General features: G+C 42.1%; 1 protein-coding gene across 7 annotated transcripts; it reads right to left on the bottom strand.

Annotated features, from left to right (window-relative positions):
• Window positions 1–33,122: 33,122 nt before the first annotated feature.
• LOC110494606 (neural cell adhesion molecule L1-like protein) lies at window positions 33,123–127,440 on the bottom strand. 7 transcript variants are annotated; one of them, XM_021569822.2, is made up of 27 exons: window positions 127,121–127,440; window positions 63,190–63,404; window positions 60,822–60,839; window positions 60,202–60,310; window positions 59,727–59,917; window positions 59,057–59,179; window positions 58,730–58,900; window positions 58,381–58,419; window positions 56,731–56,842; window positions 56,418–56,599; window positions 55,965–56,096; window positions 55,738–55,878; window positions 54,685–54,796; window positions 54,144–54,310; window positions 53,793–53,958; window positions 53,558–53,682; window positions 52,255–52,356; window positions 51,730–51,927; window positions 51,457–51,527; window positions 50,187–50,409; window positions 49,395–49,510; window positions 48,934–49,138; window positions 48,662–48,784; window positions 46,673–46,852; window positions 36,462–36,593; window positions 35,614–35,686; window positions 33,123–34,355 (listed from the first exon to the last, which is right to left on the bottom strand). In XM_021569822.2, exons 2-27 carry the CDS (start codon window positions 63,296–63,298, stop codon window positions 34,148–34,150), a joined length of 3,528 nt encoding a protein of 1,175 aa, XP_021425497.2. In that variant the 5' UTR covers window positions 63,299–63,404; window positions 127,121–127,440; the 3' UTR covers window positions 33,123–34,147. The 7 variants fall into 7 exon arrangements, with proteins under 7 accessions (XP_021425497.2, XP_021425500.2, XP_021425498.2 ...); XM_021569825.2 differs by lacking the exon at window positions 127,121–127,440 and adding an exon at window positions 78,873–79,060; XM_021569823.2 differs by lacking the exon at window positions 127,121–127,440 and adding an exon at window positions 76,286–76,451.
• Window positions 127,441–144,179: the final 16,739 nt, after the last annotated feature.

Below are 144,179 nucleotides of genomic sequence, written 5' to 3'. Positions count from 1 at the left end.
TTGAAGGTCTGAAGAAAAGACTGAAGAAGGATGTGACGTTGTACAGTAGATACAATGAAGTAGTAGAGGACTACTTACAACAAGATATGGCAGAGGACGTGCCCAAGGACAACGCATCAAGTGCAGACAACGTAAAATACTACTTATCTCACCATGCAGTACTCCGAGAAGATAAGGTGACAACAAAACTGAGAGTGGTGTTTGATGCCTCGTCCCATGAAGATGGCTGTCCATCCCTCAATGACTGTCTAATCACAGGACCGAACCTGAATCTGGATCTGCTCAGCGTTCTGATAAATTTCAGACTACATGAGATCGCATTCATGGCAGACATCAAGAAAGCTTTCCTGCAGATATCCCTAGCAGAGAGAGACAGAGACGCCGTGAGATTTCTATGGCTCACAGGCCCACCAAGGGGAGAAAATGAAGAAGAGCTGCGTGTGCTGAGGATGAAAAGAGTGGTATTTGGAGCTTCCCCAAGTCCATTTTTTGCTGGCAGCTACAATCAGGAAGCACCTGAAACAATATGAAACAGAACAACCAGAAGTTGTAGAGATACTGAGAGAGTCACTCTACGTAGATGACTTCATTGCAAGTTGAAGAGGCTTACCTTGTGACAACAACTGCAAAGCGAATGCTGTCGATTGCAGGCATGGACCTCTGCAAGTGGATGACCAATTCTCCTGAATTGAAAAGAAAATGGGAGGAGAGTACGACAACTGACCACCCGTTGACGTTAGAAACACAAGGATTAGTGCTGAAGGTTTTAGGTTTAGTATGGAGACTGGAAACAGATGACTTTGTGTTTGAACTCAGGCCGCTACTGAGCATTCTAAAGCAAAAAAAACACAAAGAGAAGTGTTCTGCAGTCGTCTGCACGTATCTTCGACCCTCTTGGTTTCTTAACTCCCTTCACCATCAGGATCAAGTGCATGTTCCAGGAAATGTGGGAGAGGGGACTCAGCTGGGACAAAGAATTACCACCTGATCTGACACTAGAATGGCAACAGTGGTGTTCAGAACTACCCCAGTTACACCAGCTCACCATACCAAGGTGGTACAGAACAGACATGCGGCCACAGAATAACCACACCCTGAAACTACATGTGTTCTGTGATGCAAGTGAAAGGGCTTACAGTGCAGCAGCTTACTTGCAAGGTGAGTCACAAGACAGGGAAACAACAAGTCTAGTCGCATCCAAGTCCAGGGTAGCCCCACTTAAGAAAATGACGCTGCCACGCCTGGAGCTCATGGGAGCTGTGATTGGAGCGAGACTAGCAAACAACTTGATGACCACACTGAAAATGGAAGAAAAACAGATCAAAATGTGGACAGACTCGATGATCGTGCTGCATTGGATTTGCAGCTCAGCTCAGAAATGGAAACAGTTTGTTGCGAACAGAGTGACGGAGATCCAGTCCTTGACCAATCCAGAGTCATGGTCACATATTGAAGGGAAAACTAATCCAGCTGACCTCCCTACCAGAGGACAAACTGTTCGAAACTTGACACAGAGCGAGCTATGGTGGAATGGACCCAGAATTCTGACATCACCCAATCAGTCCGAAGAGACTGATGATAACAAGGTTCCGGAAGAGGTGAATATAGACCTCAAGTCCAGTTGCCAGGTTACTGTACAACTCTCAGCAAACAGCATAGACAGCACTGAACCTGTGTTGGAGCTTGAAAGGAACAGCAAACTAAAAATAATGTTGGTAGTCACCGCCTGGATAAAGAGATTCATAGCCAATGCTCGTACAACCATAAAGATGCAAGGTGAACTGACTGCTGACGAACTGTTGCAGAAAAGTACTGGATTAAGGTAACACAACAACAGAGTTTTGGAAAGGAGATCAAACTACTGAAGGCAGGAAAAAGCCTAAACAATGACTGTAAAATCAGAGAACTGAAACCTTTCCCGGACAAACACGAACTACTCAGTGTAGGAGGAAGACTGCAACAGTCCAACTTCACATTCAGAGAGCAGCACCCATGGGTTCTGCCCAATAAGTACAGATACTCAGAAATGCTGATACAGTACCACCATGAGAAGGTGAGGCATTCTGGAGCAAGTGACACTCAGCACCCAACGCTAAACAAGGAGGAATTGACACGCAGATGGAAGTACAGGCAGAGACTTGTGAGCAGTTTCTGGAACAGTTGGCGAAGAGACTACTTGCTGGATCTAAAGTCAGCACACCGCTGTGACACACCACAGCCCACCCCACTGAAAGCGGGTGATGTTGTACTCATTGGAGAAGATAACATACCCAGACAAACCTGGAAACTAGGAAAGATTGAGGAACTGTTTCCAGGGCGAGATGGCTTAGTTAGATCATGTTCAGTTCGTACTGCTTCAGGGACTTTGTTGAGGAGACCTATTCAGTTGATATACTGCCTAGAGATCTAGATGAACAGTTGTTCATCGGGGGTTGGAGGATGTTGTAACTTTAATGTGTTAGAGTTAATGTTTAAGTTAATTCATGGAGCTGTATCTAAAGATATGTCTTTACAGTTATTTACATATGTAATTGTATTGGTTTGTATTGAATTACGCTTTTTGACTGCAAGTTCCAGAATGCCTTGTGACAGGAATGAGAGAGATAACGCGGCAATTATGTGCAGGTGCAAGTTGATTAAGCTGACTTTCCGATAGCATCTTACCTGCATTGCTCTGTAGTATCTAAAGTTGTTAAATGTAACGTGAACAAGTATTATTACTAAAAGAAGCTTTCATATCAAACCCGACGTCCCGAGTCATTACTTTGAAGTTAGTTAATCTAAAACTGTCAGAGCGATGCGTGATGAAACCAGGTGGCTGTACCGACTGATAACGTGATCCAGAGCATCTCAAACATGCTCAATGGGGAACATTTCTGGTGAGTATGCAGGCCATGGAAGAAGTTGGACATTTTTAGCTTTAGGAATTTGTACCATCCCTTGTGACATGGGGTTGTGCATTATTATGCTGAAACATTAGGTGATGGAGGTGGATGAATGGCATATCAATGGGTCTCAGGATCTCATTACGGTATCTGTGCATTCAAATTGCCATTGATAAAATGCAATTGTGGTCGTTGTCTGTAGCTTATGCCTGCCCCTACCATAAACCCACCAATACCATGGGGCACTCTGTTCACAACGTCGACATCAGCAAACTGCTCGCCCCCACATGACGCCATACTCATGGTCTGCGGTTGTGAGGCCGGTTGGAAGTACTGCCAAATTCTCTAAAAATCACGTTGGAGGTGGCTTATGGTAGAGAAATTGACATTAAATGATCTGGCAACAGCTCTAGTGGATGTTCTGCAGTCAGCATGCCAATTGCATGCTCCCTCAAAACTTGAGACATCTGTGGCATTGTGTTGTCTGACCAAACTGCACATTTTAGATTGGCCTTTTATTGTCCCCAATTGTCATGCTGTTTAATCAGCTTCTTGATATGCCACACCTGTCAGGTGGTTGGATTATCATAGCAAATGAGAAATGTCTACTAACAGGGATGTAAACGAATTTGTGCTCAGAATTTGAGAGAAATAAGCTTTTTGTGCGTATGGAAACTTTCCAGAATCTTTTATTTCAGCTCATGAAACATAGGACCAACACTTTACATGTTGCATTTATGTTTTTGTTCAGTGAAACTAATGTAATTCCTTACACCTGTAACTATCTTACAGAAAGGAAGAAGGCAGGAAACACCTGGAATGTACCCACTGGGCACACACTGGTTGAATCAATGTTGCTTCCACGTGGATTAGACTATGAATCGAAGTCTGTGCCCAGTGGATTGTCCAGAAAATCGCCCATAACAGAGTTAGCTGGAGTTGCACTGTTGAGTCCATTTCCTCCACTAGGAGCTGAAAGGAATACGTCAAGGCATTCAAGTAGGCCTAAATGTAGAACATAATTATTGTCTTAATAGCATTGAGCTTTATTAATTGAAGAGCTGTTTTTAGGATGCCAAAAAGACTCAATGCCAAATGGCTTTTTAATGTTTTGCGTTCATTGCCAGGATAGTGACCTGTCACTTCTGTTTAAACTTCACACTAATCACAGATTCAGGAAGTGAAACACAGCACTGATCCAGTGTTAATCAATCAATCAATCACTTAACTTGACAACCCCTCAAAATATAACCAAGCAAGCTGTCTTACATGAATCATTATCCACCATAAGTGACTGCAACAAATTCTATAATATAATGAGATTAGATAATCTCATCATAGGCATCCACAGACATGGAGGCCCTTAGTTCATAAGTAGTTGCTGTTTGTGCATTGACTCTATACTGAACAAAACTATAAACGCAACATTTAAAATGTTTCATGAGCTGATATAAAATGTTCCATCCTCACAAAAAGCTTATTTCTCTCAAATTTTGTGCCCAAATTTGTTTACATCCATGTTTATGAGCATTTCTCCTTTGCCATGATAATCAGGTGTGGCATATCAAGAAGCTGATTAGCAGCATGATCATTACACAGGTGCAAATTGTGCTGCGGACGATAAAAGGCCAATCTAAAATGTGCAGTTTGGTCACACAACATAATACCAGAGATGTCTCAAGTGTCAAGAGCATGCAATTGGCATGCTGACTTCAGGAATGTCCAAGAGCTGTTGCCAGATAATTGAATGTTCATTTCTCTACCACAAGCTGACCCAAACGTCGTTTTAGAGAATTTGGCCTCACAACCGCAGACCATATGTAACCACGCCAGCGCAAATCAAATCAAATCTTATTTGTCACATGTGCCAAATACAACAAGTGTAGACCTTACCATGAAATGCTTACTTACAAGCCCTTAACCAACAATGCTGTTCAAGATTTATTTACTAAATAAACAAAATAGTTTTTTTTTTATAAAATAAAACATTTCAAAAAGCAACACGACAATTACAGAACAATAACGATGTACTGGTACCTAGTCAATGTGCAGGGGGTAGAGGTTAGTCGAGGTAATTTGTAAAGTAACTATGCATAGATAATAAACAGTGAGAAGCAGCAGTGCAAAAACAAAGGGGGGGGGGGGGGTGAATGTAAATAGACTGGGTGGCCATTTGATTAATAGTTCAGCATGTTTATGGCTTGGGGGTAGAAGCTGTTAAGGAACCATTTGGTCCTAGACTGAAGTACTGCTTGACATGCGGTAGTAGAGAGAACAGTCTATGACTTGGGTGACTTGGACCTGCCTCTGACACCGCCTAGTATGAGGTTCTGGATATCAGGAAGCTTGTCCCCAGTGATATATTGGGCCATACGCACTACCCTCTGTAGCTCCTTACGGTCAGATGCAGAGCAGTTGCCATAACAGGCTGTGATGCAACTGGTCAGGATGCTCTCGATGGTGCAGCTGTAGAACATTTTGAGAATCTAGGGACCCATGCCAAATCTTTTCAGTCTCCTGAGGGGGAAAAGGTGTTGTCGTGCCCTCTTCACAACTGTCTTGGTGTGTTTGGACCATGATAGTTTGTTGGTGATGTGGAACTTGAAACTCTGGACCCGCTCCACTTCAGCCACGTCAATGTTAATGGGGGCCTGTTTGGTCCTCCTTTTCCTATTGTCCATGATCATCACCTTTGTCTTGCTCGCATTGAGGGAGAGGTTGTTGTCCTGGCACCACACTGCCAGGTCTCTGATCTCCTCCCTATAGGCTGTCTCATCTTTGTCGGTGATCAGTCCTACCACTGTTGTGTTTTCAGAAACTTAATGATGGTGTTGGAGTTGTGCTTGGCCACGCTGTCGTGGGTGAATGGGGAGTACAGGAGGGGACTAAGCACACACCCTATGAGGAGCCCCAGTGTTGAGGATGAGCGTAGCAGATGTGTTGTTGCCTACTCTTACCACCTGGGGGCGGCCAGTCAGGAAGTCCAGGAGCCAGTTGCAGAGAGAGCAGTTTGCTGATGTCAACGTTGTAAACAGAGTGCCCCATGGTAACGGTGGCATTATGCTATGGGCAGGCATAAGCTAAGGACAACGAACACAATTGCATTTTATCGATGGCAATTTTAATGCACAGAAATACCCGGACGAGATCCTGAGGCCCATTTTTTTAAGGTACCTGTGACCAACAGATGCATATCTGTATTCCCAGTCATGGAAATCCATTTATCCATGAATCCAAGTTATTTCATTTGACTGATTTCCTCATATGAACGGTAACTCAGTAAAATCTTAGAAATTGTTGCATGTTGCATTTATATTTTTGTTCATTATAATTTTGCATAGTGGTCCTTTACATAAATCAGTTATCACTGTGGCCCTTGCTCAATGGTTGGGTCAGGAAGGTAAATATTGTGTCAGAGACGGTATCATATTGAGCTGGTTACTGTCAGTCACTGGAGGGTTATTGAATGATTTATTTTTCTTAGGGTATTGGATAATGCAGTGAAAACTGTAGGAAAACATATTTTAAACAAAGTTAATTCATGTTCTGTGTGCACGTTTCCCAGAATGACCTGTTCAGAGGTTGCCTATAAATAATGAAATATGACTTTAATTTTGCATTTTTTCTTGAATGTATGCGCTCACTAAATATCATGTTGTGGTCTATTCCAAATTGTCTGAAGCCACTAAATGAAGTTGTAGGTAGTGCAAAGTGTTGTTTTAACTAATAGCCAACAAGCCTCAAAGTTATTAAAGTATGAACAACAAATATAATTAAATCAGGGACTGAGGTAAAGCAGTGAGATGCAATACTCCACCTCTGGGGTATAATAACATTCACAGCAGGATCCAAGTCAATTATATATAAAAAAATGATAATCCGGTCTGAGATCAGATAAGCATCAGCAGCCAGCTAGTTTCATCTCCTCTCATGAAGAGAAGATCAATGTCAATGAGGGGGTGATTGTGGTAAACAACTTTCTCACATGTCGGTGTATTCCAGTCTGGTTCTGCTTGTAGTTGAATGTACAGATACAGTGCCTTGCGAAAGTATTCGGCCCCTTTGAACTTTGCGACCTTTTGCAACATTTCAGGCTTCATTCATAAAGATATAAAACTCATGAAGTGGAACGACATTTATTGGATATTTCCAACTTTTTTAACAAATCAAAAACTGAAAAATTGGGCGTGTAAAATTATTCAGCCCCCTTAAGTTAATACTTTGTAGCGCCACCTTTTGCTGTGATTACAGCTGTAAGTCGCTTGGGGTATGTCTCTATCAGTTTTGCACATCGAGAGACTGAAATTTTTTCCCATTCCTCCTTGCAAAACAGCTCGAGCTCAGTGAGGTTGGATGGAGAGCATTTGTGAACAGCAGTTTTCAGTTCTTTCCACAGATTCTCGATTGGATTCAGGTCTGGACTTTGACTTGGCCATTCTAACACCTGGATATGTTTATTTTTGAACCATTCCATTGTAGATTTTGCTTTATGTTTTGGATCATTGTCTTGTTGGAAGACAAATCTCCGTCCCAGTCTCAGGTCTTTTGCAGACTACATCAGGTTTTCTTCCAGAATGGTCCTGTATTTGGCTCCATCCATCTTCCCATCAATTTTAACCATCTTCCCTGTCCCTGCTGAAGAAAAGCAGGCCCAAACCATGATGCTGCCACCACCATGTTTGACAGTGGGGATGGTGTGTTCAGCTGTGTTGCTTTTACGCCAAACATAACGTTTTGCATTGTTGCCAAAAAGTTCAATTTTGGTTCTGACCAGAGCACCTTCTTCCACATGTTTGGTGTGTCTCCCAGGTGGCTTGTGGCAAACTTTAAACAACACTTTTTATGGATATCTTTAAGAAATGGCTTTCTTCTTGCCACTCTTCCATAAAGGCCATATTTGTGCAATATACGACTGATTGTTGTCCTATGGACAGAGTCTCCCACCTCAGCTGTAGATCTCTGCAGTTCATCCAGAGTGATCATGGGCCTCTTGGCTGCATCTCTGATCAGTCTTCTCCTTGTATGAGCTGAAAGTTTAGAGGGACGGCCAGGTCTTGGTAGATTTGCAGTGGTCTGATACTCCTTCCATTTCAATATTATCGCTTGCACAGTGCTCCTTGGGATGTTTAAAGCTTGGGAAATATTTTTGTATCCAAATCCAGCTTTAAACTTCTTCACAACAGTATCTCGGACCTGCCTGGTGTGTTCCTTGTTCTTCATGATGCTCTCTGCGCTTTTAACGGACCTCTGAGACTATCACAGTGCAGGTGCATTTATACGGAGACTTGATTACACACAGGTGGATTGTATTTATCATCATTAGTCATTTAGGTCAACATTGGATCATTCAGAGATCCCCACTGAACTTCTGGAGCGAGTTTGCTGCACTGAAAGTAAAGGGGCTGAATAATTTTGCACGCCCAATTTTTCAGTTTTTGATTTGTTAAAAAAGTTTGAAATATCCAATAAATGTCGTTCCACTTCATGATTGTGTCCCACTTGTTGTTGATTCTTCACAAAAAAATACAGTTTTATATCTTTATGTTTGAAGCCTGAAATGTGGCAAAAGGTCGCAAAGTTCAAGGGGGCTGAATACTTTCGCAAGGCACTGTAACTGCCAAAATAAAGGAAACATTTGAGTATGTACTGTTCTGACATTTTCCTGGCATGGTTTAGGACCACTCAACACCTTAGAAGGCAAGGTAAACACCAACAAATACACAGCCATTCTGAGTGAACACCTTCAACTTGGGGTGAATAATTTCTGTCCTGATGGGAGTGGTCACTTACAGAATGACAATGCCACCATCCACAGTGGTCCGAGAATCGTTGGATGAGCATGAAAACAATGTAAACCATATGCCATGGCTGTCTCAGTCACCAGATCTCAACCCAATTGAACACTTTTGGGAGATTCTGGAGCAGCGCCTGAGACAGCGTTTTCCACCACAATCAACAAAACAACATGGATGAATGAGGTCACATCACTCCAATAGAGTTACAGACACTTGTAGAATGTATGCCAAGGCGCATTGAAGCTGTTCTGGCAACTCGTGGTGGCCCTATTATTAAGACACTTTATGTTTGTGTTTCCATTATTTTGGCAGTTACCTGTACCTTGCCAGGGCAGAGCTGATCTCTGCATAATGCTACAGTTTAACTTACAGTTATGAATATAACTACTGTTCCCTGAAAGAGGGAACGAGGTATAACATATTATGGGGGAGTCAACGAACAATCCTATTCACCTGAAGCAACCTGAAATCACACCCAACTGGATGCTGAACCGACCTGGTGAAGACCCGCCTTCCTGGATATAATACTGGGGCTCGCATCCATTTACTCAAATCAGTACCCCTCTTCAGTGAGCCCAAGGCCCCAGATGGCATGGGGCCAAATATGTTGTACCTTGTTCCCTCCTTCAGGGAACAGTAGTTATAGTTATATTCCCTTTCAGTTGGTCACTCGGTATAACATGCTATGGAGACATACAATCACACCCCAAACCGGCTCAGATGGTACCAAACTAGGAGGCCCACCGCAGCCCAAGCACACACAGCTTCCACCGGCTCCAAAAGGGGTTACAGAAGCCACCCTTTCTCCTAATACTTACACTAGAAGCCTGAACTGTCAGAGCCCCATATGGGGAACCAGAACTTGATGCAACTTGACTATATGCACTGACCCCACGGTTCCAATAACAATACTTACCTTGCGAGCATGAAATATCAGAACTCATACAAGGAACCGCAAGTCCAAAACAACAGAACACCCGTCGTGACTTTGTAAAGCGCCCACGTGCGCTGCATGGTATTGAGCAGTCAAACTCACAGGAAACCTGCAATAATCTGGAAACAGAATAATAGAGTGCTGCCATGGCAGACCAAGGTTTAAACCCACAGGGAACTGTGGTAGCCCTGATAAGTATGGCTTTCACTTCAGTAGTGATACATTCTTGAACTTCTTTGATGAAAAGATCATGATCATTAGAAAGCAAATTACGGACTCCTCTTTAAATCTGCGTATTTCTCCAAAGCACAGTTGTCCTGAGTCTGCACAACACTGCCAGGACATAGGTTCAAGGGAGACACTCAAGTTTTTTAATACTATATCTCTTGACACATTGATGAATATAATCAAGGCCTCTAAACCTTCAAGCTGCATACTGGACCCTATTCCAACAAAACTACTGAAAGAGCTACTTCCTGTGCTTGGCCCTCCTATGTTGAACATAATAAACGGCTCTCAATCCAACGACTGTGAACCAAACTCACTAAAAGTTGCAGCCTCTCTTGACAAAGTCAAACCTTGACTCAGAAAATATAAAAAACGATTGGCCTATATCAAAATTATCATTCCTCTCAAATTTTTTGGAAAAAGCACAGCAACTTACTGCCTTCCTGAAGACAAACAATGTATACAAATCGCTACAGTCTGGCTTTATACCCTATCATAGCACTGAGACTGCACTTGTGAAGGTGATAAATTACAGTTTAATGGGGTCAGATCGAGGCTCTGCATCTGTCCTCATGCTCCTAGACCTTAGTGCTGCTTTTGAAACCATCGATCACCGCATTCTTTTGGAGAGATTGGAAACCCAAATTGGTCAACACGGACAAGATCTGGCCTGATTTAGATATTATATGTTGGAAAGATATCAGTCCGTCTCTGTAGATGGTCAACTACAAATCAAATGGAAATGTTGGTGTTCCTCAAAGCTCCGTTTTAGGACCACTATTGTTTTCACTATATTTTTTACCTCTTGGTGATGTCATTCGGAAACATAATGTTAACTTTCACTTCTTCCCAGGCTACACACAGCTGTACTTTTTGTATTTTGATGAAACATGGTGACGCCCCAAAATTTCCCTCCCTGGAAGCCTGTATTTCAGACATAAGGAAGTGGATGATGTCAAATGTTCAAATTTTAAACTTGAACAAAACAGACACTAGTTCTAGGTCCCAAGAAACAAAAGAGATCTTCTGTTGAATCTGACAATTAACCAAATAAAACTGTGAATGACCTCGGCGTCACTCTGGACCCTGATCTCTCTTTTGACGAACATATCAAGACTGTTTCATCTAGGTTAGACTACTGCAGTGCTCGACGGCGGAAGTCGACAGTACCCCCCCTTGACGCGCGGCTCCACAACCCGGAGGATGAGGCGCAGGGCGATCCGGCCGGCGATGGTGAAACTCCCGCAGCGTTCAGGAACCACAACATCTGCAACCGGAACCCCTCACCTCCCCTCCGGTTTGTACACCTCCCACTCCACGAGATACTGAAGGCTCCCCACCCGATGCCTCGAATCCAGAAAGGAACGAATGATATGTACACCCCCTCAATGTCCACCTCAGATTCCTGGAGCGGACCAGCCACCACGCTAATAAGATAATCAGAGAGAAACTGAAATCTATAACATACCTCGTTCACCCTCCTCAGGACTTAAAATGGCCCCACAAACCGCGGACCCAGCGTCCGGGAGGGCAGGCAGACGGGCAGGTTACGGGTCGAGAGCCAACCCAGGTCCCCCGGTGAGAACACCGGGGTCTCACTGCGGTGATGGTCTCACTGCAGTGATGGTGTCCTGATAGTGGGAAGAGCTGTCAATCTCTACATGACTAACCGAGATGGCTTCAATGTAAACCTTCGATGTGGAAAAAGAAAGGCCCTGCTCAAAAAGGTCTTGCATGAACTTCAAAATGTCCACTAAAAGGCCCTGAAAAAGGAGACAGTCCTTTAACCCTCAAACGCACGGCACTTATATGTATGCAACCCTCCCGTAAAGGGTGCACAAGCTGACTGTACAATCGTAATCACGTTCGAGGTTAAACCCCTAGCCTTCAAATTCAACCTTTCAGGGGGCAAACCCACAGATCTGCAGTCGTTGGTGCCAAATTCTCCTGTGAGCCTGGGACAATAGATCACAATGACACGAAACGCCCCACGGGTCCAGACCCGTGATCTATGGGAACCACCAAAATCAACAACAGACCCTCCTGGTGGACCCTCTCTACGGTGGCCTGAATCAGGTCCACCGGTGGAATGCATAGAGCAGGGTTCGAGGCCAATGATACGCCAAAGCAACCAATCCCAATTGAGCGCCCAGATTCCTTATTGAGAAGAACAGAAGACAATGCAAGTTTTCTCGCAATGCTTAAGATCTATGAAGGCCTTTTCGAACCGGTCCTATATCTGGGCCAACCCAGAGGGATGCAGTCTCCATTCTGTAGGGATAGGACTCCCCCTGGAAAGTATATTGGCTCCCACGTTAAGAGATCCAGGAACATACGTTGCCCTGAGCGACACTGCTCCATACGAGCAAATCACATGCCAGGTTTAGGAGAGAGAGACGGCTATCGCCCAACGCTGAAACAGACGCATCAACAGAAGTACTAGAGGCACCACAGCTATCATAGAGGCCATCAGACTGCAAGAACAAGCAATAAGTGCCCCATCTGAAACTGTACTAGACAGAGCAGGAATGCGACACTCCTCTGTTCGGACAAAAACGCATGATTCAGAACCGAGTCCAAAACGAGACCCAGAAACTGAATGCGCTGAGCCAAACAACATGTCTGGGGATTCACTATGAACCCCAAAGACTGAATATGGGAAACCAGCATCGCAGAGTGGAGCTCCACCTGTGCTCTCGACTCCGCTACGAACAGCCAATCGGAGCACACTGCTAGTTTCCCAAACATTGTCTCCTAAAGGGGCCGAACACCAACCTGAGGACTGGAATAAATATTTTTTAATTATTTTTTAATAAGTATTTTTTTTGGCTTCCGTCTGGCCACTCTATCATAAAGACCTGATTGGCGGAGTGCGGCAGAGATGGTTGTCTTGTCTATCCCATCTCCACAGAGGAACTCTAGAGTTCTGTCAGAGTGACCATCAGGTTCTTGGTCACCTCCCTGACCAAGGTCCTTCTCCCCTGATCGCTCAGTTTGGCCGGGCAGCCAGCTCTAGGAAGAGTCTTCGTGGTTCCAAACTTCTTCCTTTTTAGAATGATGGACGCCACAGTGTTCTTGGGGACCTTCAACACTGCAGACATTTTTTGGTACCCTTCCCCAGATCTGTGCCTCGACCCAATCCTGTCTCGGAGCTCTACGGACAAAACTTTCCACCTCATGGCTTGGTTTTTGCTCTGACAAGCACTGTCAGCTGTGGGACCTTATGTGGACAGGTGTGTGTCTTTCCAAATTATGTCCAATCAATTGAATTCATCACAGGTGGACTCCAATCAAGTTGTAGAAACATCTCAAGGATGATCAATGGAAACAGGATGCACCTGAGCTCAATTCCGAGTATCATAGCAAAGTGTCTGAATATTTTTCTAAATAAGGTATTATCTGCTTTTATTTTTAACACATTTGCTAAAATTTCTAAAATCCTGTTTTTGATGATTCATTATGGGGTATTGTGTGTAGATTGCTGAGGATTTAAAAAAATAAATTTTAGAAAAAGGCTGTAATGTAACAAAATGTGGAAAAGTCAGTGTGTCTGAATACTTTCTGAAGTACTCTATGCGCTCAGCACTCTCCTACCTGTATCTGGGCAGAGGAGGAGGCAATGAATACAACAAGTCTCCTCTCTAACCCAGTTTGCTATAATATATTTTCCCTCAAGACAGCTCTGCAAGTGTTATAATGTCAAAACAGTTTGTTACTCACTAAATCGAGAGCTTGGGATGGTGAGGTTAAATCTCCAAAAATATGATTCTTATATAATTGGCTTTAAAGTTCCAAACCATCATTGATTTGAATGATGTCGGCACCTCCAATGAAAATCACTCATTACTGCCATGTACAGTATCCCGTACAGTATCCCAAAAGATCATTGATTTCATCACATACATCATATACACCTATCAACCTATTGTTTCACACGCACTACACGGAATGCAATAATATTTCATGTAAAAGGTGGATTTGGCGCATGCGCACTTGGTCAAAAACAGTACATAGATTATTTCCAGACAATCTTTTGGGGTTGCTTGTAAATTTATTTTATACCTTTTTTGAAATGTATACTGGGCATGACAGCAGTACATGACTATAGTTTCTCAGTGAAGCTACATATTTTGTGAGTAACAAACGCATTTTGATAATCTCTCTTTTTTTTTGTGTGAATTTTTGTGTGTGAATTTTACCCCTTTTTCTCCCCAATTTCGTTATTTAATTATTTAATGATGCATTGTACTAGATACAGTACATACAACTAATACAACTTGAAACTTGATTATTACATTATCTATTAATTGGCATGTACATGACGTCACGACTTCCGCCGAAGTTGGTCCGAAGTTGGTCCCTCTCCTTGTTCTGGCTGCGGTTGACTTCACTGATCTTCTAGCCATCACTGATCCATTTTTCATTTTCCATTGGTTTTGTCTTGTCTTCCTTCACACCTGGTTCCAATCCCATCAATTACATGTTGTGTTTTTAACCCTCTGTTTCCCATCATGTTCTGGTCGGAGATTGTTTGTTTGTATGTTCGTGTATATGTATTGGTGCGCGACAGGTTCTTGTACCCACTTTTATTTATGTGTTATTTTGGTTTTGGAGTTTTTGTTAAGTGTACTAAACAACTCCATTTATACCAAGTTTGATTCTCCTGAGCCTGAATTCCCTGCCACCTACACACACGTTGTTACACATGACCACAGTTACTGTCATAATTATCATTGTTGCAGTGAACCTGCAATGTATTTTAATCTTTAAAAATGAGCTATGAAATACTGTATTAATGAATGCAACACAGCTTTGGAGACATCCCCATCTAAAAAACAAATGGTTATGACCACTTAGAACTTTAGGAAATGAAGCTTCTCCTCTCAACTGTGCCGCACAGCTTGCAAAATGATTGCTGTCCTTAATGAGAAATTACCAACTTTACCCTCTTTATGTAAAAAATAAAAACTGTCATTATTATTCAAAGACAGACAACCTAGCTCAGAAGGTTACATAGTTATACAATTATCTCAAAAGGCTTCTCACTCACACTTGATTCAGGAGAGGATTGATTTTCTCTGCTTTAACCAAGAAGTTTGATATTGCAAGCCAGCCACTTATAGCCAGAAAGTTAGCAAACCAAATGCATAGCTGGAGCCCTGAGCTGGAGAAAATGTATTTGGCACATTTTAGATAGAATAGTTATCTTATATTTAGCCGGCAAAACTTTTGTAGTGAATTTCAAGTGTAACTTGATCACCTCTCTTGTGCTGCTCAACAGTGATCATCACATCACAAAACTTCTGTTTGCCCCATGTGCTCTTTGTTAACAAACACACCATGTGACTGCCTCATGATTAAAAAAATCTGGGGGAGGGGGGACGGTATTGAAAATCATAACATTGAAAATATATACTGCCAATGCCTATTGTCCATAATTGTTGATTACACGATAATACAATTATTGTGCCAGGCATTTTTTTCCCACAGTTTACTCACCTTCTTTTACCCCTGAAGGTCAAAGCAATTGAGCGCAGAATTGCCTTGATTGTAGTGCTCTGAAGCTGATCCTCTTAAGTGTGAGGGCTTTTGAAATTGGTATGGTAGGACTTTGGCTTACAGCTTATCCTGGAGTAACTGGTGTGAAAAATGTGTTCAGAATGTGTGAGAGCCTCTGCTCCTCCGGCGTTGTCTACAGCCCCTGGTGGGGAGCCCTGTGCAGGTGGCTGGCTAAACAGCCCAGCACACAGCAGATAACGGCCTCCTCACCTGATTGGATGACAGAGAACCACTCCTCTTGCGGTCTCCTCGCCAGCTGTGAGCAAGAAGGTAAAAGCCAGAAGCCAGGGTGAGGTGGAGGCTCTGTCCACTCAAGTCATTAAGTCATTATATAGGTCTTCTGAAAAGCCAAGGGCAGAGCTACGTCTCCTCACACAAGATATAGCAGTAAACATCTTAGTATAGGCTCCTTGCAAATAAAATTCTTCTGAACTGTGTAATACAATTGAGACATACTGTACATGACGTGTTGGTAAAAGTGAAAGTCTCATTCAATCGATGAGTTTAGTTTTTTTTCAGAAATGTAAAATGTGTTTGTTTCTCTATATACACTGCTCAAAAAAATAAAGGGAACACTTAAACAACACAATGTAACTCCAAGTCAGTCACACTTCTGTGAAATCAAACTGTCCACTTAGGAAGCAACACTGATTGATAATAAATGTCACATGCTGTTGTGCAAATGGAATAGACAACAGGTGGAAATTATAGGCAATTAGCAAGACACCCCCAATAAAGAAGTGCTTCAGCAGGTGGTGACCACAGCCCACTTCTCAGTTCCTATGCTTCCTGGCTGATGTTACGGTCACTTTTGAATGCTGGCGGTGCTTTCACTCTAGTGGTAGCATGAGACGGAGTCTACAACACAGGTAGTGCAGCTCATCCAGGATGGTACATCAATGCGAGCTGTGGCAAGAAGGTTTGCTGTGTCTGTCAGCGTAGTGTCCAGAGCATGGAGGCGCTACCAGGAGACAGGCCAGTACATCAGGAGATGTAGAGGAGGCCGTAGGAGGTCAACAACCCAGCAGCAGGACCGTTACCTCTGCCTTTGTACAAGGAGGAGCAGGAGGAGCACTGCCAGAGCCTTGCAAAATGACCTCCAGCAGGCCACAAATGTGCATGTGTCTGCTCAAACGGTCAGAAACAGACTCCATGAGGGTGGTATGAGGGCCCGACGTCCACAGGTGGGGGTTGTGCTTACAGACCAACACCATGCAGGACGTTTGGCATTCACCAGAGAACACCAAGATTGGCAAATTCGCCACTGGCGTCCTGTGCTCTTCACAGATGAAAGCAGGTTCACACTGAGCGTGTGACAGACGTGACAGAGTCTGGAGACGCCGTGGAGAACGTTCTGCTGCCTGCAACATCCTCCAGCATGACCGGTTTGGCGGTGGGTCAGTCATGGTGTGGGGTGGCATTTCTTTGGGGGGCCGCACAGCCATGTGCTTGCCAGAGGTAGCCTGACTGCCATTAGGTACCGATATGAGATCCTCAGACCCCTTGTGAGACCATATGCTGGTGCGATTGGCCCTGGGTTCCTCCTAATGCAAGACAATGCTAGACCTCATGTGGCTGGAGTGTGTCAGCAGTTCCTGCAAGAGGAAGGCATTGATGCTATTGACTGGCCTGCCCGTTCCCCAGACCTTAATCCAATTGAGCACATCTGGGACATCATGTCTCGCTCCATCCACCAACGCCACGTTGCACCACAGACTGTCCAGGAGTTGGCGGATGATTTAGTCCAGGTCTGGGAGGAGATCCCTCAGGAGACCATCCGCCACCTCATCAGGAGCATGCCCAGGCGTTGTAGGGAGGTCATACAGGCAGGTGGAGGCCACACACACTACTGAGCCCCATTTTGACTTGTTTTAAGGACATTACATCAAAGTTGGATCAGCCTCTAGTGTGGTTTTCCACTTTAATTTTGAGTGTGACTCCAAATCCTGACCTCCATGGGTTGATAAATTTGATTTCCATTGATCATTTTTGTGTGATTTTGTTGTCAGCACATTCAACTATGTAAAGAAAAAAGTATTTAATAAGAATATTTCATTCATTCAGATCTAGGATGTGTTATTATAGTGTTCCCTTTATTTTTTTGAGCAGTGTATTATATTGACATTTGTCAACAGCATCATACTTGGAAGCAATTGTAAGACCAGTCAATGCTTTTCAACATTTAGAATATTTGATCAACATCCCTAAAATCTTGAAAAAAATAGCACTTGGTCCTCTGAGAGCAGACACAATAGATTTTTTTGTTCATTAAACCAGGGACCATTTTTGCTCAATTAGCTATTTTATCTCAATAATAGTATTTCAACTTTACTTGGCCAGCTCCCTTTGTTGTATCTTGAAGTTGTAATACATGTTTCATTGAAGCTTGACTTCTCATTCCATTTCTGTTGTAAATCAAAAAGAATCAATCAAAATCCTGGACAGGTGAAATATTAGGCCTTATATTATAACCAATGTAATTAAATATTTTGGAGTCATGGTTGGTAACACATTTGTCACACACATTCATTGGTGTTGCATTACACTGTGCAGTTGAAATGTTGTGGCAATATTCAGCACAAAAAACACAAACATTGTATTTGCTCATAAAGTCAGGCGGACATGGTGTAGTTTTTTACTTGAATGTCGAGAATATTTCTGCATTTAAAAACCAGTGGGAATTTCCCCATCTGTAAGGCACTCTGGCACAAGTAATAATCCTATTCCTAAAGACCCAGGGCAAGGATTTACAGAGCACCATTAGGGCAATAACGAGAAGCTGTTTAATGCCCTCATCAGCATATCAATAAATAATACAGTAGCACCATAAATTTCATTTCTTTGATTCCATTTATGTTCATGTACAGTAGTATCTGTCATTTGTATTCCTGATTGGGTGTGAATTTTTGACCTTTGTAAATCAGTAATTCTTCCAGGTGATATTCTCCATAAGCCTTTCATAGCGACAGAAAGGCATGAGTTGTAAATGGGTTTGGAATTTATTTTCCCCATTGCATTGTGTATTAATAACAAAGAGAGTAAAATATGCAAATCCACATCGAAGCACGCATCCAGTTGCACATTTGTGGTAAGAGGAGGTCTGTGTAGAATGGTAATATTTCTGTTTATTTATTTCACATGTTTCATAAAACCCATGGATTATACAAGCTAAGGCAACCTGCCCTCTAGTAGAGAAGGCCATACTGTAGCACTGCCTAGAGGGCAGACACTGTGTTGCCCATGAGACCACACGCACAAACACAAGCACACACACACACACTGACAGACAGACAGAAACTGAGGCACGTACAGTAGAGGATATGTGGAGACTTGGAACCGAGAAGAACAGAGAATCCGGGTCGAACATTGAGTCGCCCCAGTCTGAACTGCAGAAACCTCTGTTACAGTGCTCTGACCTGACAGTGTTGGGCCGTTTCCAGAGCAGGCCCAGAGCCATCTCAGATGTGTCATATACCCCCATCTGTCTGCCCCCCAGGGGGACCTGCTTACCTTTGCCCTGCCATGTGTTCCTCCATAGCCTAAATTCCCAAGTCCGTGCTACCAGAGTCACAGTACAGCATCTGTCTGTGCCAGATACGTCAGTCTGGGGTTGGCCTTTTCACGCCTTCTCCGGAAATACTGGGAAGATGTCCTAGTCCTAGCACTTAAAGCTTTGAGGAAAATACTCTTGACATTACAACTTCAAATAACTGTTTCACTGAAAAAGCCACTAGTTCTACAACAGTTTGGATTGCTCCAGGGGTGGACTGTGATCAGAAATCGGCCCTGGCATTTCTAACACACCGGACCATTTAATTCCTTGAGGCCCCCACACCAGACAATTGTTTTACTTGACCCCTCCACACTGGCCCATTTTGTTTCCTTGAAACCCCCAGTATTAGACAGATAATTATAATTTTGCACAAAACCCCATGATAGACAGGCCCACTGTGGTTAAAATGGACCAGCCCATCTGGTATTTGCCTGAAATGCCAGATGGCCAATCCGCCCCTGAATTTCACACCATCAAGAGCCAGAACCAGACATGTGAGATGTCTCTGTAATCATCATTAACCTCAGCATCACTGCATCACAAATGCTTCTGCAAAGTCTGTCAGTAAGAGTACACGCATCTGGTCTGTAGATAATTGGTCAGAAATGCAGATACCTCAAATCAAATCAAATTGTATTTGTCAAATGCGCTGAATACAACAAGTGTAGACATAAAATTGAATAATTACTTACAAGCACTTAACCAACAATGCAGTTCAAGAAATAGAGAAAATCTAATATTTACTCGTCTTCCAAGATGGCGTAGCAGTCAGACGTCTTTGTCCTGTCGTGTCCCTTGTATATATCCTTTTACGTCTTTTTCTTCGCATATTTTAAAAAAATATTTAAATTAAATAAACCTCAAATTCTAAATACTCTCCTGTATCATGCCTCACCCAATGTGGCGTGGATCTGTTTTTTTCTAAAGTAATTCTATTTACTTCGGATCTGGAATCGCTCAACTGAAGCTAGCCAGCTAACTACTGTCATGACTGTCCTGATCAGGTCAGGTTACAGGAGACCACAACCCTACAGATTATCTCTCAACCCCAAAAGAGTAGGAGAGATCTAGGGGTCTGAAGATGTGGGGGTTTTATGACCCCTCACACCCCTAGTAAATCTTAGGCCACAGACAAATTCCTTTTGTCCTGTTACTATGGAGAACCAGCCTCAGAACATTAAACATGAAATAAAGGGACTTTGGAACAATGTTTACCATCAGCCACAATGGTGGTCATGACGATAGATGGAATATGAAAATGTATGTCATTTTTGTTTTGTTATTAAAGGTTAATAGATGACGTTATTACGAAAACATTGTAACATTGTAACGTTTACCTAGTATATGTTTATACATTGTACGTTGTATGGAAAATGTCAAAATCAAAGAGAATGTTTTGGTAAAGATGAAATGTGAAGTTAGTTGTCTAAAATGGGATTTGAGTAAATTCTAGACCTTGCCTCCTCTCTGCGCACCGAACCCGTTAGCGGGATTACATTCGACAACATTCAATGATCGCTACATAAATAGTCATATTAAACATTCATGAAAATACAAGTGTCTCACATGGTTCGAAAGCATAGAATCTTGCTAATCCAACTGCGTTGTCAAATTTAAAAAAGGAACTGTGAAAGAATACGATGCGATCATCTGAGGGCCCCATAAAAAAAAAACTACTTCAACCAGAACAGGTGTAACAAAATCACAAATTGCAATAAAATAAATTGTTTACCTTTGACGATCTTCCTGTTTGAAATCCCAATGCTCATTGTTACACAATGAATGGTCTTTTGTTTGATAAAATCTATTTTTATAGCCTAACACAAAACATTTTGTGAACCGCTTGTGTCGTGATTTCCGTCTCATTCAATTTTCGATGACACATTCGATGTAAATACACACACTAAACGTGACTTTCAGTCATGTTTGATTTCATTGCAATCAACTGGTTTGTTTGTAACACAACCAAACTTGACGGGTCATTTCGCGGGACGTATTGACTGAAAGAAACCGATTTGAAGACCACATGTAATGACATCATTGTGCACCAATGATATGACCGCTGTTTCGTTGATTGACTGTATTTTAACCCAATGACCACTGATCGTCTTGAAACCTAGCTGGGTAGATAGCCAATGAGCTGAGGTAAACGGCAATATGTAATGTTTATGTGTTGGAAGACCAACCCATGTAGTAAACTCCTGCGTAAATACAGTCATTCGCCATTGAAGATTCATACTGGAAGGAGCCAAGCTTGTTACGCACAGCACTATTTCGGTGACGCGCATCTTCAGCTGTTTATATATCGAACATCATGGCGAATAAGTCAGGGAAATCTATATCTAAGACTAGATATACGAATGTAGACACAATTATAGAGGAAATTCGATCGTGACCGTGACAGTGAAACAGATCATCTTTTGGAAGACGATTCAGTTAGCGACCATAGCTAACTCCAAAATGGAAGCATATTTTTTGAACGGAGAGGACATTGTTTTGGACTGGTAAGTTCTTCTCATGCTAATGCCGTTGTTTGAAATTAATAATATCAAATATTATTTGTGATTTTTTAAAAACATTTTATTTGCAATATATAAAAATGTAATGAAATGTGTTGGTTCTGCGTTGTGGGTGGTGGTATCTGTGTATGTATGTGAATGACCCATAGCCTGTTTGTGTGTGTATATATATATATATATATAAAAAAATGGAATGGAGTAGAATGTAACAGCAAACCCACACATCGCAACACAGCGACCATGCTTCCTCCAATCAGTCTACATATTATGGATTAGAGGGAGTATGGTCGAGATGCATGTGTCCCCGGCGCAGGACAGACGGGAGACTCTGGCGGCTCAGGACAGACGGGAGACTCTGGCGGCTCAGGACAGGCAGCGCTGGACAGGCGGGAGCACCTGTAGGGATGAGACGGAGAGACAGCCTGGTGCTGGGGGCTGCCACCGGAGGGCTGGTGCGTGGAGGTGGCACCGGATAGACCGGACCATGAAGGCGCACTGGAGAGCTTGAGCACTTTACCTGGTTGAATGCTCCCCGTAGCCAGGCCAGTGCGGCGAGGGGGAATAGCCTGCACTGGGCTGTGCTGGTGAACCGGGGACACCATGCGTAAGGCTGGTGCCATGTATGCCGATCCGAGGAGACGCACTGGAGACCAGATGCGTAGAGCCGGCTTCATGGCACCTGGCTCGATGCCCACTCTAGGGACACAGTGCGCTCCACCGCATAACACGGTGCCTGCCCGGTTCCTCTCTCCAGTATGCACAGGAAGTTGGCGCAGGTTTCCTACCTGGCTTCGCCACACTCACTGTGTGCCACCCCCAAGACATTTTTGGGGCTGCCTCTCGGGCTTCCAGACCCGCTGCCGTGCTGCCTCCTCATACCGGCGCCTCTCTGCTTTCGCTGCCTCCAGCTTTGCTTTGGGGCGGCGATATTCCCCTGGCTGTATCCAGGGTCCTTCGCCGTCCAGAATCTCCTCCCAAGTGCATGAGTCCTGCGTTCTTTGCCGCTGCTGCTGCTGGCCGTTACCACGCTGCTTGGTCCATTGTTGGTGTGTTATTCTGTCACCATCGTCGTATTGAGGAGACCAAAGCGCAGCGTGATGTGAATACATATTTTTTATGAAAGACGAAAAACACGAAGTACACTAACCAAACAAACAAAATAACAAGATGAACGTGACCGCTATCAAAACTGAGTGCTAACATGCAACATCACATAGACACGAACCACAATACAAAACAGGCTACCTAAATATGGTTCCCAATCAGAGACAACGACAAACACTTGCCACTGATTGAGAACCATATCAGGCCAAAACACATAGAAACAGACTAACTAGACATGCAACATAGAATGCCCACTCATATCACACCCTGACCAAACAAAACATAGAAACAAACAACGCAAATAATGGTCAGAGTGTGACAGCTATATTGTAATTACTTCGCCACCATGGCCTATTTATTGCCTTAACTCCCTTATCTTACCTCATTTGCACTCACTGTATATAGACTTTTTTGTTTTCTTATGTTCTACTGTATTATTGATTGTATGTTTTGTTTATTCCATGTGTAACTCTGTGTTGTTGCATGTGTCAAATTGCTATGCTTTATCTTGGCCAGGTCACAGTTGCAACTTGTTCTGAACTAGCCTACCTGGTTAAATAAAGGTGAAATAAAACATAAAATAAATAAATTAAAGAATACTAAATAAACTAAAGTAAAAAAAATCTAATCAATGAAAAAGTAACACAAGAAATGTACATAACAATGACGAGGCTATATACAGGGGGTACCAGTACCGAGTCAATGTGCGGGGGTACAGGTTAGTTGAGGTAATTTGTAAAGTGACTATGCATAGATAATAAACAGTGAGTAGCAGCAGTGTCAGGTCTCTGACCTCTTCCCCATAGGCCATCTCATCGTTGTCAGTGATCAGGCCACCACTGTTGTGTCATCGGCAAACTTAATGATGGTGTTAGAGTCGTGTACAGGAGGGAACTAAACATGCACCCCCGTGGGGCCCCTGTTTTGAGGATCAGTGTGGTGGATGTGTTGTTACCTACCCTTACCACCTGGGGGCGGCCCATCAGGAAGTCCAGGATCCAATTGCAGAGGGAGGTGTTAAGTCCCAGGGTGATGAGCTTTGAGGGCACTGTTGAATGCTGAACTGTAGTCAATGAATAGCATTCTTACATAGGTGTTCCTTTGTCCAAATCAAAAGAAATACAATTTTATTGGTCACATACACATGGTTAGCAGATGTTAGTGCGAGTGTAGCGAAGTGCTTGTGCTTCTATTTCCGACCATGCAGTAATATCTAACAAGTAATCTAACAATTTCACAACAACTACCTTTTACACACAAGTGCAAAGGAATGAATAAGAATATGTACATATATAGATATATGGATGAGCAATGGTCGAACGGCATAGGCAAGATGCAGTAGATGGTATAGAGTACAGTATATACATATGAGATGAGTAATGTAGGGTATGGTGGGAATAGGCAATGTGGAATAGGCAGTCCAGATGGGAATAGGCAGTGTGGAGTACAATAGATATTGCATCATCTGTGGATCTGTTGGGATGGTATTCAAATTGGAGTGTGTCTAAGGTTCCTGGGATAATGGTGTTGATGTGAGCCATGACCAGCCTTTCAAAGCACTTTATGGCTACAGCCATGAGTGCTATGGGTCGGAGGTCATTTAGGCAGGTTACCTTAGTGTTTTTGGGCACAGGGACTATGGGGGTCTGCTTGAAACATGTTGGTATCATGCATGCTTCAAAGCGAGCATAAAAGGCATTTAGCTCATCTGGTAGGATCGTGTCACTGGGCAGCTCGCGCTGGGTTTCCCTTTGTAGTCCATAATAGTTTTCAAGCCCTTCTAACTCTGACGAGCGTCAGAGCCGGTGTAGTAGGATTCAATATTAGTCCTGTATTGACGCTTTGCCTGTTTGAGGGTTTGTCTCTGGGCATAGCAGGATTTCTTATGAGTGTCCAGATTAGTGTCCCACTCCTTGGAAGTGGCAGCTCTAGCCTTTAGCTCGGTGTGCCTGTAATCCATGGCTTCTTGTTTGGAAATGTATGTACTGTCACTGTGGGGATGACGTCGTCGATGCACTTATTGATGAAGCCAGTGACTGAGGTGGTATAATCCTTAATGCCATTGGATGAATCCTCTGGAACAAATTCCAGTCTGTACTAGCAAAACAGTCCTGTACCATAGCATCCGCGTCATCTGACCACTTCCGTATTCATCGAGCCACTGGTACTTCCTGCTTTAGTTTTTGCTTGTAAGCAGGAATCAGGAGGATATAATTATGATCAGATTTGACAAATGGAGGGCGAGGGAGAACTTTGTATGCGTCTCTGTGTGTGGAGGGTTGCACATATGACATGCTGGTAAAAATTAGGTAAAACGGATTTAAGTTTGCCTGCATTAAAGTCCCCAGCCACTGGGAGCGCCGCTTCTGGATGAGCATTTTCTTGTTTGCTGATGGCCTTATACAGCTTGTTGAGTGCCATCTTAGTGCCAGCATTGGTTTATGGTGGTAAATAGATGGCTACGAATAATATAGATGTGAACTCTTTTGGTAGATAGTGTGGGATACAGCTTATCATGAGGTTCTCTACCTCAAGCGAGCAATACCTCGAGACTTCTTTAATATTAGACATTGCACCAGCAGTTATAGACAAATAGATAGACACAAACACACGCCCCTCGTCTTACCAGACGTAGCTGTTGTGTCCTGCTGAAACATGGAGAAGCCAGCCAGCTTGATGTTATCTTTGTCATCATTCAGCCATGACTCTGTGAAACATAAGATATTCCAGTTTTGATGACCCGTTTGTAGGATAGTCTTAATCGTAGATCGTCCAGTTTATTTTCCAATGATTGCACATTGGCCAATAATACCTAGGGTAGTGGTGGTTTCACTCACAAACAAATTCTAACAAGGCACCCAGACCTCCACCCCTCTATTTCCGTCTTTTCTTCACGCGGGGGATTTGACGGGGATTTGGGCCTGGTCTCCGGGAAGCAGTATATCCTTCACGTCACTCATTAGAGAAAAAATCTTTGTCCAGTTTGAGGTGAGAAAACGCTGTTCTGATGTCCAGAGCTCTTTTCGGTCACAAGAGAAGATAGCAGCTCAACGTTATGTACAAAATGTGTCAAAAAAAGCACAGTTGGTTAGGAGCCCGTAAAACGGCAGCCAACCACTCCGGCGCCATTATAAAACAACTTGATCCTCAATGACCTGAGTAATTACATATATAGTTTCTGTTTCTTCTCATAACAAAGAAACAGTGCTTATAGAAAGTACATACACCCTTGAATGTTAACATTTTGATGCATTGCAAAGTGGGATTAAAAAATATGTACAGTTGAAGTCGGAAGTTTACATACACTTAGGTTGGAGTCATTAAAACTCGTTTTTCAACCACTCCACAAATTTCTTGTTAAAACTACTTATGGCTGGGGGCAGTATTGAGTAGCTTGGATGAATAAGGTGCCCAGAGGTGCCCATAGAAAACTGCCTGCTCCTCAGTCCCAGTTGGTAATATATGCATATTACTAGTATATTTGGATAGAAAACACTCTGAAGTTTCTAAAACTGTTTGAATTATGTCTGTGAGTATAACAGAACTCATATGGCAGGCAAAAACCTGAGAAAAAATCCAACAGGAAGTGGGGAATATGAGGTTGGTCGATTTTCAACTCAGCCCCTATTGAAGATACAGTGGGATATTGGTCATGTTGCACTACATAAGGATTCCACTAGATGTCAACCGTCTTTAGAAACTTGTTTGAGGCTTCTACTGTGATGGGGGGCTGAATGAGAGGGGAATGAGTAAGAGGTCTGCCAGCAGCCACGAGCTGGTCACGCGCATTCACATGAGAGGTAGCTCCCGCTCCATTGCTTTTCTGAAGACAAAGGAATTCTCCGGATGGAATATTATTGAAGATTTATGTTAAAAACATCATAAAGATTGATTCCATACATCGTTTGACATGTTTCTACGGACTGTAACTAGTGAACACACTTCGTGAGTTTTGATTTGTTTACCAAATGCGCTAACAAAAGTAGCTATTTGGACATAAATTATGGACATTATCGAACAAATCAAAACATTTATTGTGGAACTGAGATTCTGATGAAGATCATCGAAGGTATGTGAATATTAATAATGTTATTTCTGACATCTGTTGACTGTACAATATGGCGGATATCTTTTTGGCTTGTTGGGTCTCTGAGCGCCATACTCAGATTATGGCATGGTTTGCTTTTTCCGTAAAGCTTTTTTGAAATATGACAGAGCAGTTGCATTAAGGAGAAGTTTATCTATATTTCCATGTATAACACTTGTATTTTCATCAACATTTATAATGAGTATTTCTGTAAATTGATATGGCTCTCTACTGAACATAACGCACCAATGTAAACTGGTGGGAAGGTGAACGGAAAGGCTCTGGAGCAACGAACCGCCCTTGCTGTCTTTGATCTTTGTGGGCTATACTCAGCCTTGTCTCAGGATGGTAAGTTGGTGGTTGAAGATATCCCTCTAGTGGTGTGGGGGCTGTGCTTTGGAAAAGTGGGTGGGGTTATATCCTTCCTGTTTGGCCCTGTCCTGGGGTGTCCTCAGATGGGGCCACAGTGTCTCCTGACCCCTCCTGTCTCAGCTTCCAGTATTTATGCTGCAGTAGTTTATGTGTCGGGGGGCTAGGGTCAGTTTGTTATATCTGGAGTACTTCTCCTGTCCTATTCGGTGACCTGTGTGAATTTAAGTGTGCTCTCTCTAATTCTCTCTTTCTCTCTTTCTTTCTCTCTCTCGGAGGACCTGAGCCCTAGGACCATGCCTAAGGACTACCTGACATGATGACTCCTTGCTGTCCCCAGTCCACCTGGCCGTGCTGCTGCTCCAGTTTCAACTGTTCTGCCTTATTATTATTGGACCATGCTGGTCATTTATGAACATTTGAACATCTTGGCCATGTTCTGTTATAATCTCCACCCGGCACAGCCAGAAGAGGACTGGCCACCCCACATAGCCTGGTTCCTCTCTAGGTTTCTTCCTAGGTTTTGGCCTTTCTAGGGAGTTTTTCCCAGCCACCGTGCTTCTACACCTGCATTGCTTGCTGTTTGGGGTTTTAGGCTGGGTTTCTGTACAGCACTTTGAGATATCAGCTGATGTACGAAGGGCTATATAAAATAAATTTGATTTGATTTTGATTTGGTCCCTGCTCATCTGCGTGAACGTGCCTTAGGCATGCTGCAAGGAGGCATGAGGACTGCAGATATGGCCAGTGCAAAAAATTGCAATGTCAGTACTGTGAGACGCCTAAGATGTCGCTACAGGGAGACATGACGGACAGCTGATCTTCTTCGCAGTGGCAGACCACATGTAACAACAGGATTGGTACATCTGAAGATCACACCTGCGGGACAGGTACAGGATGGCAACAACAACTGCCCGAGTTACACCAGGAACGCACATTCCCTCCATCAGTGCTCAGACTGTCCGTGATAGGCTGAGAGAGGCTGGAATGAGGGCTTGTAGGCCTGTTGTAAAAAAGGTCCTCACCAGACATCACCAGCAACAACGTCGCCTAAGGGCACGAACCCACCGCCGCTCGACCAGACTGTACTGGCAAAAAGTGCTCTTCACTGACAAGTCACAGTTTTGTTTCAACAGGGGTGATGGTCGGAGGAATGAGCGTTACACCAAGGCCTGTAGTCTGGAGCGGGATCGATTTGGAGGTGGAGGGTCCGTCATGGTCTGGGGCGGTGTGTCACAACATCATCGGACTGAGCTTGTTGTCATTGCAGGCAATCTCAATGCTGTGCATTACAGGGAAGACATCACCCTCCCTCATGTGGTACCCTTCCTGCAGTCTCATCCTAACATGACCCTCCAGCATGACAATGCCACCAGCCATACTGCTCGTTCTGTGCGTGATTTCCTGCAAGACAGGAATGTCAGTGTTCTGCCATGGCCAGCAAAGAGCCCGGATCTCAATCCCTTTGAGCACGTCTGGGAACTGTTAGATCGGAGGGTGAGGGATAGGGCAATTCCCCACAGAAATGTCCGAGAACTTGCAGGTGCCTTGGTGGAAGAGTGGGGTAACATCTCACAGCAAGAACTGGCAAATCTGGTGCAGTCCATGAGGAGGAGGTGCACTTTAGTACTTAATGCAGCTGGTGGCCACACCAGATACTGACTGTTACTTTTGATTTTGACCCCCCTTTGTTTAGGGACACATTTTTCAATTTCTGTTAGTCACATGTCTGTGAAACGTATTCAGTTTATGTCTCAGTTGTTGAATCTTGTTAAGTTCATACAAATATTTACACATGTTAATTTTGCTGAAAATAAACACAGTTGACAGTGAGAGGAAGTTTTTTGTTGAGTTTATATATATATATATATATAATAAAGTATGTTTGCAAATACATGGCAAGACTTCAATATTGCAATCTAGTCATGATCCGCAACACCTTGACCTTTGAAAAGAAAAATGGCCAAATATTGCACAATACAGGTGTGCAAAGTTCTTTATGAGGCTTACCCAAGACGACTGCTGTAATCACTGCCAATGGTGGTGGGGCGGGATTTTGATTAGATTGTTGACAAAAAAATAATTTAAATTAAATCAGTGGCAGGGTAGCCTAGTGGTTAGAGCGTTGGGCTAGTAACCGAAAGGTTGAAAGTTTAAATCCCCGAGCTGACAAGGTACAAATCTGTCGTTCCGCCCCTGAACAAGGCAGTTAACCCACTGTTCCTAGGCCGTCATTGAAAATAAGAATTTGTTCTTAACTGACTTGCCTAGTTAAACAAAGGTAAAATAAAAAATATATTTTAATCCCACTTTGTAACACAATAAAATGTGAAGAAATCCAAGGGGGTGTCAACTTTCTATAGACACTGTAAATCCAGCCATAGGTCAAAAAGGTTGATTTATGATATTGCAGTACATACTGTAAGTGTGATGACAGTATGCAGTATATCAGGAGTAGTAGTATGTCCATACATTTTCATAATGGCGAGAAACAAACCCACACCCCTGACATTGCAAGCAACGTTCTTCACCAACTAAGCCACTTAGGGTCATAATCATATATTTCTACATATCATTCAGAAGAGCAGAGTAACAGAAGACCAGGCCAAATGAATTTTAGATCGACTGGGGCAAGCTCTAACCGCCTACTGTTCATAATGTGTTTCCTGAAATGTCCAGCAGTGCCTGCAGCAGGATTTATGCAAAAAAAAATAGGCCAGGGAATAAAAGTTTTGCTCTATATTTTTTGTTGTTGTTGCTGCTCACAGGGAAAATGTTGTTGATGAATGAAGGAGTCATACAAAGTGAGTTGCTAACAGCTCCATGAGACCTGGGGACCAATTCCTTTGCAGCATGAGTGCGATATGTAGAGATCATTCCCTTAGATGCCCCAGCTGCATCAGAGCTTTGAGTGAGTCACAGGCCTGCCTAGGCATTACCATTTTTGGTAATGAATCACCTCTTTAGAGCTCACAGCACTTGTAATGCAGGATTTCCTTACTTTATATGAATATGGGCTGTAACTAACTCTTGCTAAGACAAAGTGAGAGAGTGGTCATTTTACTTGCAGAAAATACTGAAATGATAGGCTGCATCACATCTGGCCGTGATTGGGAGTCCCATAGGGCAGCGCACAATTGGCCCAGCGCCATCCTGGTTTGGCCAGGGTGGGCCGTCATTGTTAATAAGAATTTGTTCTTAACTGACTTGCCTAGTTAAATAAAGGTTAAATTAAAATTCAAAAAAAATTATATACAGTATAGGTACTCACTTTGGAAATCAACCTGTTAGGCACATATTATGTTTCTGTCTTCAATTCTAACAACACATTACATTTAAGTAAATGGAAATAATGAAGCAACAAAATATGTGTAATTTCATTTAACAATGACTTTCAGTCCTTTCAAGTCCCAAAGACAATTTAAACCATGACCGTGCAAAATGGATGAAAAAGTTTACTCCTTCCCTGGCAGACATTGATAGTTTCTACTGTTTCCAAATTGTTCCAATGTGCTTGAAGAGATATAATGAAACTGAAACAAAGCATAAAAAGTTACATCATGTTCTCAATTATTTCCACAAATTGGCCTCATAATGACAATACCAGTATATCAGCAAAAACATTAGTCAGTTCCAACATTAAGGATTTAACGTGCTCTCCGAAGAGGTGATAATCACATCTATAGTACAGTTCCTCTGGAGGCTGCAACCTGAATATCTGAAACAACTTAGAACTGGTGACACAGGAAAGGATTTATATTGTGGGAGAGACCATTTTTCCTCTCTACTTAATCCAGCCATTTGTTCCTGTGCTGGGCCTTCTAGGCAAATGTTGACATTGACCCGCGTTTTATTTATTACTTTCCTGGTGAATTAGATGAAACGATGTGGGAGGGCTTTGTTAGAAAATGCTCTCTGGGGCTGTTAAAGGTCCAGCTTGTGCTCCGAGTCATTGACCTCTCCTCTCCTGCATTCATTCCTCAGTAGCTTCAGCAATACTAGCACAGGGGCTCAGTCCTATTCCTGACAGTCAATTACATTTCACTAGAGGTAAGGGAGCACAATGGAGTGGGTTATTCACAGCCCAAAACGTGCTGTTTCATCAACATTTGCCTGCTGAGTCCTAAAGAACACACGTGGTCATTCACACAGGAGGGAATGTGACTTGTAAAGCTCAGTCAAACAGAAACAGGCCAGTTCATTATGACCTGAGTAACTAGGGCCCTCTCTCTGCTATCTGCTTATCTCATGTGATTATAGCCTTGTTCCTTTATCCACTGGCTTAGACCACCCCTTTGATTTCCCATGTTTATCTCCTGAGGCACAAGTTGTTTTAAAAAACCTGTTAAAACCTTTTTGGGATAGGGGGCAGCATTTTCACTTTTGGATGAATAGCGTGCCCAGAGTGAACTGCCTCTTACTCTGTCCCAGATGCAATTTATGCATATCATTATGAGTATTGGATAGAAAACACTCTGAAGTTTCTAAAACTGTTTGAATGATGTCTGTGAGTATAACAGAACTCATATGGCAGGCAAAAACCTGAGAAAAAATCCAACCATGAAGTGGGACATCTGAGGTTTGTAATTTTTCAAAGCTTGGCCTACCGAATACACATTGAGATATGGATGAGGTTGCACTTCCTAGATGGCTTCCACTAGATGTCAACAGTATTTTGAAACTTGAATGAGGATTCTACTTTAAAGGAGGGGCTCATGAGACCTCTTTGAGTCAGTGGTCTGGCAGAGAGCCTTGGTCTCATGACGCGCGCTCCTGACAGAGTTACCTCGCGTTCCAGTGCATTTTCTGAAGACAAGGGAATTCTCCGGTTGGAACATTATTCATGTTTTATGTTAGAAACATCCTAACGATTGATTCCATACATCTTTTGACATGTTTCTAAAGGACTGTAACGGAACTTTTCGAGTTTTTGTCTGGATGAAGTGCCTGCGCCTCATGAAGATGGATAACTGGGCTGAACACGCTAACAACAAGTGGCTATTTGGACATAAATTATGTATCTTTATGGAACAAATCAGTCCTTAATTGTCGAACTGGGATTCCTGGGAGTGTCTTCTGATGAAGATCAAAAGTAAGTGAATATTTATGGTGTTGTTTCTAACTTTGTTGATTGCAAAATGGCAGATATTCCTCTGACTGTTTTGGGCTCTGAGCGCCGTTCTCAGATTATGCTTTTTCCGTAAAGTTTTTTTTAAATTTGACACAGCGGTCGCATTAATTAAGGAGAAGTCTATCTTTAATTCTGTGAATAACACTAGCATATTTTATCAATGTTTATTATGAGTATTTCTGCAAAATATTGGACTTGTTAATGTGTGAAAGTTACATATTTTTTTTAAATAATTTGAATTTCGCGCGCCTTTTCAGCGGAATGTTGTCGAAAGGTTAACAACCTTGGAGACAGAACTTAAAGTGACACCTTTTCAGATACAACCCCCCCCCCCCCCCCCCCCACCCACCATTCTACAGTTATTAGACAGCTAGATGCTTTTATTGTTATGGGCAGCCCTCCCAACCCTCTGTTAGCCCCCTAAGGCCGATGTCCACGCCCGCGCGGAAATGTAATTAGCATAATACACAATTCTGTCAGATTAAGCTAGAGATATCATTTTTTTTACATTGGATGTTTCTCAATTCACCGCACCCACCTATGTTGCCTTTTGCTCTATGACCTCCACAAGTGTCAGGAGACTCGTCTGGCGACACTGGAGCCGATCTACCAATTTTAGTCTGTAGCATCTGAACTGTTTCGATGGGCTAATAGCAGTAACACCAAAACTCTTTTTTCATTTTTTATATATATTTTTGATACTTCAAGAGGTCTTAAAATTCTAAATCAAATAGCTAAATGATCCTTGGTATGACCTTCCATATAGCTTAGTATGTGGTTCACGACTTGAACTAGCTAGCTAAGGAGTGGATTTACTAATTTCACAATATGGCGTGTTGTAATGACATTCAAAAACTTTCTGCAGAAGCAGAGTTCATTACAAACCCCAAAACACAATGTATATTTATGTTGAATTATTCTTTCTGTATGCAGTTTAAAGATGGACAGTCAGTCTATAGCCAATGGTAATGAAAAGTTAAACAATTTAATAACATCAAAACATCCACAAACATTCTTTAACATACAATAGCTATATTTTATGTATTTGTACAAAGATGCAATCGAAGGCGATCATCATGGTAACGTTTAGGTTGACTTTCAAACAGGTTTACTATGATTACTTTTTTGGAGTTGAATGGCATTGTCTACAATGACATGCAAGTTGTAATGAGCAAGGCTGTTCTAAGAACATGGGAACAACATGAATGCTTTAATTGGTATTTTGATGAGCTAGAATAGATCAAGTGGCAACTCGGTTGATAATTGTCTGCATGTTAGCTGGCACATAAAACCACTGAATCATAACCTCACTGTGGAAACAGCAGAAGTACTTTCCTGTTATCAACTGAGAGTTCTCAGAGCCCTTGCCTTAGATCTTTTGGCATTTCATGTGATATAACTGAGGCATCTGTTTTGTATTGTTATTTTTTTCATATATAAAACCAGGAAATAAGTTGATGAACAGCTTTTGTACACATATTAAAATCATATTTAATGAATGCATTTCAAATATAAAATGCCAATATTTGCTTCAACTGAAACAGGCTGACATCATCTGCTCACATACACATGTAGTTTGCTAAATGATGACTGGGCATGAGATCTGGTAGTATAAGACAAGGATCAATGTGGACTGGAGATTTCTTTTTCTTCCTTTTTACATTTGAATTGATGTCAAACAGTTGGTGCATTTGACAAAAAAATGCAAAAAGCCTCAAAGGTTTTCACTGATTTGCAGTAATATAAAACACTCCCACATACAATAATATATACATTTGGAAATTATGCATTCTGTTACAGCTTGATAAAACAAACAGCTTTATAAAATGAAGATGGCAGTGCAGCTGACAATGACACATTACATTTGACATTGGATTGTGATTGGTACAGATTATGTAATCGACTTACTTTATGTCCCCTCCCCTCCACCAGTCTAATGAAAGTATTGTCCTAAGGATGGATGATGGACCGTTTTCCTTGCTCTCACGCTGTGCTCTGATTCGTGGTTCCTTTGACTTCCATGGATACCTTCTTTTCTTTGCGACCTGCGTACTCGCCGATGAAGGAGCCATCTTCGTTGAACTGGATGTCCTCATCCCCATAGTCCACCAGGCTGTCCCCACTGTCCTCTGCTTTGATCTGTCCGCTCAGAGAGTGCTGGCTGCCCTTCAGTGGCTTCTCATCATTGTCACTGTGTCACAACATGACGGCACAAAGACAGGGGATTTCAAAACCACCTAATTTCACTCATGGCTTAACTCTATGGGCTTTATTGGTAAGGACAGGGACACAGGCAGGTTTGAACCCAAAGAGCTTAAATGAAGAGCTTCGGTGATTGGCAGCAATGTTTACGGATGAAAAATGATCAGATATGTGCACTAGTAAAGGGCACTCCTGTCAAGTGTACTTAAACCCTACATGTACAGTATATCAATGTATGTGACAATGAATGGGATAATTAAAAGAAGATGGGGTATTGATTTGGTTGTCAGGCTGATGCAGATGTCGACCGTGCACATGCTGCAGTCACAAGGTGCATTTTAACCCTGTCTGTATGGGGAGAGATGCTCAGGCTGTAGTTTTCATTGAATTATTCAACACGAGAGTGATCACATAAAGGGTTCATTGTATAGACTAATGGTTTGGATTGGCATCATGCTGCTCCTACATGGGAAATGATGGTGAAGTCAGGTGCTTCAGGGATCTGAGCATTTTTTGATTTTGGAGTAAAAATACAATAAATGTGCTTTCCTGTGGTTTGACATTGGGGGCCATATATAGGGACCAGACGCAACATTCTACTTCACAACTTTACTGTGACCACATGATGAAGATGTCTAGGCTACTTCTGATTCATAACTTCCAGTTAGGTTCTGAGTGTGAGACTACTGATTGAAGTGAAGTGTGGGTCTCTGAGTTGCACTCTGTGAGTGTGATCTGAATCGGACCAGTGAAAGATTAATGAATTGAGCACAGATTTTACTGCCCCGGAGATGAGCTGCATTCAATTACACAGATTGGTTTTAGCCTCCTGCTGGGTTGTGTTGTGGCCAGGCAGCCTTCCTTCATTGAGCTCCATTCAGAAACAAATAGTAACATCTGAACAATGAGGCTGTTACTGCTAATGACCTGAGCTCTACCAGGACACATCTACCTAATAACAATGCACAATATAGGGTGATACCACATCAACATCACTGATGTGTAAACAACAACGGGAGTATTTGTTGCTGTTTACCACATGTTTAGAGTACATGTTACTCAGCCCATCACATGTCTTGAACAGGGATGTCTGTGAAGGTCTGTGTTAAGCTCATGCATGTAGGGTTTTCTTTTTAAATCAGGAGAAATGCAGAGATAGAATTATACAATGTGATAATTCAAAACAAAGTTAATATATGAGCTGATTTCTGAATTAGTGATACAATGGTGGTTGGTGGTATGATTACCTGTATTCACAGAAGGTGTCATCATGGATACCCTGGGACTCTAGGTCTGGATGAAGATCCTCTTTCTCCTTTACTGGTCGGAGAGAAAGATCAATGTTTAGGGTACCTTGAGTACAGTACAACATTCAATAAACAACTTTATACCATGTTAAAGACAAAGTAATGTTCTGCTAAAACACCTTACAAGTTCTCACACATTCCTGAGTACAACATACTCAGTGCTTGATGTCAGCAACATTTACAATATGAGTAACAACTGAATCCTAATTTCAAAAGGGAAAGCTAACTATCAGTGAAAGTGCAGGAGGTAGTGTTTAATGAATGCATCACAGAACAAAGCCCTGGGATTTAGACTGTCTTTCTGATATGATAGGCGATTAGCTGAGCTGAACCTGGCGCTCAATAAGTGAATAAAGATGAAAGGTACTGTAAATGACCCCCTATCCCCCACAGACAGGACTGGCATTAAGATCCCCACCGCTGGCATGTGACCATAACATTTACATATCTTCTGTGTATTCTGTGCATTCTATGTTTTGTTATTCAAATGCTGCATATTTCAAATATGCTGTATTTATTTAAATGTTATAAATATAAATGCATATGCTCCAATTAATTTAAGTTCTCATTATACTGTAAATATCAGCATTGAAATGTTGAACAGTGGTGTGATGTATATTTCTACTACTAATAATGTATCAGCTTAAATATGTCTATAATGGTGTCCAGAGTGATCATTTCTCTTTGGTAATAAAGACTCTAAATGGAAATATAATTATGCCTAGTGCAGTGATTTGTTAGCATTCATAAGGTGCAATGTGTGTGCGTGTGTGTGTTTGAGTACCTACCGGAATATTTCCCTCCTTTATTTCTGTTGACAAAGCAGGCGATTAACACCATGAGTGTGAGGAGAGCCGCGACACACATCAGTCCGATGAACCAGCCCTGGGTAGAGATTCCTCCATGGATGCTTGCCAGACCTGAGGAGAGAAGAAGAAACAACAACACTTTGACTTTGACTCTGCCTTTCATGAGGACACTTGATTGAATGTTTACATCGACAAAGTCTATTGGATGCAGAGGCAGCAGGTGATGTTGAAATGGAAGTGTACCAGTATTAATATTAAACAGCTAATCCCCTTGTCTAATTAATCAACTGAGGAGGTTGTTCAAATGGAATTCCTTTCACCAAGTCACAAAAAATATATCAAAAATCCTATTGACACAGAGAACCATGCATGATACCTTGAGACATGTTCAAGGACATTGGTGCACCGGCATACTTAATACAACTTCAATTGGTTATGGTGATTATGTGTGTAGGGATTTGACTGGGGGGTGGGAGAGCTTTTTCTTCTTTTCCAATAGCATCCCTGCTCACTTTAGCCCTGGTCCTGATTACATATTCAAAAATACTAGTATTATCAACCCAGTTGTTAGTCATAAGGTGCACAGTGTACACAGTCCCAAGCTCCAGCCCCTCAATCACGTGGAAAGTGTTAGAGGAGTTAACTGCCTCAGAGATATTCTAGTTACCTTTACCTAGGTGCACAATCAGGGAGGGTTAGTACTCATGGGAAGGGTTAAAGGGTTATCTACAGAGCGTTCGATGAAATAACTAAATAATAAATAATAATGTTTGCAAAGTTGTCACGAACTGAGGAACTAATATTCAACAGGGCTGTGATTGACAGACAGATGAAGGAGGAAGAGGGGATACATGGCAGAACAGGGTTAGTAAAGGATTAAGGACAGTACACACAAAAAACATGGATCTAAAGCTGGCCAGGGACTTGTTGATGAAGTCAATCCATTTGCTTATGCACATACAGTGCAGTATATATAGTCTAACATATGTGTCTCATGTTTAATACTACTGGAGGATATAGAATGAAGGCTTATCAATAACTGGCACATTTCCTGAATCACTTGAAATGAAATTGACAAAGGAAAAGGAAAGCCAAGGAAAGCCAGCAAAGCTGAAGAGAGTATGTGTCCATTGAAACATGCAGACTAAATGAACAATCCAAAACCCTGCTTATTGACCTTGCGTGTTCATTTTCTTAATACAACTGATTGCTATCGCTTTCAAATCACATAGATTGTGCTTCTCTCTACAACAGTATACATTTCGACGGAAATGTTGAATATCAGGGGTGAGCAGAAGTCCCTGTGCCTCACTGCAGCTTAACTCATGTACACAGCGATGCTGCATACATTAGACAATAACAGACTAATAAAGTCTCTGAAGAATGACACTCCAGGAAATCAAAGAACCACTGCAGCTGGAGGGAGGGTGAGAATAATGCACCACTTCAAATTGCAAGTTTGAAAAGAAAGGTTGCACAGCTTTGGTACGACAGGTCAACGGCAAACAATCCCCTTCATCTCCCTCAGGCAAACATGCAAATCTTCGACTGTGTCTCCTGCTCAGGTGTTTGCTCAGGTGATAATTCAGAACACAAGGACACCTGTGTCTGGGCTGCCCATCCCTGTGAGCACAAACGACACACCATGGGTAAAGCTGGTGTATGACTGTAACTATGGTAATTCCCATCATTTGCTTAGTATGATTATTCTAAGTGACAAAAAATATCCCAGGCTTTGGCGTGTCTGTCATTGCACTGCTCTGCCTGGTATTAAAGGCTGCAGAAAGCATCTGTTGCCACAGCAGGGAGCGCAGCCCTGGCCCTGCCACAACGCCTGCAAAATGGCTCTTCAAAGTCAGGGAGATCTTTTAAAGCTGAGCCCAGTACACTTAAATATTCTGATCTACAGCTATCAACAGTTTCCACTTATCCACTTATCTCAGTTTCCCCTAAATATCACCCTCTCTGTAAGAGCTCACACCTCCTGCTCCTCCTCCTCACTCGGCCTGACTAGGCCTACATTTACTCCAGCTCAAATATTGCTACTGTATGGACATTTGCTTGTCCAACAGCACTATTGTTGTTTCCTCAGTTGAAGGTTAAATGAAGGTGGCAGGTGATGGTTTGGTCAATATCTTGCTGTGTAAAGGAGGACTTTGGCCCAACAAATCAATTAGACATATGACAAATACACAGCAAGATATTGACCAAGCCATCACCAGACATTTCCATTTAACCTTTTTTAAACTACACTCACACCTTCAGGTATGGAATAGATTATTTATTTAACTAGGCAAATCAGTTAAGAATAAATTCTTATTTACAATGACTGTTCCTAAACAGTGGGTTAACTGCCTGGTTCAGGGGCAGAACAACAGATTTCTACCTTGTCAGCTCAGGGATTCAATCTAGCAACCTTTCGGTTACTGGCCCAACGCTCTAACCACTAGGCTACCTGCCGCCCCTTAAAAAACAGGACTGTCTCTTAATGAGTTTGTTGAGGTGTTTGCGGGACTTTAACTCAACATCAATTCTTAAGCTAGTTTTTATTGATTGAAGTTAAGCTCAAAATAGAGAAGAGTATTTTTATCATATGGTATCACTAGAGTTTAGTGTTTTCACTACAGGTGACTGGTGGCACCTTAATTGGGGAGGACAGGCTCATAGTAATGGTAGGTACGGAATGATTGAACGGTATCAAACACATCAAAGACATGGTTTCCATGTGCTTGATGCCATTCCATTCTCATTTATTATGAGCCTTCATCCCCTCACCAGCCTCCTGTGGTTTTCACCTATGGCTATCATTGCCATATTGAACACAATTGGTTGTATGAATACCTATGTTGGAACGGGTGAACTTGGCCATATGGGAGACTGTAGTGCTTGGACATGAGGGGGAGGCAGACTGGCCTGAAAAGGAAGACATCTGAAGATTATTGTCTATTTTTTGAGTCAGGGAGCGGGAGCTACAGTCTACTGACTAATAAAACTTTTAGTACGCTACAACTACAGGTATAGTGGACTGATATGAATTTTTAGTCTACAGATATGTCTCATATAACAACTAGTCTGGGTGGTTACTACTACAGAGCAAATTAAATCAAATCAAGCTTTATTTATACCACACATTTCAGACAAGGAATGCAATGCAATGTGTTTCACAGGAAAAAACGAATACAAAACAATAAAAACAAGGCTGAAATATTTACTACACAACAAACAAAAGAATGAAAAAACTGAATGACTAAAAAGCACTCTAAGGAAAAAAAAAAAACGTATGTGCTTTAAGATCTCCTTTAAAAATGTCCACAGTTTCGGCCCACCTCAGGTTCTCTGGCAGGCTATTCCAGAGGCCGGGGGCATAATAACTAAAGGTATCCTCTCCATGCATCTTGGTCCTAGTCTTTGGGAAAGTTAAACGGCCAGTGCCAGAGGACCTGAGAGACCTACTGGGTACATAACTTAAAAGCATGTCTGACTTTTAATTGGGGTGCGCAATCGTGGCTTGAGCAATGAATACCATCAAACAACAAGCAAATAAGGTCTAATGTGTGGTTAGAGGTGATCATTGGTAATGATTTATACTACAGGAAGGGACTTTTCCTCTGATGAAACAAAGACGGCATCATTTGAACTTTTATTGACACTACAATATACAGCATATGCACGTCTGATAGCCTTCCTGTATGCTGTACCTAAAGCTTAATTTGATCCCTCTGTTTGTAATACGTGTGACATTGAGCCTAATGTTGTTGGAACAAAAGTCAATATTAATTTACAGATTCACTAATGAGACTGGATTCATATGAATTTATAAACGGGATCCTCATTACCATTGTTACTGCAGAGAAACCCACAAACTTTGTCTGAAAACAGCGGAGTCTGTATTGGTCTACTAATGAACGGAGGCATCAGAGTGCTCAGCGCTGATGGCAAGGGCACGCAACAGAGAAGGGCAATTATTCACAGATGAGGGGAGTATCTGCATCATCTTAGTTCCTTATTGGTGTGAAATATTATGTGTCTTAATGGTTGCTGACATCAGACTTGTTTTCTAAATGCCTGCTTGACCTAGTCAACCATGCAGGCAACTGGGCCAGGAGCTGCGTCTCCAAGATTCACCTCCCACCTGTATTTCAGCCCTTTATCCATATTCATGCACTCACAACTAGTTTATGTTAAAGAAACCGCATACAGTATAGCTTATAGAAATCATACTAACAGATATCAGAAGAATAGTCTTTGTCAGAAATGGAATGTGAGAGCTACAGTAGTACTCAAGTATCCACCAAGGATTTGATACCAATAATTGATGGATGACTCATGCAGAAATAAATCAATGTAGTTATTTTGCAGAGAATATACCTGTAGGGATGATTTCCATCAGTGTTAGACTACAGAAGTTGCTTTGTGCTGCACATAAACAGAAATCTACATACTGACAGTGGATACCACTGTGGAAACTGGTGAGGAGATGGAAAATAAGAAAGGAAAGCATTACCAAGCAGATACATGTATGGAAAGTGGTTTTAGCTTCCACACCACACAGTGAACGTATCATCAAGAAGATGGATACCCACCTGACGGGCACACATTATTATCAATTGCATAAGTTAAAAGCCTTACGTACTTCAGCATGGCACAGCAAGAACATGTGCTGACACCAACTGCAATATAAGCATGAAAAAGATGCAAAATGTTTCCCTACATAAATGTGATGGGAGATCCAATCATGTATATTAAGTAGATTACAACTCAGGGCCATCTCCGTCTTTCCTGAGTTTACAGGGTATATATTCAAAACAATACTACATTAGTCACTTTACCCCTATCTATACTATCTATACTGTATGTACAGAATGTATTCACAGCCCTTGACATTTTCCACATTTTGTTGTGTTACATCCCGAATTTAAAATGCATAAAAAATAAAAAAATAAATGTATTACTGGCCTATACACAATACCCCATAACGTAAAAGTGGAAATAGTTTTTCTAAATGTTTTAAATTCATAAAACATGAAAAGCTGAAATGTCTTGAGTAAATAAGTATTCAAGAACCCCTCTATTATGCAAGCCTAAATAAAAAATGTGCTTAACAAGTCAAATAATAAGTAGCATGCTTTAAAAAAGCAGACATTGAATATCCCTTTGAGCATGGTGAAGATATTCATTACAATTTAGATGGTTTATCAATACACCCAGTCACTACAAAGATACAGACGTCCTTCCTAACTTAGTAGCTGGAGAGGAAGGAAACCGCTCAGGGATTTCACTATGAGGCCACTCGTAACTTTGGAGCAGTTACAGAGTTTACTGTCTGTCATAGGAGAAAACTGAGGATGGATCAAAGACATTGTAGTTACTCCACAATAATAACCGAATTGACAGAGTGAAAAGAAGGACGCCTGAATACAAAGTGTTAATTTTGGGGCAAATACAATACATTACTGAGTACTAGGGTTGAATGGCGGGAACGGCGGGAACCCGGGTATCTAGATTTACCAGGATTTTCCCTCCCAAAACCACTATCTTTTCCCGGGATAACAGAGGAACCGGTAAAATATTATAAATTATTTTTATGAACAGCATGGCTTGAAATGGAACTATTAAATTATGTGCAATGTCTAAATCTGGCTTCTCTGCAGACTCTGCATGATGAATCAACGCTCAGGTTGGTGACAGACAGCCCATCTCAGTATGGAGTGCAATTCACAATGCATGTAGACCTGTTATCTCATCATGGTAACTTTTTTTCTTGTGACAGGTAGGCCTACATTTGTTCCAGCATTGCCTATACTACAGTAATATAAAGACCGAATGCACTTACTGACCGAATGTAATTTACTGTACCCATAATCATCTGGCTTTCGGGGGTCACCTTGTTTTTTAATTGTTAATGTCACATCTGCTCCTGCCACACCCCCTAGTGGACATCCGGTGTCACCTTGACCTGCAGCCACTTCTCCAGTACACACTCTCTCTCTCTCTCTCTCTCCCTCCCTTTCTGTTTGTTTGTAATTGTGTGGTTGGAGACAGGTGTGCTGGAGCCAGAGCGGATCCTCACCAGCTGCAACCCCTTCCATAATCAAGATCTCTACAAATACTCAGTCCTGCATCTTCCACTCTGCCAGATCGTAATCTCTGCTCAGTCAGTTTATGATTCTAGCTATTTATGATTATTCAAGACCCTGTTACCCTGCTGTGTCTGTTTCCCTGCCTGACGCTGTTTATCCTCTCACTACAGTTTTGCCGTTCTGACTCTGGCTCCTGGCTCCTGTTCCACATCTCACCAACCTGCTACCCTGTTCTGCATTCACCACACCACCACTCCATTGGATTCTCTCCGGACCTGTTTACCCTGTTCCAACCCAGCTCACTCCAACCTCAGCCTCCACATTAGTTTCCTACTACTCATCTGAGCTTCCCCAGATCTGCACTCCATATCCCCCTGTGTTACAATAAATACCTTAGTTTATTCATCCCTGTTTCTTGGTCTGAGTCTGCTCTTGGGTTCCCCTGTGCTGCTCCGCCTAACAGTAAAGTTTTGCACTTTTTTAATTTGCAGCTGCAGAGTTTTATAATAGCCTATCACTTGAATATCATTGCTTTAAATCACTGCACATATGAGCACTCTCTCACAGTCTTCCTCTCTCTCCATTAACACCATTCAAATGGCATCCAAAATAGACAATCCTGTTCTAGATTTATATATAGATGTCCTAGCCTAACTCTTTCAGGTAATAAATTCAATGCAGTATTAGCCTTATATTTAGCTCATTTCTGATGGGTTATGCATTATAAGCTTCTAACGTATATCCTCTGTCTCTTGCACAATACCCAAGCACCTGTGCTCCGCTGGCCTCTCTCCTTAACAAACACTCCTTAGCTCTTGGAGTCCCATGCAGGAAAAGCTAGACTAGAATAGCCTGCTGGACTTTTAGTTATTTATTTTTGCATTTCTTATACCAATAGACTATTCGAAGAGGGACGCAAGCTCTTTTTGCTGAATGTTAAATACAGCAGCCAATAGAACTCACGGATAGTTTGAAAGAGTGAATACGCTTTGGCGGTAAGCTATAGCAATTATTTATTCAGACCCTAACCATTCAATCTTTGTGACGTGAAATTAAAGCCTTCTGCATCTAATTCTAGTTCTATATTACTCAAGGATTTCATTAGAATGATGAAGATAAGGACTACGAAACATATTTCTATTAACTGTTGAAAGTGAGAAAGGAACAAAGCAACAATAGAGAAAGAGGAGGAAAGCTAATAACATTAGGGGAAATATTATGAAAGGTATATATACTACTTATACAAATAGGCTCTATTATATTTCAACGATATAATCAAATTTGCTAGCCTATACTTGTAACTTTGTATACTGCATGTGCTGCACCAGAATCACATGTTCTCTTCTGCTTTATCATGGTTTGAAAGATGTGCGTAATTCCAGTCCATATAATACAATACAGTAAAAGTTCACACTCAAAAATATTAGCCTACTGGAGCTAGATTAATTTAAATCCAGACATATTTATATGCTTTATAACGCTTTTGAATGACACTTCCGTTTTGGCGGGTACATTTGTAAAATACCAGGAAAATATTCAACCCTACTGAGTACTACTCTCCATATTTTCAAGCATAGTGGTGGCTGCATCATGTTATGAGTATGCCTCTAATGGTTAAGGACTGGGGAATTTTTCATGATATAAAAAAAAAATAGAATAGAGCTAATCACATGCAAGATCCTAGAGGAAAACCTGGTTCAGTCTGCTTTTCAGCAGACACTGGGAGATGAATTCATCTTTCTGCAGGACATTAAACTAAAACACAAGGCCAAATCTACACTGGAGTTCCTCACCAAGCAGACAGTTAATGTTCCTGACTGGCCGAGTTACAGTTTTAACTTAAAACTTCTTGGATATAGGGGGCGCCCTTTTAATTTTTGGATAAAACAACGTTCCCATATTAAACAAGATATTTTGTCACGAAAAGATGCTCGACTATGCATATAATTGACAGCTTTGGAAAGAAAACACTCTGATGTTTCCAAAACTGCAAATATATTATCTGTGAGTGCCACAGAACTGATGCTACCGGCGAAACCAAGATGAAATTTCAAACAGGAAGTGCCCCAGATTTTGATGGCGCTGTGTTCCAATGTCTCCTTATATGGCTGTGAATGCGCCAGGAATGAGCTTACACTTTCTGTCGTTTCCCCAAGGTGTCTGCAGCATTGTGACGTATTTGTAGGCATATCATTGGAAGATTGACCATTTTACACTACATCTACCAGGTGCTCGCTTGGTGTCCTCTGTCGCAATTATTGCGTAATCTCCAGCTGCGTGTATTTTTCCATTTGCTTCAGAGGAGAAACCCAACTGCCACGAATGATTTATCATCGAATAGATATGTGAAAAACACCTTGAGGATTGATTCTAAACAACGTTTGCCATGTTTCTGTCGATATTATGGAGTTAATTTGGAAAAAAGTTTGGCGTTGTAATGACTGAATTTTCTGTTTTTTTTCTTAGCCAAACGTGATGAACAAAATGGAGTGATTTCTACTACACAAATAATATTTTTGGAAAAACTGAACATTTGCTATCTAACTGAGAGTCTCCTCATTGAAAACATCCGAAGTTCTTCAAAGGTAAATGATTTTATTTGAATGCTTTTCTTGTTTTTGTGAAAATGTTGCCTGCTGAATGCTAGGCTTAATGCTATGCTATCTATCAATACTCTTACACAAATGCTTGTGTAGCTATGATTGAAAAACATATTTTGAAAATCTGAGATGACAGTGTTGTTAACAAAAGGCTAAGCTTGTGAGTGAATATATTTCTTTCATTTAATTTGCGAACGTTGCGTTATGGCAATGAGCTTGAGGCTATGATTACGCTCCCGGATACGGGATTGCTCGACGCAAGAATTTAATCTACTAAAAATCTATGGCAAGACCTGAAAATTGTTGCCTAGCAATGATGTCTAGCAACAAAATGCTAGACATCTACCTCAATTACCTCGTACCCCTGAACATTGACTCAGTACTGGGACCCCGTGTATGTAGCCAAGTAATCGTTACTTCATTGTGTATTTACTCCTTGTGTTATTATTCTCTCTGCAATGTTGGGAAGGGCCCGTAAATTAACATTTCACTATTAGTCTGCTCCTATTATTTACAAAGCACGTGACAAAAAAAACATGATTTGATTTGACATTACTCCCACACACGGAGAAAGTATATTTATTTGGATTTCATACCATAATGGTGTTTTGTTTAGTAAATCAATCTAAACATGCATTCTTGCATTTAATTAATCCCAGAAGCCTGCTTACTGTGTTTGATTGAAAAGGATGCTATGTTTTGTTAACCATTTATATCAATTTACAAGCCCTTACTATTAGAGAGTACCCAAATCAATTATGACTATTGTTAGACAGAAGCTATGTGTGATGTGGCACCACAGTGCAGACCCTCCATTACACATTCAAGTGCACTTGCTTATTTTCATTAGATTCTAATCATCTTTGACTGGTGTCACCCCCTTATCTCCACTCCCAAAGACTCAGTTGAATTGAGCTTGGCCTGGTTCCGACAGAGTACATCTAACACTCCACTGAAGTAGAACTGACATAGAATTCATAAGATGAAAATGTTGTGTCATATGCATGAGCCAAACATTGCAATGGCAATCTACTTACTTTACCAATTCCTATATAATTATACAATACAGAAAATGTGCATTTTCCCTTGCTGAAGGCAATTCTCTTTTCCAGCCGTTTGTTTCATATCTCGCTTTCTCCTTCAAATCAATAAGCATTTGCTCTTTTATGACAATGATGAATGAAACCCCTTCTCACACCCTTATGATATTGTTTACCCACAAACATTACTTAGATGGAGATATGAAAAGCCTGGCAGTTGGAGCCAATATCACATTCCCTGAAATTCAATGAGCTAATACATTACTGAAATGGCTTGGTCATCTACAGTGTACAGGCTTGGTCATTTACGGTGTACAGGCTTGGTCATTTACAGAATACATCATCCCTCTAATACAAAGTCCTGCTACCACGTCTCGCTATTTCCCCCAACAATAAACCCATACCCCCCTTCCATTCTCAAAGGATTTCCTCCAGTATCCCCCTGCCACACCTCGGCCTGTGTGACTTACGTGCTTCAGGCGTGGTGGTGCTCTCCTTGCTGACCCGGGGCCCACAGCCCACCCTGGTGCAGGGGCGCAGGTAGAACTTGTATCTGCTGATAGCCTCCAGGTTCTGCAGGACCCACATGGTGGTGTCAGGGTTGCTGATATCCACAGTCTGCAGGACACCCACCTCCTCTGTGTCGTTGACTAAACACACACAGAGACTCGATTAAACGTGTCTTCATGTATTAATGGACACAAAGGATATCTCTGATACAGAAGGAAAAAATAAGCATTTGATTGATCATTTGAAAAGGACACTCATAATATGTTGTGGGTTTGGTAGATATAGGACCACATTGTGTGAGCATGTAATCATGGGTTGCATGTTTCGTCACAATGTTGTTTTGAATGTTTGTTTTGGACTGATGGCCAACTGAGCATTCTACTCAATGTATTGTCAATGAGCGCTGATAAAGATTGAATCAAAGGTGCATTAGAGTGGCTTAGAAATACAATACCATTCAAAAGGAGGCAAATAATTACAAGGAAAATCTTTTTAATCATTTTGATGTTGCCAGGTTGGCTTTAGATGCAGTATAACGTTAGCTAGTTAGCTAAGATTGAGGGGAGGACACCGGATTTTAGCGAGCTACTGTTAGCATTGCTAGCTATTCTTGACAAACTTTGCTAGCTAATGACAACATTTCCATCTGTCTAAAGTAAATTTGATGACATGATAATGCTGGCAAAGTTGTTTCCTACTGAACATTTGACTACTTTAGCAATGTCGTCGTATTTCCAGGCACTATAGTGTAATTTAGACTAAACAGTCGTTAGCCTCCATCCAGAATGACTGGGCTTATCACGACTTTAGGACACCACTATTCACAACAATGGCATGACACGACCGAGTGATGGAGGTGCAACCTGTGAACAACATCTGATTTGCATTGGTAGTTGGTTCTCCCTTCCCTAGAGATGGAACTGGCCATCAATCTAACAGTGTAGGTCCTGTGAAACCTGTGAAATATTAAGTTAGCAAATAACCTCTATGAAGCTGGGCTCAGCCCTGGAACAGCTTTGCAGCAGCTTTTCAATTCCTCTGCTGCTTCCTCTGGTGCATTATCTTTACCATTAACATCACTTCCTCCAAAACCACTCACTTCAAAAGAGTCCATCAGCTTTATCATGATTGCACAATGAAAACGTCCCTTCTTCTGAAATACAACATGACACTTTTGACCCTCTTGTGCAGCGGAAAAATCAAAAACCATTAGGGAGAGTTACTTTGCAAAGCTGTCTTTGAAATGTTTTAATCAGCCTCATCATCGTTATTGTTTCAGGCCAGGGAGGGACACACACATACACATTATTGTTGTCCTGTGACTGTTTAATCTGGGTCGTTGGTTGTGACGAAGTCCCCGGTGGACAGGATGGGGTCAGTAACCAAGACCATAAAAGGCCGTGACACGCTGGCCTTGGTCAGCGCTGCTGGTGCCGGATCACAACACATCACACAGGCCAGATACTGACCCCTCTCTCACCAAGGGGGTCATTCTACATTCATACTATCAATGAGTCACACTGGATATCCACTTCCATGCTTTCTGATGCCATCCAATAATGCCATCCAATAACAGACGTTTAACATTTAGCTGTATTCAACCCTCATTCTTTTCTCCTTGAGGGTATTTTTCATCTGAGTATTTGTTCTCCATTTGATCATATTCTCATGCAACAACTTGTGAGATTTAAACCTGTGGATCTTCAAAATCAAAGCTCTGCATGTATTTTCTCACATTTCTATATTAAGACAAATATTTCACACCAGCTGTAGGAGCTAAACTAGAGACTATCATTAACAAGCATTAAAAAATGCACTGTAGCACCACTCATAAGCACAGCAATATATCATAGTGGTAAGATCAAGGAGTTGCTAGACATATTGAATGAAGGGAGCCTGGTGCATGTCAGACTGCAGGTTAACAGGGAAGTGGAAAGATTTGTACATACTCAGCTGATACTCTAGCAGGTATCCTGTAAGGACTCCGTTGGCCTCCAGAGGAGGTGCCCAGGTGAGAGTGACGGTGTGCTTCTGAACATCTGTGACCCTGAAAACTGGGGTTTTCTCTGGAACTGGGAAACAAACAAATATACAAGTAGTAAAAAGTGTTAACACAATAGCACAATAAGCCAGATATGTCCAGATAGTTTATTTTCTTCTTCAGTTGCACAGTAGTGAATTAATATGTTCCATGGCACGCTCCTCTCCCCTCCTGTCTTACCTCCCTCTGGGGTTTTGAAGTTGACGGCGTGGCTACCTGGCCCATTGCCTCGCCTGTTGAAGGTCATGATGATGAGGCTGTACTCAGAGAAGGGCGTGAGCCCTGGTACCATGGCATGGTTCCGGTCCCCCGGGAATGTCAGAGTGTGTTTGTCCCCGTGAGTCTTCTTTGAGTCCAGCAGACTACGCAGCCGCCACCAGCTTATCTGACACCGCCATGACAGAAGGACACACAGTGTTATGAATCTAACAGATCGTATGTGAGAAAAGGACAATACATCCTGAATGGGGAAGGCTATAGTCTGGGTTATAGTATTTTGCGCTAGTGGCCTGTGTAAGGTAACAGTGCGCTGCCAGCGTTATGGAGACAAAGTGGAGTGAGAGGTCCAGGAGATCCAACGAGGTCAGAGTCTCTCCCTTTAAACTGTGTCTGAAAGTTTCAGGGCTGTTTTAAAGAATTACCCTGTAGCCTCCCAGATGTCCATGCAGCTTGTCCTTGTGAACACGCATCCAGCTGACCTTGACCAGCGAGTTGTTCATCACCTCCACCGCTACATCATCAGGAGCCGCAGAGGGGACTGCAGGGCCAAATACACTCACGTCACAGTCCATTCAGCCCGTACATGTGAAATATAAGCTCAGCTTTATGGTGAATGATCCACCAGATCATAATATATGTTTGGTATTGGCTGAGTTGAGTATTTAGATGCTTCAAATATATGCTTCTGTAAAATATGAATCTATAGATCAGTGACTGCATCTAAATAATGTGATGTACCACTTTCACAAGGTAGGAACTAGTGTGGGGCTCACTGCTATTACCTAAGCGATGATACCAGACAGTATGACAACAAAGTATTACGAAACCTCTAAAGGAAGACAAAACATTCTTAACAAGGTTGCTTTTTAAAAATCTATAACATTGTATTTGACCACCTGAGGTAACTTCCTGAGGGCAAGTCCAAAAGAAAGCTAAAGATGAAGATGGAAATATAAATAAATACAAACCAGCATGGAATGAAGTGGTTTATGACTTCTAAAAGAGAGTTTTAGCTCAATAAAGCTACTACATGCATATCACACATTTCATCAGCTACTGCAGCCTTTTCAGAGAAAATAGTCTATATTTTAAAGACTATAGCCTACCATACACACAGCTGAATGGTTCATACTGTACCGTATTATCCTTGTGCATTTCAATAGTATAATTATTTTCAAATACACATAGAAACTCTCTGTGTTTAAGTCACTCACAGTCTTCTCCAGAGTAGCCCGTCACCACTTTGGGTTCAGGTCCCCATCCGTGGTTGTTCCTTGCCTGGATCCTGATCTCATATGGCACAAACGTGGGAGTGTCCTTCACTACAAACGAGTGTCTCTTCACCACATGCTCCTGCCAGTCCTCCTCCACATGCTGTCTCTTATAACTCACCTTATATTCAAGGCCTGGCCCATTGTGTTCAATGGGGGACAATGGCTGCAAGAGTGGGGAAGGTAAGAATAACAGTAACACACAGATTATTACCATTATATAGGAACTTGAACAATTAAGCAAGGATTTCTTTATATGTCTTTCTTCATCTAGGCTATTGCAGGATTATAATGACAAGCCCATACACTTGGATCCTAATGAGGCTTTGATAATATAAAATCAGTAAAACAATTAGACATTTGACTGGGTGCTGGGCCCAGGCAGCTCTGAGCCACACCTCTGATATAAAGAGCAGGCTTCACAGATTGTAGAGAGATCTAGTGCTTTCATCACAATTGCCTGACCATGATGGGAAATAGAATAAGACACTATTATCCACAAAAGCAAATCATTAACAATGAGAGAGCTCATCAATTCAGGAGCTACATTACTCTGCAGGAGCAGGGAGATAATAAGTGGGGGTGAGATTAATGTTTTTACAATAAAGCTGAATTTATTACTGTACATGTAAGAAATCTTCTCTCCTCTCTTTTCACTTTCTAATAAAAGCACCACAATGAGCAGCTTTGATAGCAATCCAATTCACCATCAAAATAGCTCTTCTAAAGTTATAAATCAACAATATGAAATATCAACAGCATGGATATTTGATTCCTGAGGGATTCTTATTATAATTGCATGTACACTCTCAGAAAAAAGGGTTCCCAAAGGGTTCCAAAAGGGTTCTTCAGCTGTCCCTATAAGTATAGGAGAACCCTTTGTGGTTCTAGGTAGAACTCTTTTGGGTTCCATGTAGTGTGTCTAACATGGAACTCAAAAGAGTTCTACTTGGAACAAAAACAATTTTACTTGGAACCAAAAATGGTTCTTCAAAGGGTTCTTCTATGGGGACAGCTGAAGAACCCTTTTAGGTTCTAGATAGCACCTTTTTTTCTAAGAGTGTACACTGTTCTATCTTATTTTCTCTTTGAATGAAGAGAGTTTTTGATTTCCACAAAAATGTTACTCCTGTGAAATATTCAGTATTCAGAGAGGTGCATACGTATTCAGGGAAGGTACAGTATATTGAAGGAACCACATTCTGTTTCTTACCTCCCAGTTGATATCCATTTCATGTGGCAAATGACCTTCAATTTTGATATTTTCAGGGTTCTTGTCAGGGGCTGGTGAGAGAGAAGAAATATGGATTTTGGCAGAAATCTCCTGTGAAATGTGCACATAAGAGACCTTGGTATCAACAAGAGTGGAATCAATTATCTCAGATGATGAGTGTTTTAAAGTTCAACGAGCAGTGCAGGCAGCTCTGGTGGCCTGTACGGTGATATGAGGAGGAGGACAAGGCAACATGAGTGGAGGAATTCCTACCTGCGGGAGGGGTCTTGTATCTCTCTGTGGGCTCACTGGGGCGCCCTCTGCCCACTGTGTTGACTCCAGACACTCGGAAGCGATAGTTGACATGTCCGTAAAGTTTGAGGACTGCCGAGCCGTGATTTCCAGGAACTCTCTGAAGCTCTCTCCAGGTCCCTGGCTCCCACTGGCTCTCCTCATACTCAATAATGAACTCTGTTGACAGGGTGAGACACACAGACCAGTCCCCAATCTGCCCAAGCCCTTTGCCAAAGGGGCTGTTTACCTAACAGCCAGCAATGCAGCAAACTATTCAGACCCTGCACTGAGCAGGATACTTGCTCCAAAAGATTAAACTACTAATTTGTATTGGGATGTTGACATGAGACTAACACAATGATAAAGTACTAATTAAATTTTTCTTAGTAAATATGTGCCATGTTATTGTCAGTGTATACTGTATACTACAGGCCTGATGCTCCAACATGCATGCATATTGTGTTTGCTGTGTTTGAAGAGCCAGGTGGATGACCAGACTATTACCAGTGGTTGAGCTGTTGTGGTCCTCCCCAGGGATCCATTTGAGCTTCACACTTCTGCCCTTGTGTTCAGATAGCACCAAGTTCTCAGGTGCATGTGGGATGTCTGGAAAACACCACCACCACAACAACATTGCTTTGATAACACACAAAGACAGGGAATCCTCTGGAGTGGAAAAGGACTGAGGAAAAACATTTGAAGCAGAAACTGACCAATTGAGAAGAAAGAAAGTGAAAACTATGATGCAGTAACGTAGTCATAGACATCTAATGCCTGCGTTTCAAACTCATAAAAGACACACCCTCGTCCACTTATCCTCGCCTTATGCCCTTGGGGGAATCCCCCTCACCGTCCTGTACGTCAGTCCAAACGATTAGCCAAACAAGGGAAGTTTGCAACGTAAGCCCCTCAGCCCTCGTTTTTGATCGAGTTTGCAAGTGTACTATTATGTTCACTTCGAGGCCTGAAACACCCCATAATTCAATTCGCGATGATTGTACATCCACTAAGAAAAGTCAGCCGAAACTTAAAACCCCAACGTCAATATGGACAAGTTAACACACAAGTGTAAGTAAAGAGCAATGTAAAAAGGTTAGAAAGTGTGCTACTAATGCACATGACGACACAAACACGTCTCGTAAAAGTAATGATGTTTTTGTTTGGTTAACTTTTGGAAATTGTATAAATTTATTTTTATATATTAAGTTATAAGTTCCAGCTAGGCAGGCAAATGTTAGTTAGCTAATTATTTTGGTAGCTATAATACGGTAGATGTATATTAATAATGATATAGTTAATATAAGTAGACATGCAATCATAATTGACTGTAGCGCATACAGTATATAGCACCCACAAGCTACCGGTGGCTGAAAACACAAACATCGCGGGATGAACGAGTGACGAATTTCTGGACAAGGGCGGTCCATTATAAAAATCATTCCTTCCTCCCTCGCCCCTTGTCCTGCAAGTGTACAGTATACTCGTCAGACGTCATGATACGTCATCAGAAGTGTCTACTCAATTTGAGGGCTGAGGGGATAGAGTGTGTCTTTTAAGTGTTTGGAATGCAGCCATTGTTTTTTGAAAAGGAATCAAACAATGTAAATGCATTTTACTGTAAATGCAAAACCAAGGTCTGAATCTGAAGACATGTGTAATCATGTTCTGCTCTGAGTACTATGCCATGGCACGCTTGGCTTCATCATACGGTATGGATCCATACTGTGACATGCATTTCTATTGTGCTGGGTGTCATAGAGCCTTTAGGTCTGAGCAGGCTTTGATATATTTGACATATTTTGCTCACCCAGCACCATGAGTAGTCCAGAGGCAGTGTCCTGATCCATTGGAGTTCTGGCCACACACTTGTACATGCCCTGGTCTCTGTGGCTGACGTTGACAATCTGCAGTATACCATCCTCTATGAAATATCTATCGGCAGAGAAAAAGAGAGACAACCTATTGATCTGTGCCATCTAAAAAGCAAGTGAACTTTCCTGCTAGGCTTATATATGTAACACCACAAGAGAGGCTTATCTTACCCAGAATTCTCTGTGTGGTTTAGTGCTATCTCCATATCGTCTTTTTCCCACACAATCTCAAAGTCGCCACTGAATGAGTTGTCGTACACCGCCAGGCAGGAGAGCTGGGCTGTGGTTCCTATTAGGACCTGCAAGTCTTCCGGGGCCTGGAATATCTTTGTGGGATCTTGGATAGTTCAAACACACAACTGTATATGTAAAGGTTTATGTTTAGGACCGAATGTTTTCTGACTACGTGACTGAAGCAGGGAAAACTAGGTAAGACAGTTTTCAGGTCACATAGTTAGAAAAAAACACATGGTCCTAGACTAGGGTGTTTAAAAAAATGCTTTATTTTATTGAGTTGTATACCTTTAACATCCAGTAAGGCAGTGATAGCAGACGTCCCTTCAGTATTCTTGGTGTAACATGTGTATTGGCCCATGTCCTCTTTTTCCACATTATAGATCTCCAATGATCCATTCTGGTGAACTGTAAACCTTGGTCCCTCCAAAGATCCTGTGGAGTCCTCCTTGTTCCTGTAAAACATTCAAAGCAATCAATTAAAGTCTCCACTTGCGATTACATTTAATTACAGAAGAATGTTTTTGAGCACATCACAAGATAAAAAAATGTTTCATTAAAGTTATTGTGTATGTGTAAGATGCTTTCTTTCTGTATATATCCTCAATAAACAGTGGATCACCAACCGATAAACAGATTCTGTACACATAACTATCTCTTGACACGTTGATATCTACTGCTCTCTACTGGCCTCTGAGAGGACTGTTTGGCGCTGGACTTGCCTGGTATTGCCTGGGTGCCAATGATGACATCACATGACAGCAATAGCAGAATGAGCTGGGTAAAGCCCATGCTGATCTGGGACCAGGGTTAGGGAGAGTCTACTCACCAGGTAACAGCAGATGGTGGAGAACTGAACACCTTGCAGTGCATCACTATAACCTTCCCCTCCACCGCTGAATACTCCAGACCTTCATCTGTCAGGATCATGGGAGGCAGATCTGTGGGGAGAGACATCCCAGTGAGTGATTCAGGGTTTGGGATACGAATGAGATATGAAGGGATTTAAGTGTGGTCCTCCACTTGAACAGACTACTTCTTCCAGTATTTGGCTATAAAGAGTTAATACTAAAGTCAATTAAAATTTGAGAGCCAAAATGTTAAGGTGAAAATGTTGTCATCCTTCTTTGTTAATTACCATTTATTTTAAAAGAATGGCTGGACTGTCAATGAAAATAGAAAAAATGAAAAGATAGAATAATGAGCGCTAAATTTTAAATAAATGCGTCTTATCATTCCTAGCCAAAACATCCTGTGTCTGTCTCACTTCATGGAAGCTGTGATTTTGCACCCAGAAACAGACCAGTGACAAACTCCAGACATTTCTGAAAAGCCAAAAAGAGCAAATAATTTCTTATCGGCTCTTATAAAAGCAGCACATGTTAGTGTTATGGCATTGAATTCTGAATTGACTGGAGAAATGGGTTAGCATATAAATGCCTGGGAGCATGCGGAGTGAATCACAGGGGATGTGGGTGGGTAATCCTTATGGAGGACCGTGGTGCTCAGACATTCCTTTACCATGGCCCATGGGCTGCAGAGTAGAGACCGTGCCAGAGCTGTCTCTCAAACCAGACACAACACCACTCACAGACCATCTTCCACTGCCTAACGCCAATGTCTGGCAATTACAGAGAAACAGATGCTGCCCGTTCTATTGCCAAGCAACCAGTTGGATTCTTTACTGCACTTTCCTTGCCATACAATTTCATACTTAATAATGGGTAACTATAAATAGATGGGCGCATCTGGTTAAACAGAGTGATTAAGACTGAGATTTAGCAACTATTTATTTGTAACCAATAAAACATAAAGCCTCAGATGAAAGTAAAGGCTATTTTCAGAGGTGGAGATTAAAACCAGTGAAGCCCCATAAACTTACTCATGATCATGATATTGGCATTGGCTAGCAGGGTTCCATGTCTGTTGGAGGCCTCACATTGGTAGACGGCACTGTCAGTCGAGTTGGCTTTGTGCAAGACAATTTTGTCATCAAACTCTTTTCTGTTAGATGCTGGGACCTCTGTAATAAACAATGAAATCCATTAACTGTGCACCAATAGAAAGTCCTGGAGATGCATGTCTTGTTGAGGTACACTAAGAACATACCCTCAATAGGCTTTCCATTCACCATCCATTGGATGGTGGGCTGAGGAGTGCCCGTGGCGGAGCAATTGATGAGCACATCTGAGCCAATCATACTAAGCTGGCTCTCAGGCTCAGACACCCACTGAGGAGGCTCTGGAAAGACCAACATCAAAGACAGACATAAAACATCTGCAACCAGGGAGGGAACCAGGCCACAGTTTACACATCTCAATAAATGCCTCATTTTTTTGTTTTACATGGAAATCACAAAATACTTGATTGTGTTATCTTACCACCCAGAGACAGTTTTGAAATTGTGACTTTTTGATGCCCTCTTGAAAAGCAGTTTGTTCAATGTACCATAGATGGCACTATTTCTCATGAAAATGTGTTACTATTATGAGGTATCTTCCTACAGTAAAACCTAAATGCAGTTTAAGTTATACAGCATATTTTTCAGATACACACACATACCTTCCACTGATACGTCAAAGTAGTGGACGGCCATTCCATGGATGTTCGTAGCCTTACACATGTACTTCCCCTTGTCATCTTCATCAACCTGGTCAATGCTCAGGAGTTTCCCATGGTTCTCTATTGTTACTCTATCAGGCAGCCTGTGGTCTATCTTCAACCACTCAATCATGGGAGTTGGACTGAATGAAAGAAGAGGGGCAGTGAAATGTTGTATGAGCAGGTTGTTGAAATTGCTTTACATTCAGTGGCATGTACAGCAGATATCATGTTGAAGCAGTCCTTGGTAAAATACAGAGGTAGGTTTACTTACAAGCCCTCTGCAATGCACTCCAGTAGTAGCTCATCACCTTTCACCAGCTGTGTCTCCGACTTGACACCAGAGGGCATCAGAAGACTTGGTTTTCTCTCCATGATTGAATTGGCTTTGAGAATGGAACAGAAACAATCAGTGTTTTATGCTTAGTTAGTGAAACTGGTAAATACTAAAGTGATTTTTCAAAGAAGGCAATGAAAGGGTCGCTTGAACTGCTAACCTACAACACAGTCTTTGGATCCTCAAATAACATTCTATGGAAAAATGGGTGTTGTAGACTGATATACAGTGAGGGAAAAAAGTATTTGATCCCCTGCCGATTTTGTACGTTTGCCCACTGACAAAGAAATGATCAGTCTATAATTTTAATGTTAGGTTTATTTGAACAGTGAGAGACAGAATAACAAAAAATCCAGAAAAACACCCATTTTAATGAGGGAAATAAGTATTTGACAGCTCTGCAAAACATGACTTAGTACTTGGTGGAAAAACCCTTGTTGGCAATCACAGAGGTCAGATGTTTCTTGTAGTTGGCCACCAGGTTTGCACACATCTCAGGAGGGATTTTGTCCCACTCCTCTTTGCAGATCTTCTCCAAGTCATTAAGGTTTCAAGGCAGACGATTGGCAACTCGAACCTTCAGCTCCCTCCCGAGATTTTCTATGGGATTAAGGTCTGGAGACCGGCTAGCTTCATCTTGAGCCACTCCTTTGTTGCCTTGGCTGTGTGTTTTGGGTCATTGTCATGCTGGAATACCCATTCACGACCCATTCTCAATGCCCTGGCTGAGGGAAGGAGGTTCTCACCCAAGATGACGATACATGGCCCCGTCCATCGTCCCTTTGATGCGGTGAAGTTGTCCTGTCCCCTTAGCAGAAAAACACCCCCAAAGCATAATGTTTCCACCTCCATGTTTGACGGTGGGGATGGTGTTCTTAGGGTCATAGGCAGCATTCCTCCTCCTCCAAACACGGCAAGTTGAGTTGATGCCAAAGAACTCCATTTTGGTCTCATCTGACCACAACACTTTCACCTAGTTGTCCTCTGAATCATTCAGAATCATTCAGACTTCAGACGGGCATGTATATGTGCTTTCTTGAGCAGTGGGACCTTGTGGGAGCTGCAGGATTTCAGTCCTTCATGGCGTATTGTGTTACCAATTGTTTTCTTGGTGACTATGGTCCCAGCTGCCTTGAGATCATTGACAAGATCCTCCCGTGTAGTTCTGGGCTGATTCCTCACCGTTTTCATGATCATTGCAACTCCACGAGGTGAGATCTTGCATGGAGTCCCAGGCCGAGGGAGATTGACAGTTCTTTTGTGTTTCTTCCATTTGCGAATAATCGCACCAACTGTTGTCACCTTCTCACCAAGCTGCTTGGCGATGGTCTTGTAGCCCATTCCAGCCTTGTGTAGGTCTACAATCTTGTCCCGGACATCCTTGGAGAGCTCTTTGTTCTTGGCCATGGTGAAGAGTTTGGAATCTGATTGATTGATTGCTTCTTTGGACAGGTGTATTTTATACAGGTAACAAGCTGAGATTAGGAGCACTCCCTTTAAGAGTGTACTCCCAATCTCAGCTCGTTACCTGTATAAAAGACACCTGGGAGCCAGAAATCTTTCTGATTGAGAGGGAATGTAACTTACCATGACCTGGACTGCTACTTGAGTCATTGTTTGAATTTTCTGAAATGAAGGTGGGTAGTAACATATGAAAATGTACAAAGCATCCATAGAACAAAAGTGACACACAATGCTGTGGTTTAAATTAATTAAAACATCAGTGGCATCAAGAGCATGGCAAATACAACTTTGGAGATCCTGTTGGATATTGGGAATGTTCTTAATCATATACATGATCATAATGACAAATGCATTGGATCAGAGCTTGAGACCATTATGGTGATCAAAACAAAGCCTTTTCCTAACCATAAGCTCCTTGCTGTAACTGAGATCATAAATAAACGTATTCACAGTCTTTTAGATTGATACCTACTGCTCTTGACTATGACAGACATGGCATTCTTCTGTACAATGGTGCGTATCTTGGGAAAGGCAGCGAAGCAGCAGTAGTCTCTGTGGCTGTCCTTCTCCAGAGCATTAGAGAAGAACAGGTCGCCGTTCAGACCCATGGACACCCTGTCATCCTGCTCTATGTGCTGAAGGCCTGAGAAGGTGAAAAAAAAATTACTCAAATGTGGTTTTTAGCTATTGTGCATCAATAAAACTGCAGGTGTCAACACAAAGGATTTGACATGAATCAGACAGGCCTCTCTCCAGGGCGTGTCAGGGTGTCAGGTCTGGGAAGCCATTAGTCACTTACCGATGGTCATCCAATAGATCTGTAAAGGAGGGATTCCTTTAGGAGGGTTACACTCCAGAATGACAGGCTGACCCTCCTCCACCTCAATGGGATCAATCTTCTCCTTAGGAAACTTCGGTACATCTAACCCCCAAAAATAAACAAAAGTTTACAATGATTTGTCAGTCATTTAGTGTAGTTGCCTTTTTCTCCAGCAGGTGACAGTACTATGATACTAGTGTTTTGTGTTGGTTGTGTGTGAAGGTGCTTGTATTGAGCCAGTGAATTGGATTTTACAGCATCTTCTTTATATATTGGCTTGCAGGAAAAAAATAGACGTCATTACTACTGTTGTGCTTCTTGTCAGCCACCCTGAATGGTTGAAGCATGGACAAATTTAGTCACAGTTCCCCTCTGTCTGGATTTCTTTGAAGATGTATGTACTATGCTTTGGAACTAAATGAAAAATGTATCAAGTGAAATGATGGAGATGCTAGATCAGTCTCCCTTCTGCCACACAGTCCATATGGGTAGATGCAACTGGGTGTGGAATGTTTTGAAGGTTCAATGACTTTCTGCCATGGCCAATACAACAAACAGCTCACAATTGAGTGACACATTGGATTCCAGGACCTGAATCACTTTGAAATAATTGTAATGGAGCACCACAGAGCTTAGGGATGCTACTCACGGGGCACAACAAACTCAACCTCCTCTGTTATGGCTGTCCCTAGTTTATTCGAGGCATAACAGCGGTAAGTTCCCTGGTACTCTGTGAGGTTCCCAGTGTTGGGGATCACAAACGTCCCCGAGTTTTTCTCCTTGATCAGCCTTGGGTCCTGGTAAGGGTCAAACTCTTCCCCATTTTTCGTCCACCAGAATCTACAAAATCAACAGTTCAATCAGCCACTGATAACATTCAAAATAAACCTTGAAAATGTCAAATGTGTTTCAGCCAAATGTACACAGTGTGTTCAGTGTCCAATGTTGGCACTCACAGTATGTGCAAGACTTCACACCATGAAATCAAACAGCCAAAAACAAGTTGACATGCCAAATCGATGGCCGGTGGTAGGCTGTCTGTTGGGCTGCTAACGAGCTCTCCTGGGTAGTCCCTCTCCCATCTGCTGGGTATGGAATGGTAGAGTAGGATACTCATTACTCACTCTGGCTTGGGGTTCCCTTTGGCTTCACACGTCATGGGGAAGCTCTCATCGAAGGGGAAGGCGATCAGAGAGCTGGGGGACGCCTCTGTGATGGTGGGCAGCTGCTCAACTGGACAACAAACAACAGGGACAACACCTTAATGAAGAAAACTCCAAATACCTACTGCAGGTTTATTATAGCATCATCTCTCACTCTAGTATTAGGTGTTAGGGGATGATTAGTTTCCATTATGATGATATTTTATTTTCCAATAGTTCTATTTCACAGTGACATCCTGTTTGAACCTGTTCTGCTTTGTCCATGCTTTCTTGTTTAAGTGATATGTGTTAGACATATACTACACAACTACAGATATCAGCAACAGTAAAACTAGCATCATGAGGTCAGGCCAGTAGGACCAGTGGTGCAGGTTAACACTACATGCCACTAAGTGGGTGAGAGTTCAAGACAATCCAATTCTAAGATGTTGATTGTGTGAATAAATGGAGATGCAGATCGTTCACGAGATGACCACATGGTACAGCTGCTGTGTTGCTGACCACTGAGCCAAGAGATTAAGTGAGGACAGACAGGCGGTCACTAATGCTGAATGGGACAGGGCACGTCAGAGCAAACTTACTGTTTACATGACCTACAACTAGAATATCCATGGCAGCAGGAAGACAACAAACAAAATACAGACAGAAGTTTAAGCATAATCCAGTTTTGTGTTGGTTGTAGACATTTATAAATGAAACACTTCAGCCCACATTTAAGGAGATTGCAGGAAATGAATCACCTTGCATCAACATAAGTATGGGTTGCTTTTCTGAAATGTTATTTATATGCGGGCCCTTAAGAGATGATTTATGAATAATTTAGATGGAGGAAAACCTGATACTTGTTTCCAAGGAAACTGTAAGATACACAGCCCTAATACAAGAGAATGAAGAAACCTGATTTAACTTGTTATGGCTGGGGCAGTATTGAGTAGCTTGGATGAATAAGGTGCCCAGAGTAAACTGCCTGCTACTCACGCCCAGTTGATAATATGTGCACATTATTGGATAGAAACACTGAAATTTCTAAAATTGTTTGAATTATGTCTGTGAGTATAACAGAACTCATGTGGCAGGCAAAAACCTGAGAAAAAAATCCAAACAGGAAGTGGGAAATCTGAGGTTTGTAGTTTTTTCAACTCTTATCAAATATACAGTGTCTATGGGGTCAAATTGCACTTCCTAAGGCTTCCACTAGATGTCACCAATCTTTAGAACCTTGTTTGAGGCTTCTACTGTAAAGGAGGGGGGAATGAGAGCTGAATGAGTCAGTGGTCTGGCAGAGTGGCATGAGCTGACCACGCGTGTTCACGTGAGAGTTAGCTTGAGTTCCATTGCATTTCTGAAGACAAAGGAATTCTCCGTTTGGAACATTATTGAAGATTTATGATAAAAACATCCTAAAGATTGATTCTATACATCGTTTGAAATGTTTCTACGAACTGTAATATAACTTTTTGGACTTTTCTTCTGAACTAAGCGATCGTGCATTGAGCATTTGGATTACTGGGATAAACACTCAAACAAAAGGAGGTATTTGGACATAAATGACGGACATTATCGAACAAATCAAACATATATTGTGTAACTGGGATTCCTGGGAGTGCATTCTGATGAAGATCATCAAAGGTAAGTGAATATTTATAATGTTATTTCTGACTTCTGTTGACTCCACAACATGGAGGATATCTGTATGGCTTGATTTGTTGTCGCTGTACTCAGATTATTGCATGGTGTGCTTTGTGTCACGTTCTGACCATCGTTTGTGTGTGTTTTCCTTGTTTTAGTGTTGGTCAGGACGTGAGCTGGGTGGTCATTCTATGTTGGATGTCTTGTTTGTCTATTTCTATGTCTGGCCTGATATGGTTCTCAATCAGAGGCAGGTGTTAGTCATTGTCTCTGATTGGGAACCATATTTAGGAAGCCTGGGTTTCACTGTGTGTTTGTGGGTGATTGTTCCTGTCTCTGTGTTTTCATCAAATAGGGCTGTTTCGGTTTTCGTTACGTTCTTTGTTTTGTAGTGTTTGTATCGATTCTTGTTTTACGTTTGTTTATTAAACATGGATCGCAATCTACACGCCGCATTTTGGTCCGACTCTCTTTCACATACAGAAAACCGTGACACTTTGCCGGTAAAGCTTTTTTTAAATCTGACACAGCGGTTGCATTAAGGAGAAGTGTATCTATAATTCCATGCATAATAGTTGTATCTTTTATCAATGTTTTTTATGAGTATTTATGTGGCTCTCTGCAAAATCACCAGATGTTTTGGAACTGCTAAACATAACGCGTCAATGTAAACTCATATTTTTGTATATAAATATGAACTTTATCGAAAAAAACATACATGTATTGTGTAACATGAAGTCCTATGAGTGTCATCTGATGAAGATTATCAATGGTTAGTGATTAATTATATCGCTGTTTCTGCTTTTTGTGACTCCTCTCTTTGCCCTGAAAAATGGCTGTGTTTTTCTGTGACTAGGTGCAGACCTAACATAATAGTTTGGTGTGCTTTCGTCATAAAGCCTTTTTGATATCGCACACTGTGGTGGGATTAACAACAAGTTTATCTTTAAAATGGTGTAAAATACTTCTATGTTTGAGGAATTTTAATTATGAGATTTCTGTTGTTTTGAATTTGGCGCCCTGCACTTTCACTGGCTGTTGTCATATCAATCCCGTTAGCGGGATTCAAGCCATAAGACGTTTTAAACAAGAAATCAAAACCCAGCCAAGGATGTGTTCCATCCATGAATATAATAGAACTGATTTTGGTACGATACAGAATTACAGAATACTCAATATTTCAAAGAATACATGAGGATGACCATTACAATACATACAGCTTTGACCATTAAATATATTGGAAAACAAAATCAATATACTGTACTTTACAAAGCTGTATGGTATCCTGCCCAGGCACTTCAACGGAAAGTGAGCGCTTACCCTCCAGTGGTATGTCTATGGCAGTGGTGGGGTGAAAGGCACAGATACTGGCAACCACACCAACCAGGAGAGCCAATCCTGGGCTCCACCTCGACAACCTCATCCTCATCACGCCACAGCAGACAGCAATCTCAGAGTTAATCTTGGGGGAAGTGGAACACGCTGCTCTCTTCCAGTTCTCAATTCATCTCTATGGCATGCAGAAGACGTTGGACCTGCAAGTGCAACACAGACAATAGAGTGAGAGTGGCGTCCCATGAATCCAGATCCACCCACGCGTCAGGCAGACAGACAGTCAGGCTATCCCACACAAGGCAGAGAGAGAACCCCCGGTGACTGAGAGAGATGCTCAGCCAGGCACAACACAAGTTTCCAGCACAGCAGTCACTCACATCAGCAGGGACCACATTCTGGGCTTCATGCTTAAAGCGGCAATCAGCCGTTTCGGTAAAAAGCTGAGGGATGGGGCTGGGGAAATGTAACCACTCTTATTAAATTAGTAACCAGGGCTATAGTTGCAATAACTGACCATCCATGATATCAACATTATAGTTTGAACCATGCTTTGAGGTTATCTAGTGCTTGTTTAAATTTACTTTGTTTACAAACATTGGAGTAAAACAAGCTTATATTTTGTGTTCTCATGGAGTGTGACCGTTGAATTTAGCTCATGAGGCATTTCTAAGTTATATTCTTCAAGTATCAATAGTGAAAGAATTGATGTAGCAACTGCTGATTACCCCTTTAAAATGCTACTGTGACAAAAATTGAATTATTGCATCTCTATATCACTCTGTTCCCTGGAGACACACATTGTTTTCTTGTTTATTGTCTGTTGGAGTGTGTTGGCTAGGCAGCCAGAGCGAGTAGTTTTTCATGCACCATAGAACAAGAGTTTAAATACATAAATACATGAGGCAGTGGTTATATTAATACATGCTCCACATTTCAAAGTGAAAATTATGAATTCATTCCACAACAGAGTGAATGATTTACATCATTAAGATACAACCCTGCTGCAGCATTTGTCATCAGGCTGTTCCTGTTCTGTGTCTGTGGGCTCCTCTCTGAATATTCAAAGAGAACACAACACAGCCATGATGATCACACATGGTTCTCAGACTTAGCAATAATCTTCTTCCAAAGAATAGCATACCTTTTTTACCCCTTTTCATGTTATCCAATTGGTAGTTACAGTCTTGTCTCATCGCTGCAACTCCCGTACGGACTGGGGAGAGGTTAACGTCAAGAGCCATGTGGCCTCCAAAACACAACCAAGTCACCTGCCCACTTAACCCGGAAGTATCAATGTGTCAGAGGAAACACTGTACACCTGGCAACCTTGTCAGAGTGCACTGCACCCAGTCCACCAGAGGCATCACTAGTGCACAATGCCAGCCAAACCCTCCCCTAACCCAATTGTACGCCGCCCCATGGGTCTCGGGTCACAGCTGGCTACAACAGAGCCTGGACTTGAACCCAGAGTCTTTAGTGACACAGCTAGCAATGCAGTGCCTTAGACCACTGCGCTACTCAGGAGGACACTAGCAATAGTATTGAACGCAGAGTCTTTAGTGACACAGCTAGCAATGCAGTGCCTTAGACCACTGCGCTACTCAGGAGGACACTAGCAATAGTATTTTTTATCGGTTTTATATCTGATGACCAGTGGGTCTCAGGGTCAGAGGGCACGGGTCATTCTCCTCTTAACAGGCCAGCGGTTTGAATCCTAATTTGCTGTGTACAGTATGACAAGAGCACAGAATTGTGGGGATAGAGCTCTATGCAGGAATGTTCACCTCAACGGCATTGTTGCCCACCAGCCTCTGTTCTATAATAGAATCTCTAGGGTATCTATTCATTAGCCTGCCTCAAGTTGGCTGTGACCTACTGTAGGTCACTGGGTCATTCTAGTCAGGATTCTAGTTGGTTGAACGCAGGGTAGCAGATAGACCAGGCCACGTTGAATAATGTCACACTAGTAATATGAAAATTGGCGACAAAAAAATGTGCCTAATTATAATGCTCATGGGAGTCCTCACAAATGTCCACTGACAAAAATGGAAATAGCTGAACACTTCTCATCACAAGCATACAAATCCAGCAATTACAGTGTTTGTCTCTTCTCATGTAGATGGAGCTTCCAATTAATGGCAAAAAATGGATTTGTCTGGGAATTTGTGTGTGTTAAGCTCTTTATTTCAGCAGGATGGAGCGAAACCGGAGAGATAGCCAAGCTCCCACACGCCCGGTAGTTTTAACAAACAGCTAATGTTTTACTGGTGTGTTTTCAATCATACTGTCCAAAAACACTGCTCCTCTTTTTTGTATCTTCTCTCTCAGTTACCAAATTCAATAGGAAACACAGAGGTCAAATGGCAGTTCACGAGAAGTAATTGAATAATTGACCAAGGAGTGAAAGAGTCGATTTAATTCATTTCTTTAGGGGGCTCTGTTTTAAAATAGACACGAACCCTGAACTCTCTCCCCATGCTTCATGCTAATGGTATTAACTCTGTCTGGGGCCTTTGTGAGTCCATCCTGGCTAATCTGACCTAGGGGGTGACCTCCCTGATGTCACCGGCAGAGCCACAGACAACATAGTGTGCAATACACAACCCCTCTTAATCACAATACTACTGTAGGACATTGACTTTTCTTCCAACCTCAGACTCACAAGGCTTTGTTATGATCCATGAGTCCGGACTGGAGAAATGCCCCAGGCTTAATAATGTTGCTCCCATTTCACTCTTTTCCCACACATTGTGATTTATGTTGCAAATTACAGATTAAAATCAAAAGATAGGACGCCGCGCTCTGCTAATTAGCAGTGCTTTGTTGGGAGGATTGGTGAGTTTAAGAGGGAGGTTTTTACAATCCCTCCAAGACAATGCGTTTCTCTTTGGGCCTTAATCAACCAACCTAACACCACTTAGATGGATTACGTTCTGTTCAAACTGTGCTTGATCACCTGCCATCTGATTTAATTAATTTTCCCACTCGTTGAGCATTTAGCCAGATCCAACTTGGCCATCTGGTTGAGGGAGGTTAATAAATCATATAGGGACTAAACTGGTGGGAGACTGGGATGTCTATCTCTAACCCGGCATACAGTATAGGCTACAGGGGCTATATGAATCAGTTGAGTGGGGCCGGGGCGAGCCTGCTCTAGACCGCGGGCTGTTCATAATCCTCTCCTTCAGCAGCAATAGCATGAGCCTGAGGCTGATGAAGCTGGCTAAGTTAAAAGCTGCTCACCATGAGAAGGCCAATATGAAGTCTGACCTCCCTTAGCCGAGGCTCAGAGGGAACAGAAGGTGTCCTGGGGTTGAAGCAGAGGGACAGGGGACACGGGCCGAATCTGGGCCATGTGAAGTCTGGAGCCATGCTTTAAACTCAGCTAAGATTGACATACTGTAGTGTGCTGCTCTGCTCTCGCTCTCTCTCATTTACAGTGGGCTACCTGCCAAGATGTGCAAAAAACATTTCTCATTCAGAATGAGCCCCATGCACAAGACTGATAACAGAGGAAATGTAAGAGACAGGCAGAGAGGGAAGTCACGTCTGCTCCATGCTCACTCTACCTGCTGGTTCATTTGATTGAGAAGCCCCATCCTCATCATTCAGGCTCCAGGCTGAATCAGACACCCACGTCTCTCTTCATAAGGAGATGTTAACGGCACAGTGTTCTGGTTGGCATGCTTTCTATTCCTTCAGTCTCCTAGCTCAGCCATCTGGTCTGGCATGGAATCCTAACCTTGACCTATACACCAAAGTCAAGGGTCTGTTGATTAACTGTAGAATTCACTATTTCCTCACCTACAACATAATAAAACACTTTCCACAACACTTCAACACTTTCTGATTGACAGGAGTCATTCTCAAGACATAGACAAGCAGTCAAATTTGCTAAATGAAAATGGTGAAGCACTGTTGAAGGACTCAGAAGTGTCCTTAACGGTTGCCATTGAAAGATGCTATGCTGTTCAACCTTTTGCCGTTATGTTGTCGGCAGTCTGCCTCTTTTACATGCAAAACTCTGCTGTACGACAGACAGGAGAGTGTCTACAGGCTCTGCAGTATGAGGCCCTCTCAAGATATAGACAAAGCAGTCAAATTGGCTAAATGAAAATGGTGAAGCGCTGCTGAAGGACTGTTAAGTGTCCTTATTGGTTGCCATTGAAAGATGCTATGCTGTTCAACCTTTTGCCGTTATGTTGTCTGCAGTCTGTCTCTTTTATATGCATTCTGCTCTGCAGTATGACAGACAGACATGCAGAAGTGTCCGTGTCTCCACAGCCCTTCTGTAGTTTGATGTGCTGCAAGCCTGTAATGGGATTAAGCAGATCCTCTTCGTGTCAAACTGGATTAAAATATTCTCCTCGCTAAAGAGCTGTGACACTGGGAAGACGCGCCACGCTCCCTACACACTCCTGGTAATGCTTCAGCACTGAATCCCAGGTAATCACTGAAGTACAATTAAAGCATTGGGAGAATTTGTTATAATTAAACAGCAATTAGCCTGTTGCCGGTAATTAGGTATTTTTTGTTTGGTTTCATTTCTGTTTTTGCCAAGTCAATTGCTCATTTATACAACTGATTTGAGACTGATTCTAGACAATAACAACAAACATACTGTAAGCGTGTAGCTCTGTACTGACTAATAGAGTAAGTAATGCCCTGCAAAGACACCCCCACATCTTGTTTGAATTCTTTTAAAACTATTTTTTAATAATGAACTACTAAAGGGGAAGTAGATCCCTGGAATTTCGTTAAAAGTAGTTTTATTTGGATATATTCCGTTAACTTAATATAATATAATAATAGTTCCTGTTCATTTGCAATGGGTTACTGGCGAGACTAGATTCTTCTACATGCTTATGAGTGGGAGGAGTTCATTCATTATTAAAACTTCAGCAGAAGCAGCAGGAGCAAAACACAAACAAGGCCCTTAATGAGATTAGGAAGTCAGCACAATATTAAATAATAACCTTGTCTAATTGAGATGTGTCTCAATTTCATTCTGCTTCCGCATGCATGCAAGAGAGTGAACAGTTCAATTACCACACCATTAAAACTGCAGGAGTCTGTCTGCGCATAGAGCAGGTGGATGAGGCTGGGGCTGGGTCGGAGGGAGAGCGGAGGGGGGTAAGAGAAAAATGACAAGAGGGACTGGGATGTAAAGGAATGAGGGAATCAGGCTATAGGGATCTAGATGGATGTGGATTTGAAGTAAATTCTGAGATGAACTGCAGGGTCGCTGACCTCTGTCTCAAATGGAGATATGGCAAATTAACTTACTGGCCCTCTTGAACTTTTGTGACCAGGGACAGAGGGGGACACATTCCCTGGTGACACCATATGACGAAAAGGGCACAGTCATTGCTTTTAAAACCAGCATTAACCATTCTGGAATAAAATATTGTTCTACTGCATCTAATCTGTGTCTATAGTATTTCCTTTGTCAAAATATGGGCTATTTGATGATGTTAAATATTTAGAAAAGGATATCCAAATCACCAGCTTTATGTGATATAATTTCAAGGTTCCAGTTTATCATATATATACTGTATATACAGAGCATTCAAAAAGTGTTCTGACCCCTTCACTTTTTCACATCTTTTACATTACAGCCTTATTCTAAAATGTATTAAATGTTTTTTCCCTCATCAATCTACACACAATACCCCATAATGACAAAGCAAAAACAGGTTTTAATACACTTTTGCAAAATTATTAAAACTTAAAAATGGAAATATCACATTTACATAAGTATTCAGACCCTTTACGCAGTACTTTGTTGAAGCAGTACTTTGTTCTTTGTTGAAGAGCATGACTGCACAGCTATTTTCAGGTCTTTCTAGAGATGTTAGATTGGGTTCAAGTCCGGGCTCTGGCCGGGCCACTCAAGGACTTTGAGAGACTTATCCCGAAGCCACTCCTGCACTGTCTTGGCTGTGTGCTTAGGGTCATTGTCCTGTAGGAAGGTGAACCTTCGCCCCAGTCTGAGGTCCTGAGCACTCTGTAACAGCTTTTCATCAAGGACCTCTCTGTACTTGCTCCATTCATCTTTACCTCGATACAGACTAGTCTCCCAGTCCCTGCCGCTGAAAAACATCCCCACAGCATGATGCTGCCACCACCATGCTTCACCGTAGGGATGGTATTGGTCAGGTGATGAGCGGTACCTGGTTTCCTCCAGAAGTGACGCTTGGCATTCAGGCCAAATAGTTCAATCTTGGTTTCATCAGACCAGGGCATCATGTTTCTCATGGTCTGAGAGTCCTTTAGGTGCCTTTCGTCAAACTCCAAGCGGGTTGTCATGTGTCCTTTTACTCAGGAGTGACCTCCATCTTGCCACTCTACCCGTTTTTCCAAATTATGTCCAATCAATTGAATTTACCACAGGTGGACTCCAATCAAGTTGTAGAAACATCTCAATAATGATCATTGGAAACAGAATGCACCTGAACTCAATTTTGAGTCTCACAGCAAAGGGTCTGAATACTTGCATTTGCATAAATGTCTACAAACCCGTTTTTCGCTTTGTCATTATGGGGTATTGTGTGTAGATTGATGAGGGAAAAAAATACATGTTATCCAATTTAGAATAAAGCTATAACATAACAAAAATGTGAAAAGTGAAGGGGTTTGAATACTTTCTGAATGCACTGTATATACAGTGAACAAAAATATAAACGCAACATGTAAAGAATTGGTTCCATGTTTCATGATCTGAAAAATAATAGATTCCAGAAATGTTCCCTTACGCACAACAATAGTATTTCTCTCAAATGTGTGCATACATTTCTTTACATCCCTTTTAGTGAGTATTTGTCCTTTGCCAAGATAGTCCATCCAACTGACAGGTGTGGCATATCACAAAAATGATCATTACACAGCATGAATATTACACAGGTGCACCTTGTGCTGGAGACAATAAAAGGCCACTTTAAAATGTGCCATTTTGTCACACAGCACAATGCCACAGATGTCTCAAGTATTGAGAGAGCGTGGAATTGGCATGCTGACTGCAGGAATTTCCTCCATAGCTGTTGCCAGAGAATTTCATGTTGATTTCTCTACCATACTGTATGCAACCTCCAACGTAATTTTAGAGAATTTGGCAGTATGTCCAATCGGTCTCACAACCGCAGACCACGTGTAACCACTCCAGCCCAGGACCTCCTTATCCGGCTTTGTGTGTATTGTTGATTTGTGTGTATTGTTGTGTATTGTTACATATTACTGCACTTTTGGAGCTAGGAACACAAGCATTTGTAATGGTTTTCTTCCGTTGAAGGAGAGGAGGACTGAAATGCAGCGTGGTTAGTGTTCAACATGTTTAATAAGGACAATAAACGTGAACACTACAAAAATACAAAACAACAAATGTGAAAAAAACGAAACAGTCCTATCTGGTGCATAGACAAAGACAGAAGACAACCACCCACAAAACCCAACACAAAACAGGCTACCTAAATATGGTACCCAATCAGAGACAATAACAAACACCTGCCTCTGATTGAGAACCATATCAGGCCAAACAACAAACCCAACATAGAAACACAAAACATAGAATGCCCACTCAGCTCACGACCTGACCAACACTAAAACAAAGAAAACACAAAAGAACTATGGTCAGAACGTGACAGTAAGGGGCAGCTCAGGACTGAGGGGCAGCTCCGGACTGAGGGGTAGCTCAGGAATGAGGGGCAGCTCAGGACTGAGGGGCAGCTCAGGACTGAGGGGCAGCTCAGGACTGAAGGGTAGCTCAGGACTGAAGGGTAGCTCAGGTGAAAGGTAGCTCAGGACAGAGATGGCTCAGGCTGGTTGACAGCTCTGGCAGCTTCTGGCTGACTGACGGCTCTGGCAAATCCTGGCTGAATGGCGGCTCTGGCAGATCCTGGCTGAATGGCGGCTCTGGCAGATCCTGGCTGACTGGCTTCTCTGGCAGAACCTGGCTGACTGACGGCTCTGGCGGATACTGGCTGACTGGCGGCTCTGGGGGATCCTGGCTGACTGGCGGCTCTGGAGGATCCTGGCTGACTGGCGGCTCTGGTGGATCCTGGCTGACTGGCGGCTCTTGGCTGACTGGCGGCTCCTGGCTGACTGGCGGCTCCTGCGGCTCCTTGCATACTGGCGGCTCTGGCAGCTCCTTGCAGACTGGCGGCTCTGGCGGCTCTGGACAGGCGGGAGACTCTAGCAGCTCTGGACAGGCGGGAGAGTCTAGCAGCTCTGGACAGGCGGGAGACTCTAGCAGCTCTGGACAGGCGGGAGACTCTAGCAGCTCTGGACAGGCGGGAGAGTCTAGCAGCTCTGGACAGGCGGGAGACTCTAGCAGCTCTGGACAGGCGGAAGACTCTAGCAGCTCTGGACAGGCGAGGCGCACTGTAGGCCTGGTGCGTGGTGCCGGCACTGGTGGTACTGGGCCGAGGACACGCACCTCAGGGCGAGTGCGGGGAGGAGGAACAGGGAATACTGGGCTCTGGAGGTGCACAGTAGGCCTGATGCGTGGTGCCGGACTGGGAACACGCACCTTTGGGCGAGTGCGGGGAGCAGGAACAGAACACTACGGGTTGTGATGGTACTCTGGAGACCTGGTGTGTATAGCCGGCATCAATTGTTCCGGAGCTTTAATACCTGTTTCAGGATGAGTACTAGGAACTGACACATGTGGCATCAGACAGCTAACACGCTCCTCAGGGTGAATGCCGTACATACTACGCCAAACCAACAGCTCTCTCTCTTCACTCTCCTCCAATTTTATCAACAACTCCTCGAATGTCTCATAATCTCCCCTCCATTCCCTCTCCTCCAATTTGTCCAATAACTCCTCCACATTCTCAGACGCACACCTCAACTTCGCCGACTGCTCTGATTCCATCCTTGGCTCCTCACGGTAAACAGGGGGAGTTGGCTCAGGTCTGACTCCTGACTCTGCCACACTCTCCCTGTGCCACACCCCCCCCCCCCCCCCCCCCCCCCCAATAAATGTTTGGGGCTGCCTCTCGGGCTTCCAGCCGCTCTGCCGTGCTAGTTCCTCATAATGCCGCTTCTCTGCTTTCGCTGTCTCCAGCTCTGCTTTGGGGCGGCGATATTCCCCTGGCTCTGCCCAGGGACCTTTTCCTTCTAGGATTTCCTCCCACATCCAGGAGTCTTGTGTCCTCGGCCGCTGTTGCTGCTGCCCGTTACCACGCCGCTTGGTCCTTGGTTGGTGGGTGATTCTGTCACGACAGATTTCCTCCTCTTCCTCTGAAGAGGAGGTGTAGCAAGGATCGGACCAATATGCAGCGTGGTAGGTGTCCATGTTATTTAATAAGAAAACTCATAATGAACACAAATACAAAATAACAAAGTGAACTGGCAACGAAACAGTCCTGTGTGGCACAAACACAGACACAGGAAACAATCACCCACAAAACCCAACACAAAACAGGCTACCTAAATATGGTTCCCAATCAGAGACAATGACTAACACCTGCCTCTGATTGAGAACCATATCAGGCCAAACATAGAAATAGACAAACTAGACATACAACATAGAATGCCCACTCAGATCACGTCCTGACCAACACTAAAACAAAGAAAACATAAAAGAACTATGGTCAGAACGTGACAGCATTTCGCTACTGTTACGTCCAGTGTTGGAATGAGACCAAGGTGCAGCGTGGTAAGCGTACATCTTCCTTTATTTTGATGAACACCAAAAGAAAAGAAAAAAAAGACAAACGAACGTAACGTTCTGCAGGCTACACAGTAACTGTACAAAAACAAGATCCCACAACTGAAGGTGGGAAAAAGGGCTGCCTAAGTATGATCCCCATTCAGAGACAATGATAAACAGCTGCCTCTGATTGGAACCATACTAGGCCAACAAAGAAATAGAAACATAGATTTGCCCACCCAAGTCTCACCCTGACCTAACCAAATAGAGAATAAAAAAGGCTCTAAGGTCAAGGCGTGACAGCTACACCAGCAATAACGCCTGCTAAACATGTGTATGCGACCAATAACATTTTATTCAATATTTAATTTGATTTGTTTCTGCATCTTCCTTCCTGTCTATTTAATCTTTGCTGAGTGATTAGTGTTTTTCATGAGTAAAGGTGAGGTGAAGGTTTTCCTCTTTCTCCGATGAGCTGTTCATTTGTGCAGCTCTGCTCTGCTCTGCTAGCTGCTGAATGCTCTATTTGTCTCAGTGAAATATGGAGGCCTGCTGAGCATATTAAGAAACAGCAGGGACATAAACTGTTTCAGTGCTAATACTGCTGCAATCTCTCCCAACCACCTCCCCATTAGTCTTCATTTCAAGATAAGGTGAGATTCAGTGTTTTTTGTTTAAAGATACATCACTGTAATTATAAGTGAATGTGGCTGGGAAATGTGCAGCAGGACATATCACACAACAGCTTACTATAGCTGGTATATAACTGAAAAGTGTAAATCTTGAGAGCTCAAAGGTTGGGAGAAATTCCTGACAGAATATCTCAACTTGTCACGTTTCAAGTACTAGTGCCGCAAAAGGTATATCGCTCCTGTCCGTCTGTCTGTCTGCAGAATGGTGAGCCAAGAGCTTTCATTTTCTCTCTCTCAGCTCTTGTCTCTTTGAAGTCCTGAGTCACAGAGGAGCGCCCCAAGCCCAGGACAATCATCATATTAGTCTATGATCCTCACTGAGTAGCCAGGAGAGGTTTGTTATGGATTCACAACCTGGACTGTGGGGACAGGGATATTATTTTGTGTGAACAAACACAGTGAGATCCTCCCCACCTCCATTCACTCCATTTGACAGATGTTGTCAATTTCCCAGGTTGAAACTGTTGATGAAACTGTGCCACAGCCAGACATGATGGATGGGACTTATATCCCAAATCCCCTCCTCCATCAAACCCCAAAGCAATTTACTCCCATCCAACACAAGTATATTCTGATGCCCCAACTCAGACACAGTACAGTCGTATATTGAATTGCGACAGAGAAATATAAAAAAACACCAGGCAGGTTGTTACCCTTTTTCCTATCCCCTGCGGTCCCTTTTCTACACATTGAAATTCCCTGCTCCGATCTGTGATTTACAGGGAATATGCTGTCTGCAATCCATTTTGTACTTCCTGTGCTCTACAGCAGGGCATCTGGACAGCGTTCGCAGGGTGAGCTGTTTGACACAGCTGTCGGAAATATGGTCCAGTCCTGAGGGACTGTGTGTGTGTGTGTGTGTGTGTGTGTGTGTGTGTGTGTGTGTGTGTGTGTGTGTGTGTGTGTGTGTGTGTGTGTGTGTGTGTGTGTGTGTGTGTGTGTGTGTGTGTGTGTGTATGGTGTTGCGGAGGAATGGGATGGGGTGAGCTCAGTATCAGAGATGATAATACTTATACAATGCTACAGTTTCCTCCACTATTTGGAGAGATATTAGGGGCAATATATCCTATTTTAAGTCCTTTCAAACATTGTATAATGTATAATGTTTGAACATTATGTTATAATGTTACCTCTAAGTGTGTAAAAGTCACCCAGCCTTATGCACTGACGTATACAGTTCATGTAGCTAGGGGGAACGTGAGTATGACAAACAGCGAGTAGCAGCAGTGTAAAATCACACAGCCTGGTATGTAGGTTCTGGATGGCAGGATGCTTTGGGCTGTACGCACACCCTCTGTAGCGTCTTACGGTCAGAAACCGAGCTGTTGCTATACCAGGCGGTAATACAACCGGTCAGGATGCTCTCGATGGTACAGCTGTAGAACTTTGAGGATCTGGGGACCCATGCCAAATTGTCTCCTGAGGGGGAAAAGGTGTTGTTGTGCCCTCTTCACAACTGTCTTGGTGTGTTTGGACCATTATAGTTTGTTGGTGATCTGGACACCAAGGAACTCGTAACTCTCAACCCGCTCCACTTCAGCCCCGTCGATTTAAATGGAGGCCTGTTCAGCCCTCCATTTCCTGTAGTCCATCGCATAGAATCGGTTTGTGGCGCCATATAGACGGCTATGAATAATATAGATGAGAACTCTCTTGGTAGATAGTGTGGTCTACAGCTTATCATGAGGTACTTTGCCTCAGCCGAGCAATACCTCGAGACTTCTTTAACCCTCGTCTTACCAGATGTAGCTACTCTGAGTAATCACTGTTCTGATGTCCAGAAGCTCTTTTCAGTCAAAACCTGGTTCAGTCTTATTTTCACCAGACACTGGGAGATGAATTCCCCATACTTATTGTATGACAACAAGATATACAGTGCATTCAGAAAGTAGTCACACCCTTTTACTTTTTGTCTTGAATACAAAGTGGTATTTTTAGGGCCAATTCAATACAACACACTCTCCATGTGTTCAAGCATAGTGTTGGCTGCATAATGTCATGGGTATGCTTGTTATCATTAAGAACTGGATAAAAAATCCTAGAGGAAAACCTGGTTCAGTCTACTTTCCACCAGACACTGGGAGATTAATTCACCTTTCAGCAGGACAATAACCTAAAACACAATGTCAAATCTACACTGGAGTTGCTTACCAAAAAAGACAGTGAATGTTCCTGAGTGGCAGAGTAACAGTTTTTACTTATATCTGCCTGGAAATTTATGGCAAGACCTTAAAATGGTTGTCTACAAATGATCAACAACCAATATGACAGAGCTTTAAGAATTTACAAATATTTCACAATCCATGGGTGAAAAGGTCTTAGAAACGTACCAAGAAAGACTCACAGCTGTAACCGCTGCCAAAGGTGCTTCTACAAAGTATTGAATCAGGGGTGTGAATACTTATATAAACTGGATATTTCTGTATTTAATTTTCATAAAATTTGCTAAAATGTCTAAAAACATGTTTTGACTTCAACATTACGGTGTATTATGTGTATTTATTTAATCCATGTTGAAGTTAGGCGGTAACACAACAAGATGTGGAATAAGTGAAGGTGTATGAATACTTTCTGAAGGCACTGTAACCACATGAACACAGGCAATGTTCCTACTCTCCTCTCTGTGAGGGGGTGACCCTATTTAATACGCCTCACCACACATGCAAAGACCAAAACATCCAACAGCCAGCTTTTGTGCCGCACACACAGAAACATCCCAAGACAAGACAGTACTTACAAGACTTAACTTCATTCTCCACGCTGGTCCCTCGCGAGATACATTATGAACAACCATTCCCTCTACAGACAATCAATCCAATCCAATCCAAAGGGAAAATCAGAGCATAGAACAGTGAAGGGGTCTATCAAAATCCCGGGGACTGCTCTGGATGTGTCCACTCGCACTGGATCATGTCACACAAGCTGGGGACGGAGTGAGAGAGGTGCTGTTGTAGACAAATATGTTGCCAAAGCCTCTAGCTTGGCAAAGAAGCTCATTAAGCCACTGACAATCATTCTCACAAAGCTCAATCTAAAGGCTATTCACTGGCTGTGTACAAAAGAGAGAGTAGGAAAAGTGGAGGAATGCAAGTTCTGTCCTGCCCAGCAATATGTTTGCTGCACCTGAAGCTTTGTTTAAAGTGCTGTTTAATAGTGTTAAGCACACACGTGTTACAGAATACACACAAGAGCACAGATGGGAGAAGGATGGTAGAAATCAGCCTTTGAGTGTTGTCTGTTGAGTGATTGCTCCTACATTGTTATTTACAGTTCTCAGGGAGCAATCCTATTTGCAGACAGGGACAATATCCTTATTTCCAATCATGTTTGTGGAGATTGTCTCTCAGCATTACAGAAGACGAGCCTACAGTATCCCTACAGGACATCTGTGACCAGGTCTGCTCTTGACCTCACCCACCCGGCCAAAGGAAGCATAATAATTTGGCTGGAGATGATATTTTGTTTGTTTGACCAGAAGAACCATTGAGCATGTAATGAAAACTGGGATTTTCTGAGCGACTGGTTAAGAGACGTTCATTGACACAGATTGGTGAGCACAGACAAGATTCCAAGAGTCCACAGATGGGGAGAGTAGAGCATCTGTGACCTGTGTTGAGGAAGCAGAGAGCAGAGCAAAGAGAGTGTGCTGAGACTGCCGATAAAATACCTCCACAGCCCGACAAAAGCACTGTCTCGCTCTCACGACACCGGGGGGAAGGGAAGGGAGCTGCACAGGCTGGATGATGTATAGCGTGGACCCAGGTCTGAGACTTGGGCTTTAACAAGGAGAAAGGGAGAAAATGGAAAGGGGGGGCGGAGGGTCATGCTTGAATTATGCTGATGCAGGTCGTAAATCCGCAGCAAAAAACCTACCAAAGGCATGACTGTTTGTGCAGGCCCACTGCAGGGCTCTTATCACTTGTGCTTCACATGTGCTGACAGTTGTAAAATGGTGGAAATTAGATTGTATACCTTTACTGTTTCAAATGGAGACGTTAGATAATTGGACGCTTTGCTAGTGGATAGATGCACATGAAGTACATTAAGGCATTATATGCTGTATATGGAGACAATTTTATTTTCATTAGAAATTGTATTATGATTGATTCATATAAGTGCATTCCATTCTGAGTTAGTATAAAGTTCATCCTCTGTGACTTCAACTAGTTATATTAAAGGGTTAGTTCACCATAATTACATATAATTTTACAGAAACAAAAAGATCTCACCTTTGCTGTTTCCATCAGGCCTGTCGTGACATTTTTTATCAAACATGTACTTTGCTCACATAAAAAGGTTGGATGGAAACCTGGTTTGAGACAGAATTTTCCACCACCATCAACAAAAGTCCAAATGATGGAATTTCTCATGGAAGAATGGTGTCGCATCCCTCCAATAGAGTTCCAGACATTTATAGAATCTATGCCAAGGTGCATTGAAGTTGTTCTAGCTTGTTGTGGGCCAACGCCCTAAGACACTTCATGTTGGCATTTTCTTTACTTTGGCAGTTACCTGTATCAATGCACAATTATCTGTGTTATTTTATGATTTCCATGGGTGTGACCTTAAAAAGTCATAATTTAGAGCTGAAGCAATGGCTGGGATGTGTTCTGGACAGTCGAAGGAGGACATTGGCCTTTTCATAATGTGAGGAGCAGATTGCCAGCGCCAGACACTGAGAACACTCACATGCCTCTCCTCTGCAGAAACAGAGACAGATCCAGAGCCAGGTCCTCCAAGACCCTCAGACCTCTCTTTGAGCAGCAGCAGGATGAAGCCATGATTATAGCCACACAAACAGAGGGAAGCCTTATGAACTTTAAACAAATGCTTAATGCTTGGAGCTGGACAGCTCTGGAGGCGAGGACGACGGGAGGGAAGGTACCGGGGTAAGCTGCCAGTTCCCAAAAGCTTAGTGTTCACACACTCAGGCCAGACAAACCTGACATTGTCCTGAGCACTGCCCCGGGGACTGCCTCTTCCCCTTTTCCCCCTCTGTTCTCAACCGCTCAAACCCATTCACACCTCTGCCCCCACAGATTACATGAATGGGACATGATTTATAGTGGCACAAAAGCAAACATTTATTCCACTTAAAGCCATTAGTTAAAATGCCATGGAGACGTCTGTGGGAGACACAGTATATGGAGATCGACCGGAGCTTGGATGCTGTAATAAGCTTTTTTTGTGTCATCTAAGATATTTAAAGACAAGCTCCAGAACTTTGGTGACTAGTAAATATTTGTTAAACCTCCCGCTTTGTGCTGGATGTGTCAATGTGTAGTTCATACATGCATAATCTATGAGCAGAATTACTGTCTTACCTCAATTAGCCACGAAATCCATAGTTTGAAAGCGACTGTTTTCTGGAAGCTGTGCGGAGTTATTTTCCAAAAATATTCCCCCACATGGGCCAACACCCTAGCAATTCTAGTTTCAACCAATGAGTTTCAGCCCCTCGCCATTTGAGTGACAGTTAGCAAGATGCACACACAGCAGAGAGAGAGAGCAATAATGTGGTGCATACTGTAAATCTGCACATACAGTACAAGTCAAAGTTTGGACACACCTACTAATTCCAGGGGTTTTCTTTATTTTTACCATTTTCTATACTGCAGAATAATAGTGAATACATTGAAACTATGAAATAACACATATGGAATCACGTAGTAACCAAAAAAGTTTTAAACAAATCAAAATATATTTTATTTTTGAGATTCTTTAAAGTGGCATACCTTTGCCTTGATGACAGCTTTGCACATTCTTGGCCTTCTCTCAACCAGCTTCATGAGGTAGTCACCTGGATTGCATTTCAGTTAACAGGTGTGCCTTGTTAAAAGTTAATTTGTGGAATTTCTTTCCTTCTTAATGTTTGAGCCAATCAGTTGTGTTGTGACAAAGTAGGGGTGGTATACAGAAAATAGCCCTATTTGGTAAAAGACCAAGACCAAATTATGGAAAGAACAGCTCAAATAAGCAAAGAGAAATGACAGTCCAGCATTACTTTAAGACATGAAGGTCAGTCAATGCGGAAAATATCTTAAAGTGCAGTCGCAAAAACCATGAAGAGCTATGATGAAACTGGCTCTCATGAGGACTGCCACAGGAAAGGAAGACCCAGAGTTATCTCTGCTGCAGAGGATAAGTTCATTCGAGTTAACAGCCTCAGAAATAACAGCCCAAATAAATGCTTCAGAGTTCAAGTAACAGACACACCTCAACATCAACTGTTGGAGACTGTGTAAATCAGGCCTTCGTGGTCAAATCGCTGCAAAGAAACCACTACCAAAGGACACCAATAAGAAGAATAGGCCTGCTTGGGCCAAGAAACACGAGCAATGGACATTAGACCGGTGGAAATCTGTCCTTTGGTCTGATGAGACCAAATTTGAGACTTTTGGTTCCAACCTCTGTGTTTTTTTGAGACAGGCTGTGTAAGGACAATTTGACCAATAAGGAGAGTGATAGTATGCTGCATCAGATGACTTGGCATCCACAATCACCAGATGGAGCGCAGAGTAAAGGAAAAGCTTTCCAGGTGAAGCTGGTTGAGAGAATGCCAAGAGTGTGCAAAGCTGTCATCAAGGCTAAGGGTGGCTACTTTGAAGAATCTCAAGTATAAAATATATTTTGATTTGTTTAACACTTTCTGGTTACTACATGATTCCATACGTGTTATTTCATAGTTTTGATGTCTTCACTATTATTATACAATGTAGAAAATAGTAAAAAATAAAGAAAAACCCTTGAATGAGTAGGTGTGTCCAAACTTTTGACTGGTACTGTATGTGACATAGTAGGCAATTTCCAGGGACCCCTTTTGGCTCGTGAGCCCTACTTCAGAACTACTGGCTAAAAAGTATACAAACGTACAAGAGAATCTCTTTAATAGTGTGCCATTGCTGGGATATTTGCTTGTGGGTCTAAATGTGATACAGTTCATTTATAATACACATGCACATGACCAAGAAATTGGAACATAGAAAACAAAATGCAGATATTCTCCACTGATCTTTCTATGAGAAAAAAATGTTTTCAATTATGTTTAATTTACGACACGTTTATTTTCTCCTCCAGGCAGCAATCAACAAATACAATCTGGCCAGAGTGAGAAAAAGGCCTATCTATCCTATCAAGTCAATGGAATGGAATTAGAAACATGGTCCATACCAGAGTTCCCTCAGGCAACTTGCAATATAGCAAAACAGAAGGACACGGGAAAGAGCATAGCCTGCATCAACAACTTTAACCCCACACCCCATAGTAGACATGTTGTTCTCATATTGCCCTGTACCCTGATAGCAGCGAAAAGACTGAGGGAGGGTATACTGAGAGAGGGGAGAGGAGACTGAGGGAGGGGAGAAGAGACGGAGGGAGAGGATACAGAGGGAGGGATGGGAGAGGAGAAAGAGGGAGGGGAGAGGCGACTATGGGAGGGACAGAGGAGCCAGAGGGAGGGGGAGAGGAGACTGAGGGAGTGGAGACTGAGGGAGTGGATAGGAGAGGAGAATGAGGGAGGGTAGAGGAGAATGAGGGAGTGGATAGGAGAGGAGAATGAGTGAGGGTAGAGGAGAATGAGGGAGAGGATACAGGGGGAGGCAGAGGGACGAGACAGAGGGACGGGAGAGGAGACAGAAGGAGGGGAGAGGAGACAGAGGGAGGGGAGAGAAGACTAGGGGAGGGAAAATGAGACTGAGGGAGGGAAGAGAGGATTATGGGAGGGAGGGGAGAGGAGAGGAGTCTGAGGGAGGGAGGGAGTGAGGGATGGGTCGCCAAACACATCACCGGGAGCACCGAAATGATTATCAAGGACATCAAACACCCGAGCCACGGCCTGTTCACCACACTATAATCCAGAAGGCGAGGTCAGTACAGGTTGATCAAAGCTGGGACGGAGAGACTGAAAAACAGCTTCTATCTCAAGGCCATCAGATTGTTAAATAGCCATCACTAGCCGGCTACCACCCGGTTACTAAATCCTGCATCTTAGAGGCTGCTGTCCTATGTACAGTTGAAGTCGGAAGTTTACATACTCCTTAGCCAAATGCATTTCAACTCAGTTTTTCACAATTCCTGACATTTAATCAGAGTAAAAAAATCCCTGTCTTAGGTCAGTTAGGATCACCACTTTATTTTAAGAATGTGAAATGTCAGAATAATAGTAGAGAGAATGAATTATTTCAGCTTTAATTTCTTTCATCACATTCGTAGTGGGTCTGAAGTTTACATACACTCAATTAGTATTTGGTAGCATTGCCTTTAAATAGTTTAACTTGTGTCAAACGTTTTGGGCAGGCTTCCACAAGCTCCCCACAATAAGTTGGGTGAATTTTGGCCCATTCCTCCTGACAGAGCTGGTGTAACTGAATCAGGTTTGTAGGCCTCCTTGCTCGCACACGCTTTTTCAGTTCTGCCCACAAATTTTGCCACATCTTTGGAAGTATGCTTGGGGTCATTGTCCATTTGGAAGACACATTTGCGACCAAGCTTTAACTTCCTGACTGATATCTTGAGATGTTGCTTCAATATACACAAGAAAATGTTCCAGCAATTGTTTACAGACAGATAATTTTACTTATAATTCACTGCATCACAACTCCAGTGGGTCAGAAGTTTACATACACTAAGTTGACTGTGCCTTTAAACAGCTTGGAAAATTCCAGAAAATGACGTCATGGCTTTAGAAGCTTCTGATAGGCTAATTGTCATCATTTGAGTCAATTGGAGGTGTACCTGTGGATGTATTTCAATGCCTACATTCAAACTCAGTGCCTCTTTGCTTGACATCATGGGAAAATTAAAATAAATCAGCCAAGACTTCAGAAAAAAATGTGTAACCTCCACAAGTCTGGTTTATCCTTGGAAGCAATTTCCAAACGCCTGAAGGTACCGCGTTCATCTCTACAAACAACAGTACGCAAGTATAAACACCATGGGACCACGCAGCCGTCATACCGCTCAGGAAGGAGACGCGTTCTGTCTCCTAGAGATGAACGTACTTTGGTGCGAAAAGTGCAAATCAATCCCAGAACAACAGCAAAAAACCTTGAGAAGATGCTGGAGGAAACAGGTACAAAAGTTGCCATATACACAGTAAAACGAGACCTATATCGACATAACCTGAAAGGCCGCTCAGCAAGGAAGAAGTCACTGCTCCAAAACCGCCATAAAAAGCCAGACTACGGTTTGCAACTTCACATGGGGGCAAAGAATGTACATTTTGGAGAAATGTCCTCTGGTCTGATGAAACAAAAATATAACTGTTTGGCCATAATGACCATTGTTATGTTTGGAGGAAAAAAGGGAGGCTTGCTAGCCGAAGAACACCATCCCAACCGTGAAACACGGAGGTGGCAGCATCATGTTGTGGGGGTGCTTTGCTGCAGGAGGGACTGGTGCACTTCACAAAATAGATGGCGTCATGAGGAAGGGAAATTATGTGGATATATTGAAGCAACATCTCAAGACATCAGTCAGGAAGTTAAAGCTTGATCACAAATGGGTCTTCCAAATGGACAATGAGCCTAACCATATTTCCAAAATGGCTTAATAAGGACAACAAAAGTCAAGGTATTGAGGTGGCCATCACAAAGCCCTGACCTCAAAACTATAAAAACATTTGTGCGTAGAACTGAAAAAGCGTGTGCGAGCAAGGAGGCCTACAAACCTGACTCAGTTACACCAGCTCTGTCAGGAGGAATGGGCCAAAATTCACTCAACTTATTGTGGGAAGCTTGTGGAAGGCTACCCGAAACGCTTGACAGAGTTAAACAATTTAAAGGCAATGCTACCAAATACTAATTGAGTGTATGTAAACTTCTGACCCACTGGGAATGTGATGAAAGAAATTAAAGCTGAAATAAATAATTCTCTCTACTATTATTCTGACATTTCACATTCTTAAAATAAAGTGGTGATCCTAACTGACCTAAGACAGGGAATTTTTACTTGGATTAAATGTCAGGAATTGTGAAAAACTGAGTTGAAATATATTTGGCTAAGATGTATGTAAACTTCCGACATCAACTCTATGTGTATGTGACCTATATCATTTTATTTGATTTTGAGGGAGGGAGGGAGGGAGGGAGGGAGGGGACACAGAAAGAAAGGAGAGGAGATGGTGGGGCGAGGGAGGGGAGACTATGGGAGGGAGGGGATAGGAGAGGAGTCTGAAGGAGGGGAGAGTGACTGAGGGAGGTCAAGAGGAGACTGAGGGAGGGAGGGAGGGAGGGAGAAACTGAGGTAGGGAAGAGGAGACTTTGGGAGGAAAGGGAGAGGGGAGGAGTCTGAGGGAGGGGAGAAGAGACTGCGGAAGGGGAGACAGGGGAGGAGAGGATACTGAGGGAGGGGAGAGGAGACAGGGAGGGAAGAGGAAACTGAGGGAAGGAAGAGGAGATTGAGGGAGGTGAAGAGGAGCCTGAGGCAGGGAAGAGTAGCCTGAGGGTGAGGAGACAGAGAGAGGGAGAGGAGCCAGAGGGAGGGGGGGAAACAGAGGGAGGGGAGAGGGTGTGTTCACCAGCAGTGTCTAACCTCGGTTTAACCCTTATACCATAGATATCAGACAGTCGGCTCTTTATGCTCAGGTGGGTCTTGAGTATCTCCTTCTGTCCCGTCAAGGAGATCTATGCTCAGGCATTAAACATTGCTTCAAAGCCTCAGACTGAAAGTAAAGTAAGTTGGGGTCAGTGAAGGACATCCCCACTGGGAAAAGAGTGATCACTGATGAGGCGGCACTAAAGCTAATTTAGACAAGTTCAGAGGCTTGGCAGATATACACACTGTACACAGTATGAAGTTCTTTAATTGAACTTTGGGCAGATAGCCCAATGTTGTTGTTTTCACCCCAAACTCATCTGCTAGTCAATGTGTGGAAAAAAAATGATATTAATACTGCAATCTGACATGGTTTATTGTTAATCACTATATGCATTAATCTGAAAGTGACTAAGAGAATACAGTTACTGTGTTACCACAGTTTATTTTTGTAACGGTGACATTAGTACAGCTTATGATATCACCATGCAGATCACTTTGATAACGCTCTCCACAGCTATGTATGGACAACTAGCCGTAGTCCAAATCTTGACCCCTGATGTTTGGAGGATGTTTTTGTTTCACAGTTTGCGAATCCCATCACAAACAACATCCACCTCTATTTCATCCAACATATTGAAATCACTTAATTTGCCGGATATCTGATGGGTACTGTACGTGACCTCCAACTGCACATGAAAAGCAGATTAAATTCCACCTATTTGATTGCCCATGCAATGTTCCATTATACCATGACACTTTAATGGCCTCTACAATTCTTTCCAGATCCAGGTTTATAGGAAATGTATCCAGCACAACACTAGAAAGAGAGCATCCGATCAGATCAAAAGCATAAAGCTCACGCCAGATAAATCAGGGAAAAAACAAGGATATCTTTTCAAATTGGTACATATTGTATAACAAGTATGTGCCTATTATAAATCCCAAATCTTTCTGATAATTCCTTAAACACAACAATATATTGTCACAGCTTAAGAAACTGCATGCTGTTCTGAACATGTTAAGTTGTTCCAGCAGGTGGTATGGTATTGTGCACTGTGTGTGAGTTCAGCAGTAGGTGAGTCGATCACTACAGCCATACGGCAAGGACGAGCCCTGACTGACTACAACCCTGCCAGGACAGACAGGAGGACAGGAGGACACAACGGTGTAGGCCAGGAGGGCCAGAGAGGCATCCAGCTTGCTCAGTGAGACACCAGGCCGGTGGAGAGCCCAGCGGAGCCACACAGATGGTGCACTCAGTGAGCATGGCTGTCATCATGGGATCACTCCTCATGATTAGCACACCTGCTGAAAGCTGCATGCACACTAGCGTCTGTTGCACTTACAGCACTGGCTGAGATACAGCAATAGGGTAACTGGTTTGTGAGTGTGTGAGTGTGTGCTTGGTAGTAGTATAAAAAGGGTGATTCTGGCTGTAGATTACTTTTACAGTCCTTTAAAAATTGAAAACCGTGATATACAAGTGAAAGAAAGTTAAACTTATAGTCTGAGACCACCAGGACAAAAATAATGGCTCCTATATGCCACCTCTTATCTAGTTCAGATGAAGTGTCCACTGAATCATGTTACCCCAGAAATCAATGAGCTATTTCCCCAAAAGTCACTGTTAACAAAGGAAAGGGTCTCCAAGGCTGATATTTTCAGTGTGTAGACAGCAGAGTGAGAATACAGCACAAACAGACGTCTGAAAAGATAAATTCATTAAAATAACTGCGCTGTCTTTCAGTCAACTATGTATGCAAGGCAACCGAGCTACGAAGCTTTGCTCAACCTGTAGACCCAGCACCCAAAACACACAGCATTCCAAATGGTCGCAGGGCTCGGCACACACACACACACACACACACACACACACACACACACACACACACACTGTGGACTGCATTGAATCAGCTCTCCTCCAAATGGAGCAGTTCAATTGTAATCTAATGGTTGGATCCTGCAGGCAGGGAGCATTGCTGATCAGATCATCATCACCGTCTACACAGCAGCAGCGAACAGCAGCAGCAGCCCACCTGTCTGTCAGATAGAGGAGCTGTCTCATAAAGCAGTTCAGGCAGAACCCTCACTCCACCAAAGGCCACTATTGTTCCCTTCTATCTGATTTAGCCAACAAGTTGGATTAATTATTTCCAGAAAACAGACTTTTTATCCCAGAGACCTATTAAGGGAAAGCAATTAAGCTAGAGCCCTCATGATAAGCAGTGAGCATCTCAGACCTTTTAAGGAGTGGCCTGCCTGTCCACACAGACAGCACGCGGGCCAGAGCACAGACACTGAGGTGCCTTCCTGTCGTGGTAGACTGCTAATCCTCCTGTGGAAAATAGCTCAGGGATCCGTTTCACATGAACGAGCATCTCGAGATGAAGAGGCAGTCCAATATTTTTGGGGAAATGAATGGTGTGTGTGTGTGTGTGTGTGTGTGTGTGTGTGTGTGTGTGTGTGTGTGTGTGTGTGTGTGTGTGTGTGTGTGTGTGTGTGTGTGTGTGTGTGTGTGTGTGTGTGTGTGTGTGTGTGTGTAGGTGTGTCTGTGTGTCAACTGTAATAAAAAATGCAGGTCACTACAGGCAGCACAGTTCCATAACCCTTCAAGCTGCACCATTACTGTCAATTGATGAGCAAAAATGGCGACGTGTGTTTTATTGTACAATAGTTAAGACATGCTTTGTAATACTGGATGTTTTTCTTTGCCTGTATGAATCCTCTGTAGAACTACATATTGTATTCATGTATGGAGACATTATAAATGAGGACCATTCTAATTCATGGGACACCGTACATTACGAGAACATACACTCTTAGCAAAAAGGGTTCCAAAAGGGTTCTTCGGCTGTCCCCAGAAGATAACCCTTTTTTGACCCCAGGGAGAACCCTTTTTGGTTCCACGTAGAACCCTTTTGGGTTCCATGTAGAAACCCCAGAGGAAAGGATCCTACATGGAACCCAAAACGGTTCTACCTGAAACCAAAAAGGGTTCTTCAAAGGGTTCTCCTCTGAAGAGAGCTGAAGAACCCTTTTTGGTTCTTGACAGATCCTTTTTTTCTAAGTGTACCATGAAACTGTCTGTCCATGGTTACCCCACAGTGGTGGGAAAGACGTATCTTCATTGTTCTCAGTGTTAGGCCGTTCTACTTTTCCCATAGCCAATTAGCCATTGTCAGGAAGAGGAGCCCATAGGCACAATTCTATAAAGGTACACCAGGAAACTGCATTACCATGCAAATAATGTCCCTTGTGGTTTCATGTATACCTGATGGATTGCACTATTCAATTGCTTGTTGGGGCAAGAGGGCTTGTTGTATTAATTATTCAATCCAACCATGTTTTTGGGGAATTGATGTAGAAAATAGAAAACTTTAGGCTCTCAAGTTAGAGCCATATTCCTTATCAATTTATCCAACAGCAATAAGGCACTTGATCCTTTGTGCCCGAGGGTCTTGTTGAGAAAACACGCTGTCAGCACTTAACATTATTCTACAAAATGTAGGATAGTTATGGAGATATTACCAAACAGAAGACAACTAAAGAAATGTATGTAGGGGTATAAAACTGCATCTGCAAGCCACATCTGGTGTTTCTAAACCCTATGGAACAGTAAAGTATAGTACTTTTAAGGGTCTGATGTCAGATAACCGACTGATACTCAGCCATGTGAAACAGTTTAGCCCTACTATTCTGATAGTATTAAGGAGCAGCGAAGAACATGGAACAACATGTTTGACCTGATGAAGCTCAATCTCGAACCAAAAACATCACTATTAAATCTGTTATGCAAGCAATACAGCAGGTGGGCTTAATGGGCTTAGTAAACAGAAGTTTTAATTATCTTAATACATACCCACTATTTAGCAATGACCCCATTAATAATGACCCCATTCATTAATCATTTCTGAACCTATAGATTGGATATTAACCAGCCACACTGTATAACGTGGGATAACTCCGAAAATAGAATCATTGAAAAGCTCTCTATTGTCCGAGTCCGAGAGCCTGTGCCACTTGAAAGCATTCTCACATCAATGAAACAAATGCCTGCTTCACTGAAACACTATGCACACCCGGAAATGTATCTTTCTGATACTTGAAAGGAATGACGGAGCATTAAATAATCCAGCCAAAAGGACCTTTTAGAGTGCTGTCTTTGTCAAGCTCACATCAAACAACCCGCCTGGAAAGAGAATAGTATTGCTTTGTGTTGTCTGTCTGCGTGTGGGTGAAAGTTTGTTGTTTGCTACTCTAAAAATCACGCAGAGTAGAAGGAACTACTTTTCCCACGCATTGTGGTGTATTTTTGTTACGTAGAAGATTTGTAAGTAAGGATGTTCAGTCCTCATGTATGTCATATTAGATACAGTTTCTGTTCTGTTTCAGTGTGTATCTCAGTCCTAAATTTTTGGGGGGCTACCCCGAGAGTGTGTAAAGAGCATATTGTCAATCGTTTTTTGGTGCCAGTGCACTACCCATTTAGAAAGTGATTCCTACCACAAAATAACATATTCTAGTCTATCTGCAAAATAAATGAAAAAGGCATTATTATTACTTATTATTATTTCCCATGGACACATGTATAATGATGTCTACTTTTGGAACCTTCTGGTGGTATTCTGGCTCCAGCATTCAAGGCTGTGGTTGGGTAAACATGTTGTGCCAAAACAAAGGGTGTTCTGTTCCAGATTCCCATTTAATATTCATACCAAGGATTACAGGATTCAAGTGATATGTTGAATATATTAATTTACATGTAAGCTGTATATGATATAGTTCGTACACTCTTTTGTTGAATGTGCTACTCTTTGCATCTGTGTAAGTGTCAGTGAAAGGGTTTACAGGGGATATAGTAAGTTCCAGTGGCTTGCGAAGTATTCCCCTTTTGGCATTTTTCCTATTTTGTTGCCTTACAACCTGGAATTAAAATTGATTTTCTGGGGGGTTTGTATCATTTGATTTACACAACATGTCTACCACTTTGAAGATGTAAAATATTTTTTATTGTGAAATAAACAAGAAATTAGACAAAAAAACTTAAAACTTGAGCGTGCATAACTATTCACTCCCCCCAAAGTCAATACTTTGTAGAGCCACATTTTGCAGCAATTACAGCTGCAAGTCTCGTGGGGTAAGCTTGGTACATCTAGCCACTGGGATTTTTGCCCATTCTACAAGGCAAAACTGCTCCAACCCTGATTTTCAAAGTTTCTGATATTTTTTTTATAAGCCAACCCTGATCTGTACTTCTCCACAATTTTCTCCCTGATCTGTTTGGAGAGCTTCTTGGTCTTCATGGTGCCGCTTGCTTGGTGGTGCCCCTTGCTTAGTGGTGTTGCAGACTCTGGGGCCTTTTAGAACAGGTGTATATATACTGAGATCATGTGACAGATCATGTGATACTTAGATTGCACACAGGTTTCATAGCAAAGGAGGTGAATACACATGCAAGCACCACTTTTCTGTTTTAATTTCGTATCAGTGTAAATGTTACTGTGACAGACAGTGTAAATGCATTTATCTGTTTAGCCCTGAGCTAAGTGGAATTTAATCTTATTTAGGAAACATTTGCTGAATCATAAAATCGATACTCATGGAGGACCAGGGGTGGGGATATCATCATATGCCATCTGTAGCGATAGGACCATGGGTCGGGGTGGGATATAATTGTAAGGCCATCTGTAGGGATAGGACCAGGAGTGAGGTGGGATATAATCGTAAGGCCATCTGTAAAGATAGGACCAGGGGTGAGGTGGAATATAATCGTAATGCCATCTGTAGAGATAGGACCAGGGGTGAGGTGGAATATAATCGTAATGTCATCTGTAGAGATAGGACCAGGGGTGAGGTGGGATATAATCGTAAGGCCATCTGTAGAGATAGGACCAGGGGTGAGGTGGGATATAATCGTAATGTCATCTGTAAAGATAGGACCAGGGGTGGGGTGGGATATAATCGTAATGCCATCTGTAAAGATAGGACCAGGGGTGAGGTGGGATATAATCGTAAGGCCATCTGTAAAGATAGGACCAGGGGTGGGGTGGGATATAATCGTAATGCCATCTGTAAAGATAGGACCAGGGGTGAGGTGGGATATAATCGTAAGGCCATCTGTAAAGATAGGACCAGGGGTGGGGTGGGATATAATCGTAATGCCATCTGTAGAGATAGGACCAGGGGTGGGGTGGGATATAATCGTAATGTCATCTGTAGAGATAGGACCAGGGGTGAGGTGGAATATAATCGTAATGTCATCTGTAAAGATAGGACCAGGGGTGAGGTGGGATATAATCATAATGTCATCTGTAGAGATAGGACCAGGGGTGGGGTGGAATATAATCATAATGTCATCTGTAGAGATAGGACCAGGGGTGAGGTGGGATATAATCGTAATGTCATCTGTAGAGATAGGACCAGGGGTGGGGTGGAATATAATCATAATGTCATCTGTAGAGATAGGACCAGGGGTGAGGTGGGATATAATCGTAATGTCATCTGTAGAGATAGGACCAGGGGTGGGGTGGGATATAATCGTAATGCCATCTGTAGAGATAGGACCAGGGGTGAGGTGGAATATAATCGTAATGTCATCTGTAGAGATAGGACCAGGGGTGGGGTGGGATATAATCGTAATGCCATCTGTAGAGATAGGACCAGGGGTGAGGTGGGATATAATCGTAATGCCATCTGTAGAGATAGGACCAGGGGTGAGGTGGGATATAATCGTAATGTCATCTGTAGAGATAGGACCAGGGGTGGGGTGGGATATAATCGTAAGGCCATCTGTAAAGATAGGACCAGGGGTGAGGTGGAATATAATCGTAATGTCATCTGTAGAGATAGGACCAGGGGTGGGGTGGGATATAATCGTAATGCCATCTGTAGAGATAGGACCAGGGGTGAGGTGGGATATAATCGTAATGTCATCTGTAGAGATAGGACCAGGGGTGGGGTGGGATATAATCGTAAGGCCATCTGTAAAGATAGGACCAGGGGTGAGGTGGGATATAATCGTAATGTCATCTGTAGAGATAGGACCAGGGGTGGGGTGGAATATAATCATAATGTCATCTGTAGAGATAGGACCAGGGGTGAGGTGGGATATAATCGTAAGGCCATCTGTAGAGATAGGACCAGGGGTGAGGTGGGATATAATCGTAATGCCATCTGTAGAGATAGGACCAGGGGTGAGGTGGAATATAATCGTAATGTCATCTGTAGAGATAGGACCAGGGGTGGGGTGGGATATAATCGTAATGCCATCTGTAGAGATAGGACCAGGGGTGAGGTGGGATATAATCGTAAGGCCATCTGTAGAGATAGGACCAGGGGTGAGGTGGAATATAATCGTAATGTCATCTGTAAAGATAGGACCAGGGGTGAGGTGGGATATAATCGTAATGCCATCTGTAAAGATAGGACCAGGTGTGAGGTGGGATATAATCGTAATGTCATCTGTAGAGATAGGACCAGGGGTGGGGTGGAATATAATCATAATGTCATCTGTAGAGATAGGACCAGGGGTGGGGTGGGATATAATCGTAATGCCATCTGTAGAGATAGGACCAGGGGTGGGGTGGGATATAATCGTAATGCCATCTGTAGAGATAGGACCAGGGGTGAGGTGGAATATAATCATAATGTCATCTGTAAAGATAGGACCAGGGGTGGGGTGGAATATAATCATAATGTCATCTGTAGAGATAGGACCAGGGGTGGGGTGGGATATAATCGTAATGCCATCTGTAGAGATAGGACCAGGGGTGGGGTGGGATATAATCGTAATGTCATCTGTAGAGATATTTCTGCCATGAAAAAAATTGATTGGTTGAATAGGTCATAGTTGTTGCAAGGTATACTGACATTGTTAATGCAGTTAAAAAGATGGATAGAGTACTCAGCATTGTAATTGCCCAAGGTAAAATACTACAGAGCGGAAGAGAGGTTTGGCTATAGTTGAGGTTGGCCAGAGCTGAATCCCATCCAGTGACCTCTCTGTAGCAGTAGCATAGTTACTGGGAGCAGCTGGGTAATCATGTTAGCTAGTGATTGAACAGAAAGCATTGTGAACTCCACAATAGGTCATCTAAAAGCAAATAACAAATACAAAAACTGTGATTTGGAATGGGTTTCAGGCAGGGCACTTCAAAGTCTGTATCGTGAAGTCTAAATCAAACGAGGTGGATGATGTATTGTATTGTATGTACTAAGGGAGTGAAAAAACAGAACTGTGCAACAATAACAACCAAACGGGCAATGGAACAGTTTATCTACAATAAAATGTCTAGGCAGAAGCCACACTTTGATGTGATATGATCCATAGAATGTTTGATCATGACAGCATCGTCAAATGTTTGACTGGGCCACTCCCTTAGAGGTTACTGATGCATTTGAACAGCAGGCTTTACACAGTGTGTGGGAATGAATGCAATGCTTTCACACACATGCAATAACACACGTTTTGAGTGAAACCCAGAATCAAAATATCACTCAGAGAACTGGAAATAGTTTCCTCTCAGTTGAGCTTTTGGAACTTGCTAAAGTAGGTAAAATAGATATTAAGGCAACAAAAAAAATAGGTTAGGTCCCCCGACACTACTCATAAAAATGCATATATGCTAAAAGTGAGGGCTTTGAACCCTTTCGAGTCATTAAATGAATAAAATCCACATAAAACCAGAGATAAATGTTTTTATAATATGCAGTACTGTATCATATAAAAACACTGATGGATTAACAATTTAATTCAACCGTCTGTTTTTTAAGATGAAAACATAATATTGCTAAGGATCAGGATTTGGGAGAATCTCAGGTGGCATTAATATCAGGTTTTCACTCTGTTTCTGTAGTGAAAACATTCCATTTACACTAATGTTGAGTGCGCAGAGGATTAATCAGTCATCAATACTGTTATCGGGGCTAGATCCCCTGCTGTAGGCTATGCATAGTCTATGCATAGTCACTTTAATAACTCTTTAATAACTCTACCACATGTACAAATTACCTCAACTAACCGGTGCCCTCGCACATTGATTCTGCACCGGTACTCCCCTGCATATAGTCTCACTATTGTTATTTTACTGCTGCTCTTTAATTACTTGTTACTTTTATTTCTTATTCTTAGCTTTATTTTTTTTAAACTGCATTGTTGGTTAGGGGCTCGTAAGTAAGCATTTCACTGTAAGGTCTTCCGACACCTGTTGTATTCGGCGCATGTGACTAATACAATTTGATTTGATTTCCCCAATAATCTGACTCCAATGTTAGCTCAATCTACTGCCATTTCAGGGGCAATATAAGAATAAGGACTGCCATGCAAGGGAGTCAGAATACAGGGGGGAAGTAATGTCTTCGCAGTCGGTACAGCCAGCTGGTTTCTTCAAGCATCGCGCTGACAGAAACAAGCATCTTTCAGGTAAGAAGATTAACGAGACGTGGTGTGATCATAACAACACACAAGAACTCAAGTCCTTCTGTTCACCTGACTTAGAATTCCTCACAATCAAATATCTACCAAAATAATTATCTTCGATTATAATCACAGCTGCATATATTCCTCCCCATGCAGACACATCGATGGCCCTGAATGAACTTTATTTGACTCTATGTAAACTGGAAACCACATATATATGAGGCTGCATTCATTGTAGCTGGGGATTATAACAAGGCTAATCTGAAAACAAGACTCCCTAAATTCTATCAGCATATCGATTGTGCTACCAGGGCTGGTAAAACCCTGGATCATTGTTATTTTAACTTCCACGACGCATATAAGGCCCCACCCCCCTCCTTTCGGAAAAGCTGACCATAACTCCATTTTGTTGCTTCCAGCCTATAGACAGAAACTAAAACAGGAAGCTCCCGCTCGCAGGTCTGTTCAACGCTGGTCCGACCAATCTGATTCCACGCTTCAAGAATGCTTCAAGAATGCTTCAATTACGTGGATTGGGATATGTTCCGCATTGCATCAAACAACAAGATTGACGAATACGTTTCCCCAACCAGAAACCGTGGATTGATGGCAGCATTCGCGCAAAACTGAAAATGCGAACCACTGCTTTTAACCAGGGTAAGGTGACCAGAAACATGACCGAATACAAACAGTGTAGCTATTCCCTCCGCAAGGCAATCAAACAAGTTAAGCGTCAGTATAAAGACAAAGTAGAATCGCAATTCAACGGCTCAGACACAAGAGGTATGTGGCAGGGTCTACAGTCAATCACGGATTACAAAAAGAAAACCAGCCCCGACGCAGGCCATGGTGTCTTGCTACCAGATAGACTAAACAACTTCTTTGCTCGCTTTGAGGACAATACAGTGCCACTGACGGCCCACTAACAAAACCTGCGGACCCTTCTTCACTGCAGCTGACGTGAGTAAAACATTTAAACTTGTTAACCCTCGCAAGGCTGCAGGCCCAGACGCGTCCTCAGAGCATGCGCAGACCAGCTGGCTGGTGTGTTTACGGACATATTCAATCAATCATTATCCCAGTCTGCTGTTCCCAAATGCTTCAAGAGGACCACCATTGTTCTTGTTCACAAGAAAGCTAAGGTAACTGAGCTAAACAACTACCGCCCCATAGCATTCACTTCCGTCATCATGAAGTGCTTTGATAGACTAGTCAAGGACCATATCACCTCCACCCTACCTGACACCCGACCCACTCCGATTTGCTTACCGCCCCAATAGGTTCACAGATGACGCAATCGCAACCTAACTGCACACTGCCCTAACCCATCTGGATAAGAGGAATACCTATGTGAGAATGCTGTTCATCGACTACAGCTCAGCATTTAACACCCTCCAAACTCGTCATCAAGCTCGAGACCCTGGGTCTCGACCCCGCCCTGTGCAACTGGGTACTGGACTTCCTGACGTGCCGCCCCCAGGTGGTGAGGGTAGGTAACAACATCTCCACCCCGCTGATCCTCAACACTGGGGCCCCACAAGGGTGCGTTCTGAGCCCTCTCCTGTACTCCCTTTTCACCCACGACTGCGTGGCCATGCACGCCTCCAAATCAATTATCAAGTTTGCAGACGACACTACAGTGGTAACCTTGATTATCCACAACGACGAGACGGCCTACAGGGAGGAGGTGAGGGCCCTCGGAGTGTGGTGTCAGGAAAATAAACTCACACTCAACGTCAACAAAACAAAGGAGATGATCGTGGACTTCAGGAAACAGCAGAGGGAGCACCCCCCTATCCACATTGATGGGACAGTAGTGGAGAGGGTAGAGAGTTTTAAGTTCCTCGGCGTACACATCACGGACAAACTGAATTGGTCCACCCACACAGATAGCGTGGTGAAGAAGGCGCAGCAGTGCCTCTTCAACCTCAGGAGGCTGAAGAAATTTGGCTTGTCACCAAAAGCACTCACAAACTTTTACAGATGCACAATCGAGAGCATCCTGTCGGGCTGTATCACCGCCTAGTATGGCAACTGCTCAGAACTGTAAGGCTCTCCAGAGGGTAGTGAGATCTGCACAACGCATCACCAGGGGCAAACTTCCTGCCCTCCAGGACACCTACACCACCCAATGTCACAGGAAGGCCATAAAAATCATCAAGGACAACAACCACCCGAGCCACTGCCTGTTCACCCCGCTATCATCCAGAAGGCGAGGTCAGTACAGGTGCATCAAAGCAGGGACCGAGAGACTGAAAAACAGCTTCTATCTCAAGGCCATCAGACTGTTAAACAACCACCACTAACATTGAGTGGCTGCTGCCATACATGTAAAAAATGTATCACTAGCCACTTTAAACAATGCCACTTAATATAGTGTTTACATACCCTACATTACTCATCTCATATGTATATACTCTACTCTATACCAACTACTGCATCTTGCCATCTTTATGTAATACATGTATCACTAGCCACTTTAAACAATGCCACTTAATATAATGTTTACATACCCTACATTACTCATCTCATATGTATATACTGTACTCGATACCATCTACTGCATCTTGCCTATGCCGTTCTGTACCATCACTCATTCATATATCTTTATGTACATATTCTTCATCCCTTTACACTTGTGTGTATAAGGTGTATAAGGTACCTAAATTGTTAGGTTAGATTACTCGTTGGTTATTACTGCATTGTCGGAACTAGACGCACAAGTATTTCGCTACACTCGCATTAACATCTGCTAACCATGTGTATGTGACAAATAACATTTGATTTGATCAGATTTGATTTGATTTGACTAAAAACACCTTATTGTAAAATGTTCTGTTTTTTCTTTTCATCAACCTATTGTTGGTGGGTAGGTTACAGATGCAATATCTTAATTTGATCACTCTTTTGTTGCAGAGAATGTTCCTACACAGTAGGAAATGCAAACTTGTATTGTATTTGAGGTTTAAAAAAGGCTTCTAAAGTTTGTAATTTTCCCTTAAAATGTTTGACTTGATTTGCCCTTAAAAAAACTGTCCATTAATTGTAACCCACATAATAATACAAATGTCCTGTTGCTGCAGGATTATTTTCCTGCTGTAGAAAATTATCTAGAATTAAGATCCTACGTCTGTATAACTTCATAGAGAGGAAGTATGACCGATCATGTAGCTTTATGTGAAGGCCACTTGGTGAAGGACATCAAGCACCTGATGAACCTAGTGAAGCTCTTGGACACTGGTTGAGTGCCTCTCTGCTGTCTTCTGCCTAAAAAAGCACACCAGAACATCCTTCCTGTCTTAAGTCACCCATGTAGCACCTAAGGCTGTTGCGGTGACCGTATTACCGCCACACCGGCAGTGTGACTGTTGAGTCTCGTTAATCTCCTGTTATGGACTCTGGACATGCTTTGGTAACCCAACTCGCCCAACTCGCTTTTAAAACTCACCTCACTGATATGATCAATTTGAAGAAAGAAGTTCAACGGCAGGTTGAAACGGAATGTAAATCATGGTCATTGTGGATGTGGTTTCAAAGCCTAACACAACGAAATGGACAGCTTTCTAACGTGATGATTCATTCAAAACATCCATATGCATATTAGAGCATATAAATACCCAAAGGCTTCTGAGCCCAAGCCCCAAAAAAGTATTATTGTGCCATTATACAATATATAGCCTACCGCATATTACGCATGGCAGAAAAACATAAAACAAAACTGATTTAAGATGTCTTTGGTGCATAATTGGTCTAGCCTATAATTCAAAACTAAACATTTAGCTTTCCCCTGCCCCTGTTCCTGCCCATTTGATAATGGACCATTCTAAATCAATGTTGTTGTTTTTTTAAAACATTTTAGTAAAGACAAGGTTAAAGTGAGAATAGTCTGATGGGTGAAAATATGATCACTTGATGAGAGAACAGCTGTGCAGCCTGAGGCAAGGAACAGAGTGAAAGCTTGTTTTTCTCCTGTCTCAAATGATCAATAGCCTATAGTCACATCATGCAGCCCATATATGATGGGATTTCTAAGACATTGTAAGGTTTTCATCATTCACAACTAAAGTTGCCAAATAACAAATAAATCTGGCATATAAGACCTGTTTCCAATGATCACTTTTACACTCAACATAGTCACTTCGCTCCAGAATGGGAAAAATATCCTTTCTATTTTATTTAGCTAAACGAACAAGAGCATAGAGCCAGATAACATACAGTAGGCCTTATGGAACAGCGGGGACTGTGAAGTAACACAAACATAGGCACAGACACATACATGATAACATACGCACTATACCTACACGTACACATGGATATTTTGTTGAGATATGTGGTAGTAGAGTGTGGGTCTGAGGGCACACACTTAGTGTGTTGTGAATTCTATAATGAATGTATTGTAATATTTTAAAAACTGTATAACTGTATAACTGCCTTAATTTTGCCGGACCACAGGAAGAGTATCTGATGCCTTGGCAGCAGCTATTGGGGATCCATAATATATACAAATACAAATATTCTGTTTTTTGAATTATATTTTTATAGACCTAACTAAAATAAATAATGGATGTATTGTGATGGTGTGTATTCAATTGATTCATTATACTCTTTTAAATGTCGATGTTACAAAGTTGCGCATCAGCGGCTTGCATGCAGCTTGTACGCACGGAGGCCTGGAGATACTAAACATGCAAATGTTAATCAGCGGTCAATTACCGTGAGACTGGCCATCTTTTGCATGACAATAACCGTCTGCCAAAATGTCATGACCGCCACAGCCCTAGTAGCACCCCATCTTAACTCCTCCTCCACATTTACTGGATTGGCTCAACAGTACGGTTTCTTCTCGTCAGTACCAGAAAGAAAGAAACACTGCTTATTTTACTCCTGCTACTTTAGGAAACCCATTTAGATAAGGAAATCATTTATTCCCCTGCAATGACTGTCCTCTGCATCTCCTTCACTCATTAACGACCTCAGAGTTTCTCCTCAAGTCAGAACTGGTCCTGCCGTCATTAAAGACAAAGAGAACACAGAGTTGCTGGAATTGAATTTCATCCTCTGAAATTGCCTTGGGTCTCAACAAAAGCACCTGTTCTGTCGGCCCTGAAATGCCTTTGTTCTCCCTCTAACCAGCACACAAGGTCCCACAGCACCCGGAAATATGGGAAGGTTGTTATAGCGCCAAGTCGCCAACAATGCCAAGAACTTCTACAAGAGATTTTAAATGTCAAGGCCAAATGCAATCTTGATATTTTTCCAAATAGCCTAAAGGTTTAGAAAAGTAATATAGAGGCTCACTTTGTGAGCTTGTGTGTTATGTACACTTACATGTGTCTTTGTGAATGAAAGACAGGGACATAATAAGACCCCCACAATTCCACTTGTTGTTGTCACACATTTCTTCTGTTGAAAATATGTCCATGTTTTCCACGAAGCCCCTATTCGCTAGCACCATTAGGGCAATCTGTGCCATGTATTGACATGGGAAACCCAATAAAAAGTGTTAAGAGCCAGAGGCAGCATTGTGGAAGAAGCTGAATGGGTGAGTTTGTTTCTCTTCCTGCACCTCCCTGAGACTCGATTAAAAGGAGCTTTAGAGATCACTCTGGGTGTTTCTCAAAATGCATACAACCTTGCTCCGAGCACGCAAATTGGAGCACAGGAGGGTCGGAGTATGAGTCCAAATCAAAGTATCGATACAAGCTTCAATGGAATGTGTGCAAAGGAATGTGACACAACCACATAAAAAACAACGTACAATTTCTTCAAATCAACGGCATTAATTGAGCTGAAGTGAGAGTTAATGCACTCCGACTTCGGAAATTAAATGTTGCCTATTCACATCTCATATGTTGCCTGACTACAATATTTTATCTTGATATATTAATAAATATATGTTTTGTTAATTTTGGCATGTTTACCTGCCAACGCCGATAATTAAGTCAAAAGGGCTAACTGTCTAGCTACCGCTGTTAGCTAGCCACAAAGAATTGTTAGCTAGCTACCCATGAAGAATTTACATCTATCTTGCTTAACATTAGTTTTAAGTAATTTTGTCTGTTAAACTATCTGGTTAGATACATTATTATGATTCAATCACAGTGAGCTGATAGTTGCTTGTGTGTATCGGTTTCTTTGTGTATATCTTGTTTCGTCTCTATTGCCTGGAAGACTGTTCAGTGAATGGCTAAGTCTATAGGTCAATAGGGCTAACTGGATAGCTACTGTAGCTAGCCACTGTAGCTAGCCATGAAGAATTTGTAGCTACCCACAAAAAATGTACATCTACCTTGCATAACATTAGTTATAGGTAATGTTCAGCTCCTTAACTAGCAGGTTAGCTAGATTATTATGATTAACTGATATCTAGCTGATAATTATGAAGTAAAATGTTTCCTTTGTGTATATTTAGTTTTGTCTATTGTTGTTATTGTCCTGGCTGGAAGAAGTGAATGGGGAGGTGAAGCGTGAGATAATAGAGTAGGGGGAGTGCGAGAGCATCTCAAATGTGATGTTTAATGCATTCTCCACACTCTCATCCTCACAAGAATGTACTCAAGAGAACATTGTCTGAGAATGCACTCGGAGCATGGGAGTGTGGAGCGCGGTAGAATGCATACTCTGTTTTGTAAGGGGAGAGAGTTTCAAATCAAATCCAATTTTACATGCACCGAATACAACCGGCATAGACATTTTTTTAAATTGAACCTTTATTTAACTAGGCAGGTCAGTTAAGAACAAATTCTTATTTTTAATGACGGCCTACACCAGCCAAACCCGGACGACGCTGGGCGAATTGTGCATTGCAATATGGGACTCCAAATCACGGCCGGTTGTGATACAGCCTGGATATGAACCAGGGTGTCTGTAGTGACGTCTCTAGCACTGAGATGGAGTGCCTTAGACCGCTGCGCCACCCGGGAGCATTCACCTTACAGTGAAATGCTTACTTACAACACCCCTAACCAACAGTGCAGTTTTAAAAAAAACATACGGATAAGAATAAGAGATAAAAGTAACAAGTAATTAAAGAGCAGCAGCAAAAAATAACACTATATGCAGGGGGGGGGTGCCGGTACAGAGGCAATGTGCGGGGGCACCGGCCAGTTGAGGAATTATGTACATGTAGGTAGAAATTATCAAAGTGACCATGCATAGATGACAACAACTGCAACCAGGCAGTGATGCAACCAATCAGGATGCTCTCCATGGTGCAGCTGTAGAATCTTTGGAGGATCTGACGACCGATGACAAATCTTTTCAGTCTCCTGAGGGGGAATAGGTTTTCTCGTGCCCGCTTCACGACTGTCCTGGTGTGCTTGGACCATGTTAGTTTTTTGGTGATGTGGACACCAAGGAACTTGAAGCTCTCAACTTGCTCCACCGCAGCCCCATCGATGAGAATGGGGGCGTGCTCGGTCCTCATTTTCCTGTAGTCCACAATCATCTCCTTTGTCTTGAGCAGGTTGAGGGAGAGGTTGTTGTCCTGGCACCACACGGCCAGGTCTCTGACCTCCTCCCTATAGGCTGTCTCATCGTTGTCGGTGATCAGGCCTACCACTGTTATGACATTGGTAATTTTAATGAAGGTGTTGGCGTCGTGCCTGGCCATGCACTCATGAGTGAACAGGCATTACAGGAGGGGGCTGAGCATGCACCCCTGAGGGGCCCCTGTGTTGAGGATCAATGTGGCAGATGTGTTGTTACCTACCATTACCACCTGGGGGGCGGCCTGCCAGGAAGTCCAGGATCCAGTTGCAGAGGGAGGTGTTAGTCCCAGGGTGCTTAGCTTACTGATGAGCTTTGAGGGCAGTATGGTGTTGAACACCGAGCTGTAGTCAATGAATAGCATTCTCACATAGGTGTTCTTTCTGTCCAGGTTGGAAAGGGCAGTGTGGAGTGCAATTGAGATTGCATCATCTGTGGATCTGTTGGGGCGGTATGAAAATTGGAGTCGGTCTAGGGTTTCTGGGATGATGGTGCTGATGTGAGCCATGACCAGCCTTTCAAAGCACTTCATGGTTAGAGACGTGAGCGTACCTGGTCGGTAGTCATTTAGGCAGGTTATCTTACTGTTCTTGGGCATAGGCACTATGGTGGTCTGCTTAAAACATGTTGCTATTACAGACTCAGACAGGGAGAGTTTGAAAATATCAGTGAAGACACTTGCTAGTTGGACAAATCTCGCAGGACACGTCCTGGTAATCCTTCTGGCCCTGCAGCCTAGTGAACATTGCCCTGTCTAAAGGTCTTACACCGGCTGCGGAGCGCGTGATCACACAGCCTTCCGGTACAGCTGGTGCTCTCATGCATGTTTCAGTGTTATTTGCCTCGAAGCATAGTAGTAGTTTAGCTCGTTTGGTAGGCTTGAGTCACTGGGCAGCTCTAGGCTGTGCTTTGCTTTGTAGTCTGTAATTGTTTGCAAGACCTTCCACATCCGACGAGAGTCAGAGACGGTGTAGTACGACTCGATCTTAGTCCTGTATTGACACTCTGCCTGTTTGATGGTTCGTTCGTTGGTCATAGCAGGATTTCTTATAAGCTTCCGGGTTAGAGTCCCACTCCTTGAAAGCGGCAGCTCTAGCCTTTAGATCAGTGCGAATGCTGCCTGTAATCCATGGCTTCTGGTTGGGATATGTACGTCTGGTCACTGTGGGGACGATGTCACCGATGCACTTATTGATGAAGCCAATGACAATTATGGTGTACTCAAAGCCATTGGAGGAATCCCGGAAAATTTTCCAGTCTTTGCAAGCAAAACAGTCCTGTAGCTTAGCATCTGCTTCATCTGACCACTTTTTTATTGATCTAGTCACTGGTGCTTCCTGCTTTAATTTTTGCTTGTAAGCAGGAATAAGGAGGGTGGAATTATGGTCAGATTTGCCAAATGGAGAGCAAGGGAGAGCTTTGTATGCGTCTCTGTGTGTGGCGTATAGGTGATCCATAGTTCTTTCCCATCTGGTTGCACATTTAACATGCTGATAGAGATTTGGTAAAACTGATTTAAGTTTCCGGCTACTAGGAGCGCCACAGTCTGTGTGAGCGTTTTTTTGTTTTCTTATGGCGGAATACAGCTCATTCAATGCTAACGTAGTGACAACCTCTGACTGAAGTGGTATATAAGCAGCTGCGAAGAATACAGATGAGAACTCTCTGAGTAGGTAGTGTGGTCTACAGCTTATCATGATATACTCAACCTCAGGCGAGCAATAACTCAAGACTTCCTTAGATATAGTGCACCAGCTGTTATTTACAAAAATACATAGTCCGCCGCCCCTTGTCTTACCAGACGCCAGTGTTCTATCCTGCCGGTACATCGTATTACCAGCCAGATGTATGTTGATATTGTCATCGTTCAGCCACGACTCTGTGAAGCATAAGATGTTGCAGTTTTGAATGTCCCGTTGGTAGTTAAATCTTTCCCGTAACTCATTGATTTAATTGTCCAAAAACTAAGTTTGCTAGCAGAATTGAGGAAAGTTGGGGTTTATTCGATCACCTCCAAATTCTCAGAAGTTAGCCCGCCTCTCTTTCTCTGCCTCCTCTTCACGCAGATCACGGGGGGGGGGGGGGGGGGGGGGGCTTGTCAGAGTTGTGAAAGAAGAAAAAGGATTCTGCTAATCCATGGTGAGTAATCGCAGTCCTGATGTCTATAAGTTATTTTCGGTCAAAAGAGAAGGTAGCGGCAACACTATGTACAACATTTGTAAAAATATTACTTAAAAACAATGCAGATAAACAAACAAAAAAACACAATCAGTTGGGGGCAAGTAAAACGTCTTCCTTCTGCTCTGGCGCTATCTTTGTTTTACAGTAAAAGTATTTTTTTTCTTACATTCACTAAGTTATGCAATCTTCTTTCAATGTTCAGTTAGGTTACCTTGGTTACCTCAGAAATAGGGAGTTTTGTCTTGAAATGAGGTGGAACAATAATTGTTTTCCTAAAGTTAACCAAACAGGAAACATGTTTATTCCATGTGTAACTCTATGTTGCTGTCTGTGTCACGCTGCTTTGCTTTATCTTGGCCAGGTCGCAGTTGTAAATGAGAACTTGTTCTCAACTAGCCTGCCTGGTTATCCTTTTTGGGATGGGGGCAGCATTTTCACTTTTGGATGAATAGCGTGCCCTGAGTGAACTGCCTCCTACTCTGTCCCAGATGTTAACATATGCATATTATTATTAGTATTGGATAGAAAACACTCTGACATTTCTAAAACTGTTTGAATGACGTCTGTGAGTATAACAGAACTTATATGGCAGGCCAGGAAGTTGGAAATCTGAGGTTTGTAGTTTTTCAAAGCTTGGCCTACCGAATACACAGTGTCTATGGAGTCAAGTTGCACTTCCTACGGCTTCCACTAGATGCCAACCGTCTTTAGAATCTTGTTTCAGGCTTTTGCTATAAAGGAGGAATAGCTCATGAGACCTGTTTGGGTCAGTGGTCTTGCAGAGTTTCTCAGGCTCGTGACTCACACTCCCGACAGAGTTAGCTCTCGTTCCAGTGCTTTTCTTCAGACATAGGAATTCTCCGGTTGGAACATTATTCATGTTTTATGTTAAAAACATCCTAAAGATTGATTCCATACATCGTTTGACTTGTTTCTACGACCTATAATGGAACTTTTCGAGTTTTTGTCTGGACGAAGTGCTGGCGCCTCATGAAGATGGATTATTGGGCTGAACACGCTAACAACAACTGGCTATTTGGAAATAAATGATGGACTATGTGGAACTTTATGGAACAAATCAGTCATTTATTGTCGAACTGGGATTCCTGGGAGTGCCTTCTGATGAAGATCATCAAAGGTAAGTGAATATTTATAGTGTTATTTCCAATTTCTGTTGACTCCAACATGGCGGATATTTCTCTGGCTGGATTGTGCTCTGAGCGCCGTTCTCAGATTATGCTTTTTCCGTAAAGTTTTTTTGAAATCTGACATAGCGGTTGCATTAAGGAGAAGCCTATCTTTAATTCTGTGAATAACACTAGTATCTCTTATCAATGTTTATTATAAGTATTTCTGCAAAATCAACGGATGTTTTGGAATCAAAACACTACTGCACGTAATGCGCCAATGTAAACTGAGATTTTTGGACATAAATATGCACATTATCGAACAAAACATACATGCATTGTGTAACATGATCTCCTATGTGTGTCATCTGATGAAGATCATCAAACGTTAGTGATTCATTTGATCTATATTTCTGCTTTTTGTGACTCCTATCTTTGGCTGGAAAAATGGCTGTCTGTTTTTTTGACGTGGCTATGACCTAACATAATCATATGTTGTGCTTTCGCTGTAAAGCATTTTTTAAATCGGACACGATGGGTAGATTAACAAGATGTTTATCTTTCATTTGCTGTATTGGACTTATTAATGTGTGAAAGTTACATATTTCTAAAAAATATTATATAATTTAATGTGCTGCCTCTTCAGCGGAATGTTGTCGAGGGGTTCTGATATCGGAACGCCTGCCTTAGAAAGATTAAATAAAGGTGAAAAAAAATATTGCTTGTAGATTGACGATGAAAAAAATACATGAATCCATTTTAGAATAAGGCTGTAACGTCACAAAATGTGGAAGAAAATTGGAATGCACTGTATGTGCTACAACTTTCTAATATCCAAACAATGCACTTTCAAATATTGTCAAATATTTTACCATTATAGTGCATTGATCTTAATAGACAGAGTTATGTGGGGATTGAAAGGTTGAGATTTACCAGTCAAACAAATCAATAAGAAAGTGAAATAATCCTCAATTGTGACCTTTCGTGCCTCAGAGAACTAAATAGACTACCTGCAAAAACTACATCTGCCCATGACATGCCCTCATATGATATACTTACCCTTCAATCTGAGACGTATAATCTTGCTTTCACACACACCAAAGGATCTGAAATGTCACAGCTGTATTTAATTGATTTGAATCTCAATGCTTTTGAAGAGGCTGGTATTGTAATAGACAGAGCATAATTATCCTTTGCTGTAATCTGCACTAATGAAAGCTCCAATTCATCTCTGGTTTGGGCTCACGCTTTGGACCCAGCAGGACCACTTGTCAGTCCAGGGAAGTACCTTAGCTGGTTTTCCCTTACGCTTTCATCCTGGTACGCCAAAAGCTTCAACAGTGGAAAACTACGATTTGGTGTTACCACATCATATGCATGCATCCTTTAAATATTGTGTCTGGTTGTTAATAATGGCAGACACGGTGTGCCACAGCACTGTGCATGTATGTCCAGCTCGCAGTGGATGGGTTTCAGCCCCTATTCGCAGTAATGCCCTACAGTATGAAGAGAGGTTATTAAAAAACAGAATTGATCAAAACCGAAGTGAACTAGAGTGCTCTCATCTGAGAGCCTGTAGAAGTGGCTTGGTCCATTTAGTTTTGGACGTGTTCCATTTTTGATGTTGGCAGTGCTTTTGCTGGCATGGTTTTCTTAGCTTTAAGCAGATTAACCTACAATACAGAGGAAGAGCATGCAAAGTTCAGTCGATTGCAAAATGTATGTGAGCCTGCCCATACCAATATGCTATTTATCTACACAGAGCAGATTACAATAACATTCAATCCCTACCAGTAATGCTATCTATCTATATAGTTCAGATTACAATAACATTCAGCCCATACCAATAATGCTATCTATCTACACAGTGCAGATTACAATAACATCCAATCCATACCAATAATACTATCTATCTACACAGTGCAGATTTCAAAAGCATCCCACCAGTCCTTTAATCCATTAACATTTATAACATTATATTGTAACCCTCTCGAACTATTGGTATTGGTATTGGTATTGGTATTGGTATTGAAATGAGTCCTTCATATATAGCTGAGGAACAGGTCTTTGCCTGATGTTCTGAATAGTCTAATGCAAGCACTAGAAAGCCCTTCAATCCAAGAAAGGAGTATTCAACAATGCCATGTAATAATCAGAGGATGGAGGGGGGCGATGAGAAGAGGTGGAGGAAGTAGGCTACAGTAGGACAGACTTGAACAAATGGCTGTCTCCCTCTTTACCACAGAGCAAAGCCTTTTATAAATAAGATTAGACATCATCACTGAGATTTTTGTGTGCTATACTCGGCCTTGTCTCAGGATGGTAAGTTGGTGGTTGAAGATATAGTGGTGTGGGGGCTGTGTGGGGGCTGTGCTTTGGCAAAGTGGGTGTGGTTATATCCTGCCTGTTTGGCCCTGTCCAGGGCTATCATCGGATGGGGCCACAGTGTCTCCTGACCTCTCCTGTCTCAGCCTCCAGTATTTATGCAACAGTAGTTTATGTGTCGGGGGGCTAGGGTCAGTCTGTTATATCTGGAGTATTTCTCCTGTCTCATCCGGTGACCTGTGGGAATTTAAGTATGCTCTCTCTAATTCTCTCTTTCTCTCTTTCTTTCTTTCTTTCTTTCTTTCTTTCTTTCTTTCTTTCTTTCTTTCTTTCTTTCTTTCTTTCTTTCTGTCTTTCTCTCTCGGAGGACCTGAGCCCTAGGACCATGCCTCAGGACTACATGGCATGATGACTCCTTGTTGTCCCCAGTCCACCTGGCCATGCTGCTGCTCCAGTTTCAACTGTTCTGCCTGCGGCTATGGAACCCTGACCTGTTCATTACTATTATTTGACCATGCTGGTCATTTATGAACATTTGAACATCTTGGCCATGTTCTGTTATAATCTCCACCCGGCACAGCCAGAAGAGGACTGGCCACCCCTCATAGCCTGGTTCCTCTCTATGTTTCTTCCTAGGTTTTGGCCTTTCTAGGGAGTTTTTCCTAGCCACCGTGCTTCTACACCGGCATTGCTTGCTGTTTGGGGTTTACGGCTGGGTTTCTGTACAGCACTTTGACATATCAGCTGATGTACGAAGGGCTATATAAATACATTTGATTTGATTTCATTTTGATCAATGGTCAGGAATGAAAAGGGAATGCCATTAAAAACAAATAACCCCTGTTCTGCATGACAACACAGTGTTGGGGAAGCTATTCTGAAAATATAGTTTAACAAGCTACCAATTACTTCAAACTGGATACACTAAAGCTACCCTTAAGACAAATATACTTTACTTAATTAAAGCTAATTTGAAAAAGTAGTTAATTTCATCCAAACTACTTCATGATTAATTACCATATATAAATCTGAAATGTAATAGTGCAGTCAAAACATTTTTTTTCCTCATATTGTGCAACAGCTGATGAAATTAAAGCTGCAATATGTAACTTTCACATAGGAATGGCTGTTGTAGATTTGTCTGAAAGCAAGTCTAAGAAATAGTACATCTGTTCTATGTGCGCTATTACTGTTTAGTACACAAGCTTCAAAGAGCTGAAAATACAATATGTTTGGTTATGAAAAATATACTTTCACAGCGGTTTAGTTGGCACAATGCAATTCTCTACACTATATTTGCTTGTTTTGTCACATAAATTGACATTAAGCTAAGTATTAGAATTTTAGCAAATAGGAAATGGCAGAGTGATTTCTGCATGGTGCATCTTTAACACTGTAAAAGTATGAAAACATGTAGCAGTGTTATTTCCTGATAGTTTCTGGTTAAAAATACAATCCACACAGGACCTTCTAATCATCAGGTTTGCATGGGCGGGAGTTTCAGCTTTCCATTGTGACATTGCCATGCTGTAAATTGGTTAATAGACCAATAATGAAGAGAGTTTCAAAGTCCCTGCAAATAACAGCTAGTTTTCTGTTTACCCCTACCCACCCAGACCAATCCCAAACAGTCCTAGCAAAATTCTTCTTGAAAAATATTTATTTGCTAAAAATAAATGTTTTCTCATTTAACGTATATCTATTACAGTGAGGTACTTAATTGTTACCCAGAAATGGTTTCGTATTGATATAAAAACGGGCCTTTAATTGAATGTGTAATTTGGCCTATTAAACAAAAAAACTATGTTTCTTGTGAGAATTTGCAAAAAAAAATGTAATACACTACTGAAAACACTACCAAGATTATATTTTAGTTCAACTACCACCAACTGCAAAATATAGTAGAGCTATTTGTAGTTCACTACTTCTACTACTGACGACACAGGACATTGATCCAATGGAATATAAGTATTGATCAACATCAGGTAGACTACAACACAGCCACAGGTTAATCATTATTAATGATGCACCAAGTCACAGATACGAATCACTTCAAGACAGCCAGAGATGCTTCATACACTGTCAGAGGGGAGTCACAAGTAGATTGAGAGAAAATTCAGGAATAAGAACATGTTCCTCTCATGGCTGCCTCCAAATTAAATGACTGCCTGCTACCATATTCAAAATACATGATAAAAACATGGCGACAATTGCAAATGTGTTGTTTTCTGTGACTATGTCAAACAAGCCTATTCAATAGCAACAGCTGGTTGGTCGACGTTAAACCACACTGAATCACTGAATGACTTGGGAGAGGATTGACCTCAACCTCTCTGGGGCAGACAGCGTTAAATTACTGGAAGGTTATTGATCTGCAAAGTGTACATTTGGAGTTGGGGATGAGCGTGCTTAAAAAGGGGGAAAGCAGCTAAGCACAATGACTGCAGGCTCTTCAGCAAACAGTTCATTTGGCCGGCTAAAAATCTATGCCTCCTCCACAAAGATGAAAAGGGGGGAAGGTTACACCACTACACATCCTTCTACAGCACATAATTGGAAAAAGACTACAAGTATTCAATAAGACTAACAGTAAACAGCGTTGATTAATGGGTCTTGTCATGGCATTGTATTGATTAAAAATTATGGCACTCAACAGTATCATGATTAATGAAGACCATAGATCTTCATTCTCTGGCAATATGGAAGACGTTTTATAATACTTATCTTGAAAAGTGTTTGAAGATGTACATTGTATGGGTATCTGAAATCTCTTCCAATGTAATTAGGAGTCTAAGGATAGCACGTTCATTAGGTCACCAGCACCACCCAGCTCCCCATCCCCCATGCCAAACACTGCCTCCACTGTCTGCCCCTTCTCCTAACCAGCCTTTTTTTTTTAAATGTATTTTACCTTTATTTAACCAGGCAAGTCAGTTAAGAACAAATTCTTATTTTCAATGAGTGGGTTAACTGCCTGTTCAGGGGCAGAACGACAGATTTGTACCTTGTCAGCTCAGGGGTTTGAACTCACAACCTTCTGGTTACTAGTCCAACGCTCTAACCACTAGGCTACCCTGCCGCCCCAGCCTGCTCCCCAACTCAATATTGAAACCAGTCAACAAAAAACTTCTCTCCAGCCTTTAAATGAAGATAAACAAGGGCAAAAAGACCCAATTAGCTGCCTTTGAGGATGTGGGCTTGGTGGAGAGAGGACGTTACCTTCAAACCATTCACCATGGTTGGTTCCTCAAAGAGCTGCTCAATGCATCCTATAGTCTAAAAGGGGTGAAGGCTATACATAGCATAACACTATTAATTCATGACTTTACACTAGTCGGTCTCCAATGAGCCCTCAGAAAGTGCCGAGGTGGCAGAACAGAGCAGGGATAGCCATTATGATCTGGAACAGTGACGCTCCAATGGTGATAGCTGGTGGAGTTCTAGAATGCTGTGCTCTGCATTCTACTCAAAATGAGCCCAGAGCCTTCAGGCTCCTTTTTGACAGTGGGGTCTCCCTCTGGGGTCTCTGCTGCTGATGGGCCTGTCTCTCCTCATTCACCAGCCCAACAGGGAGGAACCGGTCGGCCAAAAATATAATCGCTGTGGCGCAGCAAAGCACTGGAGCTTAGCTGACAATATTTACTGACCAGATAGTATTTTTCTGTCTGAACCAACCTCTTTGATTGAGTGGGTTGCTGCTATCCTTATATGCAACATCCCAAGGCACTCAGCTTGTATGCTTTAATGTAAAGGATGTGGTGATAACATGTTGGTTGAGGAAAGCCATTTAGGAAAAAAAATTTACCACACCGAAACATTTGCACTCATTCATAAAAACCTTGAACCAAACCGAAATATGGAGGAAAGAACATTTAGTCACGTGACGTTTGCAGACTCCGGCGTCTGGATTCCACTAATGGAACAAATCAAAGCATCAGACTGAAATTGCCTCTCTCATCACCCAATCTACCGTCCAGTGATAGTGACAGAGAGACACGGCTCTTTAAATCAGCCATCTCCCCTCTTTCCAGCAGCAGCAAGAAGCTGAAGAAACACAGGCCAATGTATCAGGCACTCTGTGGGGGGAAACTATTTTGATGTTATTTGCTGCTCATACTGAGGAAAACAAATCCCCCTTGGTTACTGTCTGAGCTGAGCGTAGAGAGATCTTCCTGGCTGAGCGAGGTAATGGAAGTCCCCGTTAGCATGCACCGCTAGTACTAGTACTCCCTGTGTTGGCTCGCAGTCTCAGCCCCACTTCACAGCCTCATAGCTCACAGACAGGTAGACGTGACTCCACTGATAATGCTGAGAAACACAAGAACATCTGAGAACACTGTTTTGACTCATCCTCTTTGTGGTACGCATTAGTAGACACAGGTCAAATTTTACAACAGAGAGACTCTGATTGTTGATGTTCTTGTTCTCTGAATTCATAGGGTGGAATGTTAATTGAATTAACATCAGCCATAACTAATTTGACCCATTGAGTTGCTTAGCCTTGATGCTCACTTGCCTGCATGTGTTCCGGAATATGCTAACCAATCACTAGGCACAGACGTCAATTCAACGTCTATTCCATGTTGGTTCAATGTAATTTCATTGAAATGGAATGGAAAGAACCTTGATTCAACCAGTGTGTGCCCAGTGGGTAGGCACTAAAATGTAGTAAATTGAGTAAGGGTTCCAAACCTTATAATCACTTAAAATGCATTATCTGAACAATAGCGACAATATAAACAGTTCATTTAAGTTAATTCCTACCACCTTCCTCCTACTGGGGCCATGTGGGCCCTGAGAGAGGGAATTGAAAAGTTGTTTACTGTTTTGGACTGTGGAGCCCACTGGAAAGGAGGAGTATATTTGGTCCAAACGGTGCTGATCTGTGAGGGTTATCTATATGGGGGGAACAGTGGTGCTACTGTTCAGAAGCACAATCGGAATGAAAGCTTTTCGAGGGCCAGCAAACCATGTCCATTTTCACTGGAAGGAATGCAGACTATTCTCTAATGAATGGGGAAGAGTTTGTCCGAGTGCCCTTCATACACTGGCATAAAGAGATAGGATAATGCAGGGGGTTAATGGGTGACCTGGCACACTTAGAGCTCTACTCACGCCACAGGTGGTTGGGGTGAGCGGGGTGGGGTGAGCAGAGATTGTTGTTTCACTCTCAGAGGCAAAACGAGGGAGGGTAACTAAGGGAGCCTCTGTGAGTCAGTAATGACATTAGGTTCGGACCAGCAGGGGGAACCTGACTGTGGTCCATACCCCCCAATATCTCTCTGCCTCCAGTGCTAGTGGGCGACTCCAACAGGAAACAGGGACATCCTAAACACAGGTCTCCTGCTGCTACAGGGGGACAACAGGGGGATAACAGTGGGACCAGGCAGTATTTAAACATGCTCCAAACATCTAAACTGCAGGTGAGTTAACCCAGGGGTGGGGACATGGGGGCCATACAAGTGTGTTCAGCAAGAAGGTGAGGGCCCCCTAGGCATAAAGCATTTGTGGACAGGTTTGTTGTGTGAGAACATATGGGCCAGAGCCACAGGCACCTCACACTCTGATAGTTTCATCACATGTTCCTAGTGGCACAGGTTGCCAATGGAAATGGGCTCAGCTGCAGCCAATAGTAGCAAGGAATTACTGAGGTGTAAAATAATTTATAAAGAGGAAGCCTTATTTACTTAGGCTATAGAAGGGAAGAGTTAAATGCTAAGTGCCTGAGGGAATTGGTAGGTCCCCAAGGCTGAGGTTGTCAATCATACCTGGTTTCTGGTGATAAACTAGAGCTCACCCTCTGTAGACCCTGTCATTTTATTGAGCAACATGCTCTCCCAATTACCATGAGCCCCAGTCTGGCACCTTTAACCCCTGCATTGATTACTGTGTGCACAGGTTGAGGAGATTCTGGAGCAGAGGCAATAACTGTCAAATGGTGACGAGAGCTGCAGGCAGATCTTCCATATAAAGCCTCTTGTCTCAGGCACATTATGTTCGTTCGCACAATATTTTGAGTTTAATTCATTCATGAGAAAAGTCATTGTGTGTATGATGCTGAATAGATAAAAAGCTCCCTATTCAGACAATAATGGGTCAGACAGTATGATTGCTTGCGCCTGTAGAATACGGTTTCATCTGAAAACAAAAGACAATTGAAGATGGCGGCATAGGATACAATAATAGGCACACATGTAGACATACTTGCACGACAGTCTCTCTCTCTCCCTCTTCAGAGTGTGCTATTAAACACATTGGAATGACGTTAACGAATTTGAGCTGTGAAAAATCAGTTCCATGGAGTGTTGTCATTTGCGGGTAGACGACATAATGCCTACAAAGCTGCGGCTGCATCCCAATTAGCTATATAATAGCGTTTCAAGTAACTCAAGCAACAGAAGGCCTACCTGCCGCTTGCACCGGAAAAATGACACACAGTCTGACTCTGAGAGAAGCCACAGGAAACTGGCAGGGTCAATGGAATGACAACCAGCGCAGGCTGTCCATCCAATCAGGGGAGAGTCTCACTGCAGAATCCACCATTTGTCCATAAACGTCAAATTTCAAAGGTTAACTTTAGGAATTCATTCCAAATGGTTAAGGTAAGGGTAAAAAAAAATGAAGGTAACTTTTTTTTAAGGAGTGCCTAGCACTGGGATTTAAATGCGACCCTCAGAGCCAGAGCCAGAGCCTGCGGCTCACTGTTGCCCCTAGTGGCGTTTTAAAAATAATCTCCTGACATCCTGCTTACCTGGACGGATGTCTAATTTCGCAGTGGAATCTTGAGCAACCTGGCTGCACTCTCAACAAAGACTGATGGGAACATTTCCTGGCCTGTAGCCCCAGATATCAAAGCAGAATTTATTTTAGATCACCTCTATTGATCTGTTTTTGTTTCAAAACATTGCCTGGAACCTCACAGCCATTTCAAATCCACAAAGCACTTAGATAACACTGGACTGTGTGAGGTCTGTCTATGTGCTGACTGTTTTGAAAAATGAAAGTCCATTAAATAATAGTGGATTTGGAATTAAATTTGTTCTCTCAAGTCCCTAAACCAAACCAAGATTCCTCTATTTGCATGTTGGTATCATTGTTTCCATTGCATTACTATTCTATTGTTTTATTTCGTACCCTCCCCTTCAGTAGATTTCATTCTTAGGTTTTGCATACTGTTGGATCCTTCAGAACCCCCAAGCTCAATCACTGAGAGAGAAATATGGCACAGATGCTACTTAGAGATGGTTTACTTGACAATAAGATAGGAAAACCTAAGGGCACGTGTAATTGCTAAATATAAGGGCAACAGACAACAGAAATCAAAGCATTATGGTCTGTTTACTCTTATCATTCTCCAAAAATGAATATCACAATTGTGTTTTCAGAGTACTTTTAATATTTTGTTCCCAATATATCCAAGCTCTTTCCCCAAATAGCAAGCACACAACAGCCTAAATACCAATCTAGTGTATGCTAATTTGATACGCAAATGATGATGAGAGCTAAATGTTGATGGAACTGCCTTGCATGACTCCAGTAGAGTCAGTCTGTTGCAACATTCAGGGAAACCTGTAGTGTACTGATTAACTAATACAATTAAAGACAATTTACCACAGAGATTGCCCCTTCCTTCATGCTCTTTTGTTTGCCAATTTGTAATTTACACGGCACATTTGAACGGCAAATATAGATTTGGACTAAAGCATATGCTCAATTCCTCTGGGAGGGAAGTGTCAATAATAAGACATGATGAAGACATTTTCAGTTGAAGAGTCTTAAACAATAGCAACAGGCAGAATTCACTGTTCATACTGGTGATGCACCGATATGACATTTATGGCCGATACCGATATCCGATATTTTCCTTGCCCAAAAAACCCAGATACCGATAACCAATATTTAAAATTTTAGCGGCCTTTAAATCTTTCTAGTACAGTTAAATAGTTAACACACACACATGGACGCAGCGGTCTAAGGCACTGCATCTTAGTGCAAGAGGCATCACGAAAGACCCTGGTTCATATCCAAGCTGTATCACATCCGGCCGTGATTGGGAGGGCGGTGCAAAATTGGCCCAGCGTCGTCCAGGTTTGGCCGGAGAAGGCTGTCATTGTAAATAAGAATTTGTTCTTAACTGACTTGCCTAGTTAAATAAAGGTTACACACACACACACACACACACACACACACACACACACACCACACTGACCAAAAAGTTATTTTGTTGGCATTTACGTATGTCCCCATTACCAGTAAAACATAATCAAAACCTATTTCTTTCACTTATTGCTGTGCTGTTTTATTGTTCATTTGTTCAGTCGTTTCATTCTCAACCAGGATTTCTATGGAACGCCGTTTGGTTCTTTGTGTGTCAAAAAAGATACACGTCAAATAACACTATTTAATGTGTCAAATAAGCTTGTTGACCAATCAGGACCTGAATATGACTACACATCAAATAATAATTTAACACGTTCATAATTTTTTTACAGAGTTATTACACATCAATTACACTATCACTCGTATTTCATATGTCACAACGATTCAACGATACATGTGCTATGATGCTGGTAAAGTTGTCTCGGGCACCTACAGTGCGGTTATAAAAAAATCTAGCTAGCTCATGGATGCAAACCATGTTCTTCCCCCAAAACATAGCAAAACGACATAATCTGTTTCAGTAGCCATAGTTAGCTAGCTAACTATATAGCTAGGTGTCATCATCTAAAATAACCCTAATTTATAAGACAGTTCCTATTTGATTAATGGTGGTAGGACCCATCTATGTGAAGCTAGCCACAATAAGGATTAGCAACAATAGTGGACTTTGCGGTTAGCCTCCAAAATAAAAGTATTAATTGACAGTGATGCAAATTAATACAAATTGTAGAATTATGTCATAATTGAATAGATCATTCTAAACGAGGTTGGAATGTTGTGATATAAAATCAACAAAAGACAATCATTTGTTAACTTCACAAAAACCTGTTGAAATCACACTGGCTGTATTATACTTCAGAATTGCATTGGGGGCAAACTTATTTCACTGTACAGCCTTACCTATGGATTGTGGATCAATGACATGGGGTATCAGTCTACTCAGTGACACCCAGAGAACATTAGCATCATAGCTCTTATTGCGGTACTCTGAAACAACTGTGAATTGAGCCACATTTATTGTTAACCTATGTGTATTGAACACTATTCCTGAGGAAAAACAATACTGCGTGGATATTTTAGAGTCTGAAAACTCTGAGGAGGATGTTGGGAAAAATAGCTTGGGTACTGAGGAGACAGATACTCAATTTCATTGATCCTCAATCCTTAGGTAAAGCTGTACAGTGAAATATGAATGTCAATACACACAATAGGCTGACTGGGGAGGTGATTTCACACCTTCCCAGTCCCGCAATACAACCTACAACGCTAATATTTGCGTAAACTCTTCACAGTTGTGTTCTGTGGGTGTCACCGAGTTGACTGATACCCCATCTCATTGCTTCACATTAAAACCTTGTTTAACATTATCTAGTCTAAATATGGCAAAATTCCACTAATTGAAACCTTCTGCATCACTTTCAAATAGACACTTTTATTTTGAAGGCAAATCGCAAATTCCACTATTGTGCCTAATCCTTATTGTGGCTAGCTTCACAACACATAACTCAGTACGGTCGAGCCTCACTAGCCAGATGAAGCTAGCTGGCTGCTTATAATGTTGGCTTTGGGCAACAGGGTTAAGTAGCTGGCTTGCTATTTATTTTCATGAACTGAAGTTAAATTTCAATAGGCGAACAACACCTAGCTAATACTTACTCACAAGGATTCCTAAATCACTGCTAAAAATAATGAAAATGACTGCAGTTTCTACTGGTCAAAGTTGCCGTCAAACAAATACTGCTTTATTACCAATGAGTTATTGTAAACACATCGTTCGTGGCCGGTGTTTTGCTTGTCTGCAGACTTTTTTGCACAGCTTAGACAGTGCTACTGATAGTAGTGGTGGCACTTGGCTTGCATGTGCAAATTCAGAACACACAACATTCTATAACAGAACTCTGTTATTTGATGTGTCAAATTAAAGCTTATTTAATGCATGTATCTTTTTTGACACACACAGATTCAAACGGCATTCCATAGTATGTCATGAAACTAGTAGCAGTGACGCCATTACTGTGTAACTACGGTAGGGCAACATCTGAAAAATAGTGCACTTGGTAGTGTGTACCGGTGCTCGACCAGTCGCGAAAGCCATCGTCACCCACGACAGAGAACGGTTGATTGTCAAGGGCAATGCATTTCATTATCTTAGCATTAATGGATTTCACCTTAGAGTTGTCTCGCTGAAATGTTCTCACTCTTTCAAATGACTGCTCAACTTGTTGACTGCGCGACCCACACAGCCGACATTGTGGGCTAAGTTAGGAATGCTGTGTTGTACGTGTAGCGCAAAATTTTACATGGCACCATTACGTCATCTACCTACATTATATAGGTATGCACGTAAGCTTTGACATTGGTTTTGCACATCGGTGTTAAACTAGACATCAGGTCGATACCAATGTTGGCCGAGTCCGATATGTTCACCAATATATTGTGCATCCCTAGTTCATACTATCCCATAGCTTTGTTATAGACACATGTATTATCCTCACATGGCATCAGTGGTACTTGAGGGGTGGCCACACAGAGAGTGGTTTCTATCTACATTGGGGATAATGAGGTAAAGATTGAGAGGAAAGACGCCATGGCATTTAAGTTAGTGGTTTTATCAAGACAGGGCCCCCTAACCCACTGACAGACAAAACCCCTCAGCCTCATGTAACCAGAAACAGCTGCAGCCAGTCCATAGAAAACCACTCCCCAGGCACTAGCAAAATACATCATTCAAATCTGCAAGGTGATAGGTGGCAGGTTCACTCCAATCCAATGTAGTGCCATAAAAAATGAATGGTTCCAGCCAAGTTGGAAACATAATGAGGTCAAAGTGTCTCCACTGTTCTGCAGGTGGTCCCACGGTTAGATTAGTAGAAATGGGCAGAAGAGTTACCCCCGAGCTGATAAATGGTGCTGAGTCTCGACCAGTTTGGCAATTTTACTCAATATTTGCCGTGTCTGGGGGCGAGAACGTTAAGAAGTAGACTATTGCTGTGTTCTGGATGTCTGTATAGTTGACCCCCAGTATGCTGGGTACAGACACAAAGACTTTCAGAACCCCAATAAATATACTGACATTTCTCCAAAAAGCAGTCAATTTGTAGGCATGTAAAATGGCTTTTATAATAAAAAGCTGCATCATAATATTCAGTTGAGTGCTAATGAGTCTTAGGGTGTCATATAGTTGTAAATTGAGCTGGGGAAATCAACTATGAAAAGCAATTCTAATTTCATTATGATAAATTAGAAGCTCTGAAAACACTCATTCAGTTGAAATGAGAAAGTAATTTGTTTCCAGCTGCTAAACACTTCTAACGAACAAAGGATAATAGCACACAGGAATCGACGCACCTTCAAACTGAGAGAAGATTAAGAGTTTACACATACAATAGCAGCTCATCCAACTATTTAGCATGTCCTCCTTGTTTCATTATTCTAATCATGGCTGGTCAGTGTTCTCTGTCATGGGAGAGCCCTGTTTGACTCTAGGTGCGGCTGGGTCGCTAAACAGGCTCATGCTATGCAGAGCAGCACACGTTGGGCTTCTGCAGCGTCACTAGCTGAGAGTCCTAGCCAGCCAGGAGTCAACTCTGCTTACAGCACCCAGAGGCGGTCCATGCTGTGTAATGTGGTCCGAGAGGACACCCCAAAGTGATTGTACCGCTGTCCTCACATTCTGAGTGTGTTTTAGGGACACACATTACACTGGTTCCCCCTACAGACTTTTCGTAGGGACATATCTAATTCCAAACAAAACAGCAGTTACATTTTAATATTATGGGAAGCCGCCAAATGATGAGCACACGTGGGTTAGGTGATTATGGTGGAGCACCTGGGCCATGTGTTTGTGTACACTTGGATGTATGGGATCGCTGTGCATCCTGTTGTTGTCTGTTGTTGTCTGTCTACCCATCAGATTCCGTCAACAGCAATGCTACAGTGCCTTGCGAAAGTATTCGGCCCCCTTGAACTTTGCGACCTTTTGCCACCTGTGTGTGTAATCAAGTCTCCGTATAAATGCACCTGCACTGTGATAGTCTCAGAGGTCCGTTAAAAGCGCAGAGAGCATCATGAAGAACAAGGAACACACCAGGCAGGTCCGAGATACTGTTGTGAAGAAGTTTAAAGCCGGATTTGGATACAAAAAGATTTCCCAAGCTTTAAACATCCCAAGGAGCACTGTGCAAGCGATAATATTGAAATGGAAGGAGTATCAGACCACTGCAAATCTACCAAGACCTGGCCGTCCCTCTAAACTTTCAGCTCATACAAGGAGAAGACTGATCAGAGATGCAGCCAAGACGCCCATGATCATTCTGGATGAACTGCAGAGATCTACAGCTGAGGTGGGAGACTCTGTCCATAGGACAACAATCAGTCGTATATTGCACAAATCTGGCCTTTATGGAAGAGTGGCAAGAAGAAAGCCATTTCTTAAAGATATCCATAAAAAGTGTCGTTTAAAGTTTGCCACAAGCCACCTGGGAGACACACCAAACATGTGGAAGAAGGTGCTCTGGTCAGATGAAACCAAAATTGAACTTTTTGGCAACAATGCAAAACGTTATGTTTGGCGTAAAAGCAACACAGCTGAACACACCATCCCCACTGTCAAACATGGTGGTGGCAGCATCATGGTTTGGGCCTGCTTTTCTTCAGCAGGGACAGGGAAGATGGTTAAAATTGATGGGAAGATGGATGGAGCCAAATACAGGACCATTCTGGAAGAAAACCTGATGGAGTCTGCAAAAGACCTGAGACTGGGACGGAGATCTGTCTTCCAACAAGACAACGATCCAAAACATAAAGCAAAATCTACAATGGAATCGTTCAAAAATAAACATATCCAGGTGTTAGAATGGCTAAGTCAAAGTCCAGACCTGAATCCAATCGAGAATCTGCGGAAAGAACTGAAAACTGCTGTTCACAAATGCTCTCCATCCAACCTCACTGAGCTCGAGCTGTTTTGCAAGGAGGAATGGGATGTCTCTCGATGTGCAAAACTGATAGAGACATACCCCAAGCGACTTACAGCTGTAATCGCAGCAAAAGGTGGCACTACAAATTATTAACTTAAGGGGGCTGAATAATTTTGCACGCCCAATTTTTCAGTTTTTGATTTGTTAAAAAAGTTTGAAATATCCAATAAATGTCGTTCCACTTCATGATTGTGTCCCACTTGTTGTTGATTCTTCACAAAAAAATACAGTTTTATATCTTTATGTTTGACGCCTGAAATGTGGCAAAAGGTCGCAAAGTTCAAGGGGGCCGAATACTTTCGCAAGGCACTGTATATGGTGAACATCTTAGGAGGCTGCTGAGGAGAGAACAGTTCATAATACTGGCCGAAAAAGAGCAAATGAAATAGCAACTAACAACTGGAAACCATGTGTTTGATGTATTTGATACCATTCCACTGATTCTGCTCCAGTCACCACCACGAGCACATTCTCCCCAATTAAGGTGCCACCAACCTCCTGTGGTGAATATATTTCCATTGCCCATACTCTACGTTTGGTATGAGATAAGTGATACGCTATTACAAAGTTCACCAACTGGTCCCCCAAGTTCTGATAAAAAAAAAATTCTGGACATAGAAGGCTGTAAAAACACCAGCAAATCAGCTCCAAGTTATTCCAATGTATTCCTATGCATTATAACGAGATATATGTGATCGTATACAAATGTAAGCAAGGTTTGAAATGTGTCAGAGTCTAGGTGATGTGGGTAAGGCGGAGTCAGGTGCAGGACACAGAGATGAGTAATAATAGTAACTTTACTCAAAAATAATCTTCCAACAAGAAGAACGAAAATCCAGAATCACATAAACGAGACAATTGACAACAATAAACACGGACAAAACCATGACGGCTCCAGAGGGTTAAATAGGGAAATAATTCAAACGTAAGGGGAACCAGGTGTGTACAATACAGACAAAACAAATGGAAAAAGAAATGGAGGTGGAGGCTAGAAAGCCGGTGACGTCGACCGCCGAACGCCGCCCGAACAAGGAGAGGCACCAACTTCGGCGGAAGTCGTGACAAAATGATTCTGTTTTAGTCAAATATTATTTCTGTTTGGGCTTCTTGAGGTCAATTTGCAGTCTATAAATGACTTGTAATTATGTTCCGGCACCCTGACCATTCACTCATGAAAAAAACGGCCTGTGGCTGCTCTATTACAAAATAGCACTTCATGTAGTAGATGTTAAACATGAGCCTCATGTATCCTCCTAAATTACACTCCCCATTATCTCTAACCTAGTGGTTTCAAATGACATTTACCCAACAACTGAGAGGGAAGGGAGGGAAACTGTCTGATACCTGCTCTTATCACACCACTTGAGACAATGGCACTTTTCCTGTCCACGTGCCTGTCTGTCACATCTGTCCTGTCCTCATCATCCTGTCAGCCCTTCTACACCACTTCCCTAGGGGGTTCCTCCTAACCTTGCCCTTACAACACACACAAGACAAGAAGACTGTGATCCCCTCTATTCCATGTCTCTTTTATGTCTTTCATCTTTGTTCAGTACGCTCTTATATTCATGAGTTATCTGGAATTGAGACTGCAATTGAAATGGGAATAATTTAGCTGACTTTTATTTAGGATAATAACTTCTGGCCTACCAAGTGGTACAGCGGTCTAAGGCACTGCATCACAGTGCTTGAGGCGTCACTACAGATCCTGGTTTGATCCCAGGCTGTGTCCTACCGGCCATGACCGGGAGTCCCATAGGACTATGCACAATTGACCCAGCATCGTCCGGGTCAGGGGAGAGTTTGGACAGGGAGACTTTACTTGGCTAATCGCGCTCTAGCGACTCTTTGTGGCTGGCCGGGTGCCTGCTGGCTGACTTCGGTCGTCAGTTGAACAGTGTTTCCTCCGATATATTGGTGCAGCTGGCTTCCGGGTTAAGGAGCATGGTCATGTTTCAGAGGATGCGTGACTCGACCTTCACCTCCCCCAAGCCTGTTGGGGAGTTGCAGCGATGAGACAAGATCGCAATTGGATATCACGAAATTGGGGAGAAAAAGGGGGTAAAATACAACAACAAATTTGTTTTTCTCTTTGTAAGGCTGTCAGGTTTTGTTATACCTTTGAGGACCTTATTCACTATATATACAAAAGTATGTGGACACCCCTTCAAATTAGTGGATTCGGCTATTTCAGCCACACCCATTGCTGACAGGTGTATAAAATATATAAAATACATTATTTATTTATACAATGGTATGTGGACACCCCTTCAAATTAGCGGATTAGGCTATTTCAGCCACACCCGTTGCTAACAGGCATATAAAATCCTTCTAGACCACACAGCCATGCAATCTCCATAAGTAACATTGTCAGTAAAATGGCCCGTTCTAAAGAGACTTTCAATGTGGCACTTTTCCAACAAGTCAGTTTGTCAAATTTCTGCCCTGCTAGAGCTTCCCCGGTCAACTGCTGTTAATGTGAAGTGGAAAAGTTTAGGAGCAACAACGGCTCAGCTGCAAAGTGGTGCGTAAAAATCATCTGTCCTTGGTTGCAAACCTCACCACCGAATTCCAAATTGCCTCTGGAAGCAACGTCAGTGCAAGAACTGTTTGCCGGAAGCTTCATGAAATTGGTTTCTATAGCCGAGCACAAGCCTAAGGTCACAATGAGCAATGCCAATCTTCAGCTGGAGTAGTGTAAAGCTCGCCACCATTGGACCCTAGAGCAGTGGACATGCATTCTCTGTAGTGATGAATCACGCTTCACCATCTGGCAGTCAGATGGACGAATCTGGGTTTGGCAGATGCCAGGAGAACGCTACCTGCCCGAATGCATTGTGCCAACTGTAAAGTTTGGTGGAGGAAGTATAATGGTCTGAGGTTGTTTTTCATGGTTCGGGCTAGGCCCTTTAGTTCCAGTGAAGGTAAATATCAACGCTACAGCATACAATGACATTCTAGATGATTCTGTACTTCCAACTTTGTGGCAACAGTTTGGTGAAGGCCCTCTCCTGTTTCAGCATGACAATGCCCCTGTGCAAAAAGCAAGGTCCATACAGAAATGGTTCGTTGAGATCGGTGTGGAAGAACTTGACTGGCCTGCACAGATCCTAATCTCCCTCTGGTGGCTGAATGGAAGCAAGTCCCTGCAGTAATGTTCCAACATATAGTGGAAAACCTTCCCAGAAGAGTGGAGGCTGTTAAAGTAGCAAAAGGGGACCAACTCCATATTAATGCCCATGATTTTGGAGTGAGATGTACTTTTGGCCATTTTTTTTTTTTTTTTACACTTTTATTAGAATCACTTGTGAAAATTCAAACAACCAAAAAACAAAAGGAACTATACTGATTGAATATAGGCATGCAGGGGCTCGAGTGGCTTAGTGCTAGATTGTAAACCCTGTTCTTTCAGAAAAGCAATGCACAGTTGGCTCAAACGGCCTCCAGTAAAACCTAATCCTATTGGTTGTGGTTCTCATTTCTATGAAAACATTGCAAGATGAAAAATACTAACATGATTTTGTGGATTTGTTTTTTATATAACTGTACAAATTTGTACCAGAAGTTGCCATTTTCACCATGTACTGAGGCAGAACAAGTGGCACTGAAAGAAGATGAAGAATGATACGCCCAGCCATTGCCTTAAGCCCGGAAGTGTACAGGGGACCTTGCCAGTGAGAGAGACATTCTCCTATCGCCCTCCCACTGGGTTGTTCTGGGATAGAAACTCCAGAACATGTGTTATAACATTGACCTCGTTGCAGGTTTGTCCTTCAGTATTACCTTTGCAGATTAATTGTCCGTGCAGCGCAGGCTGCCATTGATCATATTCACCAGTGGCCCCAATAATGCAGCGGCCTGTTAAATAAGATATGAAGGTGAGTTCTGGTTGATCACAACCTCTTATCATTACATCTTCATCATCCCCCACCCAACCCGTTGCCCCCCAGGGTGAATGGCCAGAATAATTCCCTTGCCGCTATCTCTCCCCAGACTCAATTTTATAGGTATCCTACTAAAAAAAAAGCAAGCATAGATTGTGGAAAATTAAGAATTAATAATTTAATGTAACCACACATATTTCCAGATCATACAAGACATGCTGCTTCTTCTTCCTGTCACCAGCAGTAAACATGATAGAGGACAGCTCAGGTAATGCTGCAGCAGAGGGAGCAGGAGTCGTCGCTGTAATTGCTTGTACCAACGGAAGCCTGAGTTGAAGTTCAATTACGCCTGGATATTTGCTAGGTTCCACCACACATCTTCCAGCACACTGTCATCCATACCATACAGAGTCTGCTGTCTGGAGTACATCTAGGTGTCACAATGTTTCATATAATCAGTGTTTACAATATCAAGCATCTCTTCCTGGGTCAATATAATTGCTCTCTGTCACAGTCCAGAGACGGTCAGAAAGGCTAATCTGTGTTATGAATCACCAGTGTTTTATAGATTAAGAGATTAAGGGGCATCATATATGGGCAATGAAATCTGTATAGCAATTAATGTCTGCTTCCCGTTGTCAAGCTCATCTGTAATCTCTAACAAGTATCTGTGTAATCTGTATTCCATCAGTCAGCAGGGTGCCTGTAGAGCACAGGTGTCAAACTCATTCCACGGAGGGCCGAGTGTCTGCTGATTTTCACTCCTCCCTTGTACTTGATTGATTAATGAAGGTAACTAATTGGTAAAGAACTCCCCTCACCTGCTTATCTAGGTTTTAATTGAAAGGAAAACCAAAAACCACCAGACACTATGCCCTCTTTCTATCCCTCTCACACATGGAAAACAAGCTCGTGAGCACAAACACAAATACACATGCATACACACACTGCGTCTCTCAGCTTTAAAAGTAATTCTGCCTCAGGAGGCATTGCGTGTTTGTATTGAGGATTGCATGAACATGAAAAAGAAATTCAGTGGACGTAGTTACGGGTGCAGGTGTTTGTTTGTATGACTGAATTAGGGTCTGTGTATGGAAAAGAGAGTAAGTGAATGAAATTGATGTGGTCTGAGTACGTGTCAGTTGGTCACACTGTCTGACGGGTACAGTCCAGATGATAATGTGGATGTATTCGCATGCATGAATGAGGGATTGGTCATTCTTGGTCACTTTTTAGAGTCTACTGGGCAGTCCAAACCATGTTGAAAGTCCATGTCAGTAGCCTTACTAGCATTACACAATCCCGTATTTTTCATGCATTTTTGCTACCTCTAAAACAAAATAGGCATGAAATTTGTCTGGTCAGAGACTCATGTTAAGTGGTGAGAGAAGTTTGCCTGGCTGACATGGACCTGCAGGTACGTAGTTGGTGGTGGAGCCCTTCCTTGTCCAATTACACTGAACTTCATTCAACCTGTTTGGTGAGAAGTATTCAACCAACCTTTTAGTACACAGCACCAATGGCCTGAATACTGAGAAGCTTGGGATGACTCGTGATCACCAAGTGCCATGATAGACTCTCATCCTGGAAATATATGGACTAACTGGTTCAGCATGACATCTCTACAGGATATCACACTTAAGGTGGTATACACTCATTATACATACTGCAGGATAAAAAGGTATAGGCCCATCAATCCACCTTTACCAAAAGGAGTTCAAAATATCTTGTTATTATTTTTCTGTGCTTAGGGACAAGCTGAGGTATGACCAGAAATGGAAGTGTGATCTTCACAAGGTCCATCTAATTGACGTGGCTTGGCAAGAGTTGCTGCACACAAGCACACGAATAAAAGGGAATGTAATAATATGATAGGAGAAGCATATAGGCTTTCTAAACAAATAACCCCAAGAGGCACTTCACTGTGTGCTGTGAAACCACTGACCAAAACACAAATCTTTGAAGGTGGCGTGTTCCTCCTGAGATATTTTTTTACTACTTACCTATTTTAATTAGCTAAAGCATATTATGGGAGGAATCATTGAGGCAAAAACAAAGTGTGAAGTATACTGTACACACTGGTATCTTTAGACTCACACAAAAACAAATCATCATCACCTGTTCCATCTTGCTCAAAATCAATTATGAAATGTAGAAGCTCCGAAATGCAATAACGTCAATCTGCTGAGCACTTCTAAAGTGACTAATCATACTCATTAAAGAGAAATCACTCATCATTTTGTCACGCCATGTGCTCTCCACAAAAACCCCTTGCCCCAGAATCCAAACCAATGCATAAAATGAAGATGAATTTCCTCGATGGGGAAAAGTAATCAAGAATCTTGGAGAATCTCTCAGTGGCAGATGATTGCGGTAGAGATGCTTCCGGTGTGCATCTGCCCACTAACATTTGCCTCTTGTTAATCTACCTGATTGTAGTCTAGGTAGTGAATCATTCAAAAAGACAGAAGAACAAATCGAAGAGTACACACAGTTGTACAGGTGATTTGCAGTCCTCATTAGCAATTCAAAAGGAAGAAACTCAGTTCAGTTCTTGCCATGTTTGCACTTAGGAAGTAATTAAGGCTACTGTGGGCTTGACAACACAACAGTATTTTTCATGGTCTTTTAGGAGAATATTCAACATGTCAGGAGATGAACCACCAACATCTTGCAATAAAGAAATGTTGAACACCTTTTTTCTCTCTGATCTCTAGCCTCCTGAAATGACCAGCAAGCAATTATGACCAGTAAGTAATATCAAAGTACTATCAAAAGTATGTTACAAATAATTTAACTTTAAGAAAAGTAAATACAAACTAAATATACAGTTTGCACATATTCTTGCTTATTTATATTACTGTCTGATTATGCCTGGAGGGTAGCCTAAGGGGGTATGAGGGTGGGAATGGGGGGGGGGGGGGGTAGTTTCTCCCCCTGCCCCCAATTACAAATTATACTGGTGTCCATAAAGTGTCCTTTAGTTGTGTGGACTATAATTCCAAATTGTGAAAAGACTTGCAAGACATTACTGGCCGTGATATATGTTGCTATGCAACATAAAGCACTATGCATGCTGTAAGATCAGTGGATATTGTTTTAAGAAATCCATGTAGATGTAACTGAAATCAATGAGATGAAGGCATGTAAGCCAACATTGTTTATCATTACAATTAAACAAACCAGGCAAATAGATGCAAACATACATTCTAGTCTACAGTGTCATTTGCCTATGAGTCATTTATCTATTCACTCTGACATTTTCTATTTGATTGAGTATGTTGTTCTATAATAGACAATTCACTATAGGTTATTTTGGTTATTATATCTAAGTAGGCTCCTTGATGTACCGGTTGTGATAATTTATGCCTGCCTACTTTAGAGCAAAGTATCACAAAATTAAGAACTCATTACAAGACTATGCCTTTACCGGAAAAAAAAATGCAAAGAAAAATTTACAAAAGTAAATACACATACCTTTTTAAGAGCAGTTCCTATCGTTCCAGTCGTTTGATGAGGTTGAATTTAGTTTATAGTGGTCTGAGATGCATCGCACTAGTGAATCTCAAAACGTGCGCAATTGGTCAGACAGAACTAGAATGACACGAAACGCTTCCTCGAGCGTAGATGCTATCGCCCCCCTTGTGAAAAAGAAGAAAAACTAATAGGTTTTCTTCTACAAAGACGTTCAGATAAAGGGACCCTATCGCAGTCAATAGCTTTTAGAAATCCATGGCAACCGAGAAAACCCTCCACAACTTCTCAATGTTGTGACCGGGTTAAAAGACCCTCAATGACAGCAGCATTATTCCAGTCACAGAATGGGCACGCAGGTTTTGGGGAGGGGGAGGGGGTGACTGAACCAGAATGATGTTAGAATGTTAGAATGTAGATTATTGAATGGAAGGAAAATGGAATTGGAATTGTGAACGGAAATCAAACAACATCACAGGATATTATTATTCAAGTGCATGGTTTGTATAGGAGCAACATAATGCAGGTAGGCTAAATATGACACCACATAATAAAAATACAAATATTGAAATTACCATTCACATTATTTGTGTCAGTACATCAACAGCTATTTCCCAGTATAGCCTATGGGAACCTAATGGTCAGATTAGGGAGGGAGACTCGGACCACATATTAGTCTCTGTGGGGACAAGTTGTTTCAGCACTTCAGACAGCAGCAGCATCAGCAGCATCATTAAAGCACTCACTCTGTTTCTGCGCCACTGACCAGCTGTGTGAGGTGGGGGAGGTCAGCTAGCAATCAAATTAGCTTTTCAACCACCACCATATTACTGGGTGCTGATTTGGATTTCAGCAGACACCTGCCATCTAAGCGTTGCTCAGTGATGAGAAATGTGCATCTAAACATTGGAAATGAATGCTGTCAACTAGGTTATATGGGCAATAGTTGGATACAGTCTACTGGGTAGCTGTGGGTGTGGTCTGGACAGGGTCAATAATTCCTGGAAAAACAATGTTTATGGCTGAGAGTGATGTAATTAGATGACACACTACTACAACATGACCTATGTACATAACCTGGGGTTTCTTGTAAAATGCTACAGGCTACATTCAACACTACATCCCTGTTCATATCCAGAGATTGGTCTTATTTGATAGATTTCATCCTGTTCTCTCAAGTGCTTTTAACCTGATACGTCTGAGAGAGGAAATGAACAGACTGAATAGAATCAAACCTAATCTAATTCAGGCCATTTTAATCACATTGACCGGATTACACAATGCATTCACTGAGGACTGAGTGTAATAGGATCTTTATATGAGGCAGACTGCACATACCAAGAGTGCTCCATCAAATACAATCTGATTTCTTGTCATACTGAAAAAACCTTGTCTCATTATTTGAAGAGCAGATTGTACATGCTACAGTACTGTAGCATCTCTAACTACCACAATGCAATGACTGTACCATTCCACCTAAGCATGCAGAGTGTTAGAGGTAGCCTATGCATAACTCATACAGGCTACATGTGAAAAAATAATTAGGGATTGAATAGAAATCAGCGTAGCAGAGATGGATATTGTACTTTTCTCAATCCGAGTTGCTTAACTACGGTATCCTCTCTCCATTGTGGGTTGAATAAACTTGATTTAAGCTTTTTCTGCTTGTCCGTTTGAGTTTTTACTCTGTTTGTTCAGAACCTAACAGTTGGTGTTGTCGGCAGGATTCGCCATGATTTGCAGTTGAACTGAAGAGTCTGAATCAGTTTAACAGGGGCCGGCACAAAACAAGGTAGGCAAGTTCCTACACCTGTTACCACTCATTCTGACATCTTGGGGAGAAGAGGGTTGTAGGCTGAATACAATTTATAGGATACAGACATAGAAAGCATGAGTTTATTCAGTAGTCCCATTTTTATACGACCGGTTGTAGGCCTATATGCAATAGGGGTAAGGGCAGGTTCTGTAGTAGGATCAATCCCAAGTGGGGGTGTGTCCTGTGCGAAATCCGTAGGTGGACGGGCTTATGATGTAGGGTCTTCTGAGGGCAGGTCCCGAGTCCCTGAGTGGGGGTACTAGACTCCCACGAGGGCTATACGTAGATCTATGTGCAATAGGGGTGAGGGCATGTTTCGTAGAGGATAGTTCCCAAGCAGGGGTGGGTCCCATACCTCGAGCACTCGACCACTTCACTCGATCAGTTTCTTAGTCACAGAGAAGAGAGGACGAAGAACAGTCTTTTGCCCAAACGAGAAAAGGTCATAGTTTTTAGACACATTACCTACAGTAGTCAAACAGTATTACATACAATACAATGTATTCTGATTCCCTTCAAAATATTAAAATGTGTGCTCAACAAAATGATGGCATTCTATGAAATGCGCTAAGGGAATAAGGGTTTCACATAATTTTTGAAACACACTTTCAAAACACTACCTGTTGTGACAGCAGCAATGTCGAAGACATAGCAGTAACACGGTCTTGTTTTGGGAGCAGTGGGCTATAGTCCTTAAGACTATCTGGGAAACCCATTTTGAAAATCAGATCTTGTTTCACTTGGAAGTAATGCCTCTGGAGGTGACCTAAGGTCATTCGATAAGACAGCCTATGAAATTACTTTCATTAATTCACGGGAAGCATAGATTGTGAATAGAATTTACTGGAAATGTGGATTATGTCCTCAACTGATCCACTATTCCGAGACAGTAATGAGAGAACACTCTGTGTGGTTACTAGTCTGTAAATAACTACAGTAAAATATGATATCATCAGCACCTCCAGCATCACTTCCGCCACCACCAGACACTATGACATTATGAGTCAGAATGCTAAATGTCCTATGGATACAAAGCGAGAGGAAATTAATGAGCTCCTGTCGTCAGAGTTGGGTTTGCAAACAAAGGGAACCTCTGTCAGAGGTGTCAAAGTTCACAGGCCTAGCATGAATAAATATATGCCCTATCGTCCCCTTTCCTCTGTGTCCCTGTGTTACTCTGACCACTCATCCTTTACAGATATCTATACACGCATCTCTCTCTCTCTTGCACTCTCTCTCCCGCTCACTCTCACTCTCCCTCACTCTCTCCCCTCTCCCCTTCCTCTTTTTTTTCTACTGTGGGTATCTCTGTGGGGCAGAAATCCCCTCATTGACGTCTGAAGGGCTGCATAATGAGAATATATGAGCTGGAAGAAATAAGCAGCCTGTTTTCTGCCTGATGCTCCTTTACCAGTCAGCCCATAGGCTTTCCTAAAAATGAAAACATATTGTGTTGCCAACAGGCTAGTACAATGTTGTATGGTGTTGTATTTTCCCAGAATTAAAGGGCCCTTTTGGAGGATACAGTTACAGTACATTCAATATGTTTAGAAGTACCATTGGATGTATTGTAAATAGTTTATTTGTTTATTGTTATGGATGATGAGCATACCATTTGGCAGTAATTGAACATGAATTGTACTCTGTCTGCTAGTATACTAATTGACGTAAATTATACGAATTTAATTGGGTTTAATGGTGCAAAATAAACATATTAATCTGATTATTGACATTTACCTTTCATTCAATTGGAATTATATTACTGTCTATCTTTTGCAATTGACCACCTCTGAAGGAGGGTAAGCAGTCTTGTGGAACAGTCGGTTAGGATCACTAGCCCTTCTCAGGAGGCCCTGATAATCTCTCACTTAGTGCTTCTATTTGGTAAACCTTTGATGTCAAAGAGGGAAATTGGCTGCTTCACATTCATCGACTAAGAGCATATTCCCCTGGGGAGCCCAAGCAAACCCCCCTGATAAGAAAATGCACAAAATACTCAAAAACATGTTAGAGCCATTGCCACAAGTCGTTATGAATATTGTCTAGGCATATGTGTATTATTGTTGTGACATTTTAGGGCAGGATCAAAGGTAAGCCTAGTGCTTATTCATTTCACTTGAAGATGCAACCATTCACAGCTTTTAGTAAATGGAAACAGGGAGATTAAAAACTCAGATTTGAATGACAGATTTCTGAAAACAATTGTTTTCTTCATTCAACAAATAGTCTGTATGGATTAGGTCCGTGTCTGTTAGTTTTAATTCTCTGGAGAGAAAGCATACATCTCTTTTTAAATGGGAATGCTATCATAGATGTATGCCAAAAAGGCATCATTGGTTCCTCAGTGGTATTAACAAACCAATTGTTTGTTGAATACAATGTGTAGGATTAAAGGTAGCCCTACAATATGCCTTGCCACCATCCTGCATTAGAATGTTCCTAAACCATCTGTGGATCCTTAGTGTTCTAATGAACCCACAGCCCCAGAGCCAGAGACTGGGATGTGCTGCCTTGAGATCATACAGCCATATGTTGTCCAGGGTTTGGACTTAATATCATCACCAGGCAGGGAGAGGCAGGCGTCTTCCTGAGGCAGATTTCAGCATGCGTAGGAGAGTTCCCAGGAGAACAACCCAGTGCTGGCATGAGCTCCATCATACCGCCATCGTGGGATCATTTACTCTTAATGAGGGAAATAAGGAACTTCCTTGCACACAATAAAATCTGGGAGAATCTGGCAGTGGATAGATGGGGGGCAGGGTAGGGGCAGGAAATGTGGGAGCTAATATGTTGTTACCATAGCAATCAAAATGTTGAGGAAATTAAATTTGAGGTGAGATAGCAAACAGATGCCAGACTGTCACCGATATTTCCATTTAATATTTGTAATATTACTGCTGTGTTGCACTTACATGTTAAAAATGATATTGTCTACACATATTTCTACAACATCAACAAGAAACCGACTGATATAGGTGGGGAACAAGAGAGCCAGTGGTGGGTTATATGGTTGCCATACAAATATGTAATATTGAAAGTGGTTTGAAGTTCATTACTGAACGTATGGCAAATTTGGATTGAAAGGTTTGTGTGTTACTGTATACATAGTGAGAAACATGCATCAAAGTGGATGGCAGTCAGTCTTCACTTCCATCCTCCTCTGAAAAAAAAAGACTATAATTCCATATCTCAATGGATGGATGCAACACAATGACTGTGTAATCATGCAAATAATTATCTTTACACTCATGCTCAGCCAGATGGGTTGGCAGGCATGGCCATATCTGATCTGTGTGAATACAGCAAAGACTTCATGTTTAGAGAGAGTAATCACCCTGAGTGATGTTGTACATTGGAGCTCATTAATGTGTGAATGATTGTTTAAAAAAACATTTTGATATGAAGGTTGTTTCTTGTAGGAGGATGTCATTCACTAGCTTTATCACTGGAGGATTCACAGACACTAAACAACCCTCCAGGCGTGAGAGGCTGTTCTGTGCTTCTCTGTGCTGTAAATTTCCTGAATAATTCCCAAGATGAGGTTTAAAGATCAGAATCATGCTGGAGTGTCTGTTCTGCACACTAACCCAGAATGCAAGGGGCTTCTTCTTCCCCAAGGGAAGTTCATAATAGGGTAATAGAAATGGGCCCGCGGGACAGCAGGGGTGTTATTTTGTCACTTTCAATCAAATGGTTTCTGGCCCCATCAGAAGCAGACTTCATGTTTGGTAACACGGCGAACACAGCCCACAGGTGAGGCAGCAGGGATCTGTAATAAGCATTACAGTGGATTTAGAGTCTAACCAGCCCACAGGGGAGGCAGCAGGGATCTGTAATAAGCATTACAGTGGATTTAGAGTCAAACCCAGCCCACGGGGGAGGCAGCAGGGATCTGTAATAAGCATTACAGTGGATTTAGAGTCTAACACAGCCCACGGGGGAGGCAGCAGGGATCTGCAATAAGCAGGAGAGTGGATTTAGAGTCTAACACAGCCCACGGGGGAGGCAGCAGGGATCTGCAATAAGCAGGAGAGTGGATTTAGAGTCTAACACAGCCCACGGGGGAGGCAGCAGGGATCTGCAATAAGCAGGAGAGCGGATTTAGAGTCTAACACAGCCCACAGGGGTGGAATCAGGGATCTGTAATAAGCAGGACAGTGGATTTAGAGTCTAACAAAGCCCACGGGGGAGGCAGCAGGGATCTGCAATAAGCAGGAGAGTGGATTTAGAGTCTAACACAGCCCACGGGGGAGGCAGCAGGGATCTGCAAGAAGCAGGAGAGCGGATTTAGAGTCTAACACAGCCCACAGGGGTGGAATCAGGGATCTGTAATAAGCAGGACAGTGGATTTAGAGTCTAACACAGCCCACGGGGGAGGCAGCAGGGATCTGTAATAAGCAGGGGAGTGGTTTTAGAGTCTAACACAGCCCACGGGGGAGAAAGCAGGGATCTGTAATAGCAGGAGAGTGGATTTAGAGTCTAACACAAATCAATAGCATTAGTGCCAGAGGCCCAATCTAATCAAGACCTAAGCCTTCGGCCTAATTGAAAATAAAAGATTATAATCAATACAAATAATATTTTATTTGCAATCTTCATGCTTGCCCCCTGACATATGGAGTAGATTCAGAGGAAGGGGGAACAGCACCACCTGTTTCCTCATAGGGCTGTGGGGAAAACATGTCAAACCCATGAGGAGTGCTCATTAGGGTCCTTTCATAGAACATAATAGGGGGGCAATGTCAATTTCTAAGGGTGCTACTCTGTCAGAGTTGTTTCCTCTACATTCACTCTATTCCTATCTTCTACTGCAATAGTTTGTTCCAGTGCATATTGTTATCAGACCTGGTGTTAAAGAACATCCCCCACAGCTATCTGATGTCATTTACTGCAGTGAAGAGACAGCCTTCACACAGCACTCTGCCTACACACAGCACTCTGCCTTCACACAGCACTCTGCCTTCACACAGCATGCTGCACAGAATAACAGTGGTATGGTGATGACATAGATGACATTTAGGTGACAAGTCACATTTTCCTCTGGTGTTGAAATGGTCTCTGTAATTAGAAGACATTGCATGTGTGATCATATTTGCCAAGATAATCCAGTATAAGTAACCGTGACAACATATTGGCCGAGGACAATTAAACTGATGGTTGTGTTCCAAGAAGAGCAGATTAAACATGTTAGATAACAATGAGATTACAGAAACCCCTAAACAAATCAAGAGTTTGTTTTCAAATGGTTGGTTTTAAGCATGTTCTTGCACAATGGCACAAGATGTTTATTTTAATTTTATCAGCAGATAAGCTATCCTGATACCCCACAGATGTAGACACATGATCTGTTGGGGTCAATGTGCTAGTGAGAGAGAGATTCGGAGTGGCTCCCAGAGGAGGAGTGGGACACCAGGTATTGAGTCAGGCCTGGACTGGATGATCTCACTGTGACAGAAAACAGAGAAGGCCATGTTAGTGTCAGTGGGGACTGGAGTTCAGCTCTGACAACCAGCCCTCTCCCTGGCTCTCCTACGCCTGCCCTCTCTGTGATTCCTATGTCTGTGCATCTGTGCCTAAATGACACATTCTTTACGAGTTCCCAGAAACCATAGACTACTATTCATGATAACTGATATACATGATAACTGCAACAAAAATCTGTGGTAGCTAGATAGTGCAAGTGAATTCAAAATCATTTCAAACCAACACTAAAAAAGTGTTTGGAATATTACCATTCCAAATATTTACTATTCAGAGACTGGCATGATGTGAGCTAGAGTGACTAAGACTGTTTTGAACTGTGTTTTTCTTTTGCAGCAACCTTGAAAAGAGCCACGGCGTTGCCATGGAGATGTAGGCTAGGTGGAATTCAGGAAGTCAATTAAAAATCTAGCTGTATGTCATTATATACTGTCTTGCATGCAGTGATAAGCAGCTGAATATGGGATTTATTTTCAGACATTTACATTGAAGCACTTTATGCTTCACTTCAATTCATAGAATTATTCTAGTGTGCTTCAATGGACAATGGCTTTATAGTGTGCTTCAATGGACAGTGACGATCAACAGTTAACCTGAATCCGTGACCTGTCACCATTGTGAATACAGGGGATTCAGAGGGCCTTTTAAACACTCTAAAGCCACCATTCTACATCTCAAAAGAGGTATATTCTCGTTAGACCACGTGTTTGTCTGCAGTCATGCTGTAGAAGCCAAAGGTGCTAGAGGCATGGGACACTCACAAAGGCTTGCTGATAAATCTGTCGGCTCAACAAAGTGCTGCCTGAGACTCAGACACAAGGGCAGGCAGGATTGTATGTAATGTGCATGTGCACCCAAAATCCTGGAAAGGCGCAGCACACATTTTTTCTGTCTGGCATTGGCTTTTGTGTCTCTGAGAAATAAGGGCGGGGCATAGCCAGTCAACAACAAAAGGTCTACAACAAAGAAAGAAGAAAAAGTAGTAGTATCAGGACTACTACTACTAGTAGTAGGAGTAGTAGTAGTAGTAGTAGAAGTAGCACCAGCAGTAGAAGTCATTTTAGTAGAAGTCTTAGCTAACTGTGGTTATAGTGGTTTTATCATAGTGATTCTCATAGCATTAATAACAGCAAATATGCTAATATATTCTGGATGTTATTACTGAGCTTGACCAGTCACATTGTGAGACCTGATGCATTGAGCAGCAAACTTAATTAATCTGTGCTAGACTCCTGGAAGCAGTGAGGCTTCCAGTCATGGTGGGTGACAGGCAGGTGACATCAGCGTGCACCCGGGGGCTCTAGGGATGCGGCATTGCTTCCTCATCAAGACAAATAAAGGAGGACTTTGATGGTATCATCAGGGAGTCACAGCCTGCCCCCCACACTGGCAATGTCACACTGACAGCAGAGTTACATTTCCCAGTAATCGAGTTTCTGTCTGCCCTCTTTGTGTTCAGATGAAGCTCCCCCACACAGTATCAGTATATCTCTCTCTCTCTCTCATCTAGGTTATGAATAAAGTATGAATAAGGAATACTTTTGCTGCAAAACACCTTATAAGTGCACTGTAACATTGGTTATAATATATTTTATGCAGGTGTATTTAAGCTATTTAATTCAATATCTTTAGTTTTGTGTAATAGCAAAATGGATGCCTGGTTCCTTAGCTGGTGGTCTCTTGGTGCCATAATAATGGAGAGATCAAGGATGGTGTATATTTGGGGTTGCTACGAGACAAAATACTGTCTAGTGAAAGACCATTTTCAATAAGGCAAAAGAAAGGGATCAAATAGGGACCGGAAAGTCATACAGCCCAGAGAGGGAGAGCCACCATATGTAATCTCCCTGTGCCTACAGTTTATATGGTCTTTTCCTAAAATTGGCTTATGCTACAGTACTCCCCACTGGCAGTCATAGAAATTACAACTGATAGGAGCAGAGGCACAGTTTTCCTTATTGATTTGGTCATAAATCATGACATTCAATAATCATCACCATAAGTAACATTTTCTCTGTTAAATACTGTACTAAAACATTATATTTTTTATTCCACTATTACAATGTATCCCTTGTTATCTCTGAACTGAAATGAACCGATCGACAGATTGTGTTGTCTTTAACGCCCCTGTCTGGACAAAATGTTTCTTGCACTCAGTAATGAGAAAGAATGCAATGGAAGATTTATCACATGATATACATTTCTGTACTCGTAAATAAGATTCGTAATTCATGATCTACATTAAAAAAGGAAATCCTTACACACTCCACCACTAACTGGACCAAAAATTGCCATTGAGAGGGAGATGATTTTTGTTCTTTCCTGCATAATAGTAGCACTAACCCAGGCAGTCAGTCTACTCTGTTACAGTGTTAGCTCCCTTGACTTTGAAGTCCCCTTGCCTTTGGGATCTTACCATTATTACTCCCACCAATTTAATTTCAATGTATAATTAAACATGTTTTCACTGCGTCAGCATGAGCTATCACAGAGGGCCAAAGCCCTGGTGATTTACCAACAGTGACATAGAATCCCAAGAGGGGTTTTTGTGCCCTTGAGAAATGTTCTTGTCCTTAATTGCCCCTGTAAAGATAGTTGTTCAAATGGATTAGTCTGTCTAACATGTTACATACATTGTAAATAATTATTGAACTGGGACTGTAATTTATGAGATTCCCTAGTATCATGCTGGTTTTATAATAGCACTATTAGGGCACTCATTTCTACTACAGCCCTATGCAAAGTAGGCCTGGTCAGTGATTCCTCCGTAATTCATCTTTTGTATAAATAAATATCCAGCATGCACATAGTCAAGAGGGGAGAAATGGAGCATGTAAACCATACAGTATGCTGACTGTTTGGGATCTCTTGCTTTACATTTATCATTCTTCCCTGAAGATGGGGAATAGTGCAACTGGTCATGCCTGAAAGCATGCAGTGAACTGGCTCCACAGACACATATGAGTACAGTGTAAACTAACACTAATATGCATACGGCAGAGTAACTGCATCCCACTCAAACCCAATGCCAGTGTAATCTCACATACCAAAGCATTTGCTAACAGCCCTCCAATTTGGCAACTAGCGCTCTGTGGAGAAGGACCCAGAATGCATTGCACCCCATCCATATTGAGGAATTTTTCTGATGTCACTGGGGCATGCCACTCATCAGCAGAAAGACCTGCAAATTTGCTGGTTTTCACCTTAGAATAATGTACATTTTATGGCCTAAAACAATAGCCTTCGTATTTACTAACGCCACTACACAGAGGAAACACGATAGCATTGCTCGTGACTAAAATCAGCTAGCACAAGACTACACTGCAAGTGTGAATTATGAATGCATTTGGAGCCATAAAATCCCAAGCAAGCAGATGTGTTTCTTTCAATGCCAAGAAAAGTGTAACATGGGGGATTTAACCTAACGGGTTATTTGAATAAAGGAGTGGAGCATGGGAATAAGACAACAATCAGGATGTAAGTTTATTTTCATTTTCAGCATCACAAATCTCCATAGGCCTATATAATTTCCATACATCTTCAGCTACAGGAGTTCCGTACAACTGTCCTACAAGACCGACTTCAACAGATAACAATAGTCTTACAAACATCACTAGGTTTATCTGTTTCATTCACATATGAAAACAGACAAGTATGTTGTACAACACTAATGGATGGCTTACTTAGGGAGGAGGAGAGCAGGTCAAGGTGAACCAAAGGTACTGAGCCCAAAACACTATGTTTATATTTTCTAGAGTTCCATACTTACTTTTGATACACTGTCCCCTGAAGGCATGCCAACCTTAACATGCTAAAGGTGTTCCCCTGATTGACACAAACAGGAAGGCGTCTATACAAAAGGACACTGTCGTAATTAACAATCACATACACCTGGCACAGGCAGACCTGTGTGTTCAAAATAGGTTGACAGTTCAACCCTGTGACATTTTTCCCCATATTTTTTTGGTGTCCTCACATTTGACACAAAATAAATTATACAACTCCACACAAAATTACTTATAAATGTAACACACTATACAAAAGCACAACAAAAATAAAGACTAGCAAACTAAACATGCAATACACACCATTTTCAAGCAAAATGAATCCTGCAATCCTTATACTGTAAAAAAGGATAAGAGGACCAAAACATGCAGAGGCACTGGGGGGGGGGGGGGGGGGGGGGGGGGGGGGGGTAGCGTCCAGGAACTTCACTGCTTCCGAGGAGTCTCACACTGCCACATCACATACATATCTCACACTGCCACATCACATACCATTCTGCAACATATGAACTTGGACAGATTCACTGCACAAATATCTCAGTTGTTCATCACATCAACAATTCATCAGTGTTAAAAAAAACTGTAATTTACACGTTTCTCTATACAATAATGTCAAAATACATCTATAATATGATTGGTGTCCTTAAATCAGTTGACAAATTGTCATTTTAGGTGAAAATTGAAAACAAGGGGCGGATACTAATGAAGATAGCCCTATTTTCTAATATACCAAGTCCATATTATGGCAAGAACAGCTCAAATAAGCAAAGGGAAATGACAGTCCATCATTACTTTAAGACTTGAAGGTCAGTCAATCCAGAAATTTCAAGAACTTTGAAAGTTTCTTTAAGTGCAGTCGCAAAAACCATCAAGTGCTATGATGAAAATGTCTCTCATGAGGACCGCCACATGAAAGGAAGACCCAGCAGTTACCTCTGCTGCAGAGGATAAGTTCATTAGAGTTACCAGCCTCAGAAATTGCAGCCCAAATAAATGCTTCACAGAGTTCAAGTAACAGATGTCATGACTTTGGCCTGGGGGTAGGTTTATGACAGTCAAAAATACCTCTTCCCCCCTTTTTCCTCTCTCTACCCTACTGATGTTACATTTGCAAAACTCTTGGTTAACATAGAGATTCTGGGAACATCAGAAGGTGGGGGTAAATTAACTATATTCTGGTAATACGACCAATTGAACATATGCAGTGGTACTTAATGAATATGATGTCAGTTCGGTTGTCATCTGAGATATTCTCATCAATGATAAGATGACATAAACTCTAAAATGGAAAGTCTACACATCAGAGCTATCGGATTCACATGGAATTGTTGTTCAATTTAAATGTTTGAATATGAAATTATTCGTCATGGGATGAAATGTGATTTTAGCTTCTAAAATGTGAGAATTGGGTTTTCATAAGGTGTACTTAAATCAGTTGACAAATTGTCATCTCTGCTCAATCAGTGGCCCGCCCCTGTGAAGGGACATGTGCTATAAAACTTTTCAAACACGCCCTCCTCTCCCTTCCTATATAAAGCCTTGACGACAATATAACCTCTTGTTCCGAGGACGTGAGGACGACGGTCCGATGTCAGAATGGTTCAGATAATAACTACAGAACGAAGCCAACATCAGCGTGAGCTTTGGTTGCGAATGGTATGAACTTTGAACTCTTATTCACTACAGAAGTGATACCTCCTAGCCATTGAGTTAGCAACAAACGAGGGATAGGAAGGAAAAACAGAGTACGCCGTCTACCACACAACAACTTTACTATATTCAATTTACCATTCTTCAAAGGACTCGGTTGGGCAACACGGCCTTCCATCTACCACCAACCTACTGAAGCGCAGCTCAGAGTAAATATTTATTGCATTTTCCTTTTCCAAATGGGCGGTAATTTAGAATGCATAAGATACTGTATTTACGATAGCACAGCTTCGCCCTTTGTTCCTCAGTCTTCCCGCTCTTTGATTCAAATCCAGCCCCCCTTCTTTTGTGCAACCAGCTGTCATATCTGTTCCGCCCGCTAGGGGCGTTATGATTTAAATATGTGTATGTGTAATTCTGTGTGATTAGTTAGGTATTTAGTAAATAAATATTTAAACCCAATTTTGTATTGCTGATTCAACTTGTTAGCCAGGGATCGTGCAGATAACCAAGAATTTACAACTTTCAGATGAGACTGAATTAAAATGACGATTGATATTGACTGCTATTGATGTAAAATATTACTAGGTCTTTAAGAGTTTATTCGGAAGATAACAGCTCTATAAATATTATTTTTACGGAGAAATTATTTTATAGAATAGCATGTCATATCACTTAATCCGGCATAGCCAAAGACACGACACAGACATTTCAACATCAACTGTTTAGAGTAATCAGGCCTTCATGGTCAAATTGCTGCAAAGAAACCACTACTAAAAGGACACCAATAATAAGAAGAGACTTGCTTGGGCCAAGAAACACAACCAATGGACATTAGACCGGTAGAAATCTGTCCTTTGGTCTGATGAGTCCAAATTTGAGATTTTTGGTTCCAACCGCAGTGTATTTGTGAGACGCGGAGCAGGTGAATGGATGATCTCTGCACATATGGTTCTCACCGTGAAGCATGGAGGAGACGGTGTGGTGGAATGACGGTGCTTTGCTGGTGACTCTCAGTGATTCATTTAGAAATCAAGGCACACTTAACCAGCATGGCTACTAGAGCATTCTGCAGCAATAAGCCGTCCCATCTGGTTTGAGCTTAGTGAGACTATCATTTGTTTTTCAACAGGACAATGGCCCAACATACCTCTAGGCATGGACCAACACACCTCCAGGCTGTGTAAGGGCTATTTGACCAAGAAGGAGAGTGATGGAATGCTGCATCAGATGACCTGGCCTCCACAATCACCCAACCTCAACCCAATTGAGATGGTTTGGGATGAGTTTGACCACAGAGTGAAGGAAATGCAGCCAACAAGTGCTCAGAATATGTGGTAACTCCTTCAAGACAGTTGGAAAAGCATTCCAGGTGAAGCTGGTTGACAGAATGCCAAGATCGTGCAACGCTGTCATCAAGTAAAAGGGTGGCTACTTTGAATAATCTAAAATCTAAAATATATTTTGATTTGTTTAACACTTTTTTGGTTACTACATTATTCCATATGTGTTATTTCATAGTTTTGAAGTCTTCACTATTATTCTACAATGTCGAAAATAGTAAAAATAAAGAAAAAACCCTTGAATGAGTATGTGTGTCCAAACTTTTGATTGGTACTGTATACTAAAACATCCCTTAACAAATAAATACTCTTAAAATATTCCCATGCTCCGGTCCCTGATCCTGTTAACTATGCAATACATATCTATTCCTGCATCTGTACTACATCATCTCTTCATACCCGAGGTGAGGTCCTATGGACTAAGCTAAACATCACAGGTTATTTTCATCAATCAGACAACAATCAGAATGTCACAGTTTATCTTAATTTTCAGCATCACAAAGACAGTGGTGTAAAGTACTTAAGCAAAAAATTACATACCCAAATCTAACTGCCTGAGGCTCAGTCCCTGAAGCAAGTATATGCATATTATTGGTACTATTTAAAAGGAAACACTTTGAAGTTTATGGAAATGTGAAAGGAATGTAGTAGAATATAATACAATAGATCTGGTAAAAGATAATACAAATAAAAAAACAACTGTTCTTTTGTATTTTTTTGTACCGTCATCTATGAAATGCAAGAGAAAGGCCATAATGTATTATTCCAGCCCAGGTGCAATTTAGACTTTAGCCACTAGATGGCATCAGTGTATGTGCAATGTTTTAGACTGATCCAATGAACCATTGTTTTTCTGTTCAAAATGTTGCATTAAGACTGCTCAAATGTGCCTAATTTGTTTATTAGTAACTTTTCATGTTCAAAATTGTGCACTCTCCTCAAACAATAGCATGGCATTTTTTCACTGTAATAGCTACAGTGCAGTTAGATGAACAAGAATTTAAGCTTTGTGCCAATATCAGATATATCTATGTCCTGGGAAATGTTCTTGTTACTTACAACCTCATGCTAATGGCATTAGCCTACGTTAGCTCAACCGTCCCATGGAAGGGACACCGATCCCGAAGAATTAAAGTACTACTAGTTTTTTGGGGTTTCTGTACTTTAATTTACTATTTATATTTTTGATTACTTTTACTTTTACTTCACTACATTCCTAAAGAAAATAATGTACTTTTTACTCCATATATTTTACCTGACACCCAAAAGTACTTGTTACATTTTGAATGCTTAGGAGGACCGGAAAAGGGTGCAATTCACGCACTTATCAAGACAGCATATGGTCAGCCCTTCTGTCTCTAATCTGGCGGACTCACTAAAGACAAATGCATCTTTTGTAAATGATGTGTGGGTGTTGGAGTGTGCCCCTGGCTATCCAAGAAAATGTTGTCGCCTGCTTTGCTAAATGGAAGGAATCTGAAATGATTCATACTTTTCATTTACTTTTGATACTTATTAAGTATATTTAGAACCAAATACTTTTAGACTTTTACTCAAGTAGTTTTTTACTGGGTGACTTCTACTTTTACTTGAGTAACTTTCTTTTACGGTATCTATACTATTACTCAAGTTTGACAATTGGGTACTTTTTCCACCACTGCACAAATATCCATAAGCCCATTTCATTCCCATACATCTTCAGCTACAGGAGATCTGTACAACTGTCCTACAAGACAAACTTCAACAGATAACAATAGTCTTACTAACAAGTTGCTCACAAGTGTTTTACGTTTTATTTGCATTTGAAAAGAGACAATACTTATGGAGGGCTTGCCAAGGGAGGAGAGTGAGTCTAGGTGAGCCAAAGAAACGGACCTAAAACACTATATTTAAAATTGCTACAGTTCCATACTTACTTTTGATAAACCACCTATATCACTGCCCCCCGTCCTCCCAAGGCATGTCAACCTTAACATGGAAAAGGGGATCCCGTGATTGACACAAACAGGAAGGACTTTATACAAAAGGACACACCCTTACTTAACAATCTCATACACCTGGCACATGAAAACCAACAAGGGTGTGTTTAAAATAGGTTGATGGTTCTACCCCGTTACAAATGCATATTATATACACTTTCGTTTCCATGTAATTCAAGGAGATTCAGTTCAATACATAGCTTACCTTCACACCAATATATTTTTATTTAACTAGGCAAGTCAGTTAAGAAGAAATTATTATTTACAATGACAGCCTAACAACACTGGCCAATTATGCACCACCCTATGGGACTTCCAATCACAGCCTACAGCCTGGAATTGAACCAGGGTTTCTAGTGACACCTCTAGCACTGAGATGCAGTGCCTTAGACCACTGCACCTATTCGGGAACCTAGATGCTTGACAACACAAATATGCCATACTGAACCTACATACGTAGGTATGTAACATGAACGAGGGCAGTAATTATACCATGTGGAACCTCAGTGTCATTGTTTCAGCTTTTTCAAAGACATCAATGCACAACATATAACATTCAACAGGACCTGGATGGACTGACAAAACATGGCCAGTTTCCCAAATTCACACAAACACATCTTTCAAGGCAACATAAGGGTGTGCTGTGGCCCTTCCACTTTTTCCCAGAAAACAGGGCCAAACAGGACTCCCAATTATAGAGACTGTCGGGACGACTTGCCGGGGCACCGGTCCTTAAAAAGGCAAAAGCAAAAGGGCTTATTTGATTAATCTGGTCAGTCAGTCAGTGTGAGGCGGAAGGGAGGCTGGCAGGCCCGGAGGGAGCAGGGGCTGCGGGTAGGCATTGAGGGGGAGTGAGGGAGGGCCTGGTTGGCGATGGCAGGCTGCTGACAGTCCCCCACCTCATTAGAGGGACAGTCAAAGGCTCTGCGGTGCATTCTGATGGAATGTATCTCCACTGAAGCATTTGAAGGGCTGTGAAGCCTGCTGGTGCATTGTGACCATGTCAGC

The sequence above is a fragment of the Oncorhynchus mykiss genome, chromosome 17, assembly GCF_013265735.2.
Source record: "Oncorhynchus mykiss isolate Arlee chromosome 17, USDA_OmykA_1.1, whole genome shotgun sequence".
NCBI classification, from domain to species: Eukaryota; Metazoa; Chordata; class Actinopteri; order Salmoniformes; family Salmonidae; genus Oncorhynchus; species Oncorhynchus mykiss.
The sequence above is the reverse complement of the archived record's forward strand: the minus strand, read 5'-3'. Positions and strand labels throughout refer to the sequence as shown.

Coding starts and splice junctions, on each gene's coding strand:
- LOC110494606 (XM_021569822.2), bottom strand. CDS start 63,298: ATGAGGATGAGGTTGTCGAGGTGGAGCCCAGGATTGGCTCTCCTGGTT. Junction 54,797..55,737: donor TGCCAATATCATGATCATGA/GTAAGTTTATGG, acceptor CTCTCCCCACAG/ATCTGCCTCCCATGATCCTG. Junction 54,311..54,684: donor CCACCATCTGCTGTTACCTG/GTGAGTAGACTC, acceptor AATGTTTTACAG/GAACAAGGAGGACTCCACAG.